The 144,179-nt window shown below is 41.8% G+C and overlaps 5 protein-coding genes, 1 long non-coding RNA gene and 2 pseudogenes across 9 annotated transcripts in view; 4 read left to right on the top strand and 4 right to left on the bottom strand.

Annotated features, from left to right (window-relative positions):
* Window positions 1-20,365: 20,365 nt before the first annotated feature.
* LOC146383303 (uncharacterized) lies at window positions 20,366-29,046 on the bottom strand (annotated as a pseudogene). Its single transcript, XR_014800911.1, has 11 exons — window positions 28,942-29,046; window positions 27,345-27,552; window positions 26,941-27,142; window positions 25,974-26,142; window positions 24,850-24,943; window positions 24,717-24,758; window positions 24,093-24,149; window positions 23,014-23,141; window positions 21,423-21,558; window positions 21,213-21,283; window positions 20,366-20,938 (listed from the first exon to the last, which is right to left on the bottom strand). The product of XR_014800911.1 is annotated as an uncharacterized LOC146383303 (transcript).
* A 6,345-nt stretch (window positions 29,047-35,391) lies between these two features.
* LOC146383302 (plancitoxin-1-like) lies at window positions 35,392-39,408 on the top strand. Its single transcript, XM_084936809.1, has 8 exons — window positions 35,392-35,525; window positions 36,141-36,242; window positions 36,772-36,970; window positions 37,456-37,534; window positions 37,736-37,900; window positions 37,994-38,173; window positions 38,594-38,623; window positions 38,731-39,408. Exons 2-8 carry the CDS (start codon window positions 36,142-36,144, stop codon window positions 39,123-39,125), a joined length of 1,149 nt encoding a protein of 382 aa, XP_084792935.1. The 5' UTR covers window positions 35,392-35,525; window position 36,141; the 3' UTR covers window positions 39,126-39,408.
* Window positions 39,409-65,266: 25,858 nt separating this feature from the next.
* On the bottom strand, window positions 65,267-67,621 carry LOC146383301 (hydroxysteroid dehydrogenase-like protein 2). The gene is made up of 5 exons (XM_084932441.1): window positions 67,348-67,621; window positions 67,018-67,203; window positions 66,497-66,646; window positions 66,260-66,388; window positions 65,267-66,185 (listed from the first exon to the last, which is right to left on the bottom strand). The coding sequence occupies exons 1-5, from the start codon at window positions 67,619-67,621 to the stop codon at window positions 66,070-66,072; spliced, it is 855 nt and encodes a 284-aa protein (XP_084788567.1). The 3' UTR covers window positions 65,267-66,069.
* Window positions 67,622-80,781: 13,160 nt separating this feature from the next.
* On the top strand, window positions 80,782-87,319 carry LOC146383300 (plancitoxin-1-like). 2 transcript variants are annotated; one of them, XM_084936810.1, is made up of 8 exons: window positions 80,782-80,843; window positions 81,091-81,255; window positions 81,983-82,101; window positions 84,000-84,159; window positions 85,204-85,285; window positions 85,382-85,546; window positions 85,652-85,834; window positions 86,488-87,319. In XM_084936810.1, the coding sequence occupies exons 2-8, from the start codon at window positions 81,172-81,174 to the stop codon at window positions 86,841-86,843; spliced, it is 1,149 nt and encodes a 382-aa protein (XP_084792936.1). In that variant the 5' UTR covers window positions 80,782-80,843; window positions 81,091-81,171; the 3' UTR covers window positions 86,844-87,319. The 2 variants fall into 2 exon arrangements, with proteins under 2 accessions (XP_084792936.1, XP_084792937.1); XM_084936811.1 differs by lacking the exon at window positions 81,091-81,255.
* A 2,192-nt stretch (window positions 87,320-89,511) lies between these two features.
* On the bottom strand, window positions 89,512-94,941 carry LOC146383299 (uncharacterized). Its single transcript, XR_014800913.1, has 3 exons — window positions 94,340-94,941; window positions 93,150-94,251; window positions 89,512-92,437 (listed from the first exon to the last, which is right to left on the bottom strand). It is a non-coding gene; the product is annotated as an uncharacterized LOC146383299 (long non-coding RNA).
* Window positions 94,942-96,076: 1,135 nt separating this feature from the next.
* On the top strand, window positions 96,077-103,012 carry LOC146383298 (plancitoxin-1-like; annotated as a pseudogene). Its single transcript, XR_014800600.1, has 8 exons — window positions 96,077-96,149; window positions 98,687-98,741; window positions 98,885-99,062; window positions 99,552-99,630; window positions 99,833-99,998; window positions 100,096-100,281; window positions 101,353-101,376; window positions 101,494-103,012. The product of XR_014800600.1 is annotated as a plancitoxin-1-like (transcript).
* A 13,552-nt stretch (window positions 103,013-116,564) lies between these two features.
* Window positions 116,565-126,832, top strand: LOC146383297 (deoxyribonuclease-2-alpha-like). The gene is made up of 7 exons (XM_084936812.1): window positions 116,565-119,430; window positions 121,133-121,230; window positions 123,480-123,639; window positions 124,108-124,186; window positions 124,669-124,833; window positions 124,928-125,113; window positions 125,985-126,832. The coding sequence occupies exons 2-7, from the start codon at window positions 121,139-121,141 to the stop codon at window positions 126,401-126,403; spliced, it is 1,101 nt and encodes a 366-aa protein (XP_084792938.1). The 5' UTR covers window positions 116,565-119,430; window positions 121,133-121,138; the 3' UTR covers window positions 126,404-126,832.
* Window positions 126,833-142,727: 15,895 nt separating this feature from the next.
* hsdl2 (hydroxysteroid dehydrogenase like 2) overlaps window positions 142,728-144,179 on the bottom strand; it is an 11,683-nt gene continuing 10,231 nt past the window's right edge. The window contains exons 8-10 of the mRNA XM_084936828.1: window positions 143,939-144,088; window positions 143,702-143,830; window positions 142,728-143,626 (exon numbers count right to left, since the gene is read on the bottom strand). Coding sequence (XP_084792954.1) covers window positions 143,511-143,626; window positions 143,702-143,830; window positions 143,939-144,088 — 395 coding nt within the window. The 3' untranslated portion in view covers window positions 142,728-143,510. The remainder of the gene's footprint in view (window positions 143,627-143,701; window positions 143,831-143,938; window positions 144,089-144,179) is intronic.

The following is a 144,179-nucleotide window of genomic DNA, read 5'->3' as shown; positions in this document are numbered from 1 at the left end:
TTTAATAACTTCTAACAATTCTCTATAGAAGTCAATATTCCTTAACAAGCTGGTTTTGTTTTGAAAGTGTAAGACTCACCTGAGAGGTGTTATATGTGTTGAGACGAGACGCGTAAGTGACTGAATAAAAATATTGGTGGCGGCCAGTTGTACACCTCAGCCTCCTAGGAGATGCACCTATGGTATCAATTAAAAAAAATCATATATAGCCTTATTCTCAAATTATTGCATTTACAAGTTTAAAAAAATTGACCTCTGACCTTCAACCTTGAGGACAAGGTTACTTACATTCAAACTCTGAGATCTGAGATTTTTAATAGTCACACCTATGGTATCAATTTGAAAAAGCTACATCGCTTCATCCTCGAGTTATCGCATTCACACACTCGGGTGTCAATGTTTCCCACCTGGCAGGGTTGTGATAACACTCCATCAAAGGCTTCAGCTTTCTGAAGACTCAGTGTTCCTCAGGCACACAGCTTCTACAGCCAAACAGGTAAGAATCAGCACACAATATCAAACTAACAGCTGACAGCAGGTTGGAGACAAAGGGCTGGTTGGCAGACAGTACATAAACTGTGGAACTGAAACCAAATGTTACCCAAAAGGTAAATCTGTGTTTCTCTGCAGGAGTTTGGGAGTAAATCATATGGCCAACACTCATAAACATCAGTTTGAGAACTGATACTGACGCTGTTATTGTGATACCTGTGGGTGTGAATGATTTTCTGTTTCTGTTTTACAACAAAGGGAGGGAGAGGAGTCTTCCAGTACCGATGTTTTTTGTTTCATGGAGATGTTATAAAGTGGGTGATCAGGGTTGTTCAGGGTGGCTTCTAAGGTCTCTAGTGTGCATCTTTCCATCTCCACTTCACCTTAGTTATTAGGATAACAGGATCATTAAAAAAGATGAAGTTTCTGAGCAGTTATGAATGTGATTCTTGGTCTAATGGTGAAGAAATGAATGTCTTTTACAGTGTTAGTCAGTAGTTGGTTCATCCACTCTGCCTTTTCCCTTTTCTGTTGTGTCATTGCAGCTGCAACCTTAAGTCTAGTTTCAAAACATATTTATATTGTCTGGAATGTTTCCCTTTGCAAAACTCTATTAAAAGTTGCAGTACTGCCTCAGGGTTGTACATCTCCACCAACTGGTTCAACTGCAGTTTCCATCCGTCTGTCAGACTGCCTGCAATAAGTACAGTAACGAGTCTGCAGGAATTTAACAGGTGGGTCCCAAAGATTATAGTATCCATTCGGTTTTCAGGTCAAATATAAATTATAGTCACAGTTTAACTTGGAGCTGGACATTAAGCTGGACATACAGCTTAATGTTTGCATCAGTTTAATGATTGTGACAGCAAAGAAAGTGATGCTAAAAGTTTCTGGGTGTTGGCTCAGGAATGTTGAGTTGAATGCAGCTTCTAGAGGTTTGCCCTACTTTCATAATGACAAACTGTCATTTTCAGTGTTGATGTATAACCGAAGAATGCTCTTTGGTGTTGTCATTACATCTTGAACTATTGCCACTGGGTTGTTGGGTTTCTCAGAGTAATGTTGTAGACCAGCGGTCCCCAACCCCCGGGCCTCGGACCGGTACCGGTCCGTGAGTCGTTTGGGACCGGGCCGCGAGAGTAGAGGCTCCGGTGTGAAATGTATGGTTTTCAGGGTTTTTATCGGTTGTCAGCGTTATTATGTTATTGTTTTTATCGTTTACTCTGTTTTCCTTGGTCTTTTCACGTATGTTATGAATAAATCTTCTTTTTTTCGGTACCGGTACTAGTTTTATTTTGTTGTATTTATCCGCGACACCTTAAAGGCCGGTCCGTGAAAATATTGTCGGGCATAAACCGGTCCGTGGCGCAAAAAAGGTTGGGGACCGCTGTTGTAGACTCTTTACCAGTGTTGAGTGTAACCCATTACCCATTATTCAGTAATTACATTACAGTTACAATTATGTTGTTAGTTACAATAAAAAGTGTTTTCAGTTATCTGTATGCCAGGTGGATAGAAGGGGGAAGAAAGAGTTTTAGTTCACATGTGAGGAGGAAAATGGTGGAGTGATACAATAATACAACTTTTGAGCAGTGGAGATATAGACATTACTTTTATTTTTATTGCAGAAAAGGACGAGAGTGCGAGGGTGAAGTGCAAACTACGTCCAGGACAGAAACATCTGCATTATACTGTTAACACAACTTTGGCTATTCGCAAGCACCTGCACAAGCTAGCCAAGAACCCAGAGTGATGATACAGCTGAGTGAATGCAAACCCCAGCACGCCCTGAAATTTAACAGGTAAGAACCTGATGAACAGTCAGGCTGCAGCCACTGTTTTTACCTGCTCATATTTCTACAGTAGAATCACAGAGACAACAGCTTTAAACTCTCTTTGTGCTGGTTTTCATCTTTGATTTGTGCTGTTGACTTTGTGTTCATCCATGAATACTAGGAGGAGGATAATAACTGTGTCCTCATTAGAATAGGGATCTGTGTTGTTTGTGTAGGGCTGTAGCCTCAGGTTAATATTGTTAAATGATAATTATGTGACAATGTAGTTTATTTTTGTTTAAGTAACATACTAAATTACTTTTATGAAAAGTAACAAGTAATGTATAATACATTACTTTTTTCAAGTAACTACGCCAACACTGGTCTTTGCTTTACAATATAAAGTGTCTTGACTTTCTTTGACTGGGTTTTTCCAGTCTTGAATGTGTTTAACTCACCTGCATCAACGCTTATCCACAGTTAACCTGTCAGACGTGAAGCTGTTCACCAGACTGGGCAGAGAAAAACTTGTCAGTACATCCAGTTTCGAGGAAACTGCAGAAAATGGCCTTGGCTCCAAAAACAGCAGAAGGCACAGACCTGCAATGCTTATCTACAGTAATGGAAAAACTTATTAAAGATGCAGATTCATTCTTCCATCAATTTAAAAGTCATCAATCAAGGATGAGAGAGATTGTAGAAAAGCTTAAGGGGATTTCTGAAGAAGTACATTCAACCCCTGAAGAAGATGAAAAGTTAAGAAATTGTATCATCCAATCAGCTAACAAGACTCAGAGCCTGGTTGATGAGTGTGCTGTAATGAAGACTGACCTCAGAGAGGTAAGTAAAAGCAGAGTTTCCCATCACACAGTAATCACTAGTAATCTCTAATCACAGTGTAATCACACTGTGTTCACATTTTTTTAATTGATGAGTTCCATCAAGAGGAAGACCAAAATGTTGGACACTTAAGAAACAAAAGACACACTACAAGTAACACAACTGTAAGAGAATAATGACAAAGATGTAAAACTGAACACTAGATTCTGTGAACACAGACAACATGATGACTGACAGAGGGAAAACTCACAGACCAAACCCCCTCTAGACTCTTTTCATTAAGGTGAAGCGCTGCGTTGCTTGTCCTGCTTCCTTGCATCTCTTCTCTCTCTACCTTACAGCCTCACTAGGAAGATCTAAGATGTGTGGAAGATACATAAATTAAATTCTGTGCTATATCAAAGTAATGATAACAGCAACATTAACATTTACACAGACATCTATGAGGCTGACATGTTTTATAAAATGATCACCATAAAAGTCTGCTTCTAAATAAGCTAGAAAATTATTTTTAACTAGTAAATCTACACATTTAAAGGCCAAGTAATTCAGTTTTGCCAAATAAAATTAACCTAAAGAGACTATAATGCACTGACTGTACAGCACAATGTGAAAGAGAAGATGAGAGTATGATTAAGAAACCTCAGTCCATGTGTCATAATCATAATGTGCGTGCATCACTGCTAGAAAACTGTCATCATTTTTGCACTAGAGCAAAATATTAATAACAAATATTTTCACGCCCCATCTCAACAAAACAATAAGAGAGGTGTAACTTTATTTAGATAATAACTTATTCACATTGAATTCTTCAGTAGTTTTTCTTGTAAAAATAAAAGAAAAACTTTAATTTCGAACAACTGTTTTCGTCACTATACTGCTACATCAGTCTTCCCTTTTCTTTTTTTTAAAAACCAGTGACAAATTAAATAGACTGGGTCCTTTATCAGAAATGCAATAATAAAGTTCAGTCTTATAAAAAAGAGCAAATCCAGAAACTTGTGAAGAAAGATGGAAAAATTGTTTAGTGAGAGTTTAAAATGTTTCACTCTTAGTGGCTGCAGTGAGCCTGTTTTTCACTGCGCAGCTTTTCAAAATGTTTTTTGAGGCTTAATACTGCTGCTCTCAAGTCATGTTCAATATTCAGCCTCAGTCACTGATTTTGTTTGCTACAAGGAAGATTTTTGTCTCTGCCTTTAAACGGAAGATTTAAATCATATAGCTTTCCAAATATATCGCTAAGATAGGCCACTTTCATCAAAACGTTTTCATCATTAAGCTCCACCTCCAAAAACATCTGAATTTCCTCTCAGAGCTCATCAGCTGTTGCTGTACTTGGGACATACTTGCAAAGCAATACATCCTCACACAGGGCCTCTGACATGACAAAGCGAACATAAGAAATCCAAAGACAGTCTTTATTGCTGTCTGTAGCCTCGTTCGCCTGTAAGATGAAAACTTTGCCCTTTAGCACATCAGTAGTTGTTCACTTAAAACATCACATATCCATCTTCCAACTGTGTCACTGGACAGAGAGAGAGCCTTTAATTTTGCAGCGCTTGTCTCATTGAGCATCGATGACATCATATCTAAAGTTGCTGTATGAGCTTCTCTGCTATCCTGTGAGGTTTCTTGCTCTGGGCAATTTCGTATGTGACTTCGTATGATGCCGTTAGTGCTTTGCTGTTTACTGATGCAGATTTTAGAAAGCATCTTCCTGCTGAAGATATTCTCCAAATAGAGTGGATTGTTCATGTCACTGGGGTGTAATGTCCCTAAGTGTCTTCCTAATTTGTTGGGCCTCATACTGTCAGCTGGCAGACTGTTCAATCATAAGATACATCCGGGTCTCTCCTCATCATGTACCACACTCACCATGAAAGCAAGAGAAAGATAAGATTCATCATCTTTCCTTTTTGGCTTGGTTTGGTTTTTGGCTTATTATTGGTCTCAGACGTAACACCTTTTTTTTCTTTTCGTAACTGCCAGATATCTCTTGATTTTGATGTCCGTCTACAGTGAATGAGCAGATTACTATACCTGAGATTAATTTCTTTGTTCTGCTGTAGAAACTATGTTGATATTAAACATTAATTCCCACATGACTTTTTTTGTCATGTAGCTCACACTTTAAGAATCACAGCACTAGCTTTAATATCTGCCAAAAGAACCGCTAGACTGATATTTGCATCAGACCTTCTCACTGATCACGGAGGTGCTGTGGTTGATGTTTCAACTCAGCATCTGAATGATTGACATCTCTATTTACAGGTGAACCACAAATGGAGTGGGTGTGGTTTTCAGATTCATGTAAACACAGTAGACTGAGTGTGCTCCATGCTATCTTACTTGTTCATTTTGTGGCTCTTTTCTCAGTTTTTATACAACACAGACAAAATGTTTCAATCTTAAAATGCTGTTAAAATGCTCAGTCCTGTGGCAAATGTGTTTCTGACTCAGTAATCTCGCAGCGGAGTAAAACAGTAAAACAGTAAGTGGCCCTGAAAGTGAAACCCCCGACAGTCTGGGAGGTCAGCTGCAAACTCCCAGACTTGATAACATTCAAAAATCGACCAGCTGTAATCAGTGTGTATGACTGAGCTTTTAGCTTAAAGCTCAGTGTGTGACTGAAAAAGTTTGGATTCCCTGATATGTTTGATGGACATGTTTAGTCAGGTGGTAACTCTGTAAAAATGATGTCTCTCTTTGTGTGTCCACAGATACTAACTGAACATGAGGATTTTTACAGCCGTCACACAGCTTCATTTATCCAGCACGCAGCTTCATATTTCCAGTATTCAGCATCATTTATTCTATATGCAGTTTCTTTCCTCCAACATGGAAATTCAATCATCAAACAATTTTCCAGCCAAGACACAAAGGCCAGAGAGATTTTATCCAAGAGGATTTTTGAAGACATAAAAGAAATGCAGAGAAAAACAGAAAGTCTGAAATCAGCAGGAATTTGTCCTGAAGAAATAGGAGCTAAAGTCTTAATGTCAGCCGCCCTTGCAGCTCCACCAAATCAAGGACTAAGTTTAGTTGCTGCTGCTGATGGTGGAGCTGCTGCTCTAGATGTAAATATACTAATTTCAGAGGATAGAAATTTCATAGAAAATGTTGAACTACTGAAAAAGAGCCTAGAAGAAATAAAGAGTACATTTAAAAAGCTGGAGAAAGAATCAGCTGAAGCTCGGGTTGAAATTACTCCAACTGACATGAAAGAGGTTTGGATATCACACATCTACGTGTTTAAACTGAAGGAGATGAATGAAGGATTGATTGAATTTGAAAAACTGCTACAAGTCATGGATAAACTAGTCACACTTACTGGAAGAACCATCAGAGTCCATCCAACCCATGAAGTGGTCAAAGAGTTAAAAAAGTCTATCCTGCTGTCAGCTGATCAATGTCAGGTTGTTGTCAGCGAGTGTAATAAGGTGAAGATTCAACTCCTAGAGGTACGTAAAACAATACCTACCACCACACAATCATTCATACAACCATACTACATAACCCCTGTTGGAGTTTGAAGTGATTTAACAATTTAAAGATGGATCAAAATATCCCAAATTTAGAATTATAAATGAAAAAAATGCATCACATAAAGCAGCAGTTTGACTCTTAACTTTGTGTTTACAACAAAATCCCAAGCCAGCTCACCGCCAGTGATGAAGGGAGAGACGACTGTTGCAATGCTAATTATTATATTTATTACCAAAGAAGTCACTAAGGCTATGTCTACACTAGCCCGGATAAATTTGAACGCTCCACGTCCACACTATTGTTTTCCGTCGTTTTCACAGAGTTGGGCGCCCACATTGAAACGGCCAAAAACGCTTACGTTTCAGTACTGCGCATGTGTGAAACGCAAGACAATTTGACCTATGTATCCACTTTGGACAGCATTTTCAAAACGCTGCGTTTTCCTTGACTGAAAATGCCGTCTCAGTGTGGACAGAAGGCTAAAACGGAGAGAAAAAGATGCATATACACCCAGACGATTTGACGTTCTTTTTGCAATCTTGATATTTAACTCTGGAATTACCACTGCTACACTAGTTGCTTCAGTCTTAGGATCTTTTGACCCATCTGTATAAACCTGTAAAAATTCACTGTATTTGCTCTCCAATCTGTTATAAAATTTTTGACAAATATCTGTGGTCAATTTCCTCTTTCCAGTGTCCGTTAACGATCGGTCTACGTCAACATATCTCAATGTCCATATGGGTCGTAAAGGCCACAACACTGTCTGACTGAAGTCTTTGTCATACACTTTAAAAGTTCTCGCTCTATCATCCCCAACCCACCCAAAACTATTTTTAAAAACCTTCCCTCTTTCCCAACAAGTCCCTAACACTTTCTTAACAGGATGGTTTTCGTCATGACCTTTCAAATTTATCCAGTAATTAACCATCAGCTGTTGCTTTCTAATATACAGTGGCATTTCTCCCGATTCCACTTGTAGAGCACATATTGGTGTTGTTTTAACTGCCCCTAAGCAAAGTCTCAGTGCTCGAACTTGAATTACATCCAGCGTCTTCAAGGAAGTCTTAGCCGCTGATCCATATACCACACACCCATAATCCAATCTTGATCGAATCATCGTGATATAAATACTCTTAAGTGCATCAAAATTAGCACCCCATGTCAGTCCCGCTAAACACCTCAAAATATTAAGAACCTTTTTACTTTTCCCCACAATGTGCTCTATGTGATCTTTCCAAGTTAATCTCTTGTCAAAAACCACACCTAAAAAACGAAAACAATCCACCCTTTCCAACTCTTTCCCATACAAGTACAACAGTTTATTTCCCCCAATTTTCCTAAAAACCCTCTCTGTTTTTGCCTCCCATCTTTATACACCTCTACAGACCTGTCCAGACATGTCAAGACATCTTCTAGACGGAAACACCATCTATGGACATGTCATGTTCCTCCTTTGCCCCCCCCCCCCTTTTTGCTCTTTGACGCACTGGCATGACTTGCAATTTTGGTGCATTTCTTTTCTTCCACTCCACCCAACAATGCTGCAGCTCAACTTCCCTAATAACTCTTAAGTTTCATACAGACAGAAATTACTTCTCCTTTTTCTCATGTCTTAAGGACCGTTTAACTCATACACACACATTATGATTTTTTATTAATCTTTTAGCAATGCAATGCATACATAACTCTTTTTATTTGATTCCACGCTTTAACAGACACAACAACTTCCCTTATTTCCATTTGTGACAAACATGCCGGAGACTCTCACATTCTTCTGACACTCAGCTGTATCATCACTCTGGGTTCTTGGCTTGCAAAGAGCCAATTTGTGTTAGCAGCATAATACATGAAAAAATATTGCTGTTTTAGTTTTACCACTGCAAAACCATCATTTGCATCAATAGATTAGGGTAATTATTAAACTGTATTATGTAAGACCAGTCCGATTCTCTGTGCAACACACATAAATTATCTCTCACCCTTTCCTTGACCTTCTGATGGTGTATTGGTGGAGTTACAACACTGAGGATGCTAACTCATGGCTGACAGTTGAGCTTCCAGACATCATATATTCTGAAACTGTGATCAGTCTTTATTGCTGAACTCTGTTTATTTCAGGTTTCTCTTTTGATAAATGGGGTAAATTTGGACTACTCCAGTCTCAGATTTTTTTTTAGATCCACTTATTTAGTTTGGTGGTTATTCTGGAAAAATGTTCATGTGTTCACAGGTCGCTTCTTTCGTCCGACATGCAACTTCATTCATCCAACAGTTCAACAGCAGCGAGTCACAGATGAGACAGATTGTGAGAGAGTTCCTGAAGATTGCAAAGGAAGTCAGAGAAATGCAGAGTAAAACTGACACTGCGAGAAAAGTGGGAGTTGGATTTCTTATTGGCGGGATCTTAGCAGCTCCATTCACTGCAGGAGTGAGTTTAGCTGTAGCTACAGCTACAGCTGCAGCCACTGTTGTTACTACCAATGTAATAAATATTCTGTCAGAGAAAGTAGAAAAGTGGGGAGAAGAATTCATGGCCAAAGTCAGACCAATGAAAAAGAACCTGGAGGACATAAAGATGATATGTGAAAAGCTGGAGAAGGAATCAGCTGAAGCTCAGGCCAGAGACTCTCAGATTGATGTGGACGAGTTTCAGAGGACCCTCAGACAGGTGTCGCACCTGAAAGAGATGAGTTCAGGACTTCTGGTTATAACTGAAACCCTGCTGGATGTTATGGGTGGTCTGGTAATGCTCATCAAGGAAGCCTTCAGAGTGACTGCGACTCCTGAAGAAGATCAAAAGTTAAGAGACGCCATCAAAAAGGCAGCTGATCAGAGTCAGAAGATCATTGAGGAGTTTCATAAGATGAGAACAAAACTGAAAGAGTTTACATCAAATAAAAGAAAAGTCACCTCCACCCATCCCCCCCCCCCGCCATCACCCTGTGAGCCTTACTGTTCACACTGACTAACCAATAAAGTTTTATTAATAAAGGATCATCAGACTTTGACCTGGACTGTATAAAGGACTTGTAGAGTTTGAGTCTGAAGCTTCCCCATGTCCTCTGTTCATAGACTGGATGTTGTTGTATATTCATGTAAAGCTGATCCACAGCAGCCTGACGTCACAGAGAGGTCGTATGAAGAGGATCCACAGCCTCACAAAGAGCTGCTTTCCTCCATGTTCTCTGCTGATCTCACCCGGGACGTCAAACTCATTTCACAGTGTGGGCCACTTACAGCCCACTTTGATCTTAGTGGGTTGGACCAGTGAAACCCTCCTTTCTGTCAATGTAAAGAAGCTTAACTGAACATTTAATCACTGAGATATATTAACATAAGAAAAAAAGGGTAATTTCAACATTATGTCTTTTTGATTTTCGTCCTAAAAAAAGAATTCTCCTGTATTAAAAAAAGATATCCGCCAGCATGACTCTTTGGACTTAAATTGTAAGAAATAAATCTGTAAAATTACAAGTTCTGGTAGCTCATTGATTAGTTGTTGTTTATTATTATAACGGGGGAGGCTGGAAAAGCTCTAAAACTAAAACAAACAAACAAAACAAAAACATTTTGTTGTGGTCTTTTTTCATAAAGTTAAAAGTCCAAAAACTATGCCCTCCCTCATGTTTTCCATAACCATACAGTGTTGGCTGATTCTGGCCCCTCCCAGCCTGATGTTGACACCCCTAATCAATACCATTTATCTGACAGTTTTTACTGCACTTTTAATATGACTGAACTCTGAGCTTCATCACTGACTGTTTTTATTTTCACTAGAAAAGTTATGTTCATGTATTTCTTCCTTTATAGAATCACAGATTAATATTTGGGCTGAAATATGTTTTGGGTGTTGTTACAGTTTCCAAAGGGAGAGTTACTACTTCTTGCAGCTTTAATGTATCTGTTATGAGAGCTTTATTACTCTTATTTTTAATGAATCATGGTGACAGTTTGTGTTTCTATGTTTGATTTTTCCTTTTGTCTTTGTGTTTGAGGTTAGTGTTCAGATCTCTGCTCTTATTTCAGAGCTCTTTGTAAACTTTGTTTAAAAAAAAGTTATATAGACCAATAATCATTAATCAGAAGCTTTTATCCTGTTCTATGTGAACTATTCAGATGAAGCTGAATCCCAGCTGGAAGTGAAGAACAAAACAGTGTGTGTGTCAGTGCTAATGCTTTCCTCTTATTTTGTTTGTCCTGGTTAGAAATAACGAGAATCTGAGACGGGAGGCCTGACAGAGGTTCACTTTCACCTCAGTTAAAGTCTCCTTATTACAAGTTCATCAGCTAATGACTCTGCACGGAAATGTCCTTAAACTTTACTGTGTGGAGCTCCACCCTTTGGATAAACAACTATTACAACCAATAAGAGACTTTTCAGTCTCCATAAGTCAGGTTTTTGATTGTCTGAACCTGAACACATTAGACACCATGGAACCATCCTGCAATGTGTGACACATCTGCTATGGTTTTTGTCCTGTCTCTAATTTGTGCCTTAATCTTCCCTCCTGAGAGAGGTGTAGGTGCACCATGTTGAAAGATGCCTCTGTTCCTAAAATGAATCGGGATTAGAGAAGAGGCAGCAGGACAACCTTTGTTGATGGTGACTCAAGTAAAGACTCAACACTGAATTTTATCAAGGTATTATTGTAACTAACCAAGACTTTATGCAGCTTATTCCTGTGCATGACAGATTACTCTATACAGGTTATGGAGCACGCCTCCGAGCATGCCCGTCACTAACGCTACTGCGCACAGAGCTCCAAACAACTCCAGTATTGGCAATTTATGGACCAGACCGGTGGTTCATTACAAGCTTTACTACAGTGTGCTGGGATGGTTAAATGGCTGTATCGATGGCTTTGACCAGTCATGTGATTTAATCAGAGCTTCCTACTCCAGATGTCATCAGTCACTTGTAATGATCCATACCGAAGCAAGCTTTGAAGCAGTAGTAGTTTGAAGCCTCTAGAGATCGCCTGGGGATTATTTCCCTCCATGGATTATTGATATATTTTTATTCTGTGCCATACTCTCATTTATTCTCCTCGGTAGTAAACAGGTGAGCAGAACTCCTATTAGCCGCTGTCCCCGAGAATCAGGCCTTTTGATCAGTGTGAAACTTTGACTTTTCATGATCTTAGCATTACTGTCCCCATCATTTTTACTTTACATGAAGTTTGGTTGGGTGGGCGCTTGATGGCTTTACAGCGGGGCGCTGCTGCTTTGCCCTTCCTTTCTTATTGTTATAATTTCTCTTCTGAATATCAGTGACGGAGTGGACACAAAATGGCTTTAGAGTCTGCTCTCTGTCTCATGGACAACCAACCTGGACTGGTGTGGTGGCCCAGGATGTTTGATTTTTGTGCAAAGTTGTTTTCCACTTTTCATATGGTGTTTGTGTCTCATGCATGAGGGATATGTGTGTGTGTCACACGTGCATCCCCCCCCCAAAAAAAAAAAAAAGCCGGGGGACTGGGGACTATGGCGGTTTTTGTTTGTTTGTTTTTACATACATAAGACTCAAACACTATATGAAAAGTTGAAAACCCCAGCAATGCGCAAAATTCAAACATCCTAGCTGAAGGCAAACATAGATGCTGAAAGTTCTCTTTCATTCTCATAGTGATGAGACCTTTGTCATCCAACTCTGTTAAAGAGCAATTTAACTCTTCTCCTAAACTTCCTGGCAGAATAAATAAATGGTTTGTGTACTATGAATGCTTTCAGATCAAACTCACCCCTCACATGAGCAAAGTTTGGATCCAGTTTTCTCAAAATGGCCTGCAACGAAGAAGGACTCATGTACACAGTTGTCCAAAGTCTACGGTGACTGTAAACAGTTACGTGTTTTCATAGGCTCGGAGTCTACGGTGACTGTAGACACTGTAGACTCTGGCCCAATAGGAGCGCTGAATCCCACTGTAGACTACCAATCATTTATCGACGGAAGTTGCATCACCAAAACAACAACACGTAGTGAGACAGCGAAGCAGCCGGCAATTTCACTATGTTTTTGGAAAGTCGCATTTCTTTTATGTTTATGGTAAGTTATTGATTCTAAGACGCTCCTGGATTTAGCTAAAATTACACAAGACTGAATAGTTCATTTAACCCTTTTACTTTATGGTAAATTATGGCCCCTGCACATCGTCACCGGTCTTCTAGATCCAACAATGTCAATAATTAACCTCATTACTTTCCAGGTGTTTTTGTTTTGTATTCTCACGCAACCTTTACAATATGTTGTGGTTTGTGAAACTACTTTATTAAAACATATTACTTCATCCAAAATAAAACAAGGAGGTATTGTTTTATATTTTAAATCGTGGTAGAATATTTCTTAATAATAGAAGAAGACTAGAATAGAATAATCCTTTAATTGTCCCACAAGGAGAAATTTGGTTGTAACAGCAGCAAACGACACATATACAAACAGAACAGGACACAGGACACAGGACACAGAACAGAACCACACAAAATTTTTACATATTTACATCATGGACAATAGTTACCAAAACAGTACTGTACAGTTAATAAAATTAAAGTACAATAAAACATGTTATAACTGTATGTAACTGTATATGTATAACAATGGGAAGTTTGTGTTTAAGAAGTTCTGCACAGTGTAACTTTTTTTTGTTATAACAAAAGTAAATAAATGAGAGAAAAATACAGCCCACGAGCAGAGTAAAAAACAACAAACCTCATCATATACTGGATGCATGTTTGTGACTTTTCATTCTTGGTGCTGCAGCTTATCCCAACGAGCTAAGTGACACAAACAATATGACCTACATGTAGATAGAAGTAAACACATAAACAAGCAATACCAGGTACAAACCTCTTTCCTTTTACATTTAAATAAGAGTCTCCTCTAAAACTAGTCCGTACAAGGAATGTTTGGGCCATAAAACATGTTTGCGTCTGTATGATGACAAAACTCTAAAGAACAAATTTTTTAAAAAAGTATCAGTATTTTTTGAATACTTTGACTTACTAAATGAAATTTTGCTGTTGAAACGGCATCAGGTTGTCTGTGGTGCCTTTCTACATAATGGTGGTCATTTTACAACATTTCTCGATAGAAGTCAAACTGGGCAAAGGCCAAAATAACAATAAAAATTCAATGTAAAGAAAAATGAGCAAAGTATGACACAGACCAGTTAAACAAAAACAGGACAAATAACAGACCAAGCCCACAACATCACACAAACCAACAAAGTCCGCATCCCTAAATGGACGTGTCGGTACTTGTTCGGACTGGAGAGAGACGAATGCGTGTAGGTTTATCATCACTGAAAGCACGAGTCCTGTGTTAGCTGGTAAAATGATGTCAGTTTGAAGTTTGAGGGGAGATTAGTGTAAGGACAAGAAAGGCATTATTGACAAAAACAAGACACCCCACATAATCTTTTATTTACAATTTGGTTAAAATGTTTTGATTGTTCAAATATTTTTGTCACGGTCATTGGTCGGCGATTTTTGTATTATTTATTGTGTTTTGATTTCATCATGATTTATCACTACTAGTCTTTTGGTTTATGGTTCTGTATTTGTAAGCTCTAGTAGTTCCTTTTGCTTCTGTGTCCCCTCTGTTCTGTGTCAAGTCCATGCCTCTTTCCCCGTCTTGTGTTTCCTGTTTATTTTTGATAGTTCCTGTCCTGTGTGCATGTGTCTGGTTTTGCTTCCCTTGTCTCGTCTGGTCTGATTACTCCCAGCTGTGCTCTCCTTCTGTGTCTCATTCCCTCGTCATCCCTCACTGTATTTAGGTGCAGTGTTTCTCTCTGTCAGTGTTGTGTTGCACCCTCTTCATGCTGTGTGTGTTTCTCCCTGGGCTCCGTTTCCATGTTTCCATGTGTCTAGCATTAGCTTCTAGTTTATGTTTGTTTTTTGCGTGTTTATTTTTGTGGAGTTTTTGCACCGCCATAAAGCAGCCTCTTTAAGTCTATTCCTCCATTTGAGTGACATGCGTTTGGGTCCTACATGCTGCCTACCACACAGCCGTACCATAACAATTTTCATTAGTTGTTGTAAAATAATGCAGTTAGTGGGGATAGGTTAATTGGTTAATCCAAATTGCCCATAGGTGTGAATGTGGGAGTGAATGTGAGCGTGAATGATTGTCTGTCCCTGCGACAGACTGGTGACCTGTCCAGGGTGTACCCCGCCTCTCGCCCTATGACAGCTGGGATAGGCTCCAGCGCCCCCCGCGACCCTGAAAAGGATAAGCAGAAGTGAATGGATGGATGGATGTTGTAAAATAATGTGTGCCCCAATCTCCAATGAGACATAGTGCAAGAGAGTACTTATTCCTGTTACACCACAAGAGGGAGTATCTCCTGAAATGAATAGCAGGAGCAGTGGGAGCAAACAAGCCAGGCCACTCATACAGTACGACTAACAAGAGCTGTGTGAGACTGTGTACAAATGTGTAACGATGTACTATATCTATATATTTGCAGGTAAGCAGATACAAAATACTAAATAACTTGACTTTGGTCTAAAGATAAGTCCACAGGGTTGCAGAGAATGTGGGAAAGTTGGCTGTTAATTCCCATTATGTGTAGTGTTTATTTATTGTGTATTTTTAGTGCATTTTAGTGTATATTTAATGTTTATTTGGTAGCGATGCAGATTAGCCATGAAGCTAACGATTAGCAGCTAGAGCTAATTCGCCAGTTTGTGTGGCAACCTCAAGGAGCTGTGGTGGATCTATATTCAATTTCAATTCAATTTTATTTATATAGCGCCAAATCAAACAACAGTCGCCTCATGGCGCTTTATATTGTACAGTAGATCGTACAATAATAGATACAGAGAAAAGCCCAACAATCATATGACCCCCTATGAGCAAGCACTTTGGCTACAGTGGGGAGGAAAAACTCCCCTTTAACAGGAAGAAACCTCCGGCAGAACCAGGCTCAGGGAGGGGCGGGGCCATCTGCTGCGACTGGTTGGGGTGAGAGAAGGAAGACAGGATAAAGACATGCTGTGGAAGAGAGACAGAGGTTAATAACAGATATGATTCAGTGCAGAGAGGTCTATTAATACATAGTGAGTGAGAAAGGTGACTGACAAAGAAATATTCAATGCATCATGGGAATCCCCGGCAGCCTACGTCTACTGCAGCATAACTAAGGGATGATTCAGGGTCACCTGGTCCAGCCCTAACTATATGCTTTAGCAAAAAGTTTTAAGCCTAATCTTAAAAGTAGAGATAGTGTCTGTCTCCCGAATCCAAACTGGAAGCTGGTTCCACAGAAGAGGGGCCTGAAAACTGAAGGCTCTCCCTCCCATTCTACTTTTAAATACTCTAGGAACAACAAGTAAGCCTGCAGTGCGAGAGCAAAGTGCTCTAATAGGGTGATATGGTACTACAAGGTCATTAAGATAAGATGGGGCCTGATATGTTGAGCAGTTCTTTTTCAATCTGTGCATATCTTGTCTCTGCATCTGTCATGGATCGCGATGCATATGCAACAGGCTGCCACTCATCATACTTCTGCAGAAGAACAGCTCCAAGCCCACTCTCTGATGCATCTGATGAGATCTTAATAGGTCTCATTGGATCATAAAACTTCAGAACTGGTTCCTTTGTAAGCAGATCTTTCAAGTCACGCCATGCTTTCTCATGTTCATGTTTCCACTCCCATGCGATTCCCTTTTCAGTTAGCTGTCTCAGTGGTGCCATTTTTTCCGAGAGCTTCGGTATGAATTTTCCCATGTAGTTTATCATGCCATTAAATCTCTGCACATCTTTCTTGCATTGTGGCCTCAGCATGTTTTCAATTGCAGACACCTTTTGAGGATCTGGTCTGATGCCTTCACTGCTCAGGATATCTCCAACGAATGTCAGTTCCTTCGCCCCAAGCTGACATTTCTCTTTGTTCAGCTTCAGATTGGCTTTTCTGGTTGCTTCAAGAACATTTCTCAGTCTCATGTCATGTTCAGCTTTTGTGCTACCCCACACAATGATGTCATCCATTGACGTGTCGACTCCTTCCAGGTGTTCATAGATCATGTGTATTGTCTTGTGATACACCTCAGGTGCTGAAGCAATGCCAAATGGCAGTCGCCGGAATCTGTACCTGCCAAGTTTTGAACTTGCTTCGTCCAGCTTCAGTTGCCAAAATCCTGATGAAGCGTCTAGCTTGCTAAAATACTTCGCTTTTGCAAACTGTGACATTATCTCTTCTCTTGTAGGTAGTTTGAAATGTTCTCTCTTTATTGCTCTATTCAGATCTCTAGGATCCATGCAAATTCTGAGCTTTCCAGTCTTTTTCTCCACAATAACAAGAGAACTCACCCTCTCCATTGGTTCATCGATCTTTTCAATCACTTCCAGGTTTTCCATTCTGTCCAACCCGGCTTTCAGTGGCTTTTGTAGAGCAAATGGTACTTTGCGGCATGGATGAATGACTGGTCTTACACGTTCATCGACTCTGATTGTGTGTTCTCCAGCAAGGCAACCAAGTCCCTGAAATAGGTCACCATATTCCTTCATCAACTCATTATAGTCCATGTCATCATCCGTTTCCACAACGAGCATTCTTTTCACTAGGTTCAGACTCTCACAGGCATGTAACCCTAGTATAGGCTGCACATTCATGGGCACCGCAATGAATGTTAGTGTGTGCTCCTTGTCTTTGTGTGTCACTTTAACCATGCATTTTCCTTTCACAGGTATTTCTGCACCTGAGTATCCACTCACTTTAACCTTTGTTGGATGTATTTTAGGTCTAGGTCGGATTTTCTTGAACTCTGCTTCTGATATCACATTCACTTGAGCTCCAGTATCCAGCTTGACTTTCATGAGTGTGTCATTCACTTTGAGTGTCATTATCCAGTCCTTTTCACCTCTCTTATTGTCTGTCACTGCCGCTACATAGAGCTCCTCTGTGTCTTCTTCATCCACAGTATGTACTGTACTCTGTTTCGAGGTTTGAGCTTTGCAGCACCTAGCATAATGGTTATTTTTGTTCCAATTATTGCATCTTTTCCCATATGCTGGACATTTTTAGGAGGATGTTGCATTCCGCAGCGACCACAAGTAGGGCTGGGCTATATCATACCGTTCACGGTAATACGGTAATACCAGCGTAATGTTGGGCAACGATAGGAAAATGAAATATCGCGATAGAATATGGGTAAAATGCGCATGCGCAGTGCCTTTATTTACATACGCACATGGCAGTGACGCAGAATGAGAAGAGCAAAAGTTGATCACTAAATGAAACGGATGAACCAGGGTTGGTTTGTAAAAATGCTTCAACTTCAGTGGTGTGGAACTGGTTTAGCTTTCGTCCGTCAGATACACAACAAAGCACTATTTTTGGTAGAGCATGCTAGCGGGCCGTCGTTATTACCGTGTATTTTGGAAAATACGGCACACTTAAAATCAATCCTTTGATTTTTCTGAAAATCGACAGTGCCCCAATAATCCAGTGTGCCTTATGTATGAATTCTGTTTGTGTTTACTGACCTCGAAACGATTTTATGTGGTACACGGCGTTCAAAAATCTGTCAAATGTTTCAGTACAATTTTGTTAAGCTACAAACCCAGCTTAATGCTGGGCAGACACTGTGCGATTTTTTCAGCCGCGCGATTCAGCTCCTGCTCAAACTGTACGATTGACTCGCAGGGGTTAGAAGTTGGTAGGATGCAGGGTCTCACACTATACGGCCCGATGCTCTGATGCGACCCGAGTGCTCACACTGTGCGTCCATAAAATTAAGGTTATAACAGAAATTCTGTCGCTCTCTCTCCCTCTCTGTCTTTCACTCACACAGACACGCACACTGCCACCATCAACTTTGCTAAATTGCTAATGAAAAACATTGATCAGGCAGCTGTGATTGAGCAGCAATGTCCATCCAACTATTTTCACGGTTGTTGTGGTCGTGATAATTTTGTGAGGCCACATCGAAAAGGCTCGGATGAGCTTTCCAAAGTTCTACAAGTGCCTCCATCACCTCCACCAGATCACACGCTGCACTGCCGTGCTACTCCGTCTTTTTCACCGACATTTATATGTTTGCGCGTGCGCAGTGTAAGAAGCTGCGGTGACACCCTCACGACGGTTGTGAGCCCGACCAAGCGATTGATGATCGGGAGCTGGTCGTGAGGTGTTAATCGCTTCTCGTTACCCCACGTATACTACACGATGCACGATGAAGGCCAGAATCGGGCCAATCACCAAAACGGTCGCACGACTGAAAAATCGTCTCAAAATGGGCCAAAAATCGCACAGTATAAGCCCATCATAAGACATCCATGCTCACGTCGCTAGGTCTCTTTTCTCCCCCTCGGCGAGTTAGCTACACTACGTTCACTGCTAAGCTGATCCATCGCTACTGCTATGTTGTAGTCCGTTACCTTTCTTCAAGTCCATCTTCTGACACCATGTCTTGTTTCTTTATGTTGTTGTGGGTTCTCAAGAATGACACCATTACTTGAAGAGAAGGTATTTTATCGAGCTGTGGTTCACATGTAAACAAAGCACCGTCTGCCCCGAGGTATCTCTCTCTAGCTCTCTAGCTCCCCCTACAGTCTAGGAGTATTAACAACATAAAACATGATACTAGGCAAATAAGGATTTGCTGTTATCATTGCAACTGACTGTGGGCTGTCGTAGGATGGATGCGTGCGCGCATTCCACACACTTGCCTTTTTGTTACTGCTGCATGTCGCTGGGTCCAGCAGTCGAACAGGAGGAAAGGAAGACAGGTGACTTTAGTACACGTGCAGCCAGCGTGTATTATCACTTACCTGCCACTGAAAGGATTGCACTGTTTCGGACCACAAAGCTGGAGGTGAGGCATGTCGTTCCTGGTGTTAAATAGCGGGCTCCTATCCCGCTTTGGGGTCACGTGACCTGTACTATGTTGTTTGGGTTCTTCCTCTTTTAACCATCCTGTTTAAGTCGCCTGCAAGTAGTTGTATAAATATATATGATTAATATGGAAACTATTGTTGGTAATGAGCAGGGAGACATACTGTTTTGTGGGAAAGATGGATAGACATGATGCCTGGTGGGATATAACAGGGTGTAAAGGGAGTTGCCCAGGCCTACACAGTCAGTTTATTGGTGGTTACAGTGAGGGTAACGTGTGGCCTGGCTGTTAAAACGACAGACTTATGAAGAACTCACTTCAGTCAGTTAGTCTCTAAGCAAACTATTTTATTTTCTTATTTTTTATTTATTGTATTTTTATTTATTGTAAATAGTTTTTTTGTATTAAATTCCACCTTCAGAACATCTTCTGACTATGCCTGCATTTTTCCCACTAGTGAGTGTTCTCATGTTGAACCCACAGAGGATTAAAGGAGTCATCCTCCTGATAAACAGTTTAATGCTGTCAGGTTTAAATCTTTTAGATCGTCATTGAATTGTTTCCCCATACATTTACATAATTATTACACCACCTCTCTATTCTGACACATGCTGTTTCACAACTCACACTACTCATAACTCAGAAACACCTTCAGATTTTAGATCAGTAATAACATACGACCTTTAACAAGATGAGATTTTTAAACTACATATACAAATGTACAAACTTTAATAGAAAAAAGGGTTTTTTTGTGAACATTGATTTTTTAAAAATTACTTTCCTAATTATTTTTGAATTACAACCTTTCTCTGAATATCAGTGTCATTACCTCGACGCTGATCCTTATCTGCTGTCATTTATGTGTTTTTAGGGGTTCTTGTAATTTTTTTTTCCTTAGATTTAAAGGCTCCACTCGCTCTTTTCAGTGAATCATAAAGCTTTAATTCAGAACAAGGAGAATAATAAATTCACATTCAGAATATTAAAACGTGGAGACAGAGATGTGGAACACAGGAGGGAACAGGAACTATAAACAAAGACTGCAACAAAACCAATAAATGACAAGAATCATGAAGTAAATTATTATTATTATTATTGTTATTACAAATTAAAGTCATTTTGCTCCTGGGAAAGACAATAAAGGCAGAGAAACGCTGCGACACAAAAGCTGGAATCAACCCAGCTGTAGGTACTGAGGTTACCTGCTTTGAAGCTGCACACAATATAAAATCAGCTGCTGTGAAAATAGGTTAACAAAGATCACAGCAGCTGACATTAAGGGTTTGTTGTGGGCTGCATCAGGCTGAGTCCCTGCACAGCGAGGCACAGAACCTCCAGCAGAACCTCTGGGGGCAGCTCGGGCCGGTCCCAGCCGTCACTCAACTCTTTCAGCTTCTGATCGTTCAAACAGATGAACTCGGCCGCCCAGCGGAGCTCCCCTCCCTCCTGCAGGGGAAGGGCAGGGACTCTGGCAGTTTGGCCCGACCGTCCTTCAGACCATCCACCTGGAGAAGCAGAGAGGGAGCTGTTCTCAGATCAGATTCAAACATGAGGAAGACTCCGCCCACAGGCTGCTGATAGTGGGCGGAGCTGCTGGTGCTGTGCTGTTAAGTGTAGCAGGGTCTGTAAAATCACTGTAAATGTTCACTTGCTTAATTCAGGAAGCCCAACCACGTTCTGCACATATTCTTACAGCAAGCACTTGTGTGGAATAAAGTGTGATGAGGCTTTTGTGAGGAGCATGTAGATGAATGTAGACGAATGAGTGAATGAACCCACCAGCTGGTTGAGCACTCTCAGAGTATCTGGACTGCAGCGGGTCAGAAGTGGTGGCACTTCATCTGGCAGAGCTGCAGAAACATGAAGAAGAAAGACAAAGTTTGATGACGATGTGACGAGCTGAAACACTTTGCTTCAGATGTGTCAATAAAATTAAATCTACATGTTACTGGATGGAATAAATGTCTCAGAGCGGGTCAGCTGACTTACTGTCCAACGTGCTGACCAACAGGTGAACGGCATCCTTCACAGCACTGGAGATGTTTGAGATATCAAGAAGGTCCATGAAGGAGGAGACAGCCTCAGACGGAACATGCTCAGAGGTTCCTTTAGTGCACTGGTCCAGCTGAGAGGAGCAGAGGATTATTATTATTATTATTATTATTATTATTATTATTATTATTATTATAGTTGTTGTTGTTGGGTTGTAGTCATAGAAGTTGTAGTTTCAAACAGGTTTTAAGATTATTTTGTTTCAGTATAGGGCTGCCACGATTAGTTGACTAGTCACGATTACGTCGACTATCAAAATCGTCGATGACTAATTTAATAGTCGACGCATCGTTTGAAGCTTTGTAAGATCCCAAAAGACGCAGGAATAAGTAGTAGGATTTAAGAGTGTAATAACGGACTGAAACAGAAGATGGCAGCACTGCATGTACAAGGATGCCAGCTGCCGTTAAACCCGGAAGAAGAAGTAGCTCTGTCCCAGAATTCATAGCGCAGCCCAGCTCAGTTTCCAACAATGGCGGCAGCTAGCTAGTTTTAATATTACTCTTATTATTCTTTGTGGGTCACAAAATAAACGTTTAACGTGTTTTCAGGCGAGAATGTAGCTGTGTAAACCTCAAATATCTGCTCAGTTTATCAAGACACCGCATATTTTCAAAAGCGCTCCGACGTTTTCAGAGATGTCTGTTACCCACTAGCTCGATAGCTAGCCGGGGGCAAGGCTCACTAGAGCCGTGAGAACACCGGACTCCTGGCAAATCGTTTTCAAACCCACCGCCGTCTTTCGCTACTCAGGTTAAACATGATATATGAGTCACTTAGATAACTTAAAAATGTTATTGTTTGGCTTTTTTCAGTATTTTATTTGTTCCTGAGTAAATCGGCTGAGTTTATTAAACTCCACCGAAACAATCTGCACATTTAATTAAAATTTAATAAACTACCATCTTGTCTTTATTTTTAGTTAGCACATACCTTAAACACTTAAAGCTGTAATCTAATGATAGTTATATAAGAGCAGATGCTGCTGGTGCAATAAGCTGTCCGTTTTATGTCCAATTGATGCATGATCTGATTAGTCGACTAATCGCAAAAATAATCGGTGACTAGTTGACTATCAAAATAATCGTTTGTGGCAGCCCTATTTCAGTATCACTTTTTCCTCTGATAACTGATGTTTCCCTTTTTATTAACAGCGTTAATGATCAGCAGAACTGTTCGAGCACACATGGAAGACGGCAGGTGGGGTGGCGTTGGGTTACAAAGTGGCCTGCAGAAACTTTGGGCAGCTTGGTTGTGTCTCACTGAACTACCTCTGTGCTTAGTTTAACATCATAAAGACCAGCCAGCAGGACTGATTTGGCTTCAGATAAAAAGAAGAAAAAACTGTTAAGATGACAAGGAAGTGTATTTTAAAATAAACTGAAATATCCAACACGTCTTTAAAAACCTGCAACACCGATGTTTATCTCAGTGTAAGTTGACCAGGCTGCAGTAACTGATGAAGATGGCAATGAGGGTTGAACATTAGGAGGCGCACACACCAGACTCTGGTCAATATTCTTCTTACTGTCTGTTCCAGCAGAGAGAGAGTATTTCCGTCCTCAGCAAGCTCGCTGAGCTTCTTCAGCAGATCACGACGGGTCGACTCGGGAAGATCTCCGAGCGGCAGCAGAAGATGATCCTTCGTCTCCAGTTCTGCAGCAAACACAGAAGCAGCACCAATCATACCATCAGTAAATGAAAGCAGCTTTTTATTGGAACCATAGAAACCAGTTTATTAAGCATCAGGTCTCAATGTCAAATCCCAGCAGACATCAAATTATTTATTAAAACAAGTAAAACATAATCAGGTTTTATGTCTCATGTTTTCAGGTTTATTTAACACTTCTCTGAGTAAAACATGACTCATCACTCAAACACTTCATGCATGCGTATCTCACCAGACAAACCTGAATGACCTTCGATCAAAATAAATATTTATTTCAAGTTATTTATTGCAAACACAGATCAAAACAATTCCCATAATCTATTATGATTTCTCACATTACCATATTTAACGTATTTATACCTGATTGGTTAGTGAGTGGTTCCTGGATGACATGGTGCTGAGCAAAAAACCTCCAGGTGATTGTTTTGGTTCCTAGCAATGATTGTTCAAACAGATGACTTTGGGAGTCCCTGTTACTGCCCATAAAACAGTTTATGTTGCAGATGGCAGTTTTCCATACTATAGTTGGAATACTATAGTATTGGAATATTTGGAATATACTATCTGTTTTTGCACTTCTCTCCATAATCCTCCTACATCCAATGGCAGAAATGTTAAAGACACATCAATGTGTCTGCACAACCTCAACCTAAAGCTACCAACCGAGCTACTTTTTTTCACCTCAGACAGGTGAATGTGCACAAATAAGGAGCGCTCTATTGTTAAATTATGTCGTTATACAGGATCCATCACAGCTACTGAAACATTTCTATTTTACTCTTGTTTTTTTTACATGTCCATCTCTGATATCATGACGATAAGGAGGAGAGTGACAGAATGAGCCGTTGTCATGTTTAAAATATTGTTAATGCTGATGCAGTGTTATTTAAAAAAATAAATCAATTCTAAAATTTTAAAAGTCACACACACACACACACCTTCTTTCACTTTATGCAGCATCTCTTTGGAGTTGATGGCATCGTTGGCAAACAGACCTGGGAACAAACCACAGAATGATTAAAGCCACAAAAGGAAAAACAGCACAGTGTCTGATAAATGTCTGCTGCATCCTAGATGCATGGAGGAGTGTTTCCGCAGGTCCTTCCTCCCTGCAGCTGTCAGACTGTACAATCAAAACTGCTCCCAACAATCATAGATGTTTACATCTGAGCTGTAACTGCAATAATTTAATCAACCGATTCGCGCTACAACCTGGGTTTGCCATCTGTAGTTAATTTGATTTAATTTAATAACTGTACAGTACTCTGTTTATAGTAACCATTGTCCTTGATGTAAATATGTAAGAACAAATTGTGTATGTTTTTGTTCTGTGTCCTGTGTACTGTTTGTTTGTATATGTGTCTTTCTGGTTGCTGTTACAACCTAATTTCCCCTTGTGGGACAATTAAAGGATTATTCTATTCTATTCTATTCTAAACTGTCAAACTTGATTTAATCATTCACGCCTCCCAAAAGTAAAGATCAAGGCAAACATTGACTCAAGACTAAATCTGACATTTATAAATTAAGAAGAAAAACCTTCAACAACAGAATCAACCTACCGAATAAACCTGTTTTATGAGTAAAGGGTTCACATGTGATGTCTAAGATGAGAAAAGAGACATCGTTACATTCAGTAACAGGAAAACACACTAAATCTACTCGGAAACATTAAACACAGTCATGTACTCTTACTCAGCTTCTCATCATCCATCTTTAGCTCCATGAGACCAAAACCAAAGGTGGAGTTTTCCGGCACAGTGAAGCTCGTAACCTCCTTCTTGTTGCCCTGAATACAAATAACACGGTATTGGATCTACTGTGTCATACTGAAACGTGGGTTTGTTCCTCAGACAGATCAGAAGAGTGCTAGAACAACGTCTTAATCATACAACATTAAATACATTAAAATCAGGATTGTGCAGAAACTGTTTGTTTCTCTGGTGAATACTTGTTGCCTTATACAGCATTTAGAAACAAAAAATAAGAACAATGGACTCTCTTGACCTGCTGCTGTTGTTGCGCTGCCATTAGCAGAGCCTCTGGACTATCATTAAAGCTCATAGAATCAGTGAGCTCATAATTATATTATCAGTGCACTATTAGCCTTTGACGGTGCCATGCACTCCAGCGCTCTGGCTGGTCTGCCTGGGTCCTGGTGCACTTCTCTATCAACCAGGTGCTGGGGCTTTGGCCCTCTGGTGTCTGCTGTAAACTTTATTGTCATCTCTGCTACATATAGTACAGTATATAGCAGAGATGAGACAACGAGGCTCCAGTTCCATTTAGTGCAAAAGAACAACAATAAATACAGGAAGAGTAAGAAATAAATATACACTTTAAGACTAAGGACAGGGGAGTAAATATACACTTTGAGGTAAAAAGGGTTAATAATAGTCTAAAATTTACAATTTACAATTGAGATTTAAAGCAACCTTGAAGTGGTTTAAAATGACCAACCCAGCAGCTTTACAGTTTACAGTATGAGTGATGAGGTAACTGCTGATAATGAGGATGGACTGTAATATTTTTGTTACCAGATTATTCAGTCTGCCATCAGGTCGGCTTGTTTTTGACATGTTGATGTTTCTGTTCACATTAGATTGTGTTGCTCATTAAAGAACTGACCGGGCTGGCTCAGTGTTCATAGATGAGCTGATTCTCTGTAAAGCCCATACAGAACTTTTCACTTTCTCTGATGGCTTGTTGTGGTTTCAGGTTAAATTAGTTTGGCTCTACTCCAATGTTCTACAGTACATATTTAATCACCTCATACCATCAAAGTTCAGCTTTCACAGATAAACGTCAGATTCACTCACCTTTATAAGAACATGCAGCATCTTTTGACAGGAGGCTGAGATGGACCCACTCTTGTTAGACTTTCGAATCATCTTGACAGGCCCGCTGTTGTAAACTTTCTGGTAAACAAAAGTCAGTTTGTCATTGTCCTTCAGTCTCAGTAACTCCATGTTTTCCTTCTTTATTTTCCTGGAAACAGAAAGCACCAAGAGAGGGAAACAGGTTAGGAACTGTTGGCAAAGTACAGGATGCACATATAGTTAGATGGTATGTGGTATTTTTAATTACAAGATAAACGTAAGTGAAAGTTAATCCTAATATTATACACGCTGAGGTTATACGTACAGGAGTCACAGAGGGCTGTGGGAGCAACATACAAATAACTACGTGATGATAACCATGATGAATTATTGGAGAGAAGGTTGAACTAGTGACACGTTTAAGTATTTAGGTGTTTACCTGGACTGTCAGATACAGCAGGTTCATCATATGTGGATTGTGTGTTCACAAATTACTTTCTAAGAAAGCTTAAGAGTCCATTACCTGTTATGGTGTAACTACACGGTTTGGTAACATTTCTGCTAAGTTCAGAAGATAATTGGCATGATCCCCGAGCCTGTCCGCCAATATTTCAAGAGTCAGTGATAAAGAAGAGTCTGAAAATCTCTGAGGATATCAATCATATCCTTTATAAAGAGTATGAGTCAATGCCCACAGAAAAATAAAACAAAACCCTGAGTTATTTGGGTACAAATTTTCTTTAGGTGATGGTGAAATTGTATGTGTGTTACCTGATATTACATGTTACCTATTATATCTCGTGTTTGTCCAAGATAAATGTCACCCAAGACAATAAAGGCTAATCTAATCTAATTTCATCTAATCTTATCTGATCAGCCTTTTGAAGTTGCCCCCTGGACAAAAGAAAGAATGCAGGCCTTTACAGAAAGTCTGCTGCTGAACTCGAGCAGAGAGACGGACACTTACCTGCCACTGAACTTGTTCCTCAGTTTTTTAACGTCGGCTTTCTTTTTTATAATGCTCACAGGTTGTTCCAGTCCATCCATGGTATCACCAGCTGCCTCAATTTTGGCTTTACCCACAATATCATCTCCCCCATCAATTTCTCCACTCCCCTTTGTCTCCATAGTAGTCGTGAAATCCTTCACCAAGACCTCCTCATTATAATCTGGAAGGAGCATCACATGAGTATGTTGGGTGTTCTGAGTGGACATGTTTAGAGGTCTTTGTGGTGACAGAAAATTGAAATGCTATTATACTTGTGGGGACCAACAGTCCCTTATGGGGACCAAATGCCCAAGTGTGTGTGTGTGTGTGTGTGTGTGTGTGTGTGTGTGTGTGTGTGTGTGTGTGTGTGTGTGGTTACACACCTTTACACGTGTCTTCTTCCTCCTCGAGCTCGGCCAGCTCAGACAGGCTGAACTCCATGGGCTTGTACTTTGGTACGGGCCAGAATCTTCCCTCACTGACTTTGACCAGAGTCAGCAGATCCATCTTGTTATTTAAGTTGTTATTAGAGATGAGTTCTGCATCGGCTCCCACATTCTTAAGAACCGCGCTGGTTTCAGTTTGATACATCTGTGGACACAGAAGTCACAGAGCAGCTAAAAACAACTGGCAGTATTTCTACTACTTCCGTGTCACTTTACTTCCAGCTGGTCTCACTCCCGTACTGGACCACTTCATTTTTCAGTGTGTAGAGCTGATGTTGGGATTTTTTTTTTTTTACTGAAACCATGATGTCTTCCCATCATGCCTCCTCAGCTGCACTTTGCTACAAGCACCTTATATATCGAAACATTAATTAATATTAATTATTATTATTGCATCATTTAGTGCACATGTAAAAAAAAACCAAACACTCTGAATGAATGAATTTGTTGACATTCCAGAGAACGGTAGCGTAGCTTTACCCCTCTTTATGAGTTCTGTAATGGATTTTGGAGTTGATCCCTCTATTTGTTGATAAATAGAAGGATCTTTTTTGCTGTGACGGTGGGAGATGAAACGCATGATTCAGCTTTTTGGAGAAGACATCATCATCTTCTAGGTTTTATGTTTTGCCTCTACAAGCGTCCTGACTGCTCGGTGATGCATAAAAGCTCACTTTAAGTGATCCTTCATCATTGGCAGAGTAACTCTCTGTGGGTGATTAACTCCAGGCTGCTCATACCATCTGTAACATGTCTGACATGATCTTTTTATCAATCATGTTGTAATAATAAATGTAAAATTTACATTTTTAATTGGTGTCACCAATTCTTCCACAAGTTGCATAACCTTTGCTTCTGCTCATTGCATCAGTAATGCAGATTATTACCAACAAACAAGATATTATGTGTTGTAGATGCATGCATCCATACTGATTTAACATATAGTACATATTTGTAGGGTTGGGCAACAAAATCATAACATTATTTATTTAATTATTTCTGCAATAAATCAGTTAAATATCATCTTTAATGTTTGCAAATCATGCACAGAAAATGCTGTTCGTATGTTTAATGGATGACAACATGCTGAGGAGAAAGATCACTTAAAGATCATTTAAAGTCTGAGAGGGAAAAATAGCAGCCACATGAACCATAAACTATAACCGAGAAGCATCAAATATACACGAAATGCAGTTTCATTAGTTTTAAAAATATCAGATGTTAAATCAGGTAACAACCACAAACAAGCCTTTGTGACAAGCTTCATCAGTATTTTAAGCACAGCGCCCTTCAGCTGGAAAGAATAGTGTTTATTTTAATGATTGTCAGTTTATATAAACATTTTTATTATGACCCCATTTATTACCCAGCCCTGCATATGCATTATAAGCCATATCACTGAGCAAACAACATCAAATTAAAATCTTTAACATCAGGTGAAACTTTTGTAACTATTTAAATTTAAGCTTTGTTCAATCTTTGCTTTTATGAATTAATTAATTTGAAACGTTAAGGTTAAATCGTCGGGTCTTACCTTAGTCACTCAGAAAACTGTAGTTAATGCGCTTTAACTAGTTGCTGCGATTTGTTGAGTTAAAGTGTTTTCCTTTTGCTCCGCACTGCATAATATGCAGCAGCCAAACCACAGCTGATGGCATCAGATCAAAGAACACCCGACGCAAAAATAGACTTCACTGGAAAATCCTCGTTCCTGCTTGACTGGCACTAACTCGCACATTGAGTAATGCAGTAAGGTCTTTAAAATCATTTTAACAGGCGGTGAACACCTGAACACAGCAAGTTATTCTGTTCACCTCATTTTTGAGTGTGTGCTTTTCTGCATCTGCATGTTGCAAACATGTATTTCTAAAATACTGGATGATGGATGATGTATAAAATGTAAGTTACACAAATGAAAGAATCACTTTAAAAATGCATTTAAAAGAAAAGATATGACATTCAGAAACTTGTTTTTCAAGTTTTCAATTTAAATTAGCAACATGTTACAACAAGGCTGTGAAAGTCGTGTAATACTTGGAGGGGCAGCTGTTTGGGACATCTGCCAACTGAGGTTAATTAGAGACTTAAAATACAAAAAGTTGTTTCAGAAGTAAAGATGAAACTTTCACGGTTCTGTTAAGAAATCCGTGGACAAATAATTCAACAATTTGAGAAGAATTTGAATTATTTGGATTTGTTCGTTGACGGCTCAAAAATTCAAAATCTCTTGAAAAGGTTCAAAGAATCCAGAGAAATGTCTGCACACAGGGACAAGCCTGCACAGCTTGGATCTTGGTGGTGTTCAGGTCCTCAGGCCTGATTCTCTGGTGAAATCTCTGTGTGAGATCATAAAACTCTGAAAATCATCAGCAGGGACCACACCTCACCCCTGCATCCACACGTGAAGTTCAAACTCCACCACATAAAGAACAAACAGAGAAACAGCAACACGTCTGTCTTCTCTGAGCCTGAGCTCATTTATGATGGATGTAGGCTAAGGGATAACCTCTCCTCTGACCAATTAGTATGGGCTCAAATTGTGGTCATAAATAATTCTTCCAGGACCTGAAGCTCAGTAAAGCACCTCTCCAACAGCCAAACCCATCTGTTTTCTGATTGGATTGTTAAATTTGTGATTGACGTGACATTGACCAATCAGCTGGAAGGAAGAAAACTCGGGTCATGATTTGTACTTGTAACTTAAAATTTGCACGCAAGCGAAGGGACTTGAGCGCAGAGTTTTACACGTAGTTTTTTGCTTTGTATGTGCAACCAGACCTTAACAAAAAAAATGTGTAACTTGTGTAAATGTTTTTTACAAATACAAATATTTTTTTACACACACACAAAGTCTCATCTATAGATGCACAAACATAAAATTTTCAGATATTTTGGTTTACAAGGTTACAAAACTCAGTTCACAAGTACGCTTTTGATTTAGTACAAATTATTTATGACCAAAATTTGAGCCCATAAATTAAGAGTCTCAGATTCTGCTGGATATCATGGATGCTGCATCCTACAGGCTGAAGAGAAGCAATCCAATCAGTTCAAAGTCAGCATCCCTGATGTTATTTGGGGGGCATTAGTGCACATATGTAAAGGCCACATTAATACAGATTTAGGAGTGACATGTGCTGACCCCTGTCTTTTTCAGGGACGGCCTTGATTTCAGTGAGATGATGTTCTTATATTCCAGGAGTAGTTCAGACCATAACACAGAAAATATGTGGCTAGCAGCTAGGGTCCTCAGTGGTTATTTTCCAATATTTTTGGAAAATTCAATATTTTTTTATTTTTTATAAAGCTATAAGAAGTTTGTTTGCAGGCAAAGCAATGACATTATTGCCTTGACACAATCAGTGAGTTCCATAAATCAATAACCGAGCCTATTTTGATCACTCAGTCTAAATGTATATGAACAACATTTTTCCCAGTATGTTTGGATGAACTGAGTCTGTTTGGACTGAAGCCAATTCACCTCTTCACTAAAATTTCCATGGAAGCAAAATGGCAGCACAGTAAAACATACCTGAGGAGTTGCTGGGCAGGTTTTATGTGTTTGTAACAGACAACATTCCTCCTGTGCTTGGCTGGCCGACTGCAGTAGGTACACTGTTGGATTTGTGTCGGGTGATCATCAAACAGATGCAGGTGGAGGAAACACTGAGTGCTCACACAAGCAGACCCGGCTCTGTTTTTAATGCTGAAACTGTCAGATTGACCACGAAGAACATAGTCTGTTACAGTAACCATACAGGAGTCCATGTTATTGGGCAAGTAGCCAATCCAAGGTTTCTAATAATACTTATAATTGGTTATGAAAATATTTGGTCGAAGCTTGTGTACATTAAGCTGTCATGCACAATCAGCAGCAATTCAGCTCAATTTTAAGTTATTGCTTTTACACTTTTACAAATAACCCCCAAAATGAAAAAGAACACGAATAACATACAGGAAAAGAGTCAATGCACCTTTTTTGAAGCCTCCATCTGATTCATATTACAAACTGGCTAAATGTTAGAATCAAAATCGCGTTTATTGGCCATGTATATGTGCAGACACATACAATGAATTTGGTTCCAGTAGATGGTGACTCTCAAGCACAGCAATGTAAATCACAACAATATGCAAACAACACAATCCATACACACACACACACACACACACACACACACACACACACACACGCAAGTGTGTATATACACATGTACACATACATACACAAAGCTGTGTAAACCAACCATAAATAGCCAATCTAAATCTTATATACATAAAATACAGGATGACAGAAATGAAATGCAGCGAAATGAATACCACAGAATGTACATAAGGTGCAGTTGCAGTCTGGCAGTGGGAGCAGTGTGACAGGTCAACTGTTTAGGAGGGAGATGGCGAGGGGAAAAAACTGTTCCTATGTTGGGTGGTCCTGGTCTGCAGGATTCTATACCATCTGCCAGAGGGCAGCAAATCTGTGTCCAGGGTGTGAGGGGTCTGTGATGATTTTCCCTGCCCATTTCCTGGTTCTTGAGAGGTACAGATCCTGGATGGAGGGCAGTGGGGCGCCGATGATCCTTTCTGCTGCCCGTACAGTCCACTGCAGTCTGCTCCTGTCCTGTCTAGTGGCTGCACCATACCAGACTGTGATGGAGGACTCAATGACTGCAGTGTAGAACTGGATTAGCAGCTCCTGTTGAAGACTGTACTTCCCCAGTTGTCTCAGGAAGTACATCCTCTGCTGGGTCTTTTTGAGGATGGAGTTGATGTTGGTCTCCCACTTCAGGTCCTGGGAGATGGTGGTACCCAGGAACTTGAAGATCTTCAAGGTCGACACAGGGCTGTCTGATATGGTAAGGGGGGGCAGAGTTGAGGGATGTCTCCTGAAGTCCACGGTCATCTCTACAGTTTTAAGAGTGTTCAGCTCCAGATTGTGCTGACTGCACCAGAGTACCAGCCGCTCAACTTCCTGCTGGTATGCAGACTCATCACCATCCTGAATGAGGCCAATGACGGTGGTGTCATCTGCAAACTTTAGGAGTTTAACAGCCGAGTTCTTGGAATGCAGTCATTAGTGTAGAAGGAGAACAGTAGGGGTGAGAGGACACATCCTTGAGGGGCACAAATACTGAGGGACCGAATTTCAGAGGTGATGTGCCCCAGCCTCACTTGCTGCTTCCTGTCTGTCAGGAAGCTGGTGATCCACTGACAGGTAGCTGGTGACACGCTGAGCTGGTAGAGTTTGGAGGAGAATTAAAGTCCACAAACAGGACCCTGGCATAAGTTCCCGGGCGGTCGAGATGTTGCAGGATGTAATGCAGTCCCATGTTCACTGCATCATCCACCGACCTGTTTGCCCGGTAGGCAAACTGCAGGGGGTCCAACTGGTGGCCTGTAATGTCCTTCAGATGGACTAACGCCAGTCGTTTAAAGGATTTCATGACCACAGATGTCAAGGCGACAGGTCTGTAATCATTCAGTCCTGTAATGGTGGGTTTCTTGGGGACCGGGATGATGGTGGAGCGTTTGAAGCACGAGGGAACTTCACACAGCTCCGGGGATCTGTTGAAGATGCGGGTAAAGATGGGAGCCAGCTGTTCAGCACAGGTTTTAAGGCAGGAGGGTGAAACACTGTCTGGTCCGGGGGCTTTCCTAGGCTTCTGTTTCTGAAACAGTCGGCTCACATCCTGAGTGTGTATTCTGAGTTTCAGGGAGGAGGAAAGGGGGGTGAGAGGTGTGATGAAGGTCGATGAGTCTGGATTGAGGAGCGTGAGAGGGGAGGGGTGGGTTGGGGGTCAATGTCTGAAACAATGTTTTGGGAAGGGGAGGGTGAGGGGTGAGAGTCTGTCCGTCTCAAACCTGCAGCAGAATGTATTTAACTCGTTGGCCAGGTCTTTGTTTGCTTCAACAGGGGATGGGGGGTGTCTGTAGCTGGTGATTTCCCGCAGGCCCTTCCACACTGACGCAGGGTCGTTGGCTGAGAGCCGTTCTTTAAGCTTCTGGGAGTAGATCCTTTTAGCTGCTTTGACCTTCTTGGTCAGTGTGTTCCTGGCTTGCTTGTACAGGGCCCTGTCACCACTTCTGTAGACATCCTCCTTGGCCTTACGAAGATGTTGGAGTTTAGGTGTGAACCATGGTTTGTTGTTGTTGTATGTGCAAAAGGTCTTGGTTGGCACACACACATCTTCACAAAACTGATGTATGATCACAGTGTCCGTCAGCTCATCCAGGTTCTCAGACACAGCTTCAAAAACAGTCCAATCAGTGGAGTCAAAACAGTCCTGCAGTTCCAGCTTTGCAGCGTTAGTCCACTTCTTCACAGTTTTGACTACAGGCTTGACACGTTTGAGTTGTTGCCTATAAACTGGAATAAGATGGGCCAGGCAGTGATCAGAATGTCCCATGTAGGTTAGAAAGAATGAGTCCACACATGAAATTTACTGAAATATAAACTTGATTAGTTTATATTGTGCGTATGGTTAATTGTCTCTCTTTGTTAGCCCTGCAACAGGCTGCCGATCTGTCCTGGGTGTACCCCGCCTCTCAAGCCATGGTAGGTTTAATTATTATAGCATAATTTACATCTCATAGAAAGCTGACATCATTAAGTGAGGATTTTAGGGAAAATAAGGATGTCAAGATTCACAAATCGAGGAAGAAATAAATCCTTTGAGTTTAGTTTTACCACAGAAAATGATTCAACTGATTATATTCAAAATAGTTTATTTAATTGTGTTATTTCTACACAGTCCCAGAAACATTAGAAAAATCATCAACATAGCTGAGGAATAACAAGGGTCCAAGAATGGAGTCTTGTGGAACTCCACAGAATAATCTGACTTTGCTGAAACAGCTCAAAACACATAAAAACTGACTTCTGTTGAACTTTAACTTTAACCATTTTTACATAATAAAGCAAAAATATATTCATTCAACTTTTCTAATAAAATAAGATGATCACAAAAAGCTTTAGTATGAACATACTAATGGTATACTTATTATTTTTAAGTGCAGAGATAATTGTGTTATTTAGGTGATGCAATGCACGGACTGTTTACAGAAACCAGAAAGTGGTGTTTGTAAAAAACAGAATCAGAATTTAAGTTATAAAAAAATATTTCATATAACAACCTCTTCTAATATTTTTGGAAACCATGGCAAAATATCAATGTGTCTATATTTATTAAAACAGTGTGGATCATCTGCTTCAAACGGAGGAATAACTTGAGTCTGTCATGGCCGTGTGACAATGACCCAGGGTCAAATGACCCAGGACCATGACAGAGTAAGTAATCAGACTTGTTTTCAAAGGCAAAGTGAAAATGGTAGAGAGCGCTGCAGACCTTTATTCTCTTTCTAATCTTTGAGTAAACAATAAGAAAACACAAACACTCAGTGTAAAGCTAAGAAATGTTTGAAATGTTTTACAAGGCGCCCATGGAGTTCCTGAGAACTCCAGAAACCTGATTTAAACACAAGTAAACCCTCTCTCACTAAACAAGGGTTCACCTGATACGTGGCTGGATTGTAACAAAACCATGTGATTAAATTCAGGCTGAAGTTATGTAAAAGGAAACATTTACTAACAGATCACCGATCCTGTTATGAAAGGGTAATTAGTTCACACGAGCCTCGTACATTCTTCAGGCTGAATAGAATAGTTCAAATATTTTAACCAACTAATTTACAGACAGTGGCTGCAGGCGTCACAGACCGTGATCTAACTCAGTTCAAAAACTGCAGCTAGAGGTGGTGGGAGTGTGGATATATTCAAATTCTGATCTCCTTTGGTCCGACCTTTCTCACCCAGTCTCCATGCCATACATGTATAGAGAGATAAAAACAAGCTCCAAAACAAATAAATACTGCACTTTAGTTCAGTTTATTCTGTTTGTGAGGCACAAAGTACAGATTCATGCTGATTGCTGAAAATCAAACAGCATTTAGTTTCTTCACAAGGTTAAATCACCATAAATGGAAACTCCATCAAACCTCTGATCAGCAGGCTGCTGGAGAGGATTTAAGTGAGGGGGAAGAGACAAATACACAAAAAGAGGTGGAAAGATCTGAGGTGAAGACCACGCTCTGTCAGAAATACTGAGACGACTGAAGTGGTGGAAGGTAAGAAGCTTCACTGCTCCTGATGTGCTGACAGGGAGGGAAAAGGCTGAGTAATTAAAAGGTTTTTAGCTCAGAAGAAGCACTGTGCATGTACCCCAGTATGTGCAGTCTGCACAGCAGAACTTACTGCACACCTAAATGTCCTCATGAAAATACTGAAATCATTGCTCTGATACATCCATGAGGGTGGAGCGATTCTTAAGTGATTGAGGTTGAAAAAGTGCTTTGAATGCTTATTGAAATTAAATTCATACTTTTGAATCTGAAATACCGAATCATTCATTGCCAGTTTAGCGGAATTTTCAACCCCTTTGGCTACTTTGTTCTTGAAAAAACCTGAACCTTTAGATTAGAGGAAGTCACTATCTTGCTAACTGTCATGAGATGATTTGGTTTTCCTTTCTCTTAATTCAATTTGTTTTTGTTGTTGTTGTGGGATTTATGGCATCTTTAGTGCACATGGTGCAGTTGGAAATATTTGGGGGTCAATGCACTTCAAGAATAATTTTGAAATCTTAATGAATGTTTCCTGACATGTAAAGAGTTAGGATAAGTAAAAAAGTGTCTCTGAAAGGTGCCCACATAAACCAGGTTAATGTGCTGTGGGTGTTTTAGGATGTGGAGGCTCGTGCTGACTCTCACTCTATTCTGTTGGGGATCTGAAGGCCAGCCGCAGCCAGTGACCTGCAGAGATAACAATGGTGTTGAAGTGGACTGGTAATGTCTTTAAAAACATACTTTACACATCTGTAATGAACTCATTTGGCCTCATTCTCATCACATACTGCGTATTAACATCATCCACTGGGCTTCATGCAGTGACACACATGGAAACCTACTAATCTCGAGGACAGTTGAATAGTTCAGTAATGTTTAAGCAACTAAGACATGAACTATGAGGCATGCTTAATGTGAGTGAGGGAATTTTAACAGTCTTTTTGTAATCTCCTTTATCTAAATTATTGACTAAATTAAACAGATATAGAAAATTAGAGTTCAAAACTAGAAAGTGAAATGAAATGCATAAAAAAGTTGCACGTATAGGATTTCACTCAGGTTTTCATTCTTCTTCATGTTGGAAAATTACACTAAGAGCGTACAGAGAGCATCAAAATATGATGAGAAAGGGCTTTTGACGAAACTTCTGTGAATGCTGATGTGTGTTTAACATGTGCGTCTGACAGGTTAACATTTTTACCTTGTAGTTTGTTTCTTTTCATGTCATGTCCTGCTTGTTTGTCATCAGGTTCATCATTTACAAAGCACCTGGAGAAATTATCCGTGGAACTAGAACATATAAAAAGGAGATGAAGTACTTTTACACTGATTCAGCATCCAGAGTGTCACACATGTTGCCCGGTGCATCAGGCTACAAGAACCTCAACGATCCGTCTGGTGCCTTGGCCAACACACTGAGGCCAGTCTTGAAGAAAATTAGAAACATGGTGAGAATCTTTGGTTCAGTCATGGTCTGCTACCAAAACATACGATTTAATGCACAAGCTGGAAACCTAACACTTAGTACAGGAAGCTGTGCAGATTTAAAGTTTTAATGCCTTTAGATCAGACGTAAGATTTCATTTTAGCTCCATGAAATGGACAGAAATAATGATTTGCTTAAATTCTAGATACCTAACAGTCGCTCTCGCATACCTGATTAAAACTATTACAAGTATACTCAAGGCATAAAAGAAAAAACAATGGCTAAGATGACAACATCAGGCGAAACTGCATCACACGAGACAGCAACAGGCAACTTAGGAATTTTTATTACCAAGAGACAAAGTCCACGCCCAGAATCAGGAATAAATAGATTCAGTGTTGTGACTATTTCTTTCAGTGACTCTTTATTTATGAGACTGTGTAATGTATGCCTGCCATGTGTGTGTTATTAAAGTGTTAATGCAGACTTTATTTGCATGATTTACAGCCACCAAACTTTGGATTCATCAGCTACAGCGATCAACCTCCAGGATGTCAAGCAAAGCTTGACTTTGGGCACAGTAAAGGTGAAGAAAGCTACTTTTTACAGAGAACACACTGTCAAGCATATAAAACAAACACTGGAAAGAAAGTTTGGTAGATTATTGATCTTATAATATTAGACTCAGTCATTCAAATGCAGGCAGTGCAAGGATCAAAGTGCTTTGAAAAATATGCATCCTATTCCTCATTTTATGACCAGCTGTGTAAATGTTCACTGTCCACAGGGGTGATCATGGTGGAAAAATACAATAATGGGGTCTGGCTCTTACACAGTACGCCTCGATTCCCCTTCAGAAGAGACCAAAACAATTTCTGGCCTGACAGCGGATTAAGATATGCTCAGACGTTCATCTGTGTAACTTTCCCCTACGACGAGTTCAGAAACATCGGTTATAGGCTCAGTGCAAACGTTAAATATTACAATTTAAAGCCCAGAGGCTGAGCTAAACCTCACATTAAAAATCTCATTTAACTGTTTCCAGGTAAACACCTGCAGTACATCGGAGCTTTTCCATTTGAACATGATATTCCAGATGATTTCCATCAAGAGCTTATAGACGCAACAAAATGGGTTCAAGCTCCCCCACCGAGTAACTACCGAGCACTGACATCAACAGGAGGTCAGAGGTTTCTTAGCATTGCTAAACAGGTGAAAACAACAGGTGAGATACTCTCATGTTTAAAGGTTAAAGTAATAATTATCCTTTAAATTACACCAATTGTCATTGGTTAAGCTTTTAATTGGTTACAATGGTGTTTGTCTAGACTTAAACCAGGAAAGCTGTCACTGACCAGCACCAGCATGGTTAAATGGTGATGGGAATGAAAAACTTGGAACCTCTAAAGAGAGGACAGGTTTTAGGATCAGCTACGCTCAGTGCCAGTTTACATCATCTTCTTTACATCCAAATAGAAATTTGGGCCATGATATTTATGCTGCCTATAGCTGCTGATAATTGCTGGATTTCTGAAATCCATGTCCTGTTATTCATACTGTTGCTGACATTATGTCTTCATCAATGGCCTCTGTGCTGTGTGCTGAACTGTCCTGTCGCTGTTCTTTCCATGTATACACAACAAAGACACTGGAAACAAACGACCAAGAACAACAGGTAAACCTTACTAACTGAAATGGAATGTCTGAGCAGAGAGTGTGGGTGTGAACAATGTTAAATGTTTCAAAAAGACAGGAAATGCTTTATTTGCTCCTTTTTTGCAGATGGAGACCTGTACTACACCATTGCCCAGTCAGTCAGCAGTCATGTGTATGTGCAGACTTGGGGCTGCCAGAAAGATCGTACCTCTTCTGACTGCTCAGACCCACTTCACAAAGTGTACAACATTAAAACTATACAAAAGGTTCTGGGTCCTCAGAGTACATGGGAGCCTAAAGGTGACCATTCAAAGTGGTGTGTGACCAAAAGCCAAAACAAAGCCTGGACCTGTATAGCTGACGTCAACAGGGCTGAAACCCAGTACAAGAGACGAGGTGGGGCGCTGTGCATTGAGAATGAAGCCGTAAGAAACAAGTTCCTGGAGTTTGCTGAAGACTTTGAGGACTGTATGACCCCAACCATCATGGACACTGACTCTGACTGTGACACTACTGACTGATGGGTCCATGGTACTGCCATCCACATGGACTCTTCAGTGATAGGCTGAATACAGCTCAACTTACTTCACTGTGGACTTTGCCAGTCCTTCTGTTTAATTAAAAAAAAACATGAAGGAAAACAAAGATTCAAAAGTGTTTGTTTAATTATCAGTCTGAAAAGATCTGTGGCAAGTATTACAATATGATAAACACAGGGCAGTACCCACTGTCCATAGTCAGCCACTGTACTCAGTTATGCAAAGGTGGTTTGTGCTGGATAAAATAAATTAAATCTGTTTGTTATTCTCTCTCTCATTGTCATTTATTCTGCAGTTGTTGACCCTTTCCTTGAGCGCCTCCCGGTGTTTGAATATCAGCCTCTAAGAAAATGAATTCATTGCTTAATTAAAAGGTACAAATACAGCTTCAAATAAGGATTACTTGTGTTTTTGAACAATAACACAGTATTCACTGTGAAATGCACAATGTCAAAAAAAGGTTACACACTACATTTTCTAATACACAAAACAGTGTAATGTATATTTACATCTTTAATGGTATTTCACTTTAAAGATTAACATTTTCCTAGAATAGGTTAGTTAACATTTTACTGATAACTGAAGATTCTGAGGAGAAACAGAAAAACGGGAGACCAAACAGGAAGGATGATAAAAATGGGGAAACAGCAGAAATGGTGGAACGGGTTACTTTTTCCTGTGTGCCTCTGAGTTTTCTCCTGGTCCTCCAGCTTCCTGCCACAATCCAAACACAGGTGTCATATGATAACTGGTGTTGTAGAGTGTGTGAGGTAGATAAAGAACTACATGAATGTAAAAAGTGACTTATAGTCCAAAGTGATTTTGAGTGCTTACAAAGACTAGAAAAATGTTATATATCACATTTAGCACAATTACAGTTTAAACTGTTTATCAACACTTTATTGTAGAATTTTTTGCCTATACTTCAGTAACAGTTGAAACCATTTATTCATCATTATAATCTCTAATATATGATACAGGTTGCAGGTTGTTGTGACACATGAGCTGCAATTGTATGTAATGTGTGAACTCTATGTGTGTACATTTTGTCTACTGGGAACTCTTGCAAATCAAAACTTAGAAGCATTTGTTTGAATTACTCATGAAAAACTGTGTCAACTCAAATGTGATTTTTTTCCCCAAGAAAAACTGGTAATCTGTCAGATATAGTATTTAAACACTCAATTTACTATTTGCTCCCCATTTAATTGCTTATTAAATTCAAAGTCTAGTGTACCTGTACTTTTAGAAATTGAACCCATTTTAATTACAATTCCATAAAACTGTATTTTATTCTCAATAGGACACAGAAACACATTAAATGTTTGAACTGAGTAATCGTACCATTTTACATTCTCCTGCTATGAAGCCATGCTGCTGGGATAACTGCAGTATGTTGTTTAGCATCGTCCTGCTGACATATGAAGGCCTTCCCTAAAAATGATGTCTGGATGGGAGCATCTGTTGCTCTAAAACCTGCACATACTGTTCAGCATGCATGCCTTTCCAGATTTGGAAGCTGCCAATGGCATTAGGCACTAATGGACCACCATACCGTCAGAGATGCTGGTTTTAGACCGAATCATCTTACTAGCCTGTTACCACATAATCATGTGTAAAATGTTCCAACAGTTCTTTCTTTTCAGTATTATTTACATTCCCACATAGCAGACACGTCTGGCCTGGATCTGGTGTCAAGCTGGAACTGCTGGCTGACTTCTGGCATGGTAACTGGGATATGGGCCAATCCTGGCAATGATGGCACTGTTTGTATGATGGCATGCCACATCTGGCCTGATTGTGGTTTGGTTTATGTGGTCCAGGCTCATAGAAAACAGGTCTTCCTGGATCCGGCATCAAGCTGGCACTTCTGACTGACAGGTGTCACGGCAGGGCGTATGTCAACCAGATGTGGGCCAGGTCTGGCAATGATGGCACTGTTTATGTTCCTATTTTCCTATTTTAGTTAGAAGACCCAAATGCCATGTTGCAATACTATACTGCTATGGTGGCCAACGTTTCAAATGCAGGTTTGTGAGTGTACACTTTATTTATTTATTTATTTTTTATTTATTTTATTTTTTTTCAGAATTTGGCATCAGTTTATTCTCATGATTTTAACTGTTGTCATGTTTAATAACTATATATTTTTGTTTCTTTCTTTCTTTTTTTTTTTTTTTGCCTGTCCCGTTTGGCTCTTTTGCCATCAGAATTATTGTCTAAAGGCGAAGAAAGATGCCCAACGGATTTACTTTACCAAATGGTCCATTTGATTCACCTTTTATTGTTTATTTTATTTTCACTTGCTGAATACGGGACAGACTTGACTGGGGGAAAGAAGGGGAGAAAGAAAGAGGGAAAGAAAAACAGCTGAGAAGAGGGACGGGGGAGAAGGGCAAAAAACAAAAACCAACAGAATAAGCAGACAAAAAAAAAAAAATGCATATATCGATCACCTGGATCACCTGTTGAGAAAGAAAAAAGAAAACGAGCAGAAGAAAACGAGAGTAATAGAATAAACAACATCACAATGATATATGGGAATATGACAGTAAATACTAAATATTAAACATTATTGTGCAGCACGTAAGATCGACAGCGCACAGTGTGCTTTGAGGTAGGAGCCAAAAAGGGTGTAGTTTGTGTGTGTGAGCACCTGTGTGTACACCTGTGAGCATGGACGCGCTTGTTTTTTTTTAAAAGGTTCCTTCATGTAATGATCTGCTAGAGGGTGTGGGGGGCCACTGCCCCGTCCTCCAGGGCATGAAGCAGGTATGGAGGAGATCAAAACTCCAGACATCCAGAGGCCCCCAGAACACAAGAGACCAAGGAAGACCAACAGAGGGGCAGCCGCGCCACTATCCCAGAAAGAGCTGAGGAGAGTCCCAGATGAGGGGTCACTCAGCAGCTGCGGAGCAGAAGCCAGGGGGGTTTGCAGTGATGTGCCCGTGAGCTCCGCCGGCAGCCAGCTGTGCCTGAGTGACCGAGCCCCAGGCCGAGAGGCCAGGGGCACCCCACCCCCAAAGTGGCCCGAGCGAGCCCCAGGCCCCGGACACAAAGAACCACCAACGTACCGATGTCTGATGGTGTCCGCCACCGGCAGGGGAAGTGGTGGGGGGAGATAGGCCTCCAAACCTTGGAGGGCCTGAGATGTCCCCAGAGAGGTGGCATCTGATACCCAACCTGACATATAGACACAGACATACAGGCACACACAGATACAAACATCCATTCCCACCCTCATGCTCTCATAGGCAATTACTCCACACTCAACCAACGTGGAGACAGAAATAAAGAGACGCTGTACACACAATCACACTCCCCAAGCATACTCTACGAACCGGGTCTAGGTACCCTTGCCCCTGGAGGGGGGAACTGCACCCAGACCCAGGTGGTGTTACCCTTTTCCCTGCGGTGGGGAGAAGCAGACCGCCCCGACTCCGCAGCAGCAGGGAGGCCCCACACTCCAGACCCCAGTCGGACGGCCAACTCCTCCTCCTAGCCCCCCCGCTCCAACAGGCCGCAGAGAACGGGGGTGAGAGAAGACTCCAAACCTCCCTCCACCCGCTCATTGTAGTGTTGATGTATGTGTGTTCTAAGGTGCATTTAAAACCCAGGAGGGCATGGAGCTACCTGCCAGAGAGCAGCAGGTAAGCGCATAGCCCCTCCTGCTAGCCCTCAATGTCTATGTGTATTTAAAATTGAGAGGTGGGCAACGACGCCAGGGGTGAGGTGTACACCCTGATGGTAATTTGGATTCCGTGTAGCGTGCCCACCCCCAAGATCCTATATGTATGTGTAATGAGAGTGTGAGTAATGTGAATGTCTAAGTTGTGGGATAAAATTGAGGCAGAGGCAGCCAGAAGGGGACAGAGTGGGGGGATGCCTCCTCTGCACCCTGGTGACACACCCCTACTCCAAGGCCCTGCATGTGTGGGTGGTTGTGGTGGAGCGGGAAGAGGGAGGCAGCTGGAGATGGGGAGGGAAGGAAGGGAGGGGCAAGTGACCCCTCCCTGGGGCCAGCTCCCCCGCTGACCCCAGTAGGCACCCCCATACTCCGCGACCCGCCAGGGAAAGGGGGCCAGGCCCATCCGGACCGGGGCCCAGTACAGCAGCACCGCTCGGCCCCACAGAGCCCGGGACAGTCCACCCGACCCCACCACAGAGAAAACTGCACCCACCCCATCATCCACTCATCTTCCAGACTACACAAGACAATAGACGCCCAGGCTGAGATCTTCCTCCACCTCTCCTCTATCTCCCCCTCCTGCAGAGAGAGTTCCTGAAGAGAGGAGAGCTCCTGCAAGATGTGACAACCTCCCCCACCAGTTGAAGACTCCCAGGTGGCTCGATGCACCGGCGGCACCCTGCGCTAGGGCTGGGCCCCCATACACCCACCAACCCACAACCCCGGCAACATACCAACCAGGACCCAAGCCCCCGAGGCCCGGCCACGGCCCCAGCCCAGAGCCGGAGCGCCCCCCAGAACCTCACGCCCGTCCCGGACCCACCCAGGGGCAGCCAGGCTACCAGGTCAGTAACCCACGTCCGTCAGCACAGACCCTCCCCTAGCCCCGCTGCACGCAGCCACGAGGAAACCGTCACCTAAGAGCCAACAGAGCCCCTAATTGGCCATGACCGCTACCCCAGGTTGAGTCCCCCAAGGAAGATGTTCCCGGGGAACCCCCCGACGCCCTAAGCCTGTCCCTACCCCCACACCAATCACAACAGTGAAGGCGGGACCAAACTATGATCCCCGACCCCCACTAGGTGATGGAGCTGATCAAAGGAGCCCAGAGCAATTGATCTGATGTGGTGGCAGAGGCTGTATCAAGACTAATGTAATATAATAGATAATTTCTATATTGGTTAGAATTAAGATTATTTTTATTTTTCCAGTTCATGAGGACTGTTTTCTTGGCTATGCATAGGACAGTGAAAACCATATGGGCTATATTCTTTTCTGAAGTGACATTATCTAAGCTGCCCAACAAACACACTAAGGGGGAAGTTGGAATGTTACATTTCAGACACTTTGATAAGTCTTCACGTGCCAAAACTTCTGAACTGGTGGACAGAACCAAAGAGCGTGGATATAATTGTCCGGTGAATTGGTTTGGCAGTGTGAGCAGTTGTTGGTAAACGTAAAGCCCATCTTGAACATCTGATGACCTGTATAGTGCACTCTATGTAGTATTTTGTATTGAATTAATTGAAGACTGGGATTTCTAATTAGATGAAAAGTTTTTAAGCAAATCTGAGACCAGAAGTTTTGGTCTAAGTTAACTGATAAATCCGCTTCCCATTTTGCAATAGGAAGTGATATTGATTCATCTGTTTTAGAAAGCATTCTGTATATTTTGGATAGTAATTTGGGGGTTTTAAGAGTAAGAAATTGAACCACACTTGGTGGTGTTTGTAGTTCAACTTGACCCGGTTTAAATTTATTTTTTATTATGGATTTAATTTGTTGATATTCTAAAAATCTTTTCTTGTTGATCCCATATTGTGTAACTAGTCTGTCAAATGAAATAAATTCTGTTCTTTCTAGTATATGTTCTACATATTTGATTCCTTTACCACTCCAATCTGAAAAGTTTATCATATTATTGCTTTGTAATATGTCAGGGTTGTTCCAGATAGGTGTACGTTTGCATGGGATTAATGAAGACTCCGTCAATTTTAGAAACTCCCACCATGCTGTCAGAGAAGAGCTGATGTTGATGCTTTTGAAGCATTCATGTCGTTGGATGTTTGAGCTGATAAATGGTAGATCTGAAATCTCTAGATTATTGCAAAGTGCTTGTTCTACATCTAGCCAAGGTTCATCTAAGAGGGTATGTTTTAGCCATCCTGAGATAAACTGAAGCCTGTTGGCTAAGAAGTAGTGCTGAAAGTTAGGTAGTTCTAATCCTCCTTTATCCTTGGTCTTTTGTAGTGTTTTTAAGCTGATACGTGGGGGCTTATTTTTCCAAAGGAATTTGGACATATATGAATCTAGAGATCTGAACCAATCTCGCGGCGGTTTAGTTGGGATCATTGAGAATAAATAATTTATTTTTGGTAAGACCATCATTTTTATAGCGGCAACCCTTCCCATGAGTGATATGGGTAAACATTTCCATCTAGCCAGATCGCCTTCTACTTTCTTTAAAAGTGGGATATGGTTTAATTTAGTTAGATCTGCAAGCTTGGGAGAAATATTAATACCTAAATATTTTATATTTCCCGATTGCAGTGGAGTAGAAGAGGAATTATGGAAGGAGCAATTAATCGGAAGGACTGTAGATTTTGACCAGTTAATTGAGTAATCTGATATTCTTGCAAAAGAGTTTATCAATTCAATCACTCCAGAGAGATTGGTTTGTGAATTTTGGAGAAAGAGTAACACATCATCCGCATAAAGGCTGATTTTATGTTCCACGTTCTTGCATTTTATGCTCTTAATTGCTGAATTCTGTCTAATTGCTGCTGCTAGTGGTTCGATAAAAATTGCAAACAGTGAAGGGCAGAGTGGGCATCCCTGCCTGGTGCCCCTCAGGAGACAGAAGCTGGAGGATGTTTGGTCATTTGTTCTGACACAAGCTGTTGGGGAATTATATAATATTTTTAACCAGTTGATGAAAGAAGATCCAAAACCAAATTTGTGTAAAGTTGCAAATAGAAATTTCCAGTTAACTCTGTCAAACGCTTTTTCTGCATCTAAAGAAAATATTGTAGTTTCAAGGTTTTTACTGCATGAGTAGTCTATCAAATTAAGTAATCTACGTGTATTTGTTGATGAGTGCCTACCTTTTATGAAACCAGTTTGGTCAGGATGAATTAAGAGGGGGGTTATTTTCTCCAGTCTCTTTGAGAGAGCTTTGCAGATTATTTTGAGGTCTACATTTATAAGGGATATTGGACGATAGCTTGAGGGATATACAGGGTCTTTGCCTGGTTTTAGCAGGAGATTAATGTTTGCAGAATTCATATTTGATGGAAGTCTGCCCTTTTCTTTGATTTCTAACAACGTTCTGTAAAAAACTGGTGCTAGAATCATCCAGAATTCTTTGTAGAATTCTGCAGGAAAGCCGTCTGGACCTGGAGCCTTATTATTGGGCATACTTATCAGGGCTTCCTGGAGTTCACCTGATGTCAGTGGTGAATCCAGTGCCATTGCTTGAGAGTCTAATAATTTTGGGAGAGTTATGTTGTCTAAAAACTGATCAATTTCCTTTTTAGATGGGTTTATTTGTGGTGAATACAACGTTTTATAGAAATCCCTGAAAATGTTGTTTATTTGTTTCGGTTCATATATTGTGTTCCCAGATGAATCTTGAACAGCACATATAGTTGTTTTTTCTTTATTTTTAGCTGGTTTGCTAGAAATTGACCGGATTTATTACTATGTTCATAATTTTGTAAGCGTAGTCTTTGTACTAAGAATTTTGTTTTTTTATCAATTATCTCATTTAATTCTAGTTTTGTTTTGCGTATTTTGTTCAGTGTTTCCTGATCTTGGTGGGACGCGTAGGCTTCTTCTAGTGATTTGATGGTTTTTTCTAATTCCTGAATATTTTTGTTTTCTTTTTTCTTTTTATGTGATGAGAAAGAAATTATTTTACCTCTCATCACAGCTTTCCCTGCTTCCCATAAAACAGAAGCTGATGTTCCGGGAGTGTCATTAAAGTCTAAATATGAAGTCCACTCTTTTTTTAAAATATTTAATAAAGTCTTCATCTTTAAGTAGTGATATATTAAATCTCCAGTTTTTACTTGGCGAAGTATTATTCTTGTGCATTAGTGTTAAAGATACAGGAGCATGATCGCTGACAGCTATAGGGTGAATCTCAGTGTCTGAAATGTCACTCAGCAGTGAGCTGCTGACCAAAAAATAATCCAGACGAGAGTAGGAGTGATGGACATGTGAGAAGAAAGTATATTCCTTACTGTTGGGGTGAAGGGAGCGCCATGCATCGCAAAGACCAAAGTCGCTCATATACTGTTTGATTATATTTGTGGACTGCCAATTACGCTGAGTTCCTGCTGTATTGAGCCTATCCATTTCTTCATTTAGTCCAAGGTTGAGGTCGCCTCCAAGAACAAGTGTGCCATCTAAGTGTTCAGAGAGTGCACTGAAAAAAACGTGAAAGAATGAGGGATCATCAACATTTGGACCATATACACTTACAATACGTATAGATAGTTTAACGATTAAGAATCTGCCCTCTGGATCTATAACTGTATCGAGTACTGTGAAATTAATATTTTTATGTATTAAAATTGCTACTCCCCTTTGTCTAGAATTATAACAAGCTGAGAACACATTAGGAAACTCAGGTGTTTTAAGTTCATTCGAACCTCTAAGAGGTCTGTGGGTCTCTTGTAGAAGGACATCTGCCTGTAGTTTTTTGAGTTGGTTAAATATTTTTAACCTCTTTTCTCTGGAGCCAGCTCCATTTACATTCCATGTAACGAATCTTAGTGCACCCATAGATGTCTGTGCATAACTAGGGGTGTACTCTGTGTGTGTCGCTTAGACAGGTGGAGAGAATACATCACTTGTTCATAAATAAAGAGAGGGAGAGAGAGAAAAAATGTGTGGCGAGATGCTCCCTGAGTCTGACTATGTGTTTGCATATTTACTAATATGAGTACGCTTGGCTTAAGTGTGTGTATCCTGTAGGTCTGTGTGCGCTGTCTGACTGATGTAAATGTGCTGCCGTTGAGCGCATGACTGTGCGTGATCGTGCTGTGCCTATGTGTCGAAATAAAGGATGTTGTTTGTGGATGAGTGTGGAAGCAGGTGATCGAAGTAGTGAAAGAAATAAAGAAAGAAACCAAGGACAAGGGTGAGCAGCATAAAAACAAGAGGGGGAAAAAGAGAGAAGAAAAAACGAGAAGAAAAAAAAACCAAAACAAAACAAAAAAAAAAACGTAAACATTCCAATCAAACCACTGACGGAGAGTGACGGTGTTAATTCTGCTATGATATCACACTTAAGATGCGATTTGATACTAGTAAGTTAAACAGATGTTAATGCAAGTTAGTGTGAGTGGATGGGGAAAGGGTGTAGCGGATTCCTATCTGGTGTGAAGTTAATACAGCCACAGAGTGATGTTGGGGTCGCGGTGGAGCTGTCCGTCCACGTACAGCCGGTCCACAGCACGGGAGCCCTTCTGGATGAAGCCGCCTCGGATTGGGAAGAGGACCGTGCGTCGTTCCAGGATCTCTTTGGGGAACTGGTCGTTCACGCTGAAGTCCGTTCCTTTTAATTCCCTGCCGCGGCTTTTCACATGTTCCTTTTGTTTGAAGTGGCCGAATTTGGCCACGATAGGATGTGGTCTCCCGGCCGTAGCCCGAATGGGGCCGAGGCGATGCACCCTATCGAAGACAATGTTCTTCACCGTGTCCTCCGGCAGCTTCAGGTGGGTTTTGATGAAGCTTTTTACCGTGGTCTCCGAGTCCTCTCCAGCAGCTTCTGGAATACCAGAAAATACCAGATTATCACGCATGCTACGAGCTTGTAGATCAATAACTGTTTCTTTTATTTTTTTATTTTCTCTATTGAGCTGGGTAACATTTTCTGTGAGACATTTCACCGACTCCCTTAGCATGGTATTTTCAGCAGCGAGCGTTTCCACCTGCTGCTGGCTGAACTCCAGGGATTCTTGCAAGCATTTAAATTCCCGGTGAAGAATCTCCACCAAGGACAGCCTTGCGTCGAAACTGGACAATCGCTTGTCGATTGACTCCAGTATGTCGGCAATATCTTTGCCGGCTGGCGATGTTGTGCCGGGGGAATCTGCCTGGCGACATCTTTTCGACGACGGCATCTCAGATTTGGCCGGGGAAGCTGCACACTGGGCCTTCTTCATCACGAGATCCTGGAAGCACTGATCAATACAGGGAGTGCAGAATTATTAGGCAAGTTGTATTTTTGAGGAATAATTTTATTATTGAACAACAACCATGTTCTCAATGAACCCACAAAACTCATTAATATCAAAGCTGAATGTTTTTGGAAGTAGTTTTTAGTTTGTTTTTAGTTTTAGCTATTTTAGGGGGATATCTGTGTGTGCAGGTGACTATTACTGTGCATAATTATTAGGCAACTTAACAAAAAACAAATATATACCCATTTCAATGATTTATTTTTACCTATGAAACAAATATAACATCTCCACATTCACAAATATACATTTCTGACATTCAAAAACAAAACAAAAACAAATCAGTGACCAATATAGCCACCTTTCTTTGCAAGGACACTCAAAAGCCTGCCATCCATGGATTCTGTCAGTGTTTTGATCTGTTCACCATCAACATTGCGTGCAGCAGCAACCACAGCCTCCCAGACACTGTTCAGAGAGGTGTACTGTTTTCCCTCCTTGTAAATCTCACATTTGATGATGGACCACAGGTTCTCAATGGGGTTCAGATCAGGTGAACAAGGAGGCCATGTCATTAGTTTTTCTTCTTTTATACCCTTTCTTGCCAGCCACGCTGTGGAGTACTTGGACGCGTGTGATGGAGCATTGTCCTGCATGAAAATCATGTTTTTCTTGAAGGATGCAGACTTCTTCCTGTACCACTGCTTGAAGAAGGTGTCTTCCAGAAACTGGCAGTAGGACTGGGAGTTGAGCTTGACTCCATCCTCAACCCGAAAAGGCCCCACAAGCTCATCTTTGATGATACCAGCCCAAACCAGTACTCCACCTCCACCTTTCTGGCGTCTGAGTCGGACTGGAACTCTCTGCCCTTTACCAATCCAGCCACGGGCCCATCCATCTGGCCCATCAAGACTCACTCTCATTTCATCAGTCCATAAAACCTTAGAAAAACCAGTCTTGAGATATTTCTTGGCCCAGTCTTGACGTTTCAGCTTGTGTGTCTTGTTCAGTGGTGGTCGTCTTTCAGCCTTTCTTACCTTGGCCATGTCTCTGAGTATTGCACACCTTGTGCTTTTGGGCACTCCAGTGATGTTGCAGCTCTGAAATATGGCCAAACTGGTGGCAAGTGGCATCTTGGCAACTGCACGCTTGACTTTTCTCAGGTCATGGGCAGTTATTTTGTGCCTTGGTTTTTCCACACACTTCTTGCGACCCTGTTGACTATTTTGAATGAAACGCTTGATTGTTCGATGATCACGCTTCAGAAGCTTTGCAATTTTGAGACTGCTGCATCCCTCTGCAAGATATCTCACTATTTTTGACTTTTCTGAGCCTGTCAAGTCCTTCTTTTGACCCATTTTGCCAAAGGAAAGGACGTTGCCTAATAATTATGCACACCTGATATACGGTGTTGATGTCATTAGACCACACCCCTTCTCATTACAGAGATGCACATCACCTAATATGCTTAATTGGTAGTAGGCTTTCGAGCCTATACAGCTTGGAGTAAGACAACATGCATGCAGAGGATGGTGTGGACAAAATACTCATTTGCCTAATAATTCTGCACTCCCTGTATAATCTTGGAGAGCCTCTAAACTCTCCCCGTTGTTCTCCAGGGTGTTGGAGATTATTTAGACAAATATTGTTAGTTATAAGACAATTGATAAGTGTATTTGGTAATACTGAAGCTTAAAGGAATTTGTTCAAATCTAAACTACCATTTGCTTTAATTTTCTGCCAAAATCTCCGGCGTCTGACGTCAGTTACAACATGAGTCGCTTACCTGTCCGTCACCGCGGTCACTGAGTGTACACTTTATCCAAAAACTAGTGAGGGTTTACTCATGTTTACCACTGGGTGGCTGTAGCTCAGGAGGTAGAGCAGGTCCCCTACTGATTGGAAGGTTAGTGGTTCAATCCCTGGTTCCTTCAGTCTGCAGGTCAACAGTGTGAATGATGTGTACGAATGTAGTTAGGAAGCACTCAGTTTAGAGAAAGTGTGTGATTGGGTGACTGTGGCATGTTGTATAGAGCACTTTAAGTAATCTGGGAGAGTAGAAAAGTAGTATATGAGAATCAGTCCATTCACTGCCTGAGAAGAGTTTTGTCATGTTACTTTTGCACTATAATGTTCCGGCACATGTTGTTGTTACATGGCTTGATTAAGGTACACAGTAGGCTGACATCTGGGGCCAGAGCTGAAACTGTTCTGGGCCAGCAGTGTGTCTGGCAAACCAGATCTGGGCCACCAAAGGGCAGTCATTCTTTGCGGTATGTGGGCCATGTGTAAGCACATTGTGTGGGCCAGATCTGGGCCATACCAACTTTGCTATGTAGGTGTTCCAGGTTTCTGCTGAACCCATCCCAATGTTTTTGAGATGTTACTGCAACAAAAGAGAAAAGAAAAAAAAAGTTCCAGAATCAAATATCACGATTATACAAAAAATAATGTGATTCTCTGAACTTTTTTGGTAGGTATACTACTGGAGCACCTGCAAGGAATCCATGTAATGCCTGTATGTAATACTGTAATCTGTGAAAAGCCAGATGACCTGAGATGTGTATGACAATGACTTACATCTAAGGCAATAACAGAGTAATCAAATCACCGAGAAGAGAGAAAACAGCTGTTTAGGTCAGCTCTGTTTATGTCCTGTATTCGTGAGGGACAAAGTTCAAACTAATGTTGACTGGTCTGAAGGTTTGAGGTTGATAAGCTGTAAACAGAGACCTGTTCCTGTAAATGTCTAATCAAATAAAGAAGACTCTGCCAGGTGAAAGGTGTTTGCTTTTTTTCATGCTATGAGGAGTGTTAAAAAGATGAATCAGACAGAAATGTATTTACAAGTAGAGGTTTGTGAACAAGTGGTCTAAATCACAATTATGTAAACAGAATGTGACTGAAAAAGAAAAAATCAGACCAAAAAAGTTCCACTTAGTAATGTTTTTACTGAACACATTGAGTAACAGCACCTCTCTGATGCTGGAAACTCCCACCCCATGACACATTTACTGAGCTTAAGGATTTCTGGATCTATCAAGAAATATGTTCTTTTTTCAGTTTGATACAACCCCAAATCAGAAAAAGTTTTTTCAAAATAAACACGTATTCCAATTTTGGTTCTAGCAACACATTTCAAAAAAGGTTGGAACAGTAAAGCATTTACCACTTTGTAATGTTTCCATTGCTTTTCACAACACTTAAAAGGCATTTAGGGACTGAAGACACCAACTGATGAAGCGTTTCAGGTGTAATTTTGTACCATTCTTCCTAAAAACAAGTCTTAAGGTGGGCAACAGTACGGGGTCTTCATTGTCGCATTTTACACTTCAAAATGCGCCACACATTTTCTATTGGAGACAGGTCACGACAGCAGGCAGGCCAGTCAAGTACACATACCCTCTTCCTCTGCAGCCAGGAATTTGTAATGGGTGCAGAATGTGGTTTTGTATTGTCTTGTTGAAATATTCATGGACGTTCCTGGAAAAGATCTCTTCTTGAAGGCAACATATTGTGCTCAAAAATCTGTATGTACTTTTCAGTATTAAAGGTGCGAGTTACCTTTGCCAAGGGCACTGACACAACCCCATACCATGACAGATCCTGGCTTTTGGACTTGTTGCTGGTAACAGTTTGGGTGGTCCTTTTCTTCTTTGGTCTGGAGCACACGGCGTCCATTTCTCCCCCACAAAAAAAACTGAAATACTGATTCAGCTGACCACAGTACAAGTTCCCACTGGGTCACGGTCCATCCCAGATGCCAAGTCGACATCGCTTCTGGACACTGTTAACATAGGGCTTCCTTTTGGAACAGAATAGTTTTAACTGGCATTTGGGTAGTTGACAAAGTTTTGCCAAAGTAGTCCTTAGCCCATGTGGTGAGATTGAACGGTTACGGTGTAACCTTGGTTCTCTTAGTGAGAGACTATCTCTCCACACCGTTACATATTCCATATGTACGGGGAACGACCCCCCTTGGTTGTGGCGTGTGGATATTTCTTTAAGACACTCCGGCACGCCCGACTACGCCCCACAGCTTACGTATAAAACAGCTGTGCGGACGTGACACCGGTGATAGTTTGATCGGAACGTGTCTCCGAGCGGCCTCACGGTGGAGAGATAGTCTCTCACCAAGAGAACCAAGGTTACACCGTAACCGTACGTTCTCTAGCATATCGAGACTATCTCTCCACACCGTTACATATTCCATATGTACGGGGTAACTGTGCAACCGAACCGCCTAGAGTGAAGGTGCCGAGAGTCAGTGACAACGCACCAATAGAGACACCACCCTGGTCAGGGCTTTGCAATGCAAAGGCCGAGACAGGGGATGGAGGCAGCAGTCTGCAGACGCCAGACTGGCCTGAACCGGTCGTGCAGGATGCAGGACCGCAAGTGAGTGGCCGCTCAAGGGCAGCCCAGGAACCGCGAGGCAGACTGCCAGGGAGCACAGCACACCGAGCTGCCAAGTAGCATCCTGCTGGTTGCATAGGCCTACAACATGCGGGCAATGCCAGACAGAGAGTCCACGCTACAGGCTGGAGAACTCTCACTCGCACAGCGAGGTCCGACTGGTGTGTAAGCCGGCGAAGCGGGCAACACGCCAGAGGAACACAGCCTGCAGTTGCAGCAGCCTATATGCCAGACAGAGACTGGCCAAGTAGGCTGGAGAACACACATCCATTGGCTGACGTACCAGACACAGCAAGGCCCGAGTGGCGTGTAAGCCGGCGAATGCGGGCAACACGCCAGGGGAACACAGCAAGCAGCTGTAGTGCAGCCACTGGAGAGGAGCTCCAAGCATTCGCAGGCTTACACGCCACTCGGGCCTTGTTGTGTCTGGCCTGCTCTCTCATTTTTGGAGGCAGGAGAAGGGGGAGGGGCGGGCCATTTAATGCTTTCAAAAACCAAGCACAGTCTGCCTAGTTCGTGCTGGCAACAAAGCAGTGCATGCAAGCATCAGCTACTTCAGCCAGCACAGCATGCTCGAGGCTGCTTTCATGTTAGTTATATATTTGGCCTTTTTCAACCAGGCACAGCCACACTGCTCGTGCCTATCGTAAAAAAGGCAACGTGTGGGCTGCCATACTTCTGCTACCAAGCAAGGGGGCGGGGCCACACGGCAACCAGGAAGTGCTAACAGGTAGCCGGCGCTAGCCGCAACCTCAATTCCCTTTTCACTGTTTATTAGCTACTGCGTCACAGTGCTGACAAGTAAAAGCATATGCTTGGAACTCTGACACATTTCCCCAATGTAGGAGCGGAGCCCTGCTGGCACGTTAACCCGCGAGCTGCGGGCGACACGCCAGACAGGCTAACCGTCTGGAATGCGACTCGCAGGCCGGCTAACGATTAGCTGGCACGAACCGTAGCATAATTCCCCACTGTTTACTCCCCACAGTGTTAAGCAGGCCAACAGTGAACGCTTGGAACGCTGAAACCGTATCCCCTCTGCGTTAACACACATAGCAGCTGAGCTGCACAGTCCCCAGGCGACAGCGTATGCTTGAACGCTGAAGCCGTGTCCCTGCCGTGTTTCCTCACTGTAGCCGAGCTATTCGCTAGCTGGCAGCCGCACAGCGTGGTCCGACCGGCGCATAAGCCTGTTTTTTTTTTTCGAGGCAATATGCCGGGGAAGGGGGACCAACCAAGGGGAAGCAAAGGGCCAGCTAGGGGGAACCAAGCTAAGGGATACCAGGGGAATACCGGGGAACACCAGGGCATACAGGGGGAATACCGTGGCTACCAGGGGAATACCAGGGGAGAGGCAGCGCCCACGGAGGATGCCGAAGCACGCTCCTGACGGATGCACATACATACAGCACTCTCAAGGCACTTAGACACACACACAACACAAGTGGAGATCAAACGATCACCGGTGTCACGTCCGCACAGCTGTTTTATACGTAAGCTGTGGGGCGTAGCTGGGCGTGCCGGAGTGTCTTAAAGAAATATCCACACGCCACGACCAATGGGGGTCGTTCCCTGTACATATGGAATATGTAATGGTGTGGAGAGATAGTCTCGATATGCTAGAGAACGCTTATAGATGAATGACGATTCTTGATGCAGTGCCACCTGTGGGATTGGAGGTCATGGTTGTTCAGCTTAGGCTTGCACCTTTATGCACTGTAATTCCACCAGATTCCTTGAATCTTTTAATTATGTTATGCACTGTTGAAGGTGAAACATCCAAATCTCTTCCCATCTTTCTTTAAGGAATATTGTTTTTAGACATTTCAATAATTTTTAATTTTCATACTGTTGATCCTCGGCCCATCTTTGCTCCTAAAGCACTAGACCTTTCTTGGATACTGCTTTTTTACCAAATCATGATTACAATCACCTGTTGACATCACCTGTTTCAGATCACATCATTATTTAACCAATTTACCTGATTACTATCACTAATTGCTCCTGTCCCAACCATTTTTAGAATGTGTTGCAGATCTGAATGACAGGAAAGGATGTATATTTACAAATGAAACAAAGTTGACCAAACAAAACATGAAATATTTTGTGTTCATGTTGTCTGCAAAGAAATACAAGTCAAAGTAAATTTAGACATCACTACTTTCTTTTTTTTCGTTTGCATTTTGCATACTGTCACAACTTTTTCTGACTTGGGTTGTACACTTTTTTGTGAAGATGTGACACCAAAACTCCACTTTTTCATATTTCATAATGTTAAAAATGTCTGCACTTTGCATTTCGTCATTTCGAGCTGATTTCCAGCATTTTTTTTGCATCCAAGTCTGTGATTGGCTGGTTTTGTGGCACAAATATAACGTTGTACAGAAAGAGTTGAGCGTGCACGGGCAGAAATGTTGAGAGCGCAAGCAACACATTGCGAGCAAGCGCAAGTGCAAAAACTGAGCGACAGGGGCTGCTATTGTGTGTGTGTGTGTGGATAATAGCAAACACTGAAATACATTTTTTGCACGCAGCAATGAATTTTGTTCACTCATTTTCAGCTTTTCTTCGCTCAAAATAAATTTCTCCTCAAAATGCAACACTTGCACCTGCAATTTTTTTTTAACGTGCGCTCAGAATAGTGGCACAAAAATAACGCCATACCTGTCTCAGTTGTTTTAACTCTAAGTATCACAAATTAATGTGGTAACATCTGGACTGACAAGTTTACTGTCCGCATTTTAATCGCTAGTTTAAAGGCTGTAGGTTGCAGCCATTGCTCTAACACTGTATAAATGTAACAGGGCTCAGTGCTGGTTCTAATAGTCTGAGCTGCTTCCAGCTTTATTTGTGAAGAGCACAGCAGCTTACAAAACATGTAGCTAGCTCGTACAGCTGCGACGTTAAATTTTCATAAACTAAGATGACCGTAAAATAACGGGGCTACGTGCGGTGATGGTAGCGTTAGCCATGTTAGCACGTTACCTTCAACAGGTGGTCAGACTGCGTAAACAGGCACTCAGTCAGAGGTTGAGCTCTCCATTTTGCTGCAGGGTCCCTTCATTCTTCACATATTCCACGGTGTGGCTAATTTGAATAGCAGCAGGATTTTTAAAATAAAGTTGTTAATCCAACTGCTAATCCAAATGTTAATCCCTGAGCGAACAGGAAAGGGATTTTGAAATGAGGAGTGGAATGGCCATTTTAAAAAGCATTTTGAAAATAACTTTATTAAAGTGCAATTCGAAAAAGGTTTTTGAAATGCAGTTTATTAAATTGAAATTCAAAAATGTCTTTTGAAATGAAGATTTAAAAAGCATTTTAAAAATCAGTTTAATAAATTGGAATTCAAAAATGAATTTACAAATGGAGAATTTATTCTACAATTCATTATTTCAGCACAGAATTCTTTATTTCGATGCACGTGGCTCTTGTGGTCCTCCACATCTCACTGGTTCTCTGATTGGACAATCCTCCAGTCAGAGTGAACATGTTTGTGATCCAGAGTTCACCTTTAGCTTGACTCAGTTTAAAAGTGAAGAGGCACAACATAAAAATGTAAGAGTTGGTCCATTAAAATTACCCCTCAGTGGTTTTAGGGTATAAATTATCACATTTTTTTCCTTTATATGGCACAGATCCCAAAATTTGTCATATGATAAATAAACCATTTTCTTTTAAAAAGTTTGTGAAATATTAATAATAGTGCTGTGAGCACTATTAGCCTTAATAATAATATGCATAGCTGAAAATGGCAGCGGGTCAAAATGATCTTTGCAGCATTTTCAAGTGTGAATGTTGAAAGCTCAGTTAAGTCTGAGGTAAGGTCTGCTGAAGTTTATTTCTGAACCACATGAACCCACATGTAGATTTTTGTGTAAATGTCTGTGTGCCATTTAGACTCTTTTTAGACTGCAGATCAATATAAACTGCTCAGTGGGTTTGAATTTAATTACTATGTGTACATATGTTCAAATAACAGTCCAATTAAATCAGAACCACAGTCTGATATAACTGGACTAAAGAGTGAATGCTAATATACGGACACTGAGGCAGTGCTGTTGCTGTTGTTATTACAGGTGGAGATCTTTATGTCACTATTTCACAGAGAGTCAGCAGCGATCTGCTCGTCCAGATGTGGGGCTGCCAGGCTGGCCCGGATACATCCTTCTGCAGAAAGAATAGATTCAAAGTGGAAAATATCAAAATTATAGAAACCGGCCTCGGTCAATGGAAGGATACACAGAACCATTCCAAGTGGTGTGTAGTTAAAGATCCAAAGAATAACTGGGTGTGTGTTGCTGATGTAAACAGAGCCCCAAGCCAGCATGTTAGGCGTGGAGGTGCACTGTGTATTAATGATAAAAGATTAAAAGACATTTTTAAAAATCTTGCAAAAGAAATTGAGGACTGTCAAAACAGGAGCCTCCTGGACATCCTGGATGTCCTGAATCTTCGAAATTTCCTGAACATCCTGAACCCCAACTGTGATCCATAGCTACACACTGCCTAAAAAAAGTCTGTGTTACTCTAAAGCATTTGGCATGTCTAAAACTAATTAATATCTTAAATCTAATGAGCTCTTTTCCTTCATGTTTTAACCCATGATCATACAGAAAGATGGAGTAGAATTACAAGAGAAATAATTAGATAAATGCACTGCAGATTAATAGCTACCTAATGATGATAAAGTAAAGTAATCTGTTATATTCATATTCATGGTTCTGTTCTGTTCACATGTACCTCAGCTGGAAATTTAATATGAAACTAAATGTTGAAAAATTATGTCAAGAAGCAAAAACGTTTGGAAAACATTTTGCTATTTGAAATGCCATATTATGGAAATAAACATATAACAGGAACATGCTAATCCTCTGCTAATGCTTTATATGCAACAACTAATCCAGATGTGTGGATATACAGTCTAATCCATATCTGAAGTCACGTCTGCTTTGTAACATCAAACTGCAGGATTATTGTTGTCGTGTAAAAACAGGTTATGTGTGTTTGCCTTGCAAATAAACTTCATATTTAATCATATTTAAAGAGAAGCTAATGACATGTTGAAATGATTCTGTTATAAAAAGTGATTCTTTGATGCACAGCCTGAGCAAAAAGTGAAATCCTCACAGAAATATGCAATCTTTCTGTGCGTCATGTAAATTACATGACGGGTAAGATGGCTCCGCCATTGCGTGCAATAGGTCGGCAGCCTTATGAAATTTCCCCTTGTGGGACTAATAAAGGTATATCAAATCAAATTAACTGTCCTGTTTTTGTTACAGTCAGCACAGATTTGAACCTCATGTATTTCTACTGGAATAATAGATTTCCTGTCTGCAGAATGTGTGTTTGGAGACTCTTCAGAGAAAAGTTTTAGCTTTGAAAAAGTATCAGCCACTGCATTTGAAACCAAATCTGATCGTTTTCAAAACCTAGTTTTTAGTAATCACGCCAAATGTGGAGTTTTTCTGTTTTTGCATGTGGAAAATCTTCACTTCACTTAAACAAATCAATACATCTGTTGATTTTTGGAAGAACATGAATTAGAAGTAATAACATTGGTCTGATCTTTTTTTAAATGATGTGATATCAAATCAAAAGTAGAAACAAAATGTGTTGAACAACAGATAAGAAAGGAAACGGGACTGGTACTTTGTGGCATACTCACCTTTTTTAGTCCTTTAAACCAGGAAAACTTTACTTTGTGCAAATGAACAGAGAGCTGATGGATGATTAAAAAACAAAGAAATAAAAAAATGAGCAGATCCATGTTCAGGATCATTAATCAACACTTTTTAATCACATTTTTGTGAGTGTTTCACAAACTGTAGAGCAAGTGCTGAATAAGATGAGAAACACTTTATTGTATTCCTCCCACCATTTTATTTCATTTACACTTTCTTTATCCTATCTTTATCTTTAGCCCAGGGCAGGTTTTCAGTTCCAGAACAGCTGTTAGTTTAATGGGGTGGTTTAATATGGCAGGTTCAAAACTCCAGGGTTACAAAGTCTAAAAAAATTTAGTAACAAAAAACCATGAAGCACATAAGATGCACAGGGGACCATACCAGGACCCAAGCGACAGCGAAGCAGTGCAGATGACCAGCAACGGAGACGGAGCCACTCAGATGCCGGAAGCCAGGAGCAGACACAGAGCTCCTTGGGAGGGTGGGCAGGAAGCCAGGGTGGAAGTTGGCAGCAGACACGGACGCTTTCTAGCAGCCTTGCAGATGCCCAGTAGTGGAGAAGGACCCTGTCTTGAGGCCAGGTTCGTAAAACAGTCACAGGTGTAGCTGGCACAGGAAGTATATTCTCAGGAACGGTCAACTTGGGCTCAGGATACATGCGCCCAAGAATGGCCAACTCAGACGGCTCAGCAGACTCTGGCTCAGGATCTGGCAGCAGCAGAAGATGCTCAGCCTCAGGTGCATCTGGGTCCGACAGCACAGTACGGTTCAGGCCCAGGGGCACCTGACTCGGGCACAGGATTAACAAGGTCAGCCAGTTCAGACCGCACAGGATACATTGGCTCAGAGTTAGCCAGTTCTGGTACGAGGTACATAGTCTCAAATGAGGCCAGCTTGGGCACAGGCAAAACAGTCTCATGGGAAGCCAGGTCAGATTCAGATACTGAGGGTGCCTGGCAACGTTATCTCCGTTGGGCCTGGCAGCGTGACCTCTGTTGGGCCTGGTAGTGTTATTTCCGTCTGGTCTGGTAGTGATAGTTCTGATACACAGGATGGCAGCAATGAGGCTGGAAGGCTAAGCTGGACTGTTTTGTGCTGTTTCATTATTGCAAACAGTCAAAAATTCAGAAATTATGGTCACAAACAAGTGTTATTAAGGAATGAGGACCCTCATACAAACATTTTTATCATGACCTTCATTACCCAGCCCTACTTGTGCATTAAAAATAAGGTCAATATCATATTAAAGTCAGTGAATCTTTAAAATCAACACTCCGGTTAAAGGTTGTTCTTACTTTGCTCAGTTGTAAAACTCCTGTTAGAGCCCTTTATATGGTCGCCGTGTGTTCTGGTCAAGTCGCCTTTTCCTCTTTCTCTCCAGCCTTTAATATCCAGCACCCAGAGCATGTGATGGCATCAGATCAAAAAACACCTGAAGCAAAAATAGATTTTTTGGGGAAAACTTGTCTTTCCAGCCAGCCATCTGTTGCAGGGTGGAAGACTGCCACTAACTCCCACTTTGAACTAAGACCATAAAGTCTTTACTTTGTGAAAAGTCTGCAGCTTGTATTTTAAAGTGTTTTTCAAAAGTTTTTTTCATTTTATTTTTAAATTTAGTTTTCTGCTGTCTTTGTAAATGGCAATGCGAGGGAATCCAAGTTTAGCTGAAAGACCGTGAGAACATTAAGAATTAGTGGATTCCACCATCTGTGGCTCATAATGGCATGAAAAGCTTCAGAGGATCTGTGCACACGGGGGTCAGGCTGCAGTGCTTTTATGTTGGTGGTGTTCAGGAACACCTATGAACACCATCAACACAGACATGGGTCATCACTGGATCATGAAGTTCAGACTCTTCTTTGTAAAGAAATAAAACCACAGTGCAACAATGAGCAGGGACCCAGGCTCAATTAAAATGGACTGAGGCCAAGTGGAAAACTGTCCTCTGGTCTGACCAATCACACACTGTGTTTGGAAATCATGGATGCTGTGTCCTTCAGGCAAGAGGAGACCACCCAGCTTGCTATAAGCACACAGTTCAAAGCAAGTATTTCCTGTAAGTAAGGCAGGGCAGCATTAGTGCTGGACATCTTTAATGCTCCACTGTGAATGCTGATTTCAGGAAGAAAATCCTAAACCACCCTGTGCTCATTTTACAGCTGCATGACTCTCTATGAAAGAGTCCATGTGTCTTCTAAAATCAATGTTTGAGTCTATTTCTCAAGCACATCAAAGAAGTTTAAGGTTTCCTGACAAATTTCGGATTATTAGAGGAGTCTCACAGTGTGTTTTTTTCTGTGATATCTGTAAAAATAGTAGCTCAGAGGTTTTAAACCATTTTGCCTGAACTGAAAACAGGTCTGTCTGGACTGAAACTAATTCCACTCTTCACTGAAAGCATCGAGGAAACACAGTAAAAACAAATACCTGAGGAGTTGTTAAGTGTTCGTAATAGACCAGGTATTGGATTCCTGTCAGCTGATAACAAACAGGTACAGGTGGAAACACCGTGAGTGTTCACACAAACATACCCTGATCTCTTTTTAATGCTTAAACTCTAAATGAGCACAGCTTCATCACACAGTTTATGATGGTAACTAAACAAAACACACCCATGGTTTACACATGGACAAGTAAAGTCATATCACAACACTTAATAATTGTTATGAGTAGATCTGCACTCAAACGCAATGTTGAAACATCAGAATGAGGAATCACAGGCTTATGACAGTAAACATTGTAAACTATGGTTAGGGTTACCATGGGGTTATCAGGTAAATAGACAGATGTGTGCAGATTGATTCATAGACCGCTACCACATAAACTTTATCTCTCTTATTTGTCTGTAAGCAAGGTACAAACAAAACAGCTTAGATACGTAAAAAAGCATCTTGGATCCTCTTATTATATATTGTTGAAATGATTTTTTTTAATGATTAGTAACGGTACTTTTAAAAAGTGCATAGAGTGGTGGGGCTGAATCCTCGCTAGGTGAGCAGATTGACTCTCCGTGGGCTCTTTGTAAACATGAACAGAAATCATGGAGTCTTATATAGCACAGTCTTCTTAATGTAAAAAAAATGGAAAAAGGTGCTGATGAAACCCCATCCATCCAGTCATTGCCACCCCAGGACATGGAGGCAGCAGGGAGCTGCCAGCTCTTCCACCTGCTCTTTGCTAGATTTCTTTGGCAGTGCCATCATAGTATTGTTCAGGCTCATTAGTGCTTGTGTCCTTTCACTAAGGCTTTTTGTTTTGCTTCAGAACCAGCCTGCAAATTCACCTTCAAATCCTTCAGCTCCGACACTTTTGGACCTCTGGGCCAACACCTGCCACATAGACATCATCTGGGCCAATAAACCTTGTGGACTGTTTACTGAATTATGTCCCCCAGATCTGAGGCTTAACCTTAACAGGAATGCAAGGCCTTGAGCTCCTGACAGTGGCGAGTAACATTCATTTAGTAAGGGCTCAAAGATAACATTTTTAGCCTATTTTTAAGCTGTTATTTATTTGTACATGCAGGAGAGATCCTCGTGACAGTTTCAGGGCTAAAAACACATTTAGGCTCTGTTAAAATCTGCAACCCACTCCAAGTGTCACAGTCTATTCTTCTTTTTTTTTTTTGGAGAACTGCACCAATATGATTTCTATAACACAGAGGAACAGAAGCGAACATTGGTACCCTCGATGTTTGATCTGTTTTCTGACAAGTCAGTGGAGAAAACTTTAACAAGTGCATTCTGGGTAAACTTGTTTTAATTCCTTGAGTTAACAGAATCTCAAATTTAACATTTTGTATTCAAAATATTTACTTATTTAGACTCAGAAGGAATCGGGGCTAGAAGGTGAGCTGGCATCAAAATGTAAGTAAACAGGAGATTGTGATGGGAAGGACCACGCAAGCAGTGTTTCCAGATGAGTGCTTGTTTATTTATAATGTGTTTCAACCAGTTTGCTTTAGCAGCTTTCCAGCTGCACTCCAGTTCAGCTCCACACCACACACAGCTCTGTTCACCAACTCTTTCTCTTCGAGCAGCTACTGAAATCAGGAAGGTGTGGTTAGCATCATGTACGTCAGCTGTGTCAGCCAACCTTACCGGGCACTGTCCCCTGAAAAAGTCGCTCCACTCCTCCACCACCGAGGTCTGTCATATTTCCTGACTTGTTTTAACAGGCCACCTATCTCACATCTGAAAGTATAATAGGGTAACAGCTGATTGTACAATGTGTGTGTGCCATTATCTATGCTGAACCAGACATTCCAGCAATAGCTGGTGTCTTCCTTATATGAGAAGCACTGAGTGACAAGCAGATACAAAAGGGCTGACCTGTCACAATAAAACAGTCCCAGGTCAGTGCCACATATGCAGATGATACGCAGTTATATTTCCACCAGAAGGCAGAGGATACAAATGTAAATTAAATAACAGGAAGGCCTTACCAACATAAATATTAAGAGTATTCATGATATCAAGAACTACAGTATTGATAACTGACATTTGTTAAGTGATACAATTTAATGCACCCTTTTCTAAATAGAAGTAGTTTTTGGTTTTTGGTTCCCAGCTGGCAAGTAAAAAAAAAAAAAGGCAGACAGTAATAATGAGCTAGTTCTCACCTGCTGCCCAGAGTGCACTCGTCACTCCGTCTCACACCACACAAAACTGACTGTTAGCCAGTTGTCTTTTTATGGACACCAGCAGGGTTGTGGCTTTCAAAATAAACATTTGTGTTCATGCTAAACAAACAGAAACTGCTCAGGCACGGCAACAGAAGTGGAAAAACCTGCTTACACAGTGTGTGTGCGTTTATATTTACAAAAATAAATAAATTCCCCACTGCGGGCAGTCTTTATCCTTCACCCTCAGGTCTTCCACCAGAGGCCTGGGAGCTTGAAGGTCCTGCTGTTCCTAGGACTGCGCTCTTCTGGACAGAGATCTCTGATGTTGTTCTTGGGATCTGCAGGAGCCAGTCGTCCAGCCTGGGGGTCACTGCGCTGAGTGCTCCGACAGGGACCACTGATGCCTTCCCGCTCCTCTCAGCCCTTGGTATTTCTGGGTTTGCTTCTCTTGCTCCTTGTTCCTGATGTTGCTATCACTCTGTAGCAACGTATTTTTCATGTCCTTACTTGAATAAAAGTGCTAAAGACAACACAGTTAGATAGCCATAACAACATATATTTGCATCAACAAGGTGATTCCCAAAGGAAACTTTAGGCCTTCAGCCTAAGCCTATCTTTGCATGCCGTGCTGTCCTTAAAAATGTTAAGGAGCCTGGACAAGTGGAGGACAGAAGAAGTATGAGGCCTAAAAAAACTGCAGTGGACAAAAAGTATGTGAAAGTTATGGAATTGGAAAAACAAAAACCTGACACTGCATCTGGACCTTCTGCTGATTGTTTGCTGTTCACTAAAATCTCATCAGAAATGGTGTCAGAATGGCAGCTGTCAAGAAGACATTGTTAAGGGCTGGAAAAAGGGCAAAAAGGCTGAGGTAGTCAGACAAGAAGATGCAGCTGTCTGATGGATTTATGACTGCAAATTTGAAAATTGTGGTTTAAATTGTTGTCAGTATATAAGGAAGAGATCAGAAGAGAGGTCCAGCAGCCATCTGTAAAATACTACTAATTGAAGACAGAAAAAAGCCTCTAAAATTAAGATGACCCATCAAACATTTGTGGACAGGCTATTGCATCAGTCTTACCTACAAACATTTGTTTACAGATGTTTTATAAAGTCAAATAGTTCTTTTAGTTGTTGTGTTTTGCACTACGGGGCCACCGTACAGAGCTCACAGGAAATTTAAATCATTAAAGTTTTACTGAAGCCTTCCTGCATGCACACTGGCAGCATCACAGTTTAAAGTCAGAGACAATCAGGGCGCCTTCAGAGCAGCAGCGCCCCCTGGTGTTCCCCATTTGTCCGAATAAAAATATGTGCATTTTAAATGGGGGTTTGCATTTTAAAGCTGATGCACTCAGGAATGTTAGAATTTTTTTGTTAGTGTATAATTAAAAGTAGTTTCTGTTTTCAGACCCATGAAGAACTTTGGAAATTAACCTGATTTAATATCTGCCAAGACAGAATAAAGTAGAAAGGAAAGTGGGAACAAATTAGAGAGCAGACATGCAGGATTAGAGTTGTACTTAAACCCAACATGGGCCACCTGCTCAACCAGGTAAGCAGATCCCAAACTGATTTATTAGCAGTAAATCAAAACTGGAAATGAATCTAAATAAAATAGTAAATAGTATCAAAGCTACTCATGCTTTTACAGATTCACATAAGACCTTATTCAGGATTAAACAGGGTCAAACCAAAGACACACATCCATCAATTAATGCTGAAGGAAACTTCTAGTTGGCCCATTAATAATCATCAACTTACACCCATCTGTATTTATTTCATTTTTTTGCAATTAAAATCTGATAATCTGTTAGTGTTTATAACTACTGATATGAAAACAGAAAACACATTTCACTTCAAAACGTGAAAGACACAGAACTTTTAAAAATAGTCAGTACTGTGTTAATCCCCTGCATGCACTCCAGCAACAGTAATGCTGCAGCAGTACTGGTGTCTGATATCTGGCTGTACTTGCCTGCTGCTGTCATAACAGCTGTTATCGAGGGGAATAGATCAAAACAGTCTCTGTATCAGGCTGTAAACACGTTTACTTCTGCTGTAAAGCTGGTCATTTTAACGTGGGGCTGAGTCACTGCTGGAGCCTAGAGTGGACATTAGAGAAACTGCAGCTTTTGGTGCTCCAGCCCAGGAGGTTTCTGATTGGCTGTCTCCTGAACTCACCCGAAGGGAGGTATTGTACACACACTGGTTGTTATTGAGGTTGCTTTATTGAGGTGTTAATGTGTTTTTATTATTAAGGCAACATGTACAGGAGCAAGAGGGTGGGGCCTGTATACATGTGGGTGGGGTTTCAGTTTCACAGTTTGGCCTTGTTTATGCGATTCATGAGTTTCTCCAACTTGATCGCCAGCGTCATGTCTCCTTTACTCTTCAGCTTCCCTGACATGAATGCCATCGTAGGCTTCAGTTTCCCTGAAATAACAAAACAGCAGCTTCACTAATGGTTCCTACAGTCGTCATTTTTTATTGCCATGGTGACAGGTTACCTGAAAACATCTTGCTGAAGTCACTGGAGTCCATTTTCATGACAACGTCAGCTTTGGCGGGGTGCTCGCCCTGCCCCACGCTGCCCGAGCCAGTCTTCAAGTCCAGAAACCAAACGCCAGTGTACTCTCCTTATATGGACATACACAAGTGTTAAACACATGCCCATTGAATCTCCTTATATGGACATAAATGTTAAAGACACGCCCACTGGACTTGCCCCTTTAATTCCTTGTTACCTGACAAGTCAAACTGATAGATGCCCTGAGTAGACTTGACAACGTCTTCATTAATGACTCCTTTGATGACATCAAACGTGGTTTCCACTGGGCCTCCAGAGGTGGGCGTGGCTGATGATGAGGATGGTGGTTTAAAGGCTGGGGTTGCCCCTAGGAAAAAATAAGGAGGTGTTAAAAATGGTAAAGACCACGGGGCTGCTGGGATGTAAAGTCAAAGGCAACGTCTTTATTTTTTTAAATTTTAGTCTTTTCACCAGGTGACTGGCTAAAAGAGCTACAGGGTAATAAACTTAATGTTCCCATTTATTCTTGATAATGTCACAGTAACTGAAAGTATTTCTCCTAACACAAATTATTGCACTGCATTTTATTTAGATTTGAATTTGTTGAATTCCTTTGTTTTTCCTATTTAACGGAGTCCCTTCATAATTCTTTTTTTTACTTTATTGATCTATTTCTTAGACAGGACAGGTGTTCTATTCGTTACAGTGCCTGGCAGGCAGCAGTGTGTTTGTTTGTACTGTGCGACTCTGGAGTCTCATCCAGGAAAAAGTCTGGCAGCAGAGGGTGACCCGGCTGGACGGCGTACTGGTCGAAGTCTTTGACGCCCTGCTCTCTGAGGAAGTCCTCATCCACCAGGAAGTGACCCGTGTAATCATTCGGACGGGACAGGATGGCGTAGGCAGCATCCACTATGATTTCCAACACTGTTTACCGACGCCCTCTCCCCCCAGCATGTCCATGGCTGCTGTCTGAATCGCTATGTCAACAACAAAGAGCAGGGTTAATATTACATAATATTACCTCTGAACTCTTCAGCCATTCCCAGTACGCACATGGACATGCCGTACTTTGCCATCGTGTAGGGATGGCATGCACCAGCACACTCTCGACTGTGGCATGGTAGAAGGACACTAGTAGGTCAGACTGCAGCCTGTCCCATCTCAGAACCCTCAATAAATAAAGGCGCTGCTGGGCTTTCTTCACTAGGACTGATGTGTTTGTGGTCCAGGACAGGTCCCCAGAAATGTGGGTACTAGGGAACTTAAAGGAGGACACCATCTCCACGTAGTCGCCTTTTATGGATAGGGGAGGGGGATCAGTTCTTGTTTTGCGGAAGTCCATTGTCACGGTGAGTGAGATGAGCCGTGTGGAAGTAATAAAGGAGGATCCAAACGCAGGCACTTGTAAAGGTGTGAAGGTGGTTTATTAAACACAAAATAAAAATAGACAAACGGCAAACGGAGAAGGAACTAAACTATACTGGGAACAACTAACTACTGAACACGAACCAGAACACGAACCTGAACACGAACCTGAACATGAAGGAAGATAGACGATTGCACAGAATGGTGTACGTCAGTTTAATGCTGGGTGCTGCTGCAATAGTAACTACCCTCAGTCAGAAGGAGAGGCTGACATCCAGGGATTAGATTACCACAGGTGGAGTTTATTGGCGGTCAGATGGATGGTACAGGGAGGTATGGCATACAGTAGGAGGATGTGGAGGGGTGATATGGTGTGGTTTCTATGATTAAGAACAGGGTATGCATTACAACATGAATACAGATTAAAGATTAAGAAAACTGGCAACAAATTCCTCCACTACAAATCAGTCTGATACCACTTCTTACAGGGTTCACGTTTACTAAGGCACTACCCAAAAGGCGCCACAAGAGGGCACTCCAACACAAGAGATGACCTATTTACACTGATGCACTTAGTAAACAGTCAGCCCCCTACTTAGCCACTACATAATACAGTGATATTACAGTATACAAATTCACATAAATTGGCAGAGGGAACAAACAAAGCTGTAACAAGCCCAAAACAATCAAATAACTGGGCTGCCATAGCTATCGCTAACTAGCACATATGCTAAAGGTAACTAAAACCAATACACACGAGTAGCAGGGTAAACATCTTAAGCATGGAACATTAACTCACGTTTATGTGACGCACACCATCCCCAACAAATACAGGATGGGCTATTTGCTTCCCTTCCCAGCAGCTCTCTCCTCAATCGTTAGCCCAGGAACAAACGAAGACCATCTAGCTCAGAAGTCCCATGAATCCCATCACTGCCCAGAGGGTGCTGGGTAATGTAGTTCACACTAACACAGGCTTTTCTACAGCCGCCCCTGTATTTGTGCAACAAATACAAATCATTGCAAAAAGTCTGTGTTGCACTATGTGGAGGTCTCTTCCGCTGGCATCCGAGGCAGGGTGACCAGCTTAACAACTGGTCGTATGTAAGTATGATCCTTTACTTGCACCTCCGCCGATCGCACTACACCATCTGCTCTGGGAAACACCTTTGAAATCTTCCCAACTGGCCACATGGCCCTGGGCAGTTGCGAGTCCACGATCATGACGACCTGACCTACAGCGAGGTCGGGTGTCAGATCACGCCATTTCTGTCTGAGCTGGAGACCTGGGAGGTACCTCCGAATGAACTGGCTCCAGAAGTGGTCAGCAATTACCTGGCTTTGTTTCCATCTTCGACTGGTGATAAAATGACCTGGTCCGTAAACCACAGTGAAGCGTCCCGCCGCCCCATGAGCAGGAGATTTGGTGTAATGGGGTCAGGATCAGCAATATCCGAGGGTGCGTAACCAAGAGGTTTCGCATTAAGGATCCCTTCTACTTCAAGGAGAGCCATGCGGAGAACTTCTTCTGTCACAATCTGATCCTTCAGGATGACCGGGAGTGCCCCCTTAACTGACCTTATCTCCCTTTCCCAGGTCCCCCCAAAATAGGGGGCATGCGGTGGATTACAATGAAAGGTTATTCTCTGCTTTGCCAGCTGTGCCTGAAGAATGGGCGTCATCATAGAGAAAGCTTCCTGTAACTCCCGAGCACCCCCACGGAAATTAGTGCCCTGATGTGACCATAACTCGAATGGGGTACCCCGACGAGAGACGAATCTTCGCACGGCCATGAGAAAAGCATCTGAGTCCAGGCTTGGCAGCAAATCCAGGTGTACACATCGGGTGGTTAGGCACTTAAAGATTATGCCCCAACGCTTCTCATGCCTCAGGCCTATCTTGATGGTGTAGGGACCAAAGCAATCAACTCCCGTTGACCAGAAAGCAGGTTTGTGGATCCGGAGTCTCGCTGCCGGCAAATCAGCCATTTTGGTGGGAGCAGGCCTCCCCCGCCATTTCTGGCACTCTGCACATTGTCTTTGATATCTCCGGATTACTTGTCACCCTCTAATGACCCAATAAGTGTGCCGTGTCTCTGCAAAGACGCGCTCTGGACCAGGGTGCAACAGAATCGTGTCGAAGTGTTGGACAAGGAGCTTAGTTACCGGGTGTTCGGGAGGTAGCACAATAGGGTGTATGGTGTCTGAGTCCAGACCTTCGGCACGTCTCAGGCGTCCCCCAACCCTGATCAGGCCAGTAACCAGATCATACTCAGGGCAGAGCAAACAAAATCGACTATTTAGGGCCAGAGTTCGTCCCTTCATCAGAGCTATCATCTCCTCCGGAAAACTGTCATACTGAGCTGACTTCAAAATGGCTATCTCTGCTTCCACACGATCAGAGGCGGTCATTGGAGGAGAAGCCGCCCCGTGACACGCATGGTAAGTAGCTTTCACAAGCTCCTCCCAAGATGTGAAGTTGCCAGGGTCTGGAGTAGGAGTCTGGGCCACTGTGACAAGCCCACATAGCATCCCCTTGCGCAGCTCTTCTGTAGTCTCAGCCCTACTAGTAGGTTGGGAGGGTCAGTATGCCGAACTTTGTTGCAAGAACTTGGGGCCCTGAGCCCAAAGGCTGGCTGGCGAAAGACTACAGAGTTCCTTCCCCCTGGTGATGTCATCAGCCGGGTTTTCTGCTGACGTGACATACCTCCACTGATGAGAACTGGTGAGCTCCTGGATTTCAGCAATTCGAGTCCCGACAAAGACCTTGTACCGGCAGGAATCTGACTGCAATCAACTCAGCACAGTAGTAGAGTCAGTCCACAAGATGGTATTCTGCAGTGGTAGGGTAAGCTCAGTTTGGAGAGTCTTGGCAAGCTGCGCTCCAGTGAAAGCAGCACTGAGCTCGAGACGAGGCATGGACAATCTCTTCCGAGGAGCGACCCGGGATCTGGCCAACAGGAATGAAGTGCTGACATGTCCATGGCAATCTGTGGTCCTCAGATAAGCTACAGATCCATAAGCTTTCTCGGAGGCATCACAGAACATGTGCAGCTCAAAAGTGCAACTCGGAGAGTCTGTAGCAGGTGGCACATAACACCTCGGTAAGGTAATGTTCTGCAGGTACGGTAGCTCCTTTTCCCATTCTGCCCAGGTGGCACGAAGGACACCGGTGATAGGTACATCCCAGCCCATCTCCTTTTGCCACATCGATTGTACAAGAATCTTCCCTCTAGTGGTATAGGGAATGATAAACCCTAGAGGGTCATACTGGCTGGCAAGCACCTTGTACACATTGCGAAGAGTTGGTGTTGCGTAGGAGACTGGGCGATGCTTGTACCCCAAGGTATCAGTGGGGCAATGCCAACGTAACCCAAGCATCGACTCTTGTGGATCATCTTGGTTAAAGGTCAGCCAGAGCTCACAGCTGTCAGAACGGGCAGCAGTAGGCAGGTGGGACACCACCTCTGGCACATTACTAGCCCACTGCCGTATCTCAAATCCTCCCCTAGTCAGTAGCTGTCTCACTTTGTCCAGTAGCTGTTTAGCTTGGCAGGGAGTCAGAAGAGACTGGAGACAATTGTCCATATAAAAAGCTGTGTGGACGGACTCATACACATCTTCATTCCCCTCATGGTAGTCTCGCACATGCCGCTGTAAAGTGTAAGTGGCACAGCAGGGGCTGCAGGCCGTACCAAATGGTAACACTTGCCATTCATACACATCAGGTGGGCGCTCCTGTTGTCCATCCCTCCAAAGAAAGCGGAGCAGAGGCTGATCTTCGGGACGCAGACGCACCTGATGAAACATGGCCTTTATGTCACCGCTTATGGCCACAGCATGCCGGCGGAATCGGATTAACATGCCAAGGAGTGAGGGGCTAAGCGTGGGGCCTGGCAGCAGGAGGTCATTAAGGGCAGTTTGCTGGTACACGAAGGAGCAGTTGAAGACTAGGCGGGCTTTGTTGTTGTGATGCACAGGATGGTGTGGAATGTACCAGGATTCAGTGGAACCATGCACCTCCTCCGGAGTCAACTTTACCACATAGCCCGCCTTCTCCAGCTTTTTGATCTCTTCGTTGTATGTCTGTGCTCTGCTGGGGTCCTTGCGTAGCCGACGCTCATTGGCTCTCCGAAGAGCCATGACAGCCTCTTCAGGTGCCTTCACCTGAGGAAACTCTGTGCGGCGAAGCAAGGGAGTAGCATATCGGTGGACTCCCTCTACCTGTACTTGGACTGTCCTTGATTCAAGGATGTCGATTGCCTGCTGGTCCTCCTTTGACCTGGTGACCTCCTTTTCATTCCTAAACGGGAGGACATCCAGCTGCCATAGCCTCTCAACATCTTTGGAGAGCTCTGATGTCTGTTGGAGGAATGATGAGTGCAAGCATGCCTGTCCAGCCGCTGGATGTGGAAGACTCTTGGCAGGTCCCTGCAACGCCCACCCCAGCTCCGTGCAGACTGCTACTGGCCCTCCGGGTGGTCCACGAATCACTGGGCATACCGGAGTGATAAGGTGCGGGTGATCTGATCCAATCAGGATCATAGGTTTCACCTTGCTGAAACCTGTGAGGGGAAGTCTTTGTAGGTGACTATACTTCCTTTTGAGTGTTTCCACTGGGCAAGATTGCTCCACCAGAGCTAGTTGTTCTGCTGTGAATGCATTTAGTATTTGATGCCTCACCTTTGGCTTAGCTTTAGTGGACACCTCCAATGATATGCTTCCCCCATGCAGCTGCAGGACATCCTGTCTGATGGTTCGGAGGGCCAGAGCCTCGTCTGTTGGGGCTAGGCCAAGGAACTTCACAGCAGCAGGCAATATTATGGTTCTCTCTGAACCGTCATCCAGCACAGCATAGGTGTCCATGGTTTTCTTCCCATTGTGGAGTTGAACTCTTACCACCTTCAACATCAATCTCCCAGAGTGACTGGGATGGTCAACATAGATGACACTGGATGCTGTGCACATGGTCAGGATACTGGGGTTCTGCTCTTTAGCCTTGGCGAGGCCATGTAATACAAGGAGGTGTTGCTCACCACAGGTGCTGCAGGGTTTCTTGAGCGTGCAGTTGTCAGCAGAATGGTTCCGGCCACACCTCCAACATTTATTCTTATCTCTGATCCAGTCTACAACCGCAGCCACATCCAGCCGGGAGAACTCATTACATCCACTCAAGTAATGCTCCGTCCCTTCACAGAAAGGGCAGTAAGGCTTGAAACGTTCTCTTTTCTTCTGCATCGCAACAGCCTTTGGACCTGGATGGGCCACAGCAGGTGGTTTGGTGGCTGTGGTTTCAGGTCCATAATAAACAGAGGCCAACTTGGGTTTGTGTTTTGTTTCCAAGTGCCTACTGACTTTCCCCTCCAACCAGGGCTTCTCTGAGGCATACAGCTCCGTGGCCCGTCGGGAGACCTGCATTGCTTGGGTCTTGCGCTCCAACCACTCGGTTAGATCATAGAGGGTATAAGTGCAATTTGATCCAGGCCGCAGGATCCCTCGGTTAAGGCAGTACTCTGCAAAGTTATCCCGATAACTCAGAGGGAGTTTGGTGTGTAACCGGTCTACGTGGGATCCACAGTGGAGTTCACTCTCTGCCACCCCGTCCATCGTGGTAACCATCCCCACTAGACTGGCAACTGACAGGGAAAAAGCTTCAAAGGCTTGTGAGTCACCTGGTTTTATGTGTGGTGTGCACAGCATGGCGCTGAGTTCACTCTGTACCAGTTGTCTTGGCTGACCGTACTTCTGCTCAAGAGCCCTCATTGCACTAGTATATGGAGTTGGGTCATGGATGTAGCGCTTAGCCACTTGGAATGCACTTGGGAACTTCAAGTGATCTAGCAAGATCTGATACTTATAATCCTCGGACAAGTGCTTGTGAGGCCCAAGAACACTATCCAGTCCTTTCTTCAGTAAGGCGAAGTCACTCTCCTTCCCAGAACTGAAAACGGTGAGCTTGGGCTTAGGGAGGCCATAGGAGGATGCAATCACCATTTCCAACATACTGGGTTCTGAACTCGCATGGTTTGCTACTGGGGGCCTACTTGGCTGAGGCCTAAGCTCCTGTGCAGATGGCACAGGTTGGAATGAAGCATATTGAGGCTGTTGAGGCAGAGGGCGAAGTGGGGGGATCCATGGCTGAAAACCCTGAGTGAAGTCCTCCTTTGCCGTAGAAGGTTGCATAGTGGCCGGCTGAGCCACTAAGGGAGGGTCTGGCTGAGGTGTCTGCGATGGCACGGGAGGCCCAGACATCTGTATTGCCTGTGGAGCTACAGCGCTGGCTACAGCAGGTGGAGCAGGAGTTGCTGGATGCACCGGTCTGAGAAGATAGTCAGGACATGGTGAAGTGAATCTCGGGGCAGACGCTGATCTATCCATAGAGGGCACTGTGGGTGGCCCAACGTGTGCAGTGGAAGTGCCGGGGACTGGGGCTAAAGGAGCTGACATCACACGGATGGGCCCTGTACTTCTCTCCCCCTCCTGAATTGATTTGGGCTCCCTGGCTGTAGGATTTGGTGTGGAGACAGCTGAAGCCATTGATTCCACCTCCATTAATGCCCCCTTTGGCACTGGAGAGGTGAGCTGCTCTAGTCGCTGCACACGTTTGTTAAGGTCGCAGGACTCTGCTACAGTCACTTGCAGAGACCGCATCTGATGCTGGATATTAATCAGACAATCCTCCATTCTTCGCCATCTTATCTCCTCCACATCCGGCCTCTTTGTGTAGTGGGAGTCTGACGGTGCCATCATAACCTCCTCTGTTAGATTGGGTGACAGCCTTGGCCCACGTGTATGGTAGGACAACTCATAGTCCTCCAGATGTCTAGGGATACGATGGATCCTGCTAGGACGGGGACTTCGTGCATCATCCTGATCTCTGGAGGCAGCCATGTCATGCAGGTGCAGCACCCCCGGCTCGAAGGACCACTTTGTACAGAATGGTGTATGTCAGTTTAATGCTGGGTGCTGCTGCAATAGTAACTATCCTCGGTCAGAAGGAGAGGCTGACATCCAGGGATTAGATTACCACAGGTGGAGTTTATTGGCGGTCAGATGGATGGTACAGGGAGGTATGGCATACAGTAGGAGGATGTGGAGGGGTGATATGGTGTGGTTTCTATGATTAAGAACAGGGTATGCATTACAACATGAATACAGATTAAAGATTAAGAAAACTGGCAACAAATTCCTCCACTACAAATCAGTCTGATACCACTTCTTACAGGGTTCACGTTTACTAAGGCACTACCCAAAAGGCGCCACAAGAGGGCACTCCAACACAAGAGATGACCTATTTACACTGATGCACTTAGTAAACAGTCAGCCCCCTACTTAGCCACTACGTAATACAGTGATATTACAGTATACAAATTCACATAAATTGGCAGAGGGAACAAACAAAGCTGTAACAAGCCCAAAACAATCAAATAACTGGGTTGCCATAGCTATCGCTAACTAGCACATATACTAAAGGTAACTAAAACCAATACACACGAGTAGCAGGGTAAACATCTTAAGCATGGAACATTAACTCACGTTTATGTGACGCACACCATCCCCAACAAATACAGGATGGGCTATTTGCTTCCCTTCCCAGCAGCTCTCTCCTCAATCGTTAGCCCAGGAACAAACGAAGACCATCTAGCTCAGAAGTCCCATGAATCCCATCACTGCCCAGAGGCTGCTGGGTAATGTAGTTCACACTAACACAGGCTTTTCTACAACGATGGTATATGATGGTGACAGCAGGGAGAACACACGAATGGTACATGGTAGAAACACAGATGGACCAGCAACTACAATGACAGAAGACACAACTTAAATACACTCAGAGAAACACAGGGAGATTACACACAGGTGGGGGACACAGCTGGGAGTAATTAACGAGACGAGACAAGAGGTAAAACTGAACACACTCACATGAGATGCAGACCTTCACAATAAAACAGGAAACAAGAAACCATCACACAAAGACGCAGACTCGACACTGAAAGGCAGACAGAAGATAACACATGAAACTCAATGCTAAACATGAGACACAAATCCTGAAACACGAATAAACAGAAACATGGAACTCTAATAAAAATAATCATCATAGCATCAGAGAAACAAAACAATCATTCAAAAATAAACCAAAACATAAGAACTCAAAATGCTGGGTCGAACCTGACCCAGAACCGTGACATCTATGACCACTTCCTTGGTTTTCCGGGTGTTACGTTATTGATTGAGGATTAAGTTATTGTAGTCACGGTGTCGTCATCATCAGTGACGAGCCCTATCAGAGTGGTGTCATCTGAAAATTTGATGATGATGTTGCAGGTATGCATGGGGGTGCAGTCACTGCTGTAGATGGTGTATAGGAGTGTCACGGCTAGACGGTCCTCACCAGTCGCCTTGCCAATTTTTGTTGTGTTTGTGTGTACTTTGTGGTGTTCTCCTCTCCATCCTGTACATGTGTGTTTGTATGCTGGAACATGTACTTCCGGAAGCCGTGGCACGGAACGGCAGCTGACCCGGGGGGAGTATCCTGAGCTAAACCGGGTAGCGTTGTCCACCTAGTTTGTGAAGGAGAGAGAACTATGGGCTCAAAATGTGGTCATAAATATTTTGTACTTGTAAATCAGTTTTGTATGTGTAAAAAGAATTTGTGTGTGTGTAAAAAAGTTTTGTATGTGTAAAAAGAATTTGTGTGTGTAAAAAAGTGTTGTATGTGTAAAAAAGATTTGTGTGTGTGTAAAAAAGATTTGTATGTGTAAAAAGAATTTGTGTGTGCGTAAAAAACATTTGTATGTGTAAAAAAGATTTGTGTGTGTGTAAAAAAATTTGTATGTGTAAAAAAGATTTGTATGTGTAAAAAGAATTTGTGTGTGCGTAAAAAAGATTTGTATGTGTAAAAAAGATTTGTGTGTGGACTTAGCCAAAAAAAAAAAAACCTGCAAGTTACAAGTACGAATTTTGACCCTATTTTTCTTCATTTCATCTGATTGGTCAATGTCATGTCAATCACAAATGTAACAATCCAATCAGAGAACAGATAGGTTTGGCTGTTGGAGGGGTGCTTTACGGAGCTTCAGGTCTTTGAAGGGAATAAATGCCCTTTTACATGCCAACCCTGCGTTTTCCTTCATCACGAAGGAAAACAGTCTGTGGTCGTCCAAGTTTGGTGATTTTTGTGTCACAGGTCTACGTGTTTAATATAGGGACTTCCACAGCCTTTTCAACAGCGCTGCGGACCGCGGGGTGGGGGCGGGCAGTGTTTTGGAAATGACAGTCTTCATTACAAAGCTTTCTTCGTTATGAATTAGCATAGATGTTTTTATTGAACATTTGAAGAACTAGCAAAAAAACCAGAAACTCTTGTAGAGGACATAAAGTCAGAGATAGAAAAGACAAGGAGCAGGTGCATCTAGTACAGGTAGAGCTGCTGCAAAAACTCACAGAGCCCAGCAGCCAGCGCAACAAATTCTGGATCCTTTGCTTTTAGTTAGCAGTTAGCATTAGCAGCACATCCTGCATCCGATGTGAAAGGACTTTTATGCTGCGCACTGTGACTCACAGCTAGGGTTGCCAACTCCCTGAAAAATAAATAAGGGACACCTCGTGGCCAGGGCCGGGCAACCCAGTTGTCTTCACCCTTCCCAGTGTGGTAGCTCTTTTTTTTTGTGTGTGAAGTTATTTTTTAACCATTTGACTTGAATTTGATGTAAGCAGATGCATATTCTTTGTGATATGACCATATGGGAAACAAATGATCATTTAGCCATTTATTTTTAGCTCAAAATGACAACATTAACACAGTAAAACAGGTCTCTTTCTTAAACAGAAGCCTGTCATGCTTAACTTTTGAGAATATAAGTAAATCTTTCTTTAAAAGAACTCTGTCCTGCTTAACTTAAAATTATATAAATTAATAGAAAACAATAGAACAAAAAATATTCTTGTAACAGTGCACATATAGTGCATTTAGTACAATTGGCTTCAGTTGAGGTATTATTTCAGCTTTTCTAATGCTAATCAGCTGCTCCTGTTTGTAAACCCACTTGTTCCCATGATTACGCATCATAACTCATCATCATTATTAATCTGTGTATTACTTTTATGTATTAGTCATCTATTTGTTGTAATCATCTATCCTTGCAGTTGTTTATTACACAAAATAAATTATATTATCACACTTCTGGCCACATAGCGCTGATATTCACTGCACATGCCCATATTAACCTTAACCAGAGGGTTTAAAAAAACAAACCAATGTTTACATACCATATCTGCTTCTGCCGTGGCCTGGTGGACAAAAAATCGGTTAAGGGTTCCCCGAGCTTTCACGCCCCTCATGTTCTTCATGTGCCCACCATTAGAAGCATGCCTATGGAAAAAGTGCGCCGGCACACAGTGCAGTGCGCTTTAAAGGTGTTATCGTGCATTTTCCCAGCCAGGTGTTTTCCTTTTCCCATTCCTCCCTGTACTTTTGCAGCCTTTTTTTCCGTTCTCTGAGGGGAACAAACATTGCTGCTCTAATGCTGGGCTTACACTGTGCGATTTTTGGCCCATTTTGAGACGATTTTTGAGTCGTGCGACCGATTTGGTGATCGGCCCGATTTTGGCCTTCATCGTGCATCGTGTAGTATACGTGGGGTAACGAGAAGCGATTAACACCTCACGACCAGCTCCCGATCATCAATCGCTCGTGACGTGTCACCGCAGCCGCTCACACTGCTCACGCGCAAACACGTAAACGTCGGTGAAAAAGACGGAGCAGCACGGCAGTGCAGCGTGTGATCTGGACACAAGCGATGGAGGCACAACTTGTAGAACTTTGGAAAGCTCATCCGAGCCTTTTCGATGTGGCGTCACAAAATTATCACGACCACAACAACCGTGAAAATAGTTGGATTTACATTGCTGCTTAATCACAGCTGCCTGATCAATGTTTTTCATTAGCAATTTAGCAAAGTTGATGGTGGTGGTGTGTCTGTGTGAGTGAAAGACAGAGAGGGAGAGAGAGCGATCGACAGATTTTCTGTTATAACCTTCATTTTATGGAGGCACAGTGTGAGCACTCAGGTCGCATCAGAGTATAGTGTGAGACCCTGCATCGTGACCTACCAACTTCTAACCCCTGTGAGTCAATCGTGCAGTTTGAGCAGGAGCTGAATAACGTGACTGAAAAAAATCGCACAGTGTTTGCCCAGCTTTAGGTGTACTGTCGTCCGAGACTTGCACCGCAGTGTCGGCGTTTGTTTCCCTGTTGGCCATGCTTGTTGTTGTGGTCATCTGTTGTCTTCCGGTATTTTCTCCGTAAGCGACCTTTCCTCGACCAATGAGATGAGCGGTAATCCGAATTGTCATACTCGAATTGTCATAAGTGTGCTGTCAGCTCATTGGTCACAAAGCAGGAGGGCTGGGAATTATGTTTTCAAACAAAGCGTTAATTCCATAAACATTTATAGACTACTTTTGATTCTCACTGTATTACGGGACAAAGTGCGTCCCTTATTAGCTCAATACGGGACGTGTACTTTTGTTTCTAAATACGGGACGATTCCGTTTTTTAAGGGACGGTTGGCAACCCTACTCACAGCAATGGTCCCGGGTCAGCCCTGACGTTGTGTTAAACTAATCCTAAAGTAATAATGGTATTTCTAACCACTGATATACCACAACTTTATCCTTTCAACAGCTGCTGAAAGTTAGGGGACCTAGCTGCTATCGGATATTTATATAGAGATCCTCCAGCTTCAAACTGTATTACCCTTCACGGACCTGCAGTTCAAAAAAGCGCCCCTCCAACAGCCAAACCCATCTGTTCTCTGATTAGATTGTTACATTTGTGATTGACATGACATTGACAATCAGATGAAAGGAAGAAAAATAGGGTCAAAATTCGTACTTGTAGGGGTGGTTTTTTTTGGCTAAGTCCACACACAAATCTTTTTTACACATACAAATCTTTTTTACGCACACACAAATTCTTTTTACACATACAAATCTTTTTTACACACACACAAATCTTTTTTACACACACACAAATTCTTTTTTACACACACACAAATTCTTTTTACACATACAAATCTTTTTTACACACACACAAATCTTTTTTACACATACAAATCTTTTTTACACACACACAAATCTTTTTTACACACACACAAATCTTTTTTACACATACAAATCTTTTTTACGCACACACAAATTCTTTTTACACATACAAAACTGATTTACAAGTACAAAATATTTATGACCACATTTTGAGCCCATAGTGAACGTTTTCGTTACCGTGCGTGTGTTTTTCTCATCTGCCTCCAGGATCCAGGGATCGGAGGAGGAGCGGGCACAAGAAGGAGTTGTTTTGGATTGTCACTGCACTGTCACCACGGGGAGAAGCCACCGTATCACTGCACTGCCCTTTTTGGATTACAGACTTGAACTGTTGCCTTATTTTTTCACTGTGAATAAATTCACTGTCACTCTGCAAGGAGTCTCGCACCTGAGTCCTTTAACCCAATTCACCATGACAAGGAGAGGACTCAGCACACATCCCTGTGTTGAGCCTGTGCTTAATGAGCACCTGTGTGCTTTAGGACCAGCTTCTCAAAGCACTTAGCAACTACTGGAATCAGTATAATGGGTCTGTACTCATTGAGGCCACTGATGGTGGTGGACTTGGGGACTGGGACTATTGTTGCTGATTTCAGGCAATGAGGGACAGTGGCATGTGACAGGGAGAGGTTGAATAGTCTGGTGAAAACAAGAGCCAGCTGGTCGGTGCACGTTGTGAGGACACTGCCAGGTATAAAACCATCAACGCAAAAATTAAGTTGCCCCATAATAATTTATAATAGCTAGCTAGAACATATTTGAGCATTGTTTGATTACAATAACCACATAGACAAGATTAAGAGGAATGCCACACTCAAAAATGAGAAACTACCTTCTGAACAGAATAAAGGCTCAGTTGTTAAGACAAATCAAACACAGCAATAGGTTCACCTCTGAATGGCTAAAAAAAAAACAATGTCTTTAAAATATGTTGTCCACCCAGAACTTCAGACACGTCACTCAAAACATGTGAACGCCTACTGTAAGTATTTATAGATCTAAGGTGAAGATCACACATCATTAGAGACGACTGAAAGAAGGCTTAAGGTGTTTTCGAGACTGAAGCTGAGGATTCCTAAATTTTATTCATTATTAAAGGTAAGTCGTTCAATACTGATTACATGTAGGAATTTAAGGAATGAAAGTTCCTGCTTTGTTCTGAAATTTATTCAAATACGGCTTAGCAATTCACTCATAAGACATACTGCTCAGCTAACAAGGAGCATTTTAATTGTAGTACAGAGCGGGCAGTTGAAATTGCAAATTTTTAATACAAAAAAGTTTTATTTCACCTTTTCTCATTTAATATAAGAAAGTTCTGATAATTTAACTTCATACACTGTAGACAACCCAACCAAAGGTGGATTATGCCACTAAAAACTCTCTGGTTTCATCGCACTCGAACCTTCCAGAAGCCTCTGACACCATGTCTTTCCAGCCGAGTCTCTCCGTTAAGGAGGGTTACGTCACAGTTTGCTTTTTAGTAGGAGCTTTGGATGAAACTATCTTGGTGGGTAAATAGACTGGTTACTTAATAATTATACCTATTTTAATATATATGAACATTGTGTGTTTAGAGCAACCACTCAGATATGATCAGGAGCTACTTTAAAACTCAAAAATAAAGAATTACTGTCATAAGAGACTAAATATTTACTTATTAACTGAAATCAACATCAAAGAGTTATGTTTTAGTTATATCTTTTTACTTATTGGGTAAACACTTCAGATTTATTTTTAAATAGTTACAAAAGAATGTTTGAACTCTTGACCTTTTAGGGATGTCCTTTTAGTCTGAGTCACACACATTGTAACTCAGACTGAGCTGATGTCTTCAGTTCAGACTGAGTCACAATGTGTGTTCATAATGTACTCTAAAGCCAAAGTTTTGGTGTGAAAGGCAAACTGATGTCACTTCAAAGAGGAATGTATACATTTCCTATACTTGTATAACAAATTAGTACACATGAGAAATCATGTTCACTAACACAGATCAATAGATTTGAGACAGTGATTATTTTACAAAGTTCAGTGAAACTATGTTCAGGCTTTCTTAATTGGATGTTTTGCAACTTTCACTTGCCCGACTTATAACTTTAATACATAAGGATTGGTTTAAAAGTTTCAGAATCAGCCATTTAAATAAAAAATGTTACTTGATTTTAAATTGGCGTGTATATAATTTATGGTACATGAGAAAATGTGTGCAGGTTCTGACATAAACTTTTCTGCTGCAGGTGTTACAGGTGTGTTTCAGGATGTGGCTTGTGCTGCTTCTCACTCTGTTCTGTTGGGGGTCTGAAAGCCAGCAAGAGCCAGTGACCTGCAAAGATAACAACAATGGTTCAGTGGACTGGTGAGAAAACACCTCATTGAAATTTCTTTAGAAGACCACAATGAAAAAATTTGTTCTCTCAACTCAAAGCATTAGTCTTGGTAAAAACACATTGGGTGTCTCACTGTAACACACCAGGTATTCTTCCAGCTTAATTTTTCAGTGTGTGGGACAGTCCAGTACAGTTTGATAGGTGTGACGTTAAGTAAATGTGGGGCATTTTATCAAAAGGCTTTCTAGCTTTGTGGAGGCCAGGCCAAGATTCTGTTTGAGGGCTCCTTATTCATGAACCTGTAATTGGGGAGAGTTCCAGCCCTTTAAAAGTACCTGTTATCATGCATCAGCCTGTTAGACTTTCGAAAGAAAAGATGTTAGATCTGTGTCTAAAATTTCAATTCCAGCTAACCCCATAATTAAAACCTTACATGTAGCTACAGCTCAGCCCATGCAGCAGTATGTTAATGATTATCTCAGCTGTTCTCCTGACTGAAGTTTGGTCCGTTTACAGCATCCAGCCATGCGATTGCATTTGTCCCTGTGACAAAGTGGATGAGCAGTTGTAATGCTCTCCATTTGTCCCAGATGTGTGGACCTTTTTTTGTTTTTCACATTATGCACATTATTCTGTTTCTATTTATTTGCTATGATTTGCTATTTGTCAAGTAACATTGCTGCACTAACTATCCCGGGGTTGTTTGTGTAAGCGTTCTGTTGCCGGCAAAACAAACATTCTGCAAATTAAGGCAAATACTCAGTTACATGTTTCTTTATGTTTTATTATGTTACAGATTAAGTCATTTGTCCATACTTACTTTGTTCTTTCTTTTCAGTTTTCGTGTGGGTCAGATGTGGGGAACCGCCCGCCTAGCATTTCCTCATTTTAAGGAATTTTTTTTTCATAAATAGAGCCGTTTAGTTGCATAAATATGCCAATTAGAAGTGTGAGGAGGTTTTGTGTCTTTTTTTTTAATCAACTATGTAGAGTTTTAGATCCCTCAGTTCAAGTGAGTGGTACTGGTTGGGCTAATTGAAGGGAAATTGATGGCCCTATTTAAAACCAGTCTCTGCCAGATTCAGATGAGAGAGGAGAGGTGAGCTGTGTTACCAGATCCATGTACTGTTGAGTTTTGTTAACTGAGTTACTTTGGGGGGAAGTTTTGTCAAGTTATATACTAAATGGAGTTCATTGTAAATAAATTGCTCACCTCTGGAAACTTGAAAAGTCTGCTGAGTCTGCTTCCCTACTACCTTCCTTGACGTTCGAGTCTGACTACCTCACAGTCCCTAACCATCGGGAACCCTCACGTTAACTTTTATTGAGTGGAGAAAAGTTAGCGTTCATCCTCCAGCTTCACTGTGTTTATATTATGCTAACATAGCTGTGTCACTAGCGATCACGTAGCACATCATTATACACCAGCTAGCCCAACTTCAGTAACCCTACAAATGTCACTGCTGTTTAGTTTTCTTCTGTTCATGTTGGAAGTGATAACAGAGCTGTACGTCTTAATTTTTTCAGAAATGTCTCAGTCAGAACATGGTATATCATGTTTAAATGGAAACTAGCAAGCTAACTTCCTGCTAACTTCTAACTCTGTTAAATTTAATAAATTTTGTTTTCATGGATGCCTGGATGTTAAACTTAATTGTTACACCTGGTAAAGCAGCAACACTGATCATTTTATTAAAGATAAATGAATTTAGACAGTTTTTAACTCTCAGTGATGCCGCAGTGCTCGTTTGACTTTGGGACCAGAAGAGGAGTTTGGGCCCGGAAACAACTAATGACATCAGACTTAAAGACCGATAGGATAAAGTGGGAGAGAGAGTATGCTGGATGAATGGCGGCATTTAATCTGTAGTAACATTTATAATGTTTACCCCTTTGAAATGTGTTTCTTTTAACCTTTTGTCATCAGGTTCATCATATATAAGCCACCTAAAAAGGACAATTACCTTTACATTGATCCAAGGAACAGGCTATCAATGGTGCCTGGTAGAGAGAACTGCAGGAGCCTCAACGATTCTTTTGGCATACTGGGCAACACACTGCAGCCAATCTGGGAGTCAAGAACAATGGTGGGAGTCTTTGGTCCAGTTATGGTCTGGTACTTAAATACACAATATACAAGATATAGACCTCTTAATACAAATGTGACTGTGGATTTATACTTTGTATTAGGGTTGCAAATATATTTTAATAATCATTTATTCTACTGATTATTTTATCAATTAATCAAACAATTAGATCAATTAATTTGTCTAATTATTCAAAAATAGTAAACATTCAAAAAAGAAATAAGATTGGCCTTTTAAATTGAACTTCTAAGTGGTTTACATTTGTTTAAAGACCACACTTTGTTAAATATAACAAATAACAAATACAGTAATGTTAAGTTAAATAAGGCATTAATAATAGAAGTTAGGAATTTACACCCCTTGAGTTTAACCCATGAATATATATTTTTTTAAAATATGAAGACATTTTGTAGAGACCTAAATCTGCAAAATACAGTTACTTAAACACTGAAGTAAATGTAGTCTAATATAAAAGTCTGGATTTCCTTTCAGCTGTGAAAATATTGTCTCCAAAGTTATGTAGTTTTTCATTTTGGCTACACTGATGAAAGATTTCCATCAATGAACATGTAGCTCATTATGAAAAATATGCAAATATTGATTTGTATGTAAGTTTTTTTTAGGAGTAATTAGGTGAACAATAAAATAATAAGGAAAAAAAGATCTTGCACATGTCATGTTCATAGACAGACATCAGCAAATAATTTCTTATAATTACCAAGACTTTTAAACTAGCTATTTGAACAGGAAGTAGATTTAGTGTCTACAACATTTATGTTCTTGGATTCTTTAGTAGAGACAGGATCATCATGTCAGTGATTTTATTTTAAACCAAACGTAATTTAACCCTAATTTAACCAACCAGTTTGATTGCTTAGAGACACGCCCATGTCCAGAAACACGAATTAATGCAGTAGATAAAATCCAATGAATTTTCACAAATTGCTGTGAGATTTTGTCATATAGACCTACCAAGTGTCTTTCTGTTTCTTAAAAGAAAAGCATTCAGTGCAGTTGATGCTGTGCTTTTCATGTCTTTTACAGCCACAAGATTTGGGATACATCAGCTACAATGATCAACCTCCAGTAAAATCTGCAAATTGTAAAACGTATGGCCACAGTAAAGGTAGAGTAAGCATGTTTTTACAAAGAACACACTGTCAAGCTTGCATCACATAAAATGAAAACTGAAAATAAAATCTAAACTATTCACTGTCCACAGGGGTTCTGATAGTAGAAAAAAATGGATCCGGTGTCTGGCTCTTACACAGCGTCCCAAAGTTCCCCTTCAAAAGAGACCAAAACAATTTCTGGCCTAACAGCGGATTCAGAAATGCTCAGATGTTCATCTGTGTAACTTACAACTACAGCGAGTTCAGACAAATTGGTAACAAGCTCAGTTCAAACTCTAAATTTCACAAACACAGAGGATCAACTGAATTTTACAGTAAATACATTTTACAACAAATGAGTCTCATTTAACTGTTTCCAGGTAAACATTTGCAGTACATTGGAGCTTTTCCTTTCGAAAATCATATTCCAGATGATTTCCATCAAGAGCTCATTGACGCAAAAGGAAAGGTTTCAACCCCCGCATCCAGAACCTTCCAGATGCTGACATCCAGAGGAGGTCAAACATTTTATAGCATTGCTAAACAACAGGCGGAGGAACCAGGTGAGATGTCTGCATGTGCATTTTTAAAGTTTAAACTACTAGCTATGATTTAAATTACACCAGTTTGATTTGATTAAGCTTTTAATGGGTTACAGCGGTGTTCGCCTCTTTTGAAACAACTGAACAACCTGCTGTCACTGAGTGGAACAGTTAACAGAAAAACTCAGATGGGTTGGTAGAGAAGTAGAAGGTTAGAACAATAAAGAAAGGGCAGGTGTTAGGATGCGTGAATCACCAGTCTATATCAACTGATGATTGCTCATTAGACACATTAATTAGCAATCTCATTTAGGACGTAATATTTATGCTGCTTTCAGCAGCTGACAGTTGCTGCATTTCTGAAATTCACTTCCTGCCTTTCATGCCGTTTCTAACTTAATGTCTGATCTGTGATCATTGATGCCCTCTGTGCTTTGTGCTGGGGTTCGGTTTCTGTTCTCCTCGCATCCAGCCAGTATGCACAGCAAAGGACCCAGACACAAACTACTATGAAATGATAGGCAAACCAGTTGCCCTGATTAAAATATGTTTGCTGAGACATCTGATAGTGTCAAAATGATTCAGTTTGCAGTGCAGTGGGCAGAATAACATTTGTATATGCCAGTTTCCTTCAGTGTGTCAAAGGGTTTAAATGTTCCTTAATCTTCTTGCAGATGGAGACCTGTACTACACCATCGCCCAGCTTGTCAACAGCGATGTGAATGTGCAGACCTGGGGGGGGCAGCAACATCGGAAATCTTCCTACTGCTCAGACACTGTTAGTGAATACAATATTAAAACGATAAACACTGACGTGGGGATATGGGACACTGGAAGTGACCATTCAAAGTGGTGTGTGACCAGAAATGTTACCACGCCCTGGACCTGTATAGCTGATGTAAACAGGGCTAGTAGTCAGTATAAAAGAAGAGGCGGAGCTCTGTGCATTAACGATGAAAGAATAACAAGCATGTTCCTGAAATTTGTTAAGGACACTGAGAACTGTACAACTCCGACCACCCAAATTTGAAGCACCCCTTTGTCAATGAGACTGAAATCCTCTAGCTCATCTCCATCCAAGAGTGAAAAGACTTTGTAAGAGTCACTGCTTCCCCATTTGGGGTTTTTTTCCCCATTTTTTTTTTGTTTCATTGCTGGGCCTTGTGTAGTTTTTTTGCACACTGCCCTTGTGGTTTTAAATCATTTTAGCTGGGGTGCTTGTATTATTGTATAGACTTATCAATCATATTTGTATTAGTTTAATTTGCTTTCTGAATATGTGTTTTTATGTATTTCTTTTTATCTGACCTGCCCAAGGACTGCAGATGGAAACTAGCTAGTAGCTAAAACTGGTACAATGCATCTTATCTCTTAGGAGATTAATGTTGTATTTTCTGTGAATATGGTCCCCGACAAATCAAGTGGAAATGAAAATGAAGTGATTGTTACTGTATGATTAAGCTTTTGCTTTGGTCCTGCTAAATTGCTTCAATAAAATGTGCTGCACTCAAAAGTTTAATTGTGGACATTCCCATTTTAACTCGTTGAAATAGTAAATGTAAAAAACTGATGAAATAATACTGTATCACTCAAGAGTTTCTTACAGATCCCAGGAGCCAATTACTTGCTTAGCCACTAAATTTTAATCCTGTCAATTTACAAAGTCTGTGGATAATAGAAGAGAGGTGGCATTAAGGGGTGTGACTGATTGTCAAATTACAATTGACCGAAAGGCTACCCAGGCAGTAGAAATGAGACAGAGATCCTGTGGTACAGAGTTGGAGCCAGGTTTATCTCCTTAACCCCAGCTCAATGCAGTTTCTGCATTACCTGCATTACCAGGTAACATCTATCGGAATCAAAAACATGGGTCCTTTTGAATTAAGAACCAGTCCCAACCCTTTGTATTAGGGAATTCTGACAGATCCAATACCCTTATGCTGATCTTAGCCCTCTACTGCATGACTTTTTAATTTTTTGGGAAAAAAATATTTCTCCCTATTTTGGGGGAGCTTTAGGGTCCCTAATAATACATCAGTCATAAAATTTGACACCCTGTCCGCCCCCCCCCCCCCAAACAGATATTGGTTTGTTGCTTCAAGGCAACACTGTGCGACAAGGGTAGTCAAACACCAAGTTATTCTATAATAACTTTTATTAGTACAACAAGGATGAACAAAAAATAAAAACAAATAAATAATGTAAACATTTCACAGAACAATAAAACACCAAAATACATCCAGCATTTGACCCTAACCCCATGCGCGCGTGCACACACACACACACACACACACACACTCACACACACGGTGTGTTTCCATCACTTTTGGGGACATTACATTAACTTGCATTCATTTCCTGGAGACTTATGCTGTCCCTACCCATCACAAGTCCTTGCCTGAACCTAACCATAACCCAAGCCTTCACCCTAAAATTGAATGATTTACCTTGCAATTTGTCCCCATAAAGTAGGCGAGACCTCACAATGTGAGTGTGTGAACAAATTTGTGTCCCCACAACAATAAGTAATACACAACCACACACACACACACAGTTACTTTACCAACTGACCCCTGAGCTCTTAAGTGTCCCTCAAACCTGATTCAGGGAGCCACACCTCTACTTCACTGTCACTCCCTGTCCTCACTTTCTGAGGACAAAAAGTGGACATTCCCTTGGTTTCCTTCCATAGAAGGTTTTTACTTCCATGTCCTGTAATTATCAGTAGATTGTAAAGTAAAAAACATTGACTATGACCATATAAATGCACACAAACACATCTCTACACACATATGCAAATGCATTATATTGCCTGAAAAAAATTAGGCCAATTACACAGTGTTGCCTTGAGGAAATGAATGAAAATTAACAGATTTACTGTATAAATAAATTTTAAAAAATAGGACAAACAATCAAATATGCTTTTTAACATGTTCATGCACATACGAGTATTTTTTATATACATTTATTTCACTATAAACATGTAAAATAGTGCTCTTTATCTTACCTCCTAATGGAGATGTCTCTCATGTAGTGCAGCTTGCAGAAAGGGGTCCCCCCCCCTCTCCTCAAATGAAAGTCACACCACCTTAGACTAGACTTGTAGACCAAGACCAGAAGGTATCGAGACCAAGACAAGACCAAGTCGAGACGAGACCAAGACCGAGACAAAAAAGTCTGTAAACTGCAGCCAGATGCTGCTTGGCTTACGGGATCTCAGGCATATTTATGTGTTTTTGCGATGCACTCGCACAGCCCTCCTCACCTCTGTCTACTGTCACTCACTTACTGAGAGGTAATGATGTGTCCTGTGTGTCGAAGCTTCGAAGCGTGTGCCGGGTAATCTCGGGGGAGTTTTTGTGAAGCGCTTATCGAGGCTTGCTTGGATTACGTATGCAGTGACGTTCGAGGCCTCGTGGGCAGTCCGTACCATGTGACTGATTCAGGAACTGGCTCGCCGGTTCGCGCCAGATTCGAAATAAAATGAGCAGCAAAACACAGCTGTTTTCCCCCATCACATTGTGTTGTGGAATTGGATTACATACGTGCTATATAGTTACTTGAGCATTTCTTCTTCGATGGAACCAGCAAGGAGGAGATTTTTTTTCTCATTTCTCCTAATAAAGTATACACACAGTAATAAATATCACGAATGATAAGTACCACAATATGAATAAACAACACTACAGATCCTATAATCTGATTTCTGTCTTTTAGTTTATTAAAAAAGTGAAGCGCCACACACTACTTTGTGTCATTATCCAGATGTACATAAGCATGATTACACAATTAAACAATCATACCAAAACTCTGTCCGGATAGTTTCCACTTTCTCTTTTGTATCAGACATACTGAGACAATATTCGGGATAAATAACCATGAAAACACTTTATTTATTCAGTTTAGAGGTTTACACATCACATCATTATAATCAAAGAGTCTGTTTCACTTGAGATCCTGAGACCGGTCTCGAGACATCCAACTCTAGAGCACACAATCTCCAGTGACATCCTGATGAATTATGATGCAGGAGAATGCTCCGTCCTGCTGATGTTGGACCTGACCTCTGCCTTTGATACTGTTGACCATCACATTTTGCTAGATAGGCTGAGACATTGGGTGGGTATATCAGGGTCTGCTTTGGATTGGTTGGCATCTTATCTGTGTGAACAATCTTTTTCCGTGGCTAATTCTTAATATAGGTCCTCTTCTACTTCTTTTGAATATGGTGTGCCACAGGGCTCTGTTTTGGGGCCTTTATTGTTTTTGCTGTATATACTCCCTCTTCAGCACTTATTGAGCACGTTTAAAGATATTTCTTATCACTGCTATGCAGATGATATTCAGTTGTGTATCTCCTTTAAGCCCCAAGATGTTTCCAAACTACTGATTTGGGGATGGATGGCTGATAACTTTCTTTAGCTAAATGAGGAGAAAACTGAAGTCCTTGTTTGTGCTCCCAAAAAATTGGTACCTTTGGTTATGGAAAACTTAGGCCCTCTCGCTACATTTGCCAAACCTTCTATCAGTAACCTTGGTGTAACTTTTGACTCAGCTCTGACTTTGGACACTCATGCTAATTTATTGGTTCGCTCCTGTTTTTATCATTTAAAAGATATTACTAAGCTGAGTCCCATTGTTTCACGCTCAGAACTAGAAATGGTCATTCATGCATTTGTCTCATTTTGTTTGGATTTTTGCAATTCTTTGTTCACTTGTTTAAGTAAAGCCTCTGTGGATCATTTGCAAGTTGTTCAGAACGCTGCTGCAAAGCTTCTGACCAAATCTAAATACTCCCACATTACACCTCTGCTGATCCAGTTGCACTGACTCCCCATAAAATTCAGAATCCACTTCAAGATTTTGACTTTGACATTCAGGGCTCTGCATGAACAAGCACCAACATATATCAGAGATCTTTTACATCAGTACATCCCCAGCAGGTCCCTGAGGTCATGTGATCAGGGCTTGGTGGTCGTCCAACATACGAGGCTGAAAACGAAAGGCGATAGAGCGTTTGTAACTGTTTGTAACTAACCCCAGACTCTGGAACTCCCTTTAAGCCTGAGATCTGTGGACTCAGTGGTTTCATTTTATTTAAAAAACAAAAACAAAAAAAAAAAAAAAACAAACACACAAAACCCCACACACACAGCTAAAAACCCATCTTTTTACACTTGATTTCTGTTTTAGCTTTTCTGTAAGGCACTTTGTGATTTGTCTTGAAAGGTGCTATACAAATAAAATTTTACTTTTTACTTTGTTAGGTTGGGCCAGGAATAATTGACCTGATGATCTTAATGCACGACAAGGAGTGTACAGATTGAGGAGGTCAGTGAGGTAACTAGACGCAATATTATTCAGGATTTTAAAAGTGAGTAGCAAAATTTTAAACTCAATGCAATATCTGATAGGTAACCAGTGTAGATCAACAAGAGCTGAAGTAATAGGATCAAATCTTCTAGCTCCAGTAAGAAGGCGAGCCGAAGCATTCAATTCAATTAGATTTTATTTATATAGCGCCAAATCACAACAAGAGTTGCCTCAAGGCCCTTTATATTGTACATTGTGAACAAGCTGCAGCCTTCAAAGAGAGAAGGCTTGGGGACCACAGTAGAGAGAATTGCAATAGTCTAACCTGGAGGTTACAAAAGCGTGGATAAGTTTTTCCAGGTCCCTGTGTGGTATATAATACTTAGCTTTAGAAATCTGGCGCAATTGAAAGAAGCCAGATTTAACTACAGATGACACTTTCTTATTGAGCTTAAAGGAGCTGTCCAAATAGACACCCAGGTTATTTATAGAATCAGAGAGAGTTAGCAAGGGGCCCGGGCTAGCAGGGCAACAAGCTGGTCTCGAGGAATGGCTATCAAACACCATAACTTCAGTTTTCTTCTCATTTGACTTCCGGTCGAGTGAACGCTGGCGTGCTTGGCTGCCGCTGCTCACCGGTTATTATTGCCATTTTTATTATAATTTTTCAGTTGCTGACAATTTGAATCAAGTATCTAAGGCGCACCCCTGTTTTGACTTGTTTTTGCAATATTTGCGGGCTTCTATTCCTTGCGCTGCAGCTGTCAGCTGGTTGTTCGGTCGCTCCATTTGTGTTCAGTGCTGTCCTGATTATGATGCGGATCCACAGGGTGTTGGTGTGGCTCGTGCTCACCTGGGTTTTTTTATCCATCATTCATCACCCAGCGACAGCTCTTCTCCAGTACTCTGCTACGGATCTTTTGCAGCTCCGTTTTTGCCTGGCTGTCTCTTCACCTGTGGCTCTATACTTCTACCCGGACATCGCCTTCCAGCCCCGCCGCAGGTATATCCACCGAGGGCTTTGGCAGAATTTCAACATCAGTGAAACCAACTCAATATTATCCATCTGGTCAAAAACTCGTCGTCCTCCCCGCAAGACCGTCCGGGTTGTTGACCACAATGTGCTGGCCCACCTGGCTAGATCAACTAAGCCTGTAGTGGTGTGTGGAAGAAGCGGACTCGAGCGCATATCTCCTTGCAATGAGACAGTGAATTTATTTACAGAGTGAAACAATTACAGTCCAGTGAAATCCCTCGGCCGTGGCTCCCCGTGGTCCAGTCACCCAGCTCCCGTGTTCTCCTCTCCACCTCCTGGTGTGAAAGACAAAAAAAAAAAAAAAAAGAAAAAAAAAGTAAATAGCAATCCGAAAGAGAGTTGGAAAGAGCACACGGCGGTGGGGTGGGAGCGACAGTGCTCGGTCCTTACAAAACACTGGGGCAAGGTCGTGATAATCGCTGGGAACGTTAGAGAGGTCAGGGGTCGTGGAAACCTCTGCTGGGATATTATCTGTGATGTTAGGTACTGCCGACTTTAAACATTACTCGTGGCATTTAACACTCCCTCCTGTCATGCAGCTGTGAGACCAGTCTATTTTGGGGGTTGTGCTGCTGTAGCCACAGATAACCTAATACCAGAGATGTTTCAGGGGCTCTGAATAAAAACAGACTCATCTTCTCAACATGGCTGCTGGAGAGTACCAATTGGATCTCCTGAGTACAGTGAGTCACTTCGGCAAGTAATTTCCCATTCAAGGCTGACACTCTTAAAGGTTCTCGTAATGCAATTAATGGGATCTCTAACTCCCTAGCAAGTGCTTCATCAATAAAGCTTTGCTCAGCCCCAGAGTCTATTAAGGCTTCGCAAGGGTAAGTGCGCGAGAGAAAAAGCTTCGCGGGGCAACTGAGATGGGGCAACATGATTTTAGTAGCACCAGATAATACTCACTGACACCGAGGATCCAGGTTCTTTAGACCGGACAACTATCAACAACCTGTCCCTTTCTCTCACACAAAACACACTCACCCGTTTGGCGTTTCTTCCTCCATCTAGTAGTCCTAAAGCTCGCTCGCCCAACTGCATAGGCTGTTCCTCATCATCTCCAGGTTCCTGTTCAGCCTTTCTCCATTCAGAGGGAACAGGATGTCCCCATGCGTTCGAGGACCCCATGGGGCAACGACACTCCTCCGACCGCCCCCGAACTCTCGCATGTGATCATCCAACCTGATGCACATATCAACAATGGCACTCAAAGTTGTGGGCATGTGTTTGGTGGCCAACTCACGTTTTATCCTTTCGTTGAGGCCATTCAGAAAAGCTCCTCTCAGCGCCTTCTCCTCCCAGCCCGCCTCCTCTGCCAGGGTCTACAGAGAAATCAGCCACACTCCTTCTGCCCTGCTTCAGGGAGAACATACGGTGGTCAGCCATCTCTGGGCTGGAGCCTTTATCAAAAACACACTTAAACTTGGCCAAAAAAAATCTGGGTAGGAAACATTTGGGTTGGTGCTTAAGACAGCTTGAGCCCACTTCAAAACCCGTCCCGTCAATAACTGAACAATTAAAGTGATCTTGGCACAGTCTGTAGCATAAGCATGTGTCTGCTGCCGGAAAATCGGGGCACACTGCGTCAAAAAAAAAAAAAAAAAAAAAAAAAACACACACACACACACCACATTTGTCCAAATCCCCAGAAAACCTTTCAGGCATAGGCAGAGTGTGTTCACGTACCGGTGGAGGAGGAGAGGGAGGCAGCGGGCAGGCAGCTGCCACACACACTGGAATATTGGCCGCCGCTGCAGGTGTAGGTTGCAACATACCTTTAATCTCTGAGACAGCCTGGAGCAGAGTGCTCTGTTCTTTTACCAGGTGATGCAACATTTTCTCATGGCGGTCCAAAAGGTCTGCTTGGACACATAACTCCCGTTTAACAAGATCGGAGTCTGCAGAGTCCGTGGGTGGCTGGATCATTCTGTCGTGGTGTGTGGAAGAAGCGGACTAGAGCGCATATCTCCTTGCAATGAGACAGTGAATTTATTTTCAGAGTGAAACAATTACAGTCCAGTGAAATCCCTTGGCTGTGGCTCCCCGTGGTCCAGTCACCCAGCTCCCGTGTTCTCCTCTCCACCTCCTGGTGCGAAAGACAAAAAAAAAAGTAACTCGCAATCCGAAAGCGAGTTGGAAAGAGCACACGATCAAGACACTATTAACGAGCTTACTCTAATGATCCAGCGCTGACTGAAGCCTGGTCACCGCGTTAAATACACCGGGGTCTGATGGTGGATAATTCACTGCAGCTGGTGAATGTTAATTACTCGGCGGTGTGCCGAATCTCCGAACGGAGCTACTTCCGGGTCGGCGGACCTGCCTCCGGGGAAGCGCGGCTCCGTGAAAATAAACCCAAACATAAATTATCAGGTCGTCCAGCAGGGGTCCGTTCTTCGTACCTCGCTTACTACATCCAAGATCAAATGACACATCCAAGATCAAATCATCGCGCCAACTTTGAGCTCGCTATTCCGGTTCTCCGAACACACCTGTTGTTGACGATTAGTACAGCTGGATGAAGTAATGTGAGATCACTGGGTGGCTTAAAAGGGGCTACGCATCGATAGTAGAAACATTGATCGGCAACCCTTTGATTGGTCAGCGAAAATGTCGAAGGAGCGCGCTCAGTATTTTTCGGCAGCAGAGCAAGAACTCTTGATTGAGGGATTTCAGGAGTTTCAGAGTTTAATTAAAACGCAAGGGAACACTGCAAAGGCTGCAAAAGCAAGGAGAGAGGGCTGGCAGAAAGTTGCTGACAAATTAAACTCGTAAGTAATTTATTAATAATAATAATAATAATAATAATAATAATAATAATAATAATAATGGATTGGATTTATATAGCGCCTTTCAAGGCACCCAAAGCGCTTTACAATGCCACTATTCATTCACTCTCACATTCACACACTGGTGGAGGCAAGCTACGGTTGTAGCCACAGCTGCCCTGGGGCAGACAGACAGAAGCGAGGCCGCCATATTGCGCCATCGGCCCCTCTGGCCAACACCAGTAGGCGTTAGGGTAAATTTATATATTATATTATATTACATTATATCCTCTTTCACATTAGAGCCACAACAGGACCCACTAGAACATGGGAACAAGTAAAAGTGAAATATAAGAATATTCTACAGAATGGGAATATTTATCACTTATATTGCTTTTAGTCTCTTGAAAAGAGACCCTTTGCAGAGCAAAAAAAGACAGGTTGTGGTCCTGCACCCCCTCGTCAACAAGTTGGTTAAGTAAATAATACCCTCACGGGAAAATCGATATCTCTCTATGAGCACACTGTCGCGCTGAGCTAAAGGATCCTGTCTATCCCGCAATATACGCTGAATTCTGAAAACTCTCCTTATCAATCTCGCACCTTCCACAATGGGTTGCTCGCGTACAAACGGACAGGACATGGCTGCGACAGACTTCCCAAATCCACCTTCGCTTTTATAGCCGTGGTCTCTCATCTTGATTACACGAAGTAATTTACTATTACTACTCTGAAATATGAATTACATCTGAAATAATCAAATACATGAAATAGAATGATTAATAGTACATTTCCCTTTTTTTTAGGAAATGACCTGTATGTATCTGTATGAAATCAATAAAAGAATCAAATACTGCATTATCTTTAGTTACATTGATAATATTTATTTATGGAAAAACAGTGGAAAAATATCGCTGTTGCTTTCGTATAAATGAAGCGGACATACCTGAGTGGCCGCGATCTAATCCTGTTTACATAAAGTAAGCCTGCTCCCAAGCAGGTTTACGCTTACGGATCTGTTGCTATGACAGCAAGTCCCGGATGAGCACCGAACGATCCAAGATCACGCGAAATCGTCAACAATCAAATCCAGCTAACTTACTTAGCGAGGTACGAAGAACGGACCCCAGGGCTGGTCAGACCATGACAAAGCCTACTGTCAGGCATGGTAACTCCAGCATCAACTTTGGTCTATTAAACATCCGCTCTCTCACTGGTAAGGGACATCTATGGCAGTATTTTTGTGCCACTATTCTGAGCGCACGTGAAAAAAAAAGTTTGCAGGAGCAAGTGTTGTATTTTGAGGAGAAATTTATTTCAAGCGAAGAAAAGCTGAATTTGAGTGAACAAAATTCATTGCTGCCTGCAAAAATGTATTTCAGTGTTTGCTATTATCCACACACACAAAAGCAGCCCCTCTCGCTCAGTTTTTGCATTTGGGCTCGCTCGCAATGTGTTGCTTGCGCTCTCCATTATCATGTAAAGAAATACAACAGTGTAACAGAGAGGTAATAAAGGTTTGAAAGTCCTCTCACAGCCTTCACCTGAACAAGGAGCCTGAAGCGAAAAAACATGAAGGAGAAAGAAAAACTTTGATGAAGATCTGATGAGCTGAAATGCTTCGGCTGTGTCAGTGAAACTCTGAGGTAAACTCCCACGCATTAAATCCCATCTAAGAATTATCTTCAGCATCATTTCCTGCTCATGTCTGTTTTATACATTACCTGAGGTGATAAATGTCTTAGCTTAGACGGGTCAGCTGACTTACTGTCCAAGATGCTGACCAACAACGTCCTTCACTCATGTGGAGACATTTGAGACATTAAGAAGAGCCCTTTCACCAGCTGAGGGGAGCTTAGTAGTAGTGTCAGTAGATAAAGCTGTCTCCTAGCTTTGTGCTTCGGTGTGTATTAATTTTCCTTTGAGAACATTAAGAAGAAGAAAAGCGTTTGAATTTCAGTTTTTAGTAGACATCCCAGCCAGTACTCTCAGTACATCACTGACTGAGAGTAAATGTCACGACAGCAGTGTAGATATTAATGATGTTAATAAAAATTAAGTTAAAAGAAAGATAAACTATTATTCAATGGGTTTAAAACTCCAGCAGCTGATCTCTTCCATTCAGACACAGTGTTAACAGAAATGATGCAGCTCAGAAGGAAACATGGTGCAGGTCTGGGTAAAATCCTGGATTCAGCAGTTTTTTGTTCTAATAATTCAGTAAAACCAGCAGCTTGTTAATGGGAAGCTGCAGGACCCAAAGAGCAGCTGAAGCCTGACAAACTTTACCCTATATAATCAGCAACTGCTAGAAATCAATATTAAACCCATTTTATGAGCTCAGTGTAGATATACATAAAATAAGTTTTCCAACTCATGTTAGTTTATTAAAATAGTCCAGCAATCTGTATTTTGTGTGATATTTGTAAGAGTAGTAAAGCTCAGAGATTTTTAAATCATTTTAATTTGGAAGGCAAAAAGGTCTATCTGGAGTGAACCCAGTTCAACTCTTAAATAAACTTCCTGGAGGCGTTACGGAAGCACAGAAAAAATACCTGAGGAGCAGACAGGTTTGATTTAAGCACTGAGTTCAGCAGGTATAGTCTTGGACTTCTGCCAGCTGATCATCAGACAGGTGCAGGCAGTGGAGACACTGAGTGCTGGCACAAAGAAACCCCTGACATCACAGTTTGTTTGATAGTAATGCATATGAAACTGTCTTGGTGGGCAAATAGCAACTTAGGTCAACTAAAAAGACTTCACAATAACTTTTGAACATATTTTAAAAGATCAAGAGCAATATGGAAATTTAGGAAAATAAGGACTTACCTGCTGAAGAGACTAAATACTTGCTAGTTAAATGAAATAAAAATGAAACAGACACACACATATTCATCTCAGATTTATTCACAGACACACAGCAAGCAAACAAATATTTAACTCCACACCTTTTGTCTCCACATCTGTCAATAACCAACAAGGAAACAGAAGCAGTGGAGGTGAAGCTGACGTAGAAATGCATGAAATGTTCTACATAATATGTTGTCTGTCCAGTTCCTGAGAATTTAAACACCTGACTCAAAACAGAAATACCCACAAAGATTTATAGATCCAAGTTGAAGATCACGCTGTGTTAGAAAGACTGAGACAACTGAAGGAGACTCAAGTCTGTTTCAAGAGTGAAACTGAAGAGTTCAACATTTTATTCCTTCTTTAAAGTAAGTTCATTGTTTCTGATTTGCTGACAGGTATGGAAATGATGAAAACATCCTGCACTGGGACTGATTCACTGACAGTTTTGCAATCCACTAATACAAGACAGCCTGCAAGCAACAAGGAGCTTTGTACATGTAATGCAGTGTGGGCAGCTGAACTTGCTAAGATTTGACACAAGAAGGAAGCTCTGCTCACTTTTGAAGGGTGAAGATATGCGTAGCCTATTTTAGAGTTTAGAAATGTGTTAGAATGTAGAATTATTGTAGAGACACTGACACTGCCCTCGATGTAATAAAGGCCTGAGTGTGTCAGGAATTTAGGAGTAGATTTCTAGGAGACCCTCCCCCAGTTTGAACTGTGAAAGTGAGACAAAGAGAGGTTAATGTTGAGTGGAAATTCCTCAGGGCATGCCTGGGTGGGAATCTCAGTGTTTGCAACTAAATAACTTTGGTTTGGAAGGGAGATGGACTTTTATGATCCTCAGGAAGGCACGTACATAGAGATATACGCACATAGTGCCTTAACTGTTAACTGAAGGCAAGGACCAAGGAGCGGTGACCTGCAGAGATAACAACAATGGTCCAGTGGACTGGTGAGAAAACTGTTTAAACCTTTCATAAGTCTCCAGTGAAATAATTTGGTCTCATTCCCAACTCACCACAGGTTCCCTTTCAGTGTATGATGATGATGATGTTGTATGAGCAGGCGTATCTGACAGGTTAACATTTAACCCAGGTTCATCTTATACAAGGCACCTGGAGGGAAGAACCAGAAGATCAAGTACTTTTACACTGACTCAAAATCAACAGTGTCACACATGGTCCCAGACACACCTAGCTATAAAAACCTGAACCATTCAGAAGGCATCCTGGCCAACACGCTGAGGCCAATCTTTGAGCCAGTTAGAGGCATGGTGAGAATCTTTGGTCCAGTTTCTTTCAACTAAAACACATGACAAGTGTATAAAATGGAAACCTAACCCTCTCAATACACGTACATGTGCAGATTTAATTAAAACAGGAGGGTCAAGTCAGACAACATTATCATGAAAACATCGTTTAACTCATTTATCATTATATTAATTTAATCTTCAGTTAATATCTAATATAATGGTCAAGTTCAGGTTTGCAGTCAGCTGTGAAAATATCTCCTCCAAGGATATTTTTTTTTTGCATTTGTAATTTTTCGCTTTAGTTTATATAAATTATTTAGTATGTTTATTAAAACTATCATCTTTCTCAACCTAACCAAGCAGTTTGATGGTAGTTTGATTCCAGAAGCAGGAATTAATAGATTCAGTGTCATGACTATTCCACAAACTTCTGTGAGACTGTGTTGTCGTGTAGGCCTGCTCAGTGTGTGCCTTTAAAGTGTTAATACAGCTTTTTTGCATCATTTATAGTCACCAAACTTTGGATTCATCAGCTACAGTGATCAACCTCCAGGATGTTGTTCAAATAAAACGTTTGGCCACAGTAAAGGTGAAGAAAGCTTCTTTTTACAGACACTGTCAAACTTCCATCATATCAAATAAATATTGGAAAGAAAGTTCATTAGATTATTGATCTTATACTATTAAACTGAGTCATTCAAATGCAAGCAGTGCAAGGATTAAAGAGCTTGAATAATATGCATCATATTCCTCATTTTATGACCAGCTGTGTAAATGTTCACTGTCCACAGGGGTGATCATGGTGGAAAAAAAACAATAATGGGGTCTGGCTCTTACACAGCATGCCTCAATTCCCCTTCAGAAGAGACCAAAACAAGTTCTGGCCTGACAGCGGATTTAAAAATGCTCAGACGTTCATCTGTGTAACTTTCCCCTACACCTAGTTCAGAAACATCGGTAATAAGCTCAGTTCAAATTCTGGACATTTTACAATTTCAAGCCCAGAGCTTGATCTAAATCTCACAGTAAAGATCTCAAATTAAACTGTTTCCAGGTAAACATCTGCAGTACATCGCAGCTTTTCCATTCAAACATGATATTCCAGATGATTTCCATCAAGAGCTCATAGATGCAACAAAATGGGTTCAAGCTCCCGCACCGAGTAACTACCAAATGCTGATATCAAGAGAAGGTCAGCTCTTTCTTAGCATTGCTAAACAACAGCTGGAAAACCAAAAAGGTGAGCTTTCTCCTTGTTGTTGTTCTTTTGTTTTTTTATTTTATTTTATTTCTTGGTTTGTTTTAGCACATGCTACATGGTGAAAATGCTCAGAAGCTAGCAGATTCAGATTTCAAATTAGGTCTTGTATAGGAATTTCTTTTACTTATGTATTAATCACATTATTTTATTGTATAATGCCTTGGTGCCACTGGATTTTAACATGTCTGACACCCATACTGGTGGGGGTGTAGTAAGGAAGTTGGGGGGAAGCAGACCACTCCACAGGAAGAGTCTTTTGTCTCTTCGAGGACTCTGGGAAGTAGCAAGGGAGTGTGAACCTTAAGGTGTGAAACAGCTGTGTACTGCCTTTTGTTCCTGGAGAAGGTATTTAACTGAGAGCCATGCTAGGCTCAGTGAGACTCTGCTGACCCTGCCCCGTGGTCATGTAGGCTCTCCACAAGCTTGGTGTTCTGTTCTTTGGATTAAAGAATGTTAGCTACCGCTCACCGCTCGTCTGCAGGCTTTATTTAAATGGAAAACTTCCACAACAGTCTCTTTTACCTTTTGTCAGTTTTTGTGGTGAAGTGGTTTATGTTTTCCAAAGAGGGAAAATATCTATAAAATGGCTGGACTTCAGCTGGACCAAAGTTTAAATTTCTTAACTTTCATCACTACTGATTTGGTGAATGTTAAAGCAGTAGCTATGTTTAAGCTTTTAATGTGTTACAATGATGTTTGTCTGGTTTGAAACCAGGAAAGCTTCACTGACCAGCACCAGCATAGTTAAATGGTGATGGGAACGAACGACTTGGAATGGCAGAGGAAGGTTAACCTGCAAAGACAGGGCAGGTTTTAGGAACAGCTGAGCTCAGTGCCCCTTCACGCCTTCTTCTTCTTCACATCCAAATAGAAATTTAGGCCATGATATTTTATGCTGCTTTCAGCTGCTGACAGTTGCTGCATATCTAAAATCTATTGCATTTGATTCTGCTTCTGACTTAATGTCTGATCTGTTTACATCGATGCCCTCTATCGTGTGTGCGGGGGTCCTGTCGCTGTTCTCCGGCTTTCCATGTATGTAAAACAAAGGACACAAAAGACAAAGAACAGAAGGTACATTTTCTTGATCGGATTACAGTGTTTGAGAAGAGATGAGTGAGAGTGAACAGGTTTTACAGCTTTAAAGATTTTAAAAAGATAAAATGTAATTGCTCCTTAATTTTCTTGCAGATGGAGACCTGTACTACACCATTGCCCAGTTAGTCAAATATGATGTGCATGTGCAGACATGGGTTGACAGCAGGGGTCGAGAACCTTCCTACTGTTCAGACCCACTTCACAAAGTGTACAATATTAACACTATAAAAAGGGTTTTGGGTGATGGGAGTACATGGGGCCCTACAAGGGACCATTCAAAGTGGTGTGTGACCAAAAGCCAAAACAAAGCCTGGACCTGTATAGCTGACGTCAACAGGGTCGAAACCCAATACGAAAGACGAGGCGGGGCGCTGTGCATTGTGAATGAAGCAGTGAGAAAAAAGTTCCTGGAGTTTGCTGAAGACTTTGAAGACTGTACAAGTATTAGGACCCCAAGCATCATGGACACTCACTATGAATGTGACACTGACTGCGACTGTGACACTGACTGTGACTGTGAAACTGACTATGGCTCTGACGGTGACATGGATATGGGCACCTGCGTGCGCCCTCAAAAGTAGAATACAGTTGGTTCAACAACATGTTTCCCTGTTAAATTTCCCAGTCTTGCTTTTTAATTAAAGATAAATACTTTTAAAAGTGAAGGAAAAACATTTTCATAATTTCATAAATTATGACACAGACTGCAAAATCTGGACAGGATTTGAGTTTGTTTGAAAAGATCAGTGAGAAACAAAAAGGCATTAGCTACTGCCCACAATAACTGTACTCAGATTAGTTATGAGAACAGACTGTTTTAGGGAGCTAAAGTAAATTAACTCTGTCACCATGGTTTCTTGTTATGTTTATTATGGTCTTGTTTGTAGTAATTTATTTTGCAGTTATTAACTGTTTCTGCAGCGCCCCCTGGTGTGTGAATGTCTGTATCTACAGTGGCGAGAAAGTGTTTGCCCTCATTCCTGATTTTCTTTCTTTCTTTTTTTTGGCATCTAATGAAGGTGTTCATGATTAAGGGGAAAAAACCCAAACCTACATGGCCCTTTGTGAAAAAGTAATTGGCCCTTAAACCTAACTGGCTGCTTCACCCTTAGCAGTGTCAGATTATAATATTATTTTATGCCATGTTAGACCCTTAATTAAAGATGGTGAATTATTATGTAGTTTTAGTTTGCATTATTCTCCTGAATTAGAAGAAGGTGATAACTATTGCATTTGTTAAGCTGAGTTGCATTACATTAGACTGCTGGTTTATTGTGAATGAATGATATTGTTTTATGATGCATTATACTGCTGAGTTATGAGAAATACTGTTTGCAGAAAGCCATCGCCTTATTTGTCTGATTAGAAGAGAACAGAACATACTGGAGTTTTCTGCCCCATCTCAGCAGGAGCAGATAAACAGGGAGCCAAGGTTGTAGCTTAGGCACTGTGTGAGAGAAAGAATGTGAATGTTTAGGCTTTTATGATTAGGTGGGGCCACTAGAGGCTATAAGAGTTTGATCAATGCTCCACCATTTTGAGATCTGATGCTGTCTGCGTACGGTGTCCATCTCCCACGCGTGTGATCATTAAAAATCATCGTTTGACTCAACCCGGCCGGACCAGTGTTGTTATTGTGGTTTTTCCTCTTGTATCCATCCCCAATATTTGAATCCGTAACAGTTTGGGGGCTCGTCCTGTGGTATTGGGGTGGAATTTTGGAGGTTTGGACGGTCCGAGGTTGTCGAACGGACAGGCACAAGCCAGTGGTCTGACGTGAGTGGGCATAAGCCGGCTTATACAAAGGTAAGGCACTACCTGTTGAATTATTTCCAAAGTGTGCCAAATTGGACATGACAAAATTGAAGTCTACTCACTGAAATTACTGGTAGAGGCCTGTTTGGATTTTGATGAAAAATCTCATGAGAACTGTGACAGTACTGAGTAGTTAAAGCAGTTGGACTGCTGATTGAAGTTAAAGCAGTTGGACTGCTGATTGAAGTTAAAGCAGTTGGACTGCTGAGTGAATTTAGTTGGATAGGGAATTGGTCATTTTGTGGGTTAGAGTCCCCATTGGTCAGACAGGTTGGACCTGCGTCAGTCATACACTTGTTTTGGGGTGTTGACTGTTGTTTCAAAGTATTATAAATTTTTCAAGAACGGCAGTTGGACTGCTAAGAAGCGCATAGCCCGGAGGTTACGCTCCCTCCTGGCCGTGGACGCGCGACCTTGACCTGTCGGCGAACAGGGTTAGTTCAGTTTGGCTTAACTGTGGGGTACAGGGCATCCTGGAATAAGCTAGGAGTTAGAGGCTCCTTACCGTTTGGAACGGTATCTGCGCTTTTTTGGGCAGCAAAGGTTGGACCTTGGGTGTTGGACACTTTTAAATTGAGTTAGGGACTTTAGAGATGAGGCCAGAAACTGCTGGACAGATACTGGTTAATTGATCACAAAAAAGTTGGACTTTTTCGGTTGGACCGTTAACTTAAATTTGTCAAAATTGTGTAGGCGCTAAATCTGTCAGGCCTGATAGTGATTGTAAATATAAGACGTCTTTGTAATATAAAATAATAGAGCTGTGTGTGAGTCGAGGCTGTGTGTGACGTCAGCGCACTGCAGCGCTGCGAGCTATTTTTAGACGGTGTGTGAACATGCAAATGAGGTGGCTGCTGTGAAGCGCACAGAGGACTTTTGCTTCCGGTTTAGCGTGTTTTTTGAGTTTTATAATTATCATTTGCAAATACTGTTAAAGACTTGTAAATAAGACGCTGATTTTGCTGATTATAATATTACAAATAAGGTTTTGAATGACTAGGGTGAATGTTTGATGTCTGGCTGAGGTTTGAAATAGAACAGACAAATCGTGCATGATTTAGACCGACACTTCAGTCGGCAGAGTAAGATTGTGTGAGAAATACAGCTGTGATTTGTTTCAGTTTTATGGTGTGAAGCAGGATTTATAAGATTTTTAAAGTGACTCTTGGTTCAGCTCAATAATATAAGCGGTTACATTTGATTTACTGTTGGTTTTATCATAATATAGGGTGTGATCAAGCACGAATTTCAGCTGTGTGTGTGACAGGAACTCTGCATGCCCATAAAAGGCAACGGCCTGACTGTGAGAAGTATGCACCGAGAGAGAGAGAGTAAAATCTAGTCGGATGAAGTGAAGGTTTTTAGAAAAGAAATAGTAAGTGAAGGTTTTCAGAAAAGAAATACTAAGTAAATGTTTTAGTGTGTTAATACAGGTGGATTTCTCTCAACCTGGAAACCTGAGTACAGCGGCAAAAGCATAAACAGAATTGGGACGACAGACAAGCCAAGCTTTGGCTCAAAAGTTTACAGCTGGACCTCACTTTGTCCCCACCCCGAAAAGAAACTTAAAGGACATCTTCTCCTCCAGTTATCTGTTACCATCACTGGAAATTTGCAGGCAAGTTTTTGACTGAATTGTTATTGGCACCATGTGTCCCTGAATCTCACAAGCAAGCTCTAACTCCTGGCTGAAGACATGGAATGCTGTTATTTAAGGTGGGAAATCAAAATTTGGGAAACAAAATAAAAACACACACACAACCAAAGAAATGTATGAGAAAGGCACGTGTTAGAGAAATGCCTTGTTTGAGAAAAAAGTTAAAATAACCCACCTACAAACGCACACACACGCAATGAAGAAACAGCTTACATTCATGAACACGTGAAGATTTTCCAGCAAGGTTAAAGCAGCGAAACTTAACATACACCTGTTGTTAAATGATAAAGTTTATCCACTACTAACAAATAAACTCTCTGGGTTGCAGGACAACAACTTAACTTCAAAAAAAAAAAGAGAGACACTGGTCTGACCAACCAGTGATGACACGACAAATTTAGTGGTTAGAAGATTCAAATTGTGACATGTTTTCTGCTGATTGATTAATACAAGTGATTACTGAATGAAGGAAAATTCCTTTTTGGGCTTTTAAACATGATTTTAAGAATTTTAACATGTACCTGTGTTGTCCTGTCAGCTTGGTGGGTTATGAGTTGATTATATAGTGAGAAAAAAAAAAAAAAAAAGGGGGAGAGAAGGCTGACACAGGGCCTGGCCCGGTGTTTCTCCCCTCTCTGAATAACACAGCCAACACAACATCATTTTCCTGTTCGTCTGTTTTTGTTTTGTTTTGTTTTTGTTTTTTCTCTTTATGCTTGATTACAGGCTGCTTTGCCGAGGCTGACCTGGACTCCTGCTCTCCCCTCTACCATCTTTGCTCTCTCCTCTACCATCTTTGATGTGACCCTGACCAAATGCTACAGCAGCTGGACCCACAACAACAACCTGCAAATGTCAACAGAGCTGCAGGAAAACGATCTCATGCAGCGGAGACGGAGAGCATTAAATCCAAGGCCCGTTTCACTACACGGGGGAGATTTCCAGACAGCTTCAGCTAACAGAGCTCTGACGAGACGCCCATTAAGCCCAGAGGAAAAGTGAGGCCGAGCAAAAAAATGCTGACCTTAACAACTCTGCATTAAAACTGTGCAGGACAGTGACTGGCCAACACGGATGATCGGGCAGCAAAAAGGGCGTGGCAGAGACAGGAGGAGTAACTGAGGTCAGGAGGCACCTCAGAATGGACAAAAGCACAAGAAGAAAATAAGCTGAAGGCACAGGTGTCGGGGCTCGGCCAGGAGCTGACCTCTGAGAAGAGCCGGACAGCAGAGCTGCAGAAGGCCGTGGAGCAAAACAAGGAAAATATCAATGGACTTCAATCTGACGTGTACGGAAAAGACTCTGAGGTTTCTGCCCTCAGTAAGAGCTCAAGGCATCAGAGCAGAAACTGAGCATGGCTCAGGAGGAGCTGGCTGCTAATCGAACCCATCAGTCAGGCTTAGAGTCCCAGACACAGGACTTGAAATCAGGCCGGAGCTTGCTGGAGCAGGAGGTCGCCAAACCTGACAAGAAGCTCCTACAGCAGGAGCAAGCCCTGAAGGAGCTACAGAAGCAAAAGGGTCAAGTTAAGGAGGAGCTGGACAAGGAGAAGATGCAAGACACTGGAGAAAAGGACTGCCTCAATTGGGGCCAGAACCAGTATGGACAGAACTTTGAGCAGCAGCACCAATGGATGCAAACAGACTGAAATGGAGGAGGGCAGGACCCCAGGGCACGCTTCAGGCCGTGGTTTACCCAGAACACCAGAACAGGAAAGTGATGAACACAAACACACACAAACACACACACATCTACATGCACTGACTCAGAATGAAGAGAAACACACATATGAACACATATGCACTCGTTGATTCACTGAGAACTGACACACGCGCTGAGTCAATTGAGTGAGAAATGACACACACACGCACACAAATCGAGATGCTGATTCAGTTCACCGAGAAGTGATCCACACACACACACACACATGCACACGCTTGTGCAATGAAGAGTGATACACACACACACACACGCTGCTGCAATGAAGAATGCTTTACTAACAAATGCTTATGCTGACACGCAAAATGCTGCACACAAACATCCAAATACAGAATCTGTTACAACAACAAGAAGCCATTGATTGTTTATTGGTTAAATGCATTTCATGTCACCCAGAGGGCATTTGTGTAGATTTAGGGGACAAGGTCTAAAGCAGTTTGGTTATGAAAACAATGTCTGTGCGTGATGTCTGTTTATGGCTCAAGGCCTCGACTGAATTGTTTACTGTGCCTCACACAGCCTGATAAGGAGCAGTGGTACAGAGTGAAAATGATGAATTAACGGTGTGAGCCTTATTTCAGAGCGCCACATTTTTGTGATTGAGATTTAACCAAAGGAGGAACACACTGAAAAAATAATAATAATAATAAAAAAAATAGAGAAAAAAAGGGGGCCAGCCCTTGGATTTACGTAAGCATCTCGTGTGTATTTAACACAATTGCCTCAGGCTTTAAAGATCTGTACGAAATCCAACAACTCAATTTGTTCTCATTGAGATGATACGATACAATCTAATAAGAGTGGTTAGTTGCTGAACTCACGGAATCCACAACACCGCATAAGATTTCAAACTACAGGAAAATCACTGGAGTTATAAGAGGCAGACAACGACACACACACCACATGCATGCTATTGCTATTTATTGTGAATTAACCTGTCAAGGGCAAGAACAAAATAATTCTGCATCAAATACAGGAAATCAGAGCTTTCCTGTATTTCCTACATTGTTGGCATGCTGGTTAGTGCTGTTGCTTGACAGTGAGAAGGTCCTGGGTGCAGGTCCACAGTCTGGCTAGTTTGCAGTGGTTTCTTTCTGGGTATTCTGGTTTCCTGCCACAGTGAAAAGTCATGCAGCTATTAGAGCTAGGTTAATTGATGATTCCAAATTATCCATGAATGTGAGTGTGAATGGCTGTTTGTTTCTATCTGATAGACTGGTCAGCTGTCCGGGGTGTACCCTGCCTGATAACCTATCACTTTAGGGTTATTTCCCAGCCCTGGTGCAACCAGGAGAAAGATAGGAGGATGGTAGTTGTTGTAGACCCATTCAATTTTTATGGTAACCAGGATCTAGACTTTGTTGAACCGCATGCAATATGAAGACAACATGTAGTATTTAAGTGACCAAGTAGAATTTGAATAAAAGTTATTGAATAGTGTTGAAATAAACTGACAGAATTGTGAAGGATCAAAATATTCCAGGAGCTCAACTTACTCCATCTGAACATGTTTCAATCGTGTTTTATGAACACAAAATGCACAGGTTTACTGAATATGAAAAGGTTGTGTTGATTTAACTCAGTTGTTTGAGTTTCTGTCGGAGCAAAACATTTGTGTGCAACCAGTGTCCACTATTGAAGCAAGTAAATCCAACATTTTTTTTGTCAGGGCAAAAAGGAGTTACGGTCCCTGTATTCCTACACAATAATTGTCCCAGGAGGGAGAAAAACTTTCTGGTGAAGTTTTGGTTGATTTTTGGGTTTTGCTTAACACTAGGTTGATTTCATCAGTGAGGTTTGGATTGTTTTCTTTCTCTAAGAGAGAGAAAGATGGTTTTATGCTTGGACATGTTTGCAATGGGCCCCAGTATTTGTTATTATATGAGTATTTTATTGGTTACGTTTGTTTTTGCTTTTGTTACAGTGCACTGAAATAAGAACATCTGAGAGGTGTGATCCACCGGTGGTGATATTTTGGTATTTTGTGAGTTCCTGATTTAACAAATCAGCTCTTTAATCCAGGCCTGAGAGATTGAACTTTAAAGCGCTATAAAATATTCTTACTGAAAACAGTCGCAAAGTGTTTTTCTCCATGATTATAATGGGCTTGGGAGAAATTCACTTATATGGGACACTGATCACATGAGAAATCCTGAGCCTAAAAGGATTGCAGCGAGTCAATCCAGTCAAAAAACAAGGAACTGTTTTCCTTTAAAATGATGACGTCATCTTGCTGGTGAGGGAGGCTCGAATAGGTTGCGCGTGAGGCTCCATTATCAGCAACTTCTGGTATGAATGTGTGTGGATGTATGCATGTAACTGGACTGTGATGGACTGACGACTAAAAGTTTTAACTGACTTGATACTGAGACAAAAACGGTACCGACTTTAGGATTAGTAAATGTCCACAAACAATTCACCCAGCCTATAAAAAAAAAAAAAAAAAAAAAAGGTGGATGTTTTGTCTTGCTTTGATTTGTTTTTACAAGAACAGAAGGATGACAGAGACTAAAGGGGGAGGCTGTATCTTCACATGAGCGTGAACTGCAGACTGAACCCTTTGGTGGCTAATTTTGAGTTACTGATGTTTGCATTAAGAAAATTGTGTTTTAGTAGCTGTGTTTCGATTAACGTATCACATTATATTGTTGGGAAGGTTAAATGCTAAATTGAAGAAAAGGTTGGATTTCACTCATGACTGAACATGTTATTATTAACCATAGCAGCCCACTGTAAAAAGTCAATTAACTTTTATAGAGGAAAAAAGAAAAGAAAAAAGCCAAAAAAAACAAAAAAACATCCTCTATTGATGTCTATGAATAACAGGGGAATGATAGGCTTGTCACATTCAAAATGGAGATATGTAAGGATGAACACTGGTCCCCATCTTTTAGGTCCTTTCATTGAAATAGTCAATAATTCAGAAAAGTAGAGATATAACCGACAGGGGCATGTGCTGAGAGGTGGTGCTGCACAAGAACAGGAGAAAAATAAACAAGGAAAAATTATTGTGTTTAGCTTTGATAAATTCAAATTAAAATGTACCATTACACTCAGAGGATCAATATGAAATCAAATATATGCTAATTTTGTATGTGAGTACATGACTGGTGACTGTTCTGTTCTGAGCTTTTGTTTTTACAGCACCCACTTGACCACACCAACAGTTTCTCGCCACCAAAAGGGGGTACTTGCAAAGAATAGGGAGGAATATCATCAAAACTGGGAAAGGTAAGCCCCAAAAAGGGGGTGATAACACCATAACTTTCACTTATGGTCAAATTCTCAAAATTTGACCCCCGGCTTGAAAAATTCTTCAAAACATTTAGAGACAGAGTGGAGTTTTAGATAAATATAATGTGCCAAACCACATGCAGATGGAGAGTGGGAATCGATAACATGGTGAAATAACACGCAGGAAAATATTGACCATGTTGATTATGTTTATTCAAGTGTGCAGAGATTGGCTAATCGGACAAGGAAATGTTATAAAATGAATTGTCGGAACAGTCAGCGTTAAAGTCACCTTTGACAGTCCAGAGCAAGGTTATTATCGTTAATAATTCGGTCTAAACTGCTGCAAGTGAATTGGAAACAAAATTTGAATGAATTTAGAACACTTCATACTTATAACACAAGTGATGGTAAGCCATAACTTGATTAGGTAAAGCTATTAAGATAATTATGAGCTGCCTTGACACAAAGAAAGTAGAGTCCTTCACCCTGAAAGGATGGAATGATGCTCTGCCTCTGTAGTCAAGTTCAGACATAGGCCTTAAGCAATCATGAGCCACTAATAAGCGTGACAGAATTAATAAGCTTAAATAAAGCACATTGGGTGAGCGACCCTGACAAAAGAAAATCTATGAGCACGCAATGAAGTGGATTTATTAGAGCCCGTTTAACATCTGTCTTTCAGAAAGATAAATAAATAAATTGATTTGCATTAACAGACACACATTAAAAAAAAAAAAAAAATCCCATTTGACACTGATAAATCCCTGTTCAAATAGAGTACATGTAAACGAAATAACGAAAACTAGAAGTGAAAGAAAAAAACATTTTCGTTAACGGAAATAAAAATAAGAACAAAAAAGGAAAACTAACTAAAACTGTAATGAGCGTTCACAAAACTAACTAAAATTAACTGAAGTTATAGCAAAATGTGTTTAGTTTCCATTGATGTGTGCGTGTCCTACAATAGTCATGGGTGAAAATGAAGTTTAGTTTCCAGATTTTTTCTTGCTGTGTCTCAATATGCCAGCAGGTGACCAGTACGTTAGTCGAGTCGTATGTGTTGCTGCTCCGTCCACGTGCAGAATCATGTCAGGAAAAGTCGGGAGAAAGCGCCAGAGTCCAATTTGGGATTACTTTGAATATGACTGTGTTTTGGATAAAGCAAGTGTCTTGTAGTGGAAAGAGACAAATTAGGAGGGACACTTCTAAGGGGAAAAATCCCACTTTACAAACCTTAAAGTGCACTTGAAAAGCCCACACAAGAAGGCTGACCTGGCTTACCTTGAAAAGGTAAGGGGGAGCACACTCCCCCTCCTCAGAGAGCTCCCCCACTCAACCCTCATCCCCAGAAAACAGAAGCTAACCCCATGGAAGGCAGCGTGATGCATCCCAAGACAACAGGACTGGGACATCTACATAACTGTGTGAGTCAGTTGCCTTCAAAAAGTTTATCAATTGACTTGAACCAAAATTGCGAACACCCGGTGCTGCAAGAGTTAATAGTCTCAATACCCAAGGATAAGCAGAAGAGCATGACTGATATGATGAAACTGGGATTTTGTTACACTTAATTATTGCAAACACAACTAAAACTATAACTGAAACTGATCAAAACTAAACTGAAACTAAGGATTTTCAAAAAATAAATAAAAAACTAGACTGAACTAGCAAACAATTGGTAAAAACTAATTACGACTGACATAAAATTGAAAATCTGAAGTCGAAGCTAAATAAAAATAAAAACTAACGAAAATTGCAAATCTATTAGAACCCTGATCCAGACTAAGATGGCGTTGGACATCTTCAGGGCGGAAAAGGGTTGGTGTGACCAAGGTGTGGGTTGGCTTGTTGTATGTATATTTCGAGATGATATGGCTCTGGATGGACCAGTTACCAGGGCATGGAAGGAGGACAGACTTATTAAATGAGGAGAGGAATTTTCTGGGATTGAAGATCCTCTGGGTGAGTGGTTGACTAAAAACATGCATAAAATAAAAGCTATTTTTCATTATTGCTTGGTTATAGATTGATAATTGGCCACATTTACAGCTGTATTGATTTGTTGTGGACGTAGTCTACTTCATGCAATAACTGCAATCAAGTGTGTGTGATAACTGGCAGTGAGTCTTTTACAGTTGTGGTGGAATTTTGGCCCACTCATCTTTGCAAAATTGTTGTAATTCAGCCATATTGGACTATTTTCAAGCATGAACTGACTTTTTAAGGTCATGCCACAGCATCTCAATTAGATTCAGGTCAGGACTTTGACTTGGCCACTCCAAAGTCTTCATTTTGGTTTTCTTAAGCCATTTAGAGGTGGACTCGCTGGTTTGTTTTGGATCATTGTTCTGCTGCAGAACCAAATGTGCTTCAACTGGAGATCATGAACAGAAGGCCGGACAGTCTCCTTCAGGATGTTTTGGCAGAGGGCAGAATTCATGGTTTCATTTATCACAGCAAGTCCCTAGTTCATCACACTACTACCACCATATTTTACTGGAGGACTTACAGGAAGTCCATCTCAGAGTTTAGTTTAATATAATGTAATGCTCTTAAAAATAGTAGAACTTTTATACGCAACAGAACAGGGATCAGTCAAACCTTGGTCTCATTGTCATATTTGAATATTTTTCTGCATCAGTGATCCTCTCTAAGCATCCCTGCAAACTTTGAAAAGTAGAAGACTTCAGATCTTTTTACTCAAAACTTGCTGAAGAAGCATTTTTATCTATAATTATCTATTTAAAAAGAGTGTTTCCATGCTGTAAATGTATGAAATTACATTATGCTGTCAACTGTAATTTTTAAAGGTGATGTTTAAAGGGATTTTGTGATATTATTGTGATTGGTTATATGATTGGGGCAGTATTGACTGTGGTTATGATCCGCCTGTTCACCTGGAACCAGCAGGAAGGGAGCGGGTGAACATGGGTCACTGCAATTTTTCTAAGTGTTATCTGATTTGGGGAGCTTTAAATTGCCTTTTTGAGTTTGTATTAAGTTGCTTTCATGATTTTTTTTCTTTAATTAATGAAGATTTCAAATTATTTTTCAATCTCGGTGAATCATTATTCCTCATTACATATCACAAGCTTCCAGTTTCAGCCTCTCCATTAAGTCCATGAAGTCGCTGCATCATCATTGATGGCGTAGATTCTGTTTCAGCCACATTCCCATAAATCACAAAGTGTGGAGGTATAGCATTAACGACACAGAGCTCTCAGTTCTCACTCCTTCTTTATTCTTCTCCAACATCAACTGAGCATATCGCGCCACAAAACACAGGAGCACACTTCCTATACACTGGGTGTGAGTGGAGCCCTCTAGTGGTCCACCACACATGCCCCCCCCCGAACACCCAGCAGAACTAGTCCAGGACCCGGGGCTTAAGCAAACGGCCGGAACGGCTGAACCGGGGGGGTGGGGAACTGACAGAGGGCAACCCAGCCCGGGAGCGAGGCTGGCACTGGCGGTCAGAAAAAGCTGCAGACGACCCGGACTCCGTTGATTTTGGGTCGCTCCTGGGGGAAAAAACAGAATCCATCAGCCCGGTGGCAGGTGGGCGGCCGCGGCGAGGGGCCTGGGCCGGGACCACCTGATCCTCCTGCATAACATGTGCAGGCTTAAGTCTGTCAACAGAGACAACCTCCTGCCGACCGCCAAAGTCCAAAATGAAATGTTTGTCGCCCGGTTTAAGAACCCTGTATGGCCCGTCATATGGTGGACGCAGCGGAGTTCTATGGGCATCGTGCCTGACGAAAACGAAACGAGCAGAGTCCAACGAACTCGGAACAAAAGTGTCAGGCAGGCAGTGGTGCACAGGACCAGGAACAGGAAACGAGTCTCTTGGGGGGCGAAAAGGCAACAAAGAGGTATCGAAACATGGGGGAGGGCTCTCAGGTAAGAATTCCCCGGGGACTCGGAGAGGCTGGCCGAGGACCAGTTCAGCCGGGGAAACCCCGAGGTCTTCTTTAACCGCGCTACGCAATCCCAGCAAAACCCACGGCAGACGGTCGACCCAGTCACCACCTGTTAAGGAAGCCCGGAGCGCGGCCTTAAGTGACCGGTGAAACCGTTCGCACATCCCATTAGCTTGCGGGTGGTATGCTGTGGTGCGGTGGACCTTGACCCCCAGGCCGTCAGCCATAGCAGACCAAAGCTCAGAAACAAACTGGGGGCCCCTGTCTGAGGTAATGTCAGCCGGGGGACCGAAACGTGAAACCCACGTTGACAAAAATGCCCTGGCCACCGTCACCGCTGTCGTGGACGCCAGGGGTACCGCCTCCGGCCATCTGGTCGTGCGGTCCACCACAGTCAAAAGGTGCGTGAAACCCTGTGACTGCGGCAAGGGACCAACCAGGTCCACATGAACGTGATCGAAACGCCTACCCGGGACACGGAAAGGTTCAAGGGGTGCCTGTGTGTGCCGGTGGATTTTCGAGCGTTGGCATGGGATACAAACCGCCGCCCATTCTTTCACCGCCTTGCGAATGCCCGGCCAAACAAACCTGGCGCTGACCAGCTTGACCGAGGCCCGGACGCCGGGATGAGAGAGGGCATGTACCGAGTCAAAAACACGACGACGCCACGAAAGGGGAACCACCGGGCGGGGGCGGCCGGTGGAAACGTCGCAAAGAAGGTGCGGACCGCTGTCCCACACCGGGGTGTCCTCCAGCACGAGGCCCGTTTTTGTTGACCGAAGGGCAAGGACATCCGGGTCAGCACGTTGCTCGGCAGCCATGGCAGCGTAGTCGACGCCGACATACACCGGAGAAACCAACACACGTGAGAGACAGTCAGCGACGTGATTGGACTTACCAGCCACATGCTGAATGTCTGTGGTAAACTCGGAAACGGCCGCCAACTGGCACTGCTGGCGTGCGCTCCATGGGTCAGAGACCTTGGACATCGCAAACGTCAAAGGTTTGTGGTCAACGTACGCAGTAAAGTTGCGACCCTCGAGGAAAAAACGAAAATGTCGTGTCGCGAGGTGCAGGGCCAGCAACTCCCTGTCAAAAACACTGTACTTGCGTTCAGCATCCCTGAGCGTACGACTGAAAAAGGCGAGCGGTTGCCAGAGACCTGAAACCCGCTGTTCCAACACCCCACCCACTGCCACGTCGGACGCGTCGGTGGTCAACGCGATCTCTGCCGACGGAAGCGGGTGGGCCAGCAGGGCGGCGTCAGCCAGCGCAGACTTGGCTGCGGAAAACGCATGGACGCGTTCCGGCAGCCAGTCAACCGGATCTTTGGCCGTTTTACCTTTTAAGGCAGCATAGAGTGGCTGTAGCAGGTGGGCAGCTCTGGGGAGAAAGCGGTTGTAAAAATTTATCATCCCCAAGAACTCCTGCAACGCTTTAACCGACGTGGGACGCGGAAAAGCCGAAACGGCCTGGACCCTGTCGGGCAACGGAACCACACCTTCAGCGGAAATGCGGTGCCCGAGGAAATCCAGAACAGGCAACCCAAACTGGCACTTGGAAGGGTTGATGATCAGGCCGTGCGCTGCCAAACGCTGGAAAACCTGGCGCAGATGGGACTCGTGCTGGCTCGCTGAGCAGCTGGCCACCAATATATCGTCCAGATAAACAAAAACGAACGGCAGCCCACGCAAAACGGAGTCCATCAGCCGCTGAAAGGTCTGGGCGGCACCTTTCAGGCCAAACGGCATGCGCAAAAACTCGAACAAGCCGAAGGGGGTAATGACAGCGGTTTTAGGAACGTCCTCGGCGCGCACGGGAACTTGGTGATACCCCCGCACCAAGTCAATTTTAGAAAAAATCGACGTTCCGGCGAGATTGGCAGAAAAATCCTGAATGTGGGGGATGGGGTAACGGTCATTCCCCGTGGCATTATTTAAACGGCGGAAATCCCCGCATGGCCGCCACCGACCGTCCGATTTGGGCACCATGTGAAGCGGAGAGGCCCATGCACTGTTCGAACGCTGTACAATGCCGAGGCGCTCCATGGCTGCAAACTCTTCCCGAGCGACGGACAGTTTCGCGGGGTCGAGGCAGCGCGCGCGCGCGAACACCGGTGGCCCGACCGTGGGAATATAATGCTCAACCCCATGCTTCGTTACCGTGCTAGAGAAATCAGGGACAGACAGCGATGGAAACTCTAAAAGCAAACGCTGAAAGGCATCCCCGGAGGTCACTACATTAGCCCGAATCAGGGGCTCGGCGGCCCGAGTAAAACAGGGTAGCGAAGAAAACGAGAGAGCATCGATTAAACGTCTGTTAGCAACATCGACAAGCAGTCCATGAGCACACAGGAAATCAGCACCTAAAATAGGTACAGAGCTAGCGGCAACAACAAAGTTCCACTGGAAATCCCGGCCATGAAAACAAACAGTCACCAACCTTTCCCCAAACGTTTTGATGGGAGAGCCATTAGCTGCAATGAGCTGCGGCCCACAGTTCGCTGCTAGGCCGTCGGCAGCGGTAGGGGGAAGGAGGCTCTTCTGGGAGCCGGAGTCCACGAGAAAACGTCTCCCGGAGCGCGAGTCCTCTATGAAGAGCAGCCTTTCTGTATTGCCAGCGGTCGCGGCTGCTACGGCGCGCTGGCGGGTCCGTTTCCCTGGGCCGTGAAAGCGCAAGGCGGCAGGCAGCGACGCGCTCTGTCGCCAAAACGCTGATGGTAGAAACAGATGCTCTTTCCGCGGTGCCGGCGTGTAGCAATCCCTGCCGTCAGCAAGGGGGCGGATGCTCCGGGGGAGGCAGGTGGAGGCGTGGAAGGTGCCGCTGGCGAGTCCGTAGCCAGGGCGTGAACGTCGAAAGTGCGGCTAGCCAGGAGAATGCGATCCGCTTCTTCAGCCAGGGAGCGATAATCCTTCGCAGGCAGAAGCGGGGAGTTGGCGAGGACAGCTCTCACGGCGGCCGGTAGTTGGCGGAGGAAGAGGTGGGCGAAGAGGAAACCACCGTCATCCGGCCCGAGCAACGATAGCATGTTCTCCATGAGCTCGAGCGCGGTACCGCCACCCAAGCCTGACAGGTTGAGGAGCTTTTCGGCTCGTTCCGCGTCGGAGAGGGCATAGCGCCGAAGAAGCAGCTCCTTGAGGGCGGCGTATTTCCCTTGGGCGGGTGGGTCCCGGAGGAGCGTCATCGCGCGACGGGTGGCCAGCGGGTCGAGCGAGGCCACCACATGGTGATACTTCGTGTCGTCAGCCGAGATGCCGCGAAGGGCGAACTGAGCCTCCACGTGTACAAACCATGACGGGGGGTCATGGAGCCAAAAGTCCGGCAGTTTCAGCGCCACAGCGAACGTAGCTGCAACAGGAGGCGGAGGTCCGGCGGCCGCTGACGCATCCATAGTGGAGTCTGCGATATCTGCGGCCCGTTGCATGCTCGAGTCAGGGGTCACCAATGTGGAGGTATAGCATTAACGACACAGAGCTCTCAGTTCTCACTCCTTCTTTATTCTTCTCCAACATCAACTGAGCATATCGCGCCACAAAACACAGGAGCACACTTCCTATACACTGGGTGTGAGTGGAGCCCTCTAGTGGTCCACCACAAAAGCACAAATCTTGGTGAAAAGCTATTTGAGGTCTTGATTTTGGGAGTTTCAATTGTTTGATTGATACTGGCAAACACACCAGCATTGGACTATTAAACTCTCACTGCTTGCTGATAACAAATAAAGAAAGAAGCAAAAATCAATGAAACGTTTTATTTCACAGATTTTTGTAATAACAATGTCCGTGGGAGATGAGAGTAGGAGCAGGGCTCTAGAGTGCGACCAATTTGGTCGCAAATGCGACCAAATTTTTCAGTGGTGCGACTAAAAAAAAATATTTGGTTGCACCTGTGCGACCAACTGTTCGGGTAGCGAAAAAAAAAAAAATCTGCAACCTTCCCTGTGGTCAACAACAGACACACATTTTGCCCCTATCGTGGACTAAACCAATCAGAGATAGTAAGGGGCGGGACCTCTCTGATTGGCCGTGGTCCAGTTGAAAGTGCAGGTGGAAGTGGGAGGTGAGTAGCTTGAATAAAGCGATATCAATTCATTAAATCCTGAATCGACTTTTAAATATAACTGTGTTTTGCCAGAAACGCCAGATTCTCAGATTAAAGCTCACAAAACCATTTCAACAACAACCAAACAGCAGATGAGAGCAGGTACACGGATTCCACACAAAGACGTAAACACGGAGCGGAACCGACGCATCAGAATCAACTTTGTCTTTCTCGGCTTTCTCACCCGACGGCCCGTAGACGGACACGCTGTCGGAGCTTAGCGATTCTGATGCGCCGGTCCGCGCTGTGATTACGTCTTTTTGCGCTGATTCTGAGCTGCAGGTTTTGTCTCTCTCCAAATTCACCGAGCCAGCAGCAAAAGAAGCAGCAAACTGCGCTTCACATTTGATCAATGTCATCATGAATTTTGCTGTTTTGCTTCCACGACTATTAAAATCACACTTCATGCACAGCTAGCTCTCTCTCTATCTCTCTCTGTACTTCAAGAACAGTTTCCCGTCTCCAATCTCTGTTTTCTGTATGATTCATTCGCTTATTACCCACCAGTCTACCGTTGTTTACAGCGCTGTCGGCTGCTGTCTTTTTCTTTTCTTTTTTTCACTTAAATGACCTCGGACAAGAAAGCCTATTTTTCTGTTGTTCAATACTGAAGAAATTTAAACTTTATATGCAGAACATTGTAGAATATTTTTAAGGTTATCTGCTATAAAAAGCCAGACCAGGAAAATCTCCTTCATGTTTTTCTGTGTTTTATTCTCAGTTACTTTCACACAAAGGCATCTGCTGTGATGTTCACAATTCTGATGAAGTCAGTACTGATAAATGATCAGAATTATAATATTTCTGACTGTCTCAGGCTAAGTTGAATTGAATCGGGACTTTGAAAACCGGAATCGAATGGATTATAGAAATCAGTGATGATACCCAGCCCTAGTGAGCAGCCTAGGCATGACAGAAGTGGATGTAGCTGTAATAGGAAAAGAACTATTGCTAACTTTTCTGTTAAGTTAAGGCCTGATCCTTCTGAAATTCATAGCCAGTGCTCTGACACGGTGTCATCAATCTTTGAATGCTGAAAAAGCACAGTGTATCCAGAAAAACACATTATATTATATAAATTATTATAAAATTTGTGTGCGCCTAACTTTTTAAAGTTAGGCGTACCGGTACGCCCATGGCAAAAAGTTAGTCTAGAGCCCTGTAGGAGGATGTAAACCGTTGGTGAATTCCAGTCATATGATGCTGATGCTTTGTGACATCACACATTAAACAGGAAACAGGGTAGGTGGAAAGGTGCAGGGTCCATCAAGCTCAAGCAGACTCAGCAGATTCAGCTCAGCAGGCTCTGTGATCACATCTAGTAGGAAAGTGATGATAATGTAAGCTGCTCGTCATATGTACTACAGTTAAAAAGAAAGATGCATCATTCAATTTATTTTGACCCTCATTGTTTAAGAGTTGATCAAAATCAATGCTTTGTGTTTTTGTGTTAGATTCAGTCCTGCAGTGCTGTGCAGGAAACTGTGAGCAGGACAGAAGAGAAGAGCTGCTTTCTGCACTCGAGCTAAAGCTTTAACATCCTCAACAACGAGCAGCTTTACTCATTGTCGACTGTCACAGGTTTAACTGATTTCCTTTGATATGATACACAAATATAAGCTTGTTTACAATTACATGTATGACTCCTGATATATTAGCCAAGGGGAGGTACATGTGCAGCTCATATTGCGCACACACTGTAGTGGTACAAAATATAAGAACTGAATGTTATTAAAGTAGCATTCGGGTTATGTAGAAGCATGCAGAAAATGTTGTCAGGATTGTTACAAATGGACAACAGAGCCCCAAAGTCAAAATAAGGCCCTAAAATCTCCTTTTGAATTTCTACGGTCTGATATTATTGAGTCTGAAAGCTGCAGTGTTATCTGCTGGGAAGAAGTTTCAAATGTTAATTGAAAAATTCATATTTCTGCTATCAGAATTACTCTGCTTCAACAGAGTAGAATAGAACAGCTACTTTACTGTCATTCAGAACATGCACCAGTATAGATAGATAGATTTTTTTTTTAAACTGTAGAAAATTAGAAATAAATATATTGCATAGTTAGTATTCATTACCATTCCTGATACATAGCACATTTAAAACAGTGCAGGAGCAGTTTCACTTTCGAGAGAGGGGAGGGGGGAGTGGTTGCGGTGGGCTTGCTGTGTGTTATTAAGAGTTCAAGAGTCTGACAGCTTGGTGAATTAAAGTAATGCAGATTCTGGCTCTCCTGGTCCTGATGCTGCAAAACCTCTTCCAAGAGGGCAGCAATGAGATGGGTGGGGTGGGTGGATTCTTCGATGTTGTTATGGGCTCTGCTGAGACAGCATTTGTGTTTGATGTCCTGAATGGATGGAAGAAAAGTTCTGATCTAACCTTGTTAATGTCGTCTAATAACTTCTAATCAGACCCTTCACTGAAAGATGATGACTATCTTACAGCTACAGCAGAGATGTTTTTTTCAGTTACTGTTAATAGTCGAAGTTCAGTCATAATTTCACATTTAACTGGTAGAATCCAAATATATTAAAAGAATTACCAAAGATGTTTTTGTGGAGCTGTCTACATGTTGGTCCACTATACTTTAGATATTCAGTGTAATTTACAATAATTGATGCAGATCATCTTGGGACATAATAAGTCACTATGACTGAATATCAAAGAGGATCCAGATGCAATGAGCTGGGAAATTACTGGATCTCCGTTCTGAGTCTGTCATCCATTTTGGATCTGTGTCACTTTTATCAGGGTCAACGCACTGGGACTGATGGGATTTTCAGTGAGAAATATTTTGAGGTTCATAGTCTGAATTATAGACTCTGGTCCTCTCAAATTCTGTTTAAGATCATTTAATGACATCATAATCTGTGAACATATTTTAACATGAAATGTAATTAGATTACAATCAGTCTACAGCTGCATTTAAGAAGTTACTTTAAATGCTTTTAGAATTTTAAAGTAATTTCAGCCTCATCTTCACTCAAACGTTCACATCATCTCCAACATCCAACTGTGTCTAAAGCTTGTTTTATTTGAACACTGATTGCCAGGATAACAATGTTACAATTTGCTCCTTTATCACTTTGACAGTGATTTTATGAATCTTTATGAATCTGAGTGTCAGTCAGCTGGTTCAGGTGCACCAGGAAGGGAAGAGTCACATTCATTTCTATAATAACCTTATGCTGCCATCACCTCCCAGTTAAATATAGAAAGAATCACATAAACAACGAAGCTCATACACACGTTTCAAAATAACTAAATCACAGTTCATTTCAGGAAGTCATGTGGGAGCTGCTGTTGATCTTCAGTCTGCTTTGCTGGACGTCTGAGGGCAGTGTGACCTGCAGAAATGAAAACAATGGTGAAGTGGACTGGTAAGTCTCCTCATAATATACATATATGTGTATGGAAGGACGGGCCCCTGCATGGTATGTACCACTGGCAGACAGAGGAAGTGGCTGATATCCAGAAGTCCTACCAATGGCTTGAAAAAGCTGGACTGAAAGACAGCACGGGGGCACAAATCATGGCAGCACAGGAACAAACTCTGAGCACAAGATCCATAGAGGCTGGGGTCTATCACACCAGGAAAGACCCCAGGTGCTGGCTGTGTAAAGATGCCCCTGAGACAATCCAGCAGATAACAGCAGGGTGCAAGATGCTAGCAGGCAGGGCGTACATGGAATTTATTTAAAATGTCCGTGCAGTTTAACATAGTCCAAGTAAAAAACATGAAACTGATGTAAAGCACATAAGTTTATAGCTATTTCTAATTTGCCATAACCAAGTGGCCGGCATAGTATACAGAAACATCTGTGCCGAGTATAACCTGGAAGTCCCGAGGTCAAAATGGGAGACGCCCCCAAGGGTGGTGGAGAATGACCGAGCTAAGATCCTGTGGGACCTCCAGATACAGACGGACAAATTGGTGATGGCTAACCAACCGGACGTAGTGGTGGTAGACAAACAAGAGCACGGCCGTAGTGATCGATGTAGCGGTTCTGAATGACAGCAACATCAGAAAGAAGAAACATGAAAAATACCAAGAGCTCAGAGAAGAGCTTGAGAAGATGTGGAGGATGAAGTTAACATAGGTCGCAGTGGTAATCGGAGCACTAGGTGTGGTGACTCCCAAGCTAGGCAAGTGGCTCCAGCAGATCCCAGGAACAACATCGGAGATCTCTGTCCAGAAGAGCGCAGTCCTAGGAACGGCTAAGATACTGCGCAGGACCCTCAAGTTCCCAGGCCTCTGGTAGAGGACCCGAGCTTGAATGAAACGATAGACCGCCCATGCCTGGACAAGCAGATGATAGATGGATGGATGGATGGATGGATGGACGTCCAAAAGAAAAATTTTAATACAATAATATAAAACAATATAATACACACAGATACACACAGGTGACGATAATCTGAAATTCAGGTGGCAACAGACAGGAGACTAAACTCAAACAGGACATAAATGAAGGCAAATCCTAAAATGCAGAGACAAGGACTTGCGTGTAAAGACAGACCCAAAGGAACACTCAAAGACAGAGACAAAAAAAAGGAAACTGGAGCTAAATAAAGACCAACATTTCTAAACTCTACAACAGCAAATCATAAACAGGCGTTCACAACTCTGTGAAAACTACCAGAGCAATAAAACCAAAGCTCAACATACTAAAAAATAATGAAATCATGACCCGAAAAACAAACTGCTTACAAAGAAAATCACACTTCATTACAGAAATTGGAGCAACAACAAAATTACAAAGAATCACAGACAGGTATCCAAAACTTTAAACACTAGAATAATTAAACCTCAAAATAAATATAAACACAAAATTCCTGAGACTATGACCTTTAGGTGATGAAGAGCAGTCTGCAGACTGAACTATCGAGCTGGTATGAGATGAAGTGGGCTTTGCTATACCCAATACAGTTTGAAGACAAAGTGAGGTCAATCCCTGACACTTAAGAAAAGCAGCCACTGAGTGAAGCTTTACTCCACAATAAAGTTAGCAGTTTTGTTGGGAGCAGTTATATTTTGTTCATGAGCATAGAGGGTGGCATGAGTCCACTTGGGCAAGGCCAAAAGTCTCTATGTGAGTGCAAAACATTAATGTGAATACTATTAATTTTATTCATGCAAGGTGCAAATCAGTTGTATCTCATATGGAAGCATCAGTAACTGGTTACTGTGTTATGTGCATGTCATGTTTATGCTGTGATCAAAAGGTTATGACTCAGTTTCTGCACATAGATGGTAACAGAAGTAACGGAGTCAGAATTCAAATAGTCAGTGTTCTGCTGTAAGGGGGGAATTTCAATACAAACCACCTAAACACACAAGATTTTAAAAAATGTAAGTGTTGTTCATGCTACTCACAAGATTTAGATCCCTGCAACTTCCTCATGCTCTTCCCAGAAATTATTCCAAATTTCAGAGTTGCTGTTTTGGATTTGAGGCGATTTGTGTTTGAAGCACTGACAGAGCGGGCTTCAAGATGCATCCCATGCATGCCATGGACATTTTGGATTTTACAGGCACAGTCAGAGAACTGGTTGATCATATGTCATGTGTATACTTCCCAATAACTATAACTTTTTAAAAATTGTCATTTCAACTTTTTGTCATTAGGTACATCTTATACAAGACGCCCAGTATAAATCATTTACAGGGTGTGGAGTATCTTTATATCGATTCACATGGAATGAGAACAGCCAACAAGGCCATCAGCGATTCTCAGGGTGTCCTGGCCAATACTCTCAAACCCCTTTTTAACCCAGACGGATCCATGGTGAGCAACAAAGCTGCAGCCTATATATATATATATATATATATATATATATATATATATATATATATATATATATATATATATATATATATATGAGAGAGAGAGAGACATACGTACGTGTGTGTGTATATATATTGTCAGCTACAGGGACAGCAGTGTCAGTCACTTATTCTTCTTTGTTTAAATAGGTCTGGAAAAAATAACAAAACAAAACACTGTAGTGTAGTGATTTTGCTTGGCAAGTGAAAGATTGCTGGTTCAGTTTTAACCACTGTGGTGATCGCCTGTGAATGAGGGAGCAGCTAAACATACCTTTTTAAAAATGTTATGTTTTTTAAAAGTATGCATTTAAATTATTTAAATAAATGCATTTGGTTTTGGCAAATCAAGACAGTTTTATCATAAAACTATCCATAGATTTTAAAAATGTTTTGACTGTATGTTGTGCTAATTTTGTATCACTTGCAGGCACCAGACTTTGGATTCATTAGCTACAGTGATCAAACTCCAAATTGTACAGCTCCTCAAAATTTTGGTCACAGTAAAGGTAAGAAGAGAAGAGCCAGAACCAGCTATCGCATTCATTCTTTTTAAGATTTTTGCCAGTATTAAAGTCTCTTTCACTTTCACTGACATTCTTTGGGCAGCTTCAAAATACAAGTTCTGTACTTGGAATCAATGCTGAAAATGGGAGGCATATATAAAAAGAACCGTCATTCCTTACCAATTAATGCAATACTTTTGTTAAACCTTCTGAATTAAAGCTGAAAGTCTGCACTTAAATCACATCTTGATTACTTGATTTAAAACCCACTGTGGTGCTGTACAGAAGTTGTGACACAAAACCTATCTCACTGTCTTAGTACTGAACTGTGTTAGTATTAAAAGGTTCTTGTGTGTTCAGAAGATGTAAGACAACAATATTTTTTTCCAAACTTCAGTCTGCAACATTTTGATCATCTGTTTAGCAAAATGTGTTCTGTAGGTTCAGTTTCAGATGACTTTACAATATATCACATTTTTTTCCAGGAGTTCTGCTTGTGGATAAAAGTGGAACTGGAATCTGGCTCCTGCACAGCACACCAAAGTTTCCTTATGCAAAAGATGAAAATTCATTCTGGCCATCAAATGGACTAAGTTTTGCACAGACATTTATCTGTGTAACATTTCCCTATGACCAGTTTAAGAAAATTGGTAATGTATTCACTTAAATCTTCATATTTGTAAATGTGGTTATATTTTATTGCTGTAATGAATGATGCACTTTAATGTGGGGCTGTTTTTTTAGGTAAACATCTGCAGTATATTCGAGCTTTCCCGTTTGACCATCGTATTCCAGGAGACTTTCACACAGAACTACAGGATGTTGTAAACAAGGCTGATGTTCCTCCAGATGATAATTTTCAGCAACTGAGTTCAAATAACAGGTTCAACTTTTACAGCATCGCAAAAAACATCCAAAGCTCTGCCGATGGTGAGACATCTGCATGTTTAATAGATTACAATAGTTCAAGTCATGGAAAAACTGCCCAAAAAAGAAAAGACTTTAGATTAAACAAACCCCTGAGCAGTAGACCGGATCTGAATTTGAATGCGACAGTTCTGTTGCATATACCTCATACACCCAGCCATAAGATCTTAAGCCAATTCTTCAGTGTGAATATTGCCACATAGCCCCAGTGGGGATGATGTCCTGTCATCTGGTGGGTCTTCTGTGTCTGCTTCATATGAGCTGGCTGTAGAGAAACACTTATTTTCTAACAGTGTACTTTTTTGCTGTGCTGAACTGTGGAGTGGGCATTTATTGAGGGGTGTCTTGACTGACCTCTACATTGTGAAGTGACCCACCGAGCATAAGGCAGGTTTGGAAAAGCAGAGGTGGGTCTGATTGCTGCACACAAAAAAATTCACAGTGCACTCTGCGGTTCTCACTGAGCATAGGAGACAATACTCCAATCAGAGTGGACACGTTTGTGACCCAGAGTTCACCTTTTTGCTTTTCCACCTGTCCTGCTGATCAGTTTTTAGATGACGAGATGTAAGAACAGATGTCTTGAATGTTGAAAGCTCAGTTAAGTCTGAGGTAAGGTCTGCTAAAGTTTATTTCTGAACCACATGTGGACTTTTGTGTAGATGTCTGTGTGCCATTTACTCTTTTTAGACCGCAGATCAATAGAAAACTGCTCAGTGGGTTTGAATTTGATTACTGTGTTTATATATGTTCAAATAATAATCCAGTTAAATCAGAACCACAGTCTGATATAACTGGACTAAAGAGTGAATGCTAATATACGGACACTGAGGCAGCCCATGTAACACCAGTGCTGTTGCTGTTGTTGTTATAGGTGGAGATCTTTATGTCACTATTTCACAGAGAGTCAGCAGTGATCTCCTCGTCCAGACGTGGGGCTGCCAGAAGGGGCGGGATACATCCTTCTGCAGAAAGAATAGATTCAAAGTGGAAAATATCAAAATGATAGAAACTAGCCTCAGTCAATGGGAGAATACAAAGGACCATTCCAAGTGGTGTGTAGCTAAAGATCCAGAGAATAACTGGGTGTGTGTTGCTGATGTAAACAGAGCCCCGAGCCAGTACGCTAGGCGTGGAGGTGCACTGTGTATTAATGATAAAAGAATAAAAGACATTTTTAAAAATTTTGCAAAACAAATTGAGGACTGTCAAAACAGGAGCCTCCTGGACATCCTGGATGTCCTGAATCTTCGAAATTTCCTGAACATCCTGAACCCCGACTGTGATCCATAGCTACACACTGACTAAAAAAAAATCTGTGTTACTCTGAAGTATTTGGCATGTCTAAAAATAATTAATATCTTAAATCTAATGAGCTTTTTTCCTTCATGTTTTAATCCATGACCATCATCATTAGGTAGAAGTAAAGTAATCTCTTCTATTCATATATGTGGTTATGTTATGTTACATGTACCTCAGCTGGAAATTTAATATGAAATTAAATAATGCAAAAATTATTTCAGGCAGCAAAAACCTTTTGAAAACATCTTGCCAATTTAAATGTATTATTATGGAAATAAACATATAACAGGAACATGGTCATCCTCTGATAATGCTTTATATGCAACAACTTTACATGCAATGTGGATATACAGTATAACCGACATCTGAAGTCACATGTCTGGTTTGTAACATCTAACTGTAGGATTATTGTTGTCGTGTGAAAACAGATGATGTGTGTTTGCCTTGAAAATAAACTTTAATCATATTTAAAATGAAGCAAATGACATGTTGAAATTATTCTGTTATAAAAAAAGTGATTCTTTGATGCACAGCCTGAGCAAAAAGTGAAATCCTCACAGAAATATGCAATCTTTCTGTGCGTCATGTAAATGAACTGTCCTGTTTTTGTTAGTCAGCACAGATTTGAATCTCATGTATTTCAGCCGGAATAATAGATTTCCTGTCTGCAGCATGTGTGTTTGGAGACTCTGCAGAGAAAAGTTGCAGCTGAAAAATTACCAGCCACTGCATTTTAACTGATATCTAATCTTTTTCAAAACCTAGTTTTTAGTAACTGTGCCAGATGTGGAGTGTTTCCGTTTTTCTAGTGGAAAATCTTCATTCACTTACACATTCAATACATCTGTTCATTTCTAGAAGAACATGAATTAGAAGTGATGAGACCGGTCTGATATTTTTTTAAATGATGTGATATCAAATGAAAAGTAGAAACAAAATGTGTCAAACAACAGATAAGAAAGGAAACAAGACTGGTTCTTTGTGGCATACTCACCTTTTTTAGTCCTTTAAACCAGGAAAACTTTACTTTGTGCAAATGAACAGAGAGCTGATGGATGATTAAGAAACAAAGGAATTTAAAAAAAAAAAAAAAATGGGCAGATTCATGTTCAGGATCATTAATCAACACTTTTTCATCACATTTGTTGAGTGTTTCACAAACTGGAGCAAGTGCTGAATAAGATGAGAAACACTTTATTGTATTCCTCCCACCATTTTATTTCATTTACACTTTCTTTATCCCATCAGGAAGGCAGGTTTCAGTTCCAGAACAGCTGTTAGTTTAATGAGGTCAGTATGATTTAATATGGTGGGTTCAATAGTCCAGGGTTACAAAGTCCAAAAAAATTAAGTAACAAAAAACCAAGCACATAAGATGCACAGGGGGCCATACCCGGGCGACAGCGAAGCAGTGTATAGCAACGGAGACGGAGCCGCTCAGATGCAGGAAGCCCCGGGAGCAGACACGGAGCTCCTCAGGAGGGCAGGCAGGAAGCCGGGCTGGAAGCCGGCAGCAGACACAGACGCCTTCTAGCAGATGCCCAGCAGTGCAGACGGACCACGTCTTGAGGCCAGGTACGTAACACAGTCACAGGTGTAGCTGGCACAGGAAGTATATTCTCAGGAATGGTCAACTTGGGCTCAGGATACATGGGCCCAAGAATGGCCAACTCAGACAGCTCAGCAGACTCTGGCTCAGGATCTGGCAGCAGCAGAAGATGCTCAGCCTCAGGTGCATCTGTGTCTGGCAGCACAACACGGTCGGGTTCAAACAACCCAGAACTTTCAGGCTCAGGGACAGCTGACTTGGGCACAGGATTAACAATGTCAGCCAGTTCAGACTGCACAGGATACATTGGCTCAGAGTTAGCCAGTTCTGGTATGAGGTGCATAGTCTCAAATGAGGCCAGCTTGGGCCCAGGCACAACTGTGTCATGGGAAGCCAGGTCAGATTCAGATACTGAGGGTGCTGACTGCAGGACCCCAGAGAACTGGGGACTGTCACCGTGCAGGACAGGTGTAAGGAAGGCACCAAGCTGAGCAGGCACAGAAGCGTCCACTGGCTGAGAGGACTCTGGGGAGGCCCTGGCCAGACCAGTCTCAGGAGAGGGCCTAGCATCAACCATTCCAAGTAGAGCAACAGGGTGGGGACTGGTGTTAACTCTCCTGGGTGTAGGGAGTGCAGGGCCTTGCAGTGTAATGTCCATTGAGTTTTTCAATGTGATCTCTGTCGGGCCTGGCAAGTTGGCCTCCAGCCATTAATATCCAGCACCCAGAGCATGTGATGGCATCAGATCAAAAAACACCTGAAACAAAAATAGATTTTTTTTGGGGAAAACTTGTCTTTCCATCGTTATCAGCCAGCCATCTGCAGGATGGAAGACCATAAAGTGACTAAATAATAAAGTAACTTTGTGTAAAGCCTGCAGCTGTGTTTTTCAAGTTTTGTTCATTTTATTTTTAAATTTAGTTTTCTACTGTCTTTGTAAATTGCAATGCGAGAGAATCCAAGTTTAGTAAAAGACTGTGAGAACATAAAGAATTAGTGGATTCCACCATCTGTATGGTGGAATGAAAAGCTTCAGAGGATCTGTGCACACGGGGATCAGGCTGCAGCTTTGATGTTGGTGGTGTTCAGGAACACCACCAACACAGACATGGGTCATCACTGGATCATGAAGTTCAGACTCTTCTTTGTAAAGAAATAAAACCACAGTGCAACAATGAGCAGGGACCCAGGCTCAATTAAGATGGACTGAGGCCAAGTGGAAAACTGTCCTCTGGTCTGACCAATCAGAATCACACTCTGTGTTTGGAAATCATGGATGCTGTGTCCTCCAGGCAAGAGGAGACCACCCAGCTTGCTATAAGCACACAGTTCAAAGCAAGTATTTCTTGAAAGTAAGGCAGGGCAGCATTAGTGTTGGACATCTTTAATGCTCCACTGTGAATGCTGATTTCAGCAAGAAAATCCTAAACCACCCTGTGCTCATTTTACGGCAGCATGACTCTATGAAAGAGTCCATGTGTCTTCTAAAATCAATGTTTGAGTCTATTTCTCAAGCACATCAAAGACGTTTAAGGTTTCCTGACAAATTTCGGATTATTAGAGGAGTCTCACAGTGTGTTTTTTTTTCTGTGATATCTGTAAAACAGTAGCTCAGAGGTTTTAAACCATTTTGCCTGAACTGAAAACAGGTCTGTCTGGACTGAAACTAATTCCACTCTTCACTGAAAGCATCAAGGAAACACAGTAAAAACAAATACCTGAGGAGTTTTTAAGTGTTTGTAGCAGACTAGACACCAGCTTTAGCAGGTGTGGTTTTGGATTCCTGTCAGCTGATAACAAACAGGTGCAGGTGGAAACACCGTGAGTGTTCACACAAACATACCCTGATCTCTTTTTAATGCTTAAACTCTAAATGAGCACAGCTTCATCACACAGTTTATGATGGTAACTAAACAAAACACACCCATGGTTTACACATGGACAAGTAAAGTCATATCACAACACTTAATAATTGTTATGAGTAGATCTGCACTCAAACGCAATGTTGAAACATCAGAATGAGGAATCACTGGCTTATGACAGTAAACATTGTAAACTATGGTTAGGGTTACCATGGGGTTATCAGGTAAATGGACAGATGTGTGCAGATTGATTCATAGACCGCTACCACATAAACTTTATCTCTCTCATTTGTCTGTAAGCAAGGTACAAACAAAACAGCTTAGATATGTAAAAAAGCATCTTGGATCCTCTTATTATATATTGTTGAAATGATTTTTTTTAAATGATTAGTAACGGTACTTTTAAAAAGTGCATAGAGTGGTGGGGCTGAATCCTCGCTGGGTGAGCAGATTGACTCTCCGTGGGCTCTTTGTAAACATGAACAGAAATCATGGAGTCTTATATAGCACAGTCTTCTTAATGTAAAAAAAATGGAAAAAGGTGCTGATGAAATCCCATCCATCCAGTCATTGCCACCCCAGGACATGGAGGCAGCAGGAAGCTGCCAGCTCTTCCACCTGCTCTTTGCTAGATTTCTTTGGCAGTGCCATCATAGTATTGTTCAGGCTCATTAGTGCTTGTGTCCTTTCACTAAGGCTTTTTGTTTTGCTTCAGAACCAGCCTGCAAATTCACCTTCAAATCCTTCAGCTCTGACACTTTTGGACCTCTGGGCCAACACCTGCCACATAGACATCATCTGGGCCAATAAACCTTGTGGACTGTTTACTGAATTGTTCCCCAGATCTGAGGCTTAACCTTAACAGGAATGCAAGGCCTTGAGCTCCTGACAGTGCCGAGTAACATTCATTTAGTAAGGGCTCAAAGATAACATTTTTAGCCCATTTTTAAGCTGTTATTTATTTGTACATGCAGGAGAGATCCTCGTGACAGTTTCAGGGCTAAAAACACATTTAGGCTCTGTTAAAATCTGCAACCCACTCCAAGTGTCACAGTCTATTCTTTTTTTTTTTTTTTGAGAACTGCACCAATATGATTTCTATAACACAGAGGAACAGAAGCGAACATTGGTACCCTCGATGTTTGATCTGTTTTCTGACAAATCAGTGGAGAAAACTTTAACAAGTGCATTCTGGGTAAACTTGTTTTAATTCCTTGAGTTAACAGAATCTCAAATTTAAAATTTGTATTCAAAATATTTACTTATTTAGACTCAGAAGGAATCGGGGCTAGAAGGTGAGCTGGCATCAAAATGTAAGTAAACAGGAGATTGTGATGGGAAGGACCACGCAAGCAGTGTTTCCAGATGAGTGCTTGTTTATTTATAATGTGTTTCAACCAGTTTGCTTTAGCAGCTTTCCAGCTGCACTCCAGTTCAGCTCCACACCACACACAGCTCTGTTCACCAATTCTTTCTCTTCGAGCAGCTACTGAAATCAGGAAGGTGTGGTTAGCATCATGTACGTCAGCTGTGTCAGCCAACCTTACTGGGCACTGTCCCCCGAAAAAGCCGCTCCACTCCTCCACCACCGAGGTCTGTCATATGTTCTGACTTGTTTTAACAGGCCACCTATCTCACATCTGAAAGTATAATAGGGTAACAGCTGATTGTACAATGTGTGTGTGCCAAGGGCGTAGATTTCGTTTTGGCATTGGTGGGGACGAATGATTCAGGGTTTTTTTTCCTTTTTGTCTTTGCTTCTTGATAACAAAAGGAGAAATGTACTTGCCTACATATGCTATTCTACATGCTTTTAACCCTTTAAGACCTACCATAGAACCAAGTCCGCCAGAGCTTATAGTATATTTTTACATGCTGTAGTGCCATTTTTGGGAGCATTTCAAGTTGATATACATCAATACAACCATTATAGCCCACATTTTAATAATATGTATGCATTAAGTGCATAGTAATTACATACATTGCAAAAAACGTGCAATAAACTACAAAAAAATTTAAAATCGTTTTTGTTTTTTTAACATATATTTCTAGTTAGAGAAATTTAAGAGGCTTATCCCTCAAAACTGCAAATACAAAAAAGTTGCACAAAATAGTTTCCCACCACAGGAAATTTATTTTAATTGTCTTCATAGTTTTATTTTTGAAATACACCAATTTTTATATACTGCAGGAAAAACGAAAATAAATATTATAATGCAAATTTGCAATAAAACAGCATATGTATGGGCTCAAAATGTGGTCATAAATATTTTGTACTTGTAAAAAAGATTTGTATGTGTAAAAAAGATTTGTGTGTGCGTAAAAAAGATTTGTATGTGTAAAAAGAATTTGTGTGTGCGTAAAAAAGATTTGTATGTGTAAAAAAGATTTGTGTGTGCGTAAAAAAGATTTGTATGTGTAAAAAAGATTTGTGTGTGCGTAAAAAAGATTTGTGTGTGCGTAAAAAAGATTTGTGTGTGGACTTAGAAAAAAAAGACCCTGCAAGTTACAAGTACGAATTTTGACCCTATTTTTCTTCCTTTCATCTGATTGGTCAATGTCATGTCAATCACAAATGTAACAATCCAATCAGAGAACAGATGGGTTTGGCTGTCGGAGGGGCGCTTTTTTGAACTGCAGGTCCTTGAAGGGTGATACAGTTTGAAGCTGGAGGATCTCTATATAAATATCCGATAGCAGCTAGGTCCCCTAACTTTCAGTAGCTGTTGAAAGGAAAAAGTTGTGGTATATCAGTGGTTAGAAATACCATTATTACTTTAGGATTAGTTTAACACAAAGTCAGGGCTGACCCAGGACCATTGCTGTGAGTCACAGTGCGCAGCATAAAAGTCCTTTCACATCAGACGCAGGATGTGCTGCTAATGCTAACTGCTAACTAAAAGCAAAGGATCCAGAATTTGTTACGCTGGCTGCTGGGCTCTGTGGGTTTTTGCAGCAGCTCTACCTGTACTAGATGCACCTGCTCCTTGTCTTTTCTATCTCTGACTTTATGTCCTCTACAAGAGTTTCTGGTTTTTTTGCTGGTTCTTCAAATGTTCAATAAAAACATGTATGCTAATTCATAACGAAGAAAGCTTTGTAATGAAGACTGTCATTTCCAAAACACTGCCCGCCCCCACCCCGCGGTCCGCAGCGCTGTTGAAAAGGCTGTGGAAGTCCCTATATTAAACACGTAGACCTGTGACACAAAAATCACCAAACTCGGACGACCACAGACCGTTTTCCTTCGTGGTGATGAAGGAAAACGCTGGGTTGGCATGTAAAAGGGCATTTATTCCCTTCAAAGACCTGCAGTTCAAAAAAAAGCGCCCCTCCAACAGCCAAACCCATCTGTTCTCTGATTGGATTGTTACATTTGTGATTGACATGACATTGACCAATCAGATGAAAGGAAGAAAAATAGGGTCAAAATTCGTACTTGTAACTTGCAGGGGTTTTTTTTCTAAGTCCACACACAAATCTTTTTTACGCACACACAAATCTTTTTTACGCACACACAAATCTTTTTTACACATACAAATCTTTTTTACACATACAAATCTTTTTTACGCACACACAAATTCTTTTTACACACACACAAATCTTTTTTACACACACAAATCTTTTTTTACACACACACAAATCTTTTTTACACATACAAATCTTTTTTACAAGTACAAAATATTTATGACCACATTTTGAGCCCATACATATGCATCAAAATAAACTATTTCCAGCAGTGCAATATGAGTCCTAAGCATCCCAGAAACGACACAGAAAGTCATAAAGTCAAACATAACTTTTAGAAACACCAGTATAGGCTCATAAGGCCCTGATGGTAAAAAACTACATTTCCGCAAAATGACGTCACTTCCGGTTTCCGGCAGGTCATGGCGGACATGCGATAGTTCGAGCTGATGGACAAAGGAAGTGTTACAAACAGCTGATCGGATCGGCAAAGCATGTTTCTGGAATATTATGTTTTTGTTGCTGCAAGTGCTTTTTATGCAGTTTTTGCAAAGCTATATGTGGAAGGAAACTGTGACCTAGGACAAGTTGATGGTATAAAATGTAAGTACAACTCCTCCAGTTTCATATGCAAAAAAAATTATTGCGCTAGCTTACGTGGTTGCAGTGTTACCAGGATTTAAAAATAGTTACGCAAAACAGAGCGTGCCCGCTCTGACCGGCTTTAAAGGGTTAAACCAGCGGTCCCCAACCCCCGGGCCTCGGACCGGTACCGGTCCGTGAGTCGTTTGGTACCGGGCCGCGAGAGTTGAGGCTCGGGTGTGAAATGTATAGTTTTCAGGGTTTTTATCGGTTTTCAGCGTTATTTTGTTATCGTTTTGATCGTTAACTCAGTTTTCCTGGGTCTTTTCACGTGTGTTATGAATAAATCTTCTTTTTTCTGTACCGGTACTAGTTTTATTTTGTTGTATTTATCCGCGACACCTTAAAGGCCGGTCCGTGAAAATATTGTCGGGCATAAACCGGTCCGTGGAGCAAAAAAGGTTGGGGACCGCTGGGTTAAACCATTTAAAATTGACCAATTCTGTTTACATTATACATGCTTCCCTTAGGCAGCATCATTAGAAGACATAGCATACATTTTCACTGCTATGCAGATGACACCCAGCTCTATCTGTCCATGAAGCCAGATAACACACACCAATTAGTTAAACTGCAGGAATGTCTTAAAGACATAAAGACCTGGATGGCCGCTAACTTTCTGCTTCTTAATTCAGATAAAACTGAGGTTATTGTACTCGGCCCTGAAAATCTTAGAAATATGGTATCTAACCAGATTCATACTCTGGATGGCATTACCTTGGCCTCCAGTAACGCTGTGAGGAACCTTGGAGTCATTTTTGACCAGGACATGTCCTTCAACGCACATATTAAACAAATATGTAAGACTGCTTTCTTCCATTTGCGCAACATCTCTAAAATTAGAAATATCCTGTCTCAGAGTGACGCTGAAAAACTAGTTCATGCATTTATTACTTCCAGGCTGGACTACTGTAATTCATTATTATCAGGATGTCCAAAACACTCGCTGAAAAGCCTTCAGCTAATCCAAAATGCTGCAGCAAGAGTACTGACAGGGACTAGAAGGAGAGAGCATATTTCTCCTGTTTTGGCTTCCCTTCATTGGCTTCCTGTTAAGTCCAGAATTGAATTCAAAATCCTGCTCCTCACATACAAGGTCTTAAATAATCAGGCCCCATCTTATCTTAATGACCTTGTAGTACCATATCACCCTATTAGAGCACTTCGCTCTCGCTCTGCAGGCCTACTTGTTGTTCCTAGAGTATTTAAAAGTAGAATGGGAGGCAGAGCCTTCAGTTTTCAGGCCCCTCTTCTGTGGAACCAGCTTCCAGTTTGGATTCGGGAGACAGAAACTATCTCTACTTTTAAGATTAGGCTTAAAACTTTTCTTTTTGCTAAAGCATATAGTTAGGGCTGGACCAGGTGACCCTGAATCCTCCCTTAGTTATGCTGCAATAGACGTAGGCTGCCGGGGGATTCCCAAGATGCATTGAGTTTTTCCTTTCCAGTCACCTTTCTCACTCACTATGTGTTAATAGACCTCTCTGCACTGAATCATATCTGTTATTAACCTCTGTCTCTCTTCCACAGCATGTCTTTTATCCTGTCTTCCTTCTCTCACCCCAACCGGTCGCAGCAGATGGCCGCCCCTCCCTGAGCCTGGTTCTGCCGGAGGTTTCTTCCTGTTAAAAGGGAGTTTTTCCTTCCCACTGTCGCCAAAGTGCTTGCTCATAGGGGGTCATATGATTGTTGGGTTTTTCTCTGTATCTATGAAGCGCCTTGAGGCGACTTTTGTTGTGATTTGGCGCTATATAAATAAAATTGAATTGAATTGAATTAAAATTACAATTGATAGTTTTATATGTGAGTTATATAATGCTAAATTACAATTAAACAAATGACTAAGTATTTTAGACTTCAGTTTACTTCAGCCATATTCAATATAAATCAGGTGTCATACAAAAATAAAAATAACTTCAAATTCAGCAGGGCTGGACTGGGACAAAATATCGGCATTTTGACTAGTGACCGGCCCACCATGGTATTATAGGAAAAGTCATAAATCCTTTAAAGCCTTTATAATAAGCTTAAACCTACACCACCTTCCCTATTCTGGTATTCTAAACAGTAACACCTAATTTATAATTACATATAACTAACTAATAGAGTTGCCAACTCCCAGCAAAAAAAGAAAAGAAAAAAATAGGGAACTACTCCCCAACCTCTGCCTCAAGATGCTTAACTAACAAAACCGATTTAAATTTAATGCACGTATAAAACAAATGCACATAAATCTATTATTTTTCTCCAGTAATTAAATAGATTCAACATCTTTCTTCAACAGAATTGCAGACTGCACAGATGGTACCTTAACAAAGTAAAGAATACTATAACTTACTAGGGTGTATACTAACTAGACTTAATATTTACTGAATACAATAATGGATTTCTATACATTTTACATCAGATGAAAACGTTGGTTGAAAGATTCAGATAATTATTTGTTAAAAGCAAAACATTTTAAATGAGAATAAGAAAGAAAAGTATTTCTTTGTGCCCCCCTCTCCCTGTTAATGCCCTACCTGGGCCCCTGGCAAAACTTTGCTAGACCCGCCCCTGCACAGTTACCAGCTGTCAGCTACATAGAAAAGAATCCTGGTGTTATTTGTCTCTCAGAAACAGTTCAGAACTTCCCTTCAACTCATTCATGTCACCTAAAAGGTAAACCTGTTTCTCCATCACCTGTTCAGCTCTGATGATTCAGTAAGGACATCTCCTGGTTTCATCTTCATGTTTCCCTCTCACCACATATCCAAACCGACATCTTGACCAGCAGCTTTTAGAGCTGTGGCTCCAGCAAACATCAGCTGATACGAGAAATTAATATTAAATAAATGCTAACAACAGCTAATCAAGCTTAAACGTGCTGCTGTTGTTTAATGCGACCTCCGCTGGTTTCCTCTTTCTGGCGCAGAGAGAAAAGCTGATCAGCTGATCATTGATCAGTTTTAATGATTGAATTAGCAACTTTCTAGCTGAAGTAGTACGGGACAAATCGCGTTCCTTTTCACCTTAACTTTAAAGTTTGACCTCCTCGGCTGTAATTGGTCCAGCCCAGAGTTGATCATGACCCACTGGCCAATCCACCACCATTCATTTATACCGTTAAAAAAAGAAAAGGAAGAAAACCCCATTGGCCCGATACAGTCATGACAATAAACGAATATGAGTTCAAGGACTTAACAACATTACTTCAGTTACATTACACCAACATCTCTGATACATTAGCACTAAGGGAACACTGAATGACCTGGTGGTTTATATCCATCTAAGATGACCACAAAGTAAAAGATCTCTCAGCAAAATTATGCAACATTTTAGCCACACTATTGCCCCGATCAAATCAATGAGTTGGGATTTTTTATTCTAAGCATGAGCTACTGTTACAACAACAGACATTTATACTACTGGTGTCTTACACAACAACTCAATGTCCACTATGTGAAGGAGCCAAACACATGCCTTCTCCTCTCGTTAACAGAGTTAAACTGCTGGCATATTGGTTTTACATCTATACTGTCCAGTTTCTCCTGGTGGACATGGCATACAGCAGCATTGTTTAATCTCATTTGAGTCATTGTTGACTTTAGCCATGTTTTTAATCTTCTGAGAGCACTGAAGCTTCTTTCAGCCTCAACTGAGGATACTGGGATGACTAAAAGCAGCCTGACAATTGTCATGATAATAAATCCTAGTTAATCTATAGCACCAAATCATCAGTCAGTCACCTGTGACCTCGCCTCTTCACCTCTGTCTGAGCTACAACATGGCAGAGCTGCCTCTGTCACCTGATAAATAACAATGAGACATTCCAAATACATGCAGTCACACATGTGCTTCAAATACAGTAATGAACCCCCAAGTCATCATCCAATTTCACCTGTGATCTTGCATCACCATTGCTCTCTGAGCTTTGTGTTGGTTCTTCTGTCACCTGACAAATAGGACATACATGACAATAAGAATAAAATGTGTAGCTGCTTCAGTGTTTCTGTCAAATTGTGCAGATCTTGACTCATCAGTAATGTTTGTAGGGTGAGTGCATTTTTACAACAATTTGTGTAAACTGCACTACAAGGTGGAATATTTGCAAAATCGTGACTACATGATATTTTGTGTCAAAAAATTAACCCTATGAATATGTCAGTGCCATTAGGATGAAATTATTGTGTCACCAACATTTTGACGTTAGACGTATAATTTTAACAGCCTCTGTAAACTAATATCCTGGCTCGCTTGAGGCTGCCGTTTTCTCCGACAGCTTCAATCAAAATTAGAAATGTTACTCTGGGAGTGCTGCCTGTTGTGCAGTTAATTTCCAAAACACGTTATTAATGGTTACATACAATTTTAGACTGATGTGGGCCAAAGCCTAGCATAGCCTGTAACGTTATTATGACGGACACATTTTATGAGTGAACTTGAGTTTAAGTGACTTACAGGTTTCTTTGAAAAATACTTTCTTATATCCAGGTTCTTCCTTTTGGCTGCCATCCTCCTCTCCTCCTGGCAGCGCAGGATTGCCGCTGCTAAAACTAAACAGAGCTCACTGAAAGGCACAGCCAATCACATTGGCCATATTTGTCACATGACGTAGGACTCCAGTAGAGAACGTAATTTAACTCTTTCTGCACCGCTGGGTGAATGAGACGCTGACAGATCGTTTTTTTTTTCTTCTTTCAATCGGGTTGTTTTTCTTTACTCGAAGAGATCAAATTATTGGTGGGGACAATTCAATAATCGCTGGATATTGGTGGGGACATGTCCCTTCCGTCCATGCCAAATCTACGCCCTTGGTGTGTGCCATTATCTATGCTGAACCAGACATTCCAGCAATAGCTGGTGTCTTCCTTATGTGAGAAACACTGAGTGACAAGCAGATACAAAAGGGCTGACCTGTCACAATAAAACAGTCCCAGGTCAGCAGAGATGGGCAGTAACGGGTTACTTGTAACGCGTTACTGTAATCTGATTACTTTTTTCAAGTAACGAGTAAAGTAAGGGATTACTATTGCAAAAACGGTAATTAGATTACCGTTACTTTCCCGTAGGAACGCTGCGTTACTGCGTTACTAAAACCGTGATTTTTTTGCGAGAATGTCTCATGACAGTGACGTAAGCGAGTGCGATGTTCGTGACAACAGCTGTCTGCAGATCAACAATGGATAATATATCGAGTGCGGGAGAGAGTATGAGCGTGCAGCGTTTAAAGCTTGGAAGTACTGACCTTACTTTGAGTTTGATTCCATAAAAAGTGACAAAAACATTAGCATCCGTTGTGCGTGGGAAGAAAACTTCTTTTTACACCGAAAAAAAACCCTAAACAAGCACCGAGTGCGCAACGACGTAATGGGAAATTCACAGAGAAACTCGCGGATTCTTCCACTGACCGCTGCGCCACACCTGCACCAGGGTAAACCTCCGCCTACCCACTCCTGCTTTACAGGTGAAAATAGAGCAACAGGACTGCTAGTCTTTGATTTTATTTACTTTCTGCTGTGTTTTACTTGCATCTATTTGAAAGACTGAGTGTAAACACAAAAAATATTTTATTTTATGTGCTGGAATGTGCAGAAAATAGGTTTAAATGTTAAACTAATTTCTTCAAGTCAGAGAATGGTGCATATAATTTAATTTTTGCTTGATGCATAAAGTTAAAAGATTAAAACTGATAAAACAAGTTTTAAAAAAAAAAGAGACTTTTCCATTTGATTACATTTTGTATGATGGATTATGCAGAAAAAGTAGAATTGGGTTGACAGATCTATCGCTTTATCACCTATTCAGGTTGTAAATCGTGTTTTTAAAAAGTAACTAAATAACTAAGTAATTAATTACTTTTGAAAATAAGTAATCAGTAAAGTAACGGGATTACTTTTTTGGGGAAGTAATCAGTAATTAGTTACTGATTACTTTTTTCAAGTAACTTGACCAACACTGCAGGTCAGTGCCACATATGCAGATGATACGCAGTTATATTTCCACCAGAAGGCAGAGAATACAAATGTAAATTAAATAACAGGAAGGCCTTACCAACATAAATATTAAGAGTATTCATGATATCAAGAACTACAGTATTGATAACTGACATTTGTTAAGTGATACAATTTAATGCACCCTTTTCTAAATAGAAGTAGTTTTTGGTTCCCAACTGGCAAGTAAAAAAAAAAAAAGGCAGACAGTAATAATGAGCTAGTTCTCACCTGCTGCTGCAGAAGCTCAGAGGCTGCCCAGAGTGCACTCGTCACTCCGTCTCACACCACACAAAACTGACTGTTAGCCAGTTATTATGCCACATTCAGAAGTTTGCAGACGACACAGCCATCATGGGGTGTATCTGGGATGATCAGGAAGAGGAGTACAGAAGTCTGGTGAGGAACTTTGTCGCATGGAGTCACACAAACCACCTGCAACTCAACACCTCAAAGACTAAGGAACTGGTTGTGGACTTCGGGAGGTCCAGAGAAGGTCCACTGCCGGTTCAGATAGAGGGGGAGGAGGTGGAGGTGGTCAACAAGTACAAGTACCTCGGGCTGTGGGTGGACAATAAACTGGACTGGTCATGCAACACAGAGCACCTGTATAAAAAAGCCCAAAGCCGACTGTACTTCCTCAGGAGGCTGAGGTCTTTTAACATCTGCAGGAAGCTCCTGAGGATGTTTTACCAGTCAGTGGTTGCTGGAGTACTTTTCTATGCTGTGGTGTGCTGGGGGAGCAGCACAGCAAAGAAGGACTCATCCAGGCTGGAAAAACTGATCAGGAAGGCTGGCTCTGTGGTCAGCATGAAGCTGGACACTCTGGTGACAGTGGCAGAGAAAAGGACACTAAAGAAACTGCCGGACATTATGGACAATGCTGGGCATCCTCTGCACACGGCCATAAACAACCAGAAGAGTCTGTTCAGTGACAGGTTGCTTCTCCCCAAGACAAGAACTAACAGACTTAAAAACTCCTTTGTCCCACACGCCATCAAACTGTTTAACTCCTCTCTGGAGGGGAGAGGGAGGGGAAACAGGAGGACAAAGGAGGGGGGAACAACTAAGCTGTAGTGCCTCTTCACCTCACTGTGCAATACCTTTTGTGCAATACTTTTGTTAATAGTCAATGGTGCAATAGACCTCAATACTTGAAATGTGCAATTCACTTGTATTTTTATTTTTATTCCTATTTATTCTATTTATCCCCTTCGTATATTTTATTTATATATGTCTCTGTATTTATATATGTGTGTGTGTGTGTATATATATATATATAATATTCTGTAACTGTAACTTCTGTCGGTGCTGTGCTTTTGGAAACAGAATTTCCCAGAGGAACCCACCCGAGGGATTAATAAAGTTTTATCTTATCTTATCTCAGTTGTCTTTTTATGGACACCAGCAGGGTTGTGGCTTTCAAAATAAACATTTGTGTTCGTGCTAAACAAACAGAAACTGCTCAGGCACGGCAAAAGAAGTGGAAAATCCTGCTTACACAGTGTGTGTGCGTTTATATTTACAAAAATAAATAAATTCCCCACTGCGGGCAGTCTTTATCCTTCACCCTCAGGTCCTCCACCAGAGGCCTGGGAGCTTGAAGGTCCTGCTGTTCCTAGGACTGCGCTCTTCTGGACAGAGATCTCTGATGTTGTTCTTGGGATCTGCAGGAGCCAGTCGTCCAGCCTGGGGGTCACTGCGCTGAGTGCTCCGACAGGGACCACTGATGCCTTCCCCCTCCTCTCAGCCCTTGGTATTTCTGGGTTTGCTTCTCTTGCTCCTTGTTCCTGATGTTGCTATCACTCTGTAGCAACGTGTTTTTCATGTCCTTACTTGAATAAAAGTGCTAAAGACAACACAGTTAGATAGCCATAACAACATATATTTGCATCAACAAGGTGATTCCCAAAGGAAACTTTAGGCCTTCAGCCTAAGCCTATCTTTGCATGCCGTGCTGTCCTTAAAAATGTTAAGGAGCCTGGACAAGTGGAGGACAGAAGAAGTATGAGGCCTAAAAAAACTGAAGTGGACAAAAAGTATGTGAAAGTTATGGAATTGGAAAAACAAAAACCTGACACTGCATCTGGACCTTCTGCTGATTGTTTGCTGTTCACTAAAATCTCATCAGAAATGGTGTCAGAATGGTGGCTGTCAAGAAGACATTGTTAAGGCCTGGAAAAAGGGCAAAAAGGCTGAGGTAGTCAGACAAGAAGATGCAGCTGTCTGATGGATTTATGACTGCAAATTTGAAAATTGTGGTTTAAATTGTTGTCAGTATGTAAGGAGGAGATCAGAAGAGAGGTCCAGCAGCCATCTGTAAAATACTACTAATTGAAGACAGAAAAAAGCCTCTAAAATTAAGATGACCCATCAAACATTTGTGGACAGGCTATTGCATCAGTCTTACCTACAAACATTTGTTTACAGATGTTCTATAAAGTCAAGTTTTTAGTTTTTGTGTTTTACACTACGGGGCCACCGTACAGAGCTCACAGGAAATTTAAATCATTAAAGTTTCACTGAAGCCTTCCTGCATGCACACTGGCAGCGTCACAGTTTAAAGTCAGAGACAATCAGGGCGCCTTCAGAGCAGCAGCGCCCCCTGGTGTTCCCCATTTGTATGAATAAAAATGCATGCATTTTAACTTTGGTTTTACATTTTAAAGCTGATGCACTCAGGAATCTTTGAGTTTTTTTGTTAGTGTGTAATTAAAATTAGTTTCTGTTTTTAGCACCATGAAGAAATTAACCTGATTTAATTTCGGACAAGACAGAATAAGGTAGAAAGGAAAGTGGGAACAAATTAGAGAACAGACATGCAGGATTAGGGTTGTACTTAAACCCAACATGGGCCACCTGCTCAACCAGGTAAGCAGATCCCAAACTGATTTATTAGCAGTAAATCAAAACTGGAAATGAATCTAAATAAAATAGTAAATAGTATCAAAGCTACTCATGCTTTTACAGATTCACATAAGACCTTATTCAGGATTAAACAGGGTCAAACCAAAGACACACATCCATCAATTAATGCTGAAGGAAACTTCTAGTTGGCCCATTAATAATCATCAACTTACACCCATCTGTATTTATTTCATTTTTTTGCAATTAAAATCTGATAATCTGTTAGTGTTTATAACTACTGATATGAAAACAGAAAACACATTTCACTTCAAAACGTGAAAGACACAGAACTTTTAAAAATAGTCAGTACTGCGTTAATCCCCTGCATGCACTCCAGCAACAGTAATGCTGCAGCAGTACTGGTGTCTGATATCTGGCTGTACTTGCCTGCTGCTGTCATAACAGCTGTTATCGAGGGGAATAGATCAAATCAGTCTCTGTATCAGGCTGTAAACATGTTTATTTCTGCTGTAAAGCTGGGCATTTTAACGTGGGGCTGAGTCACTGCTGGAGCCTATAGTGGACATTGGTTTCTGATTGGCTGTCTGAACTCAGCTGAAGGAAGGTATTGTACACACCCTGGATGTTATTAAGGTTGCTTTATTGAGGTGTTAATGTGTTTTTATTATTAAGGCAACATGTACAGGAACAAAGAGCAAGAGGGTGGGGCCTGTATACATGTGGGTGGGGTTTCAGTTTCACAGTTTGGCCTTGTTCATGCGATTCATGAGTTTCTCCAACTTGATCGCCAGCGTCATGTCTCCTTTGATCTTCAGCTTCCCTGACATGAATGCCATCGTGGGCTTCAGTTTCCCTGAAATAACAAAACAGCAGCTTCACTAATGTTTCTTATAGTCATATTTTTTTTATTGCCATGGTGACAGGTTACCTGAAAACATCTTGCTGAAGTCACTGGAGTCCATTTTCATGACAACGTCAGCTTTGGCGGGGGGCTCGCCCTGCCCCACGCTGCCCGAGCCAGTCTTCAAGTCCAGAAACCAAACGCCAGTGTGCTCTCCTTATATGGACATAAACAAGTGTTGAAGACACACCCATTGAATCTCCTTATATGGACATAAATGTTAAAGACACACCCACTGGACTTGCCCCTTTAATTCCTTGTTACCTGACAGGTCAAACTGATAGATGCCCTGAGTAGACTTGACAACGTCTTCATTAATGACTCCTTTGATGACATCAAACGTGGTTTCCACTGGGCCTCCAGAGGTGGGCGTGGCTGATGATGAGGATGGTGGTTTAAAGGCTGGGGTTGCCCCTAGGAAAAAATAAGAAGGTGTTAAAAATGGTAAAGACCCCGGGGCTGCTGGGATGTCAAAGTCAAAGCCAACGTCTTTATTTTTGTTAGT

The sequence above is a fragment of the Perissodus microlepis genome, chromosome 7 (genome assembly GCF_051167445.1).
Source record: "Perissodus microlepis isolate ML-2025 ecotype Zambia chromosome 7, ASM5116744v1, whole genome shotgun sequence".
NCBI lineage: Eukaryota > Metazoa > Chordata > Actinopteri > Cichliformes > Cichlidae > Perissodus > Perissodus microlepis.
Note: the sequence above shows the minus strand (reverse complement) of the source record. Positions and strands in the feature narration are given on the sequence as shown.

Coding starts and splice junctions, on each gene's coding strand:
- LOC146383302 (XM_084936809.1), top strand. CDS start 36,142: ATGTGGAGGCTCGTGCTGACTCTCACTCTATTCTGTTGGGGATCTGAA. Junction 36,971..37,455: donor TGAAGAAAATTAGAAACATG/GTGAGAATCTTT, acceptor CATGATTTACAG/CCACCAAACTTTGGATTCAT. Junction 38,624..38,730: donor CAAACGACCAAGAACAACAG/GTAAACCTTACT, acceptor CCTTTTTTGCAG/ATGGAGACCTGTACTACACC.
- LOC146383301 (XM_084932441.1), bottom strand. CDS start 67,621: ATGGACTTCCGCAAAACAAGAACTGATCCCCCTCCCCTATCCATAAAA. Junction 66,647..67,017: donor TGAGACTCCAGAGTCGCACA/GTACAAACAAAC, acceptor ATTTTTTCCTAG/GGGCAACCCCAGCCTTTAAA. Junction 66,186..66,259: donor CTTCAGCAAGATGTTTTCAG/GTAACCTGTCAC, acceptor TTGTTATTTCAG/GGAAACTGAAGCCTACGATG.
- LOC146383300 (XM_084936810.1), top strand. CDS start 81,172: ATGTCTTTCCAGCCGAGTCTCTCCGTTAAGGAGGGTTACGTCACAGTT. Junction 84,160..85,203: donor TCTGGGAGTCAAGAACAATG/GTGGGAGTCTTT, acceptor TGTCTTTTACAG/CCACAAGATTTGGGATACAT. Junction 85,547..85,651: donor CAGCGAGTTCAGACAAATTG/GTAACAAGCTCA, acceptor AACTGTTTCCAG/GTAAACATTTGCAGTACATT.
- LOC146383297 (XM_084936812.1), top strand. CDS start 121,139: ATGTGGGAGCTGCTGTTGATCTTCAGTCTGCTTTGCTGGACGTCTGAG. Junction 121,231..123,479: donor AACAATGGTGAAGTGGACTG/GTAAGTCTCCTC, acceptor TTTTGTCATTAG/GTACATCTTATACAAGACGC. Junction 123,640..124,107: donor TTAACCCAGACGGATCCATG/GTGAGCAACAAA, acceptor TATCACTTGCAG/GCACCAGACTTTGGATTCAT.